Source organism: Leuresthes tenuis, unplaced genomic scaffold (assembly GCF_036924035.1).
Source record: "Leuresthes tenuis unplaced genomic scaffold, fLeuTen1.0.hap1 SCAF_17, whole genome shotgun sequence".
Taxonomy (NCBI): Eukaryota; Metazoa; Chordata; class Actinopteri; order Atheriniformes; family Atherinopsidae; genus Leuresthes; species Leuresthes tenuis.
In genome coordinates this window covers 7,399,490-7,541,896 of record NW_027325371.1, presented here as the reverse complement: position 1 = coordinate 7,541,896, position 142,407 = coordinate 7,399,490, and the positions used below count along the sequence as shown (strand labels likewise).

The window sequence follows — 142,407 nt, the reverse complement described above, 5'->3', positions numbered from 1 at the left end:
CTCAAATATCTTTGTTCACTTCTGAACTGCAGAAATGTTCCTTTGTGTTGTCTGCAGCAGAAGAGAAAAAGAGCTGCATAAATAAGGTGAAAAAATAAATCTGCAATGGATCTACACATCTATAGTGGATTTATGATTATATCAACAGATATTTTCAGCCATTTTCATGTTAATCAGCCCCATTAAGATGCTCTATATATACTGTATATATATATGTATATTTTTTTTTTGTCATGATCAATATCCCATATTTTGACCTTAGGATATTTAATTCTTAAGGAGGACAACCGGTGTAATTGTTATGTCAAAGGCATAAGCTCACTCTTGTTCTGGATCATCAACAGAGTATGTGAAGTATTTACATGTCACTGTGTTGCTTCAACTATAACATTTTATTATCGAAGAATACACAATAGCTAAAATCACAGTGATTTCCATATATTATCTAATCTCTTTGCAGAAAAGCTGTCCTCACAATTAGAATATGTGAACCACTTTCAGGTCCCAAAACGTGTTGTTATGCTTGGAAGGATGTCAAATTCCTGCACTGAATATGAAATAAGGGACGCATCACAGGCTGCTTCCAGTTTTTGGCTCCTATCACATGTGCTTGCACACAATCATCGCTTTATTCACACAGAAACACATACTATCTCCCTCTGTCTCAAAGATTGTTTAAATGGAGGAGAAACTCCTGTAAAATCTGAGCGTCTTTTCTGCTCTTGTAGCTTGGAGTCAAATATTTCAGCAGCTCACACCTTTCCTCGTAGTGTCACATCAATAAACATCACAGCAGTGAAGGTGTTACATTAATTAATGAAGACCTTGGCTCACTTCAGCTGCAGTGTGGGATCATGATTATAGTTTAAGTAATTTTGAATGTTCTCATCGTGCTTTTTTTTGTGAATTTTCTCTTAGACTTAACATGCTCACTGTCTCTGTAATCGCCAAACCATTTGACCTTGATGTTTTTGTGGGTTACTCATGCTACTCATGTCATTAGAACAGATTCGATGACGCAGGTGGAAAAATTAAAATGCATTGACAACACATGCAAAATCTGCTGGAAGCTGGCATGCTTTACACACATCTCCAGGATATCACATTGCAGCTCCTGCTGACATAGTGTACACCCTGCTCCCATCGCTCAAATCAGTATCACAGCCCCTTTATCTGAGGAGAAAGTGAAGTGAGGGTTAATGAGATGTGAAGTGAACTTAAAAGAGTATGTGTTCAAAGAGCTGTTTGATTCTGAGTTAAACTTTGTAGATCTGAAACGGTAGTCACCAGAAATTTTCTGTGTGCTTAAGGTGGATCATTAGGAGCACTTCAGCTTCCACTATGCTAAATGACTGAGAACTCTGTCCTGTGTGAACAGGTGTGCATGATAGATGTATTTCACTTTTTAACTGGTGAGACACATTCGTTCCCATTTAATGCTCATGGTAACTTTTCCTTCCCCTCAACTTTAAATGGATTAAGAGACTTTCAGAAGGTCTGTGGATTTTCTCAGAGCTATCAGGGCTATGCAGGCGTTCATGGACCCCTGAGCATACATCAAATCCTATTGAATCCCTCTAGCAGCTCCATGAAGCTGACGTTTGCGTCTCAACAGCTATTGGATGGGGATTGTTATGAAGATTAGCATTACCTTTCATGTCCCTCTCAGGAGGAATATTAAGCAATATGGTCAAGCTCTAACTTTTTGTCTAGTGCCATCGATGGGTGAAATTGCACTTTGTGTTCGGTGCTCCTCTGTAAATATTAGATGCTTAATGAAGAATGTTAACATCGTATCTGTTGCACCAAAATTGAAATTCAGGAAGGACTTTATATGTACGTGTGAAAAACAAAATTACACACAGGACTGTTTAGTTTTAAGAGCCAGAAAAAGTCTGCACTAGGAGGAAGAAGACATGCAGGAGACCTGCATTTCTGTCCTATCTGGACCAGTATTTTTAAATCTTTATTTTTCCCATTTACACTTCAAATTCATTTCCATTCATTTTTTAATTAGGTATAGTCATTAAATACATTTAGTTAAGGTGAGGGAAAACATCATGACTTGCCATATATTAAACAATGTTATCTAAGGGTAAAACCTGAAATAGGGAAGAAAGAGAAATCTTTGTATTCATGCTGGTGGATACAAATTATACATTTCTTCATAACATCCAGCATGACTGTCAAAGTAATTTATTTCAGTGTAAGGTTTCTTTTGCGCATATCTTTTGCAGATGGGGAAGAACTTGTCTCCTAATAAACCAATAAAAGAGATTTGTAACAGCATAAGAGGGTCTATTTCAGGCCAAGCCATTTTTGGCATTTAAAAACAGTCTTCGAAGAAAATGTGTGATAGGTAAGTTTATCCAAATGTCCAAACATAATCGTGGCTTGTTTACGGTAATGTTTTAAATACCATGTTGTTTAGTGCAGTGCAGCATTCAGTTGATGTGATGCAAACCTGTAGCCATGTATTTATTAGAATCTAAACCTAAACATTTTAATGCCAAACTGTAACTTATTAAAGCTCGCAATGTGCCCGACGGTTTCAAAAAATGAAAACTATAGGCTTGTCGGCATGTTATGGACTTATCTTTATATTCCCATACAATAAAAACCAAACACACAGAATACTTTTTATTTGCCTGGAGACTTTGATTTGAAATTCTACCCTGACATTCACAGTGATGTATCCAATATATCGTGACCAATGTGTCTTTATTGTTGTTATCATTTTAACGATAAGCAGGTTAAGTTATGGATGAACATCACAAGACAACACCAGATCGCTGTGTTTCTGTACTGATCTGTATTTGGAGGGCTTGGTAACACGGTCTGTTCTGGGATAACCGTGTAATCAAAATGCCAAATACAGTAGAAAGACTTTAAACCATCTTATGTGTTTAAAAGTTCAAATGAAACACTAAAGGAGATCGTTTATGCAAAAGCTAGACCTGGTCACGAACTGTATGGCTAAAGAATATATGTCATTTGAATTTGTAGCTGTAACATTGTCATTTTCACAATATAGACAATGTCAGTCATATTTCACTGCTGAGCAAGCTGTGTTCAGTACGAGATGAGAGGAATGAAAGGAGAATCATAAATGGACATATGGATGCATTTTTGTGTTGTAGTTACCCAGTAGGCAAGTTGGCAAACGGGCAAATCAACCAAAAAGAAATGTGTTGATTAGCCTATTTTTAATATCTGAGCTCACAAACCGTAACTGTGCATTTACGTAGGAGATGGAGTGGTTTACTGGTGCATGAAAAGCTCCTACAGCATCAACAGCACTGAGAGATCAAACAGCTCTCAATATAGATTGACACCACTGGCGGCACCGCTCAAGTTTCTGCCAACCTTGACATTACACCACTGTACATTGTTGGGAGCTACAGAGAAAGTCAACACTTCCTCTCCTCTTAATACTCCTCACATCTGATATCCATCTATGTGGAAATCTGCTGCTGGTGGATTTCAAAGAGCAACTTCTTCCTGAGCTTTCACAACCTTTCTTTGCCTGTCTTTCCTATCCAGTTATAAACATGTGAATGCATTTGATTATATTCCTTCAAATTACAGTTTTAGGAATGGTCTCGATAAAATGTTTAAATAGATGAGTGAAGTGATTACATTAATGATTTTTTTGTCTTCTGGGATCACACCAGAGCCAGAGATTAAGCTGAGTATTCTCCAGCAAGATTCCTTAATAGAGTTCATTATGGTTGCAAATTTGAATTGATCTCTTAGTGGCAGTCTGCAACTGAAACCCATTCAAAGGAAGTTCCAGGAGCATGAAGGCTAGAGGTTGATGTCAAATATTTATCAAACACAGCCCTTGAATTCAACCTGGGTAGACTTAATTGATTAAAATGCAGGTGTAAATAACAAGACTGATAAGTTTGTTTTACAAGATGTGATGTGGTTAAGCCAAGGCAAGCCAGTGAATCATGTGAATACCATGATTGTTTGGAAGCAGCTGGTACAGAGTGAGGAGCTAGAGTGGATTACAAGAAATAAGTGGTGATAAAATAGCTTTCAACAATGTCAACTTGACTTCTCACAGAGGACATTGAATATTTAGCTGAAACACAGAGGCACTCGGCCGGTGAAGCATCTGACTGTACTGAGCAGGACTGTCACTTTGCTTCAAACGTGTCAGCATGTGTTTGTGTATGGGTGGCAAGAATAGGCAGGAGGTACAAATATTTCGCTCAAGGAAAATTGTGTGTGGTGGACTAATGAAGCAAGAGTCGCTCTATGAAAAGGAAGACATCAGGAAAACTTTCACAGCTCTTGCTCTTGGAAGCCAGTGCTAGAAATCTTTGTTTATACAGATGAGTCAACAAATCAAATGGAATCAGAAAGACACTTTGTAGGGACTTGAGGCTCAGGGGGACAGATTGTACAGTGAAAAGGATACACTTCTACATATTAGGGTCAAAATACATATATAGGCATCTGTCCTTAAAGCATGTTGCAGTCTAAACTTGTTAGCAGCACAGATGAGAGACAGCAAATTGTGGCTCATCACCAAAAATAAAAAAGCAATCATTTACACACAAAATCATTGGTCATTGCAATACTTCTATTAGTAACTATCAAAACACACTTCATGAATTGTGTGTTTGTGTGCATGACATAGATTTGGTGAGAAAGACGCACCGTTGTGACTGTGTGTGACATCAGACCCTACGTGTGAGGTTACACCTAGTGACGCAGTCATTAGAATACAACTCCATTTGTGAATTACTGTCATCACCGTTACATAAACCAGTGGAAAAATACAAACAACCCAATAAATTAAAGAGGCATCAAACAAATCAAGTAAACTCGCATTCAGTCAGTTTGCCCTCAGCTTGCCTATGACTGTAAAGTTTACTTGTAGATTAATGAGTTTTATTTCAGCTTATTATGCAGCGATCGACATGTGATCTGAATAGCAGGTTCTTTAAGAAGGGGACATTTAGTTTAGTGGAGAAAAGCAAAAACTGTGGGCACTTGCCTTGGATGTCATGGGTTGGATGGGCATGTTGCTCGGGGAGCGCTGGAGCTGCGAGTCGCTTTCCATCTCACAGTTCTCAGTCATCATTGGTACTTTGCTCAAAGAGTCGTCAGCGACGGAAAAAAATACTTTTAACTCATCAAATTGGGTCCAGTCTGCAGAAGCCTACAGGTTTAGATGTGCAAAAAACTGGCGGTTTGACAGGTCCACATCAGAGGAATACGCGCGTGCTGCTGCAAGGTGACGGTTAAATTAGAGATTCAAGCAACTCATAAAATCATCTCCTTGGACTATATCTTATTCACGCCACAATCGTTCAGAACAAGGCTCAACCTCGCTTGTGGACAGTCTGCTGTATCGTCCACTTACGCACACGGGGTAGCTCCACTGTGCCACAATTCTGTTTTCTGCGTCCAAAAATTTTTCAAATCCGCTGCGTGAACATCAACTGAAATGCCTGTGATATGACTGCTCTCGCAAGGTGAAAATTCATAACCAACTGTGCTCTTCACTACTGCACAGACTTACATTTAAACGCAATCTGAGGCACGCCTCTCCACGCGTCTGAGGCGCACGATTGGGTGAATTTTTTTACAACTCATTCAGGATTAATGTGGACTAAATCGGTTTTTACGGTAATGGGCGGAGGGTTATCTTAAACCCAAATATAGAATAGCTGACGATCTACAAACAGAGAGCTGGTTTTCTCCATCAAATCCAGATTGTTTTGTGACAAAGGCAGCAGCAGCAGCTTATACCCACAGCGCCTTTTCTTATTTATGTCAAAGCTGCCCCATTTAATTCTGCTGTGTGTCGCCCTGAGTTGAACTAGAACAGCTACTGTAAATATGGAAGGGTTTGATCATAAGTACCAAAAATAAAAACATGAAAAGTATTAAGACAACGATTTTTTTTTCAGTTTAAACTGAGGCAGAAGAACTGGACTGCTTTTACATAGTCTTTGGGATTTGATGAGAAATTGAGCCGAGCCCCATTTTTACTCTGATAATCATCCAGCTTCATTTTTCTCCTGTTGTCTGAAGTAGTGAGTATAACAACAGTGACAGTGCTGTCCAGTAGCATTAAAGCTTAACTTCAGTTGCAATAAGGTTAGAGTATTAGTATGTCCGATTTCAAACACACTCTCATCTCCTAACTGTTTTAACCAAACTCCCGGAGAAGTCTCCTATTGATTGTCTCCACTTAAAAACTGTGATAAAAGAATGAAGCAACAAGGTTGTGGACACATGGGATTTTATATAAAGCTGATGAATGTAAAAGGCATTGAAAATTGAAGGAACAATTATAATTTTCAAGTGAATTCCATGCTAATTCAGAACAATTCACTCCTAAATTTGATTAATCTTTCTTTTTTTTCATCTGCTCTGCTTTATTTAACCAAAAGCCAGACATCAAAGTTTTCTCTAGGCTGTCAGAAAGCCTCTGAGCGTGGGCATGTTAGAAAAAAGATACAGAGGAAAGAAAAGGAGGGAGCTTCAGTTATCACATTAATTATAACTTCACTCAGAGACAGAGCACAGCACGTAGCAGGGTGACTGCAGAAAAGAACACTCCCAGGAAAGAAAAAAAAAAAAGGTAAGATGAAAAATACAAAAAAAAAGAGGACGTTTTCTGTTGTGTTGTGTTGTCTTTGCTCTTTGGAATGAGCAGGAGCACAATATATTGGAGGTACGCAGTGAGCTATGATCTGATCCATCTTTGTTCAAACTCTATACAGCTAAGAGAGCTAAAGGAGAGAAACATAGATGTCTACTTAAATTTCTCCCTCTGCGCCACCCTCCTTTCATCCTCCATGCGATAACCCAGGTGCCAGAATGCTCCGGCTAAAAATGAACATTAAAACAGGAGCGAACACATGTTGATCTCTCAGTGATTAAAGACTAAGGAGAAAAATGGGAGGATGAGAGGAACAAAATGACTCTCATGCGGCGGAAGACAGATCCCAGCCGTGACAGCGGTCGTCATGGAGCAGCCACAGGTCCAGAGCTGCTGCTCTTTCCACTGGGATAAATTGATACTGATTGTTGATCTGTGCCTCTACCTCAGACATCTGAACGTCAGCACACAAATACAGAGTCTTGACTCTGCATGCAGTTTGAGCACCAAGAGTCCCCAATCTCTGAACCCAGTCTGTGCTCCTCTGATTTTTGCCTTTGCATTATAGATGATGTCAAAGTCATTAGCTGTATTTGTGAGTCATTTTTGTTAATCAAAAGCCAGGTTTAGAGGATCGTTTTTAGCCTATAATTGTGAATATTGAGGACTGACATCATCTTTAGATCAACTTTGGAAGCATTTCTATATTCAAGGAGATGGTTGGACGTTGTTTCTCGTTGCTTTTCATTGGAAGTACATCAGACTGAGTTCCTTTATGCAAGTGTGAACAAGATGATTTATGCAACACTGCAGTGTAAAATGTTAACATTTACAAATTGTTGTAAATTATAATTGGATTCCAATAAATTGGATGACGATTAACTTGGACTAAACTCTTGAAGTGCCTTGAGATGATTTGGTGCTATATAAATAACACTGAACTGAATTTTAATAGTACATTTCTCTTGACTGTATCAAGAATATGGGCTCATATTAATTTGATTCCAATCATGTTTCAGAAAAAGTTGGGGCTGCACTGGGCAACAAGAGACTGGAAAAGTAAGAATGTTCAAAAGAAGAAGAAGAAGAAGAAGAAAAATAAAACTAGTGGAACAACTAACAAATAATTAGGTTACTTGGTAATAGGTCATTAACTCAAGTGGTTCTAAAAAGAGCCAAACTACTTCTGAATTCACATGATCTTCAGGCTCTCAGGCAGCACTGCATTAAAAGCAGACAAAAGCCTGCAAGTGAAAAACACTGCAACGATTCAGGAAATCTCTGAACACCAATGTCAGCTCATCACAGCATCCACTAATGGAAATTTGTGCAAATTTGTTTTAAGTGCACAATTCAAAAGTTAGCATACATTATGTTAAGAGGATGCATCCATTTGTGCACGTGGAAAAAAAAAAAAAGTCAATTTGCATATCTGCAGGGGCACCAGTAATTTAGAATATTTACAGGTTTAGGAGCAACAGATCCTTTTCTCACACAGGAAGGTCTTACATATTTCAATAAGACAATGCTTAACCACAGCCTGCACATGTTTACGACATCACATCTGCCTAATGAGAAAGCCCAGGTGCTAAACTGGTCTGCCTCAGGCCCAGACCTGTTACTCACTGAAAACATCTGGATTATGAAATGAAAAATATGACAAAACAAAACTTGAGCAACTTAAATCCTGCATCAAGCAAGCACAGGAAAATCAGTCCATTTCAAAACCACAACAGCTGACCTCAGTTCACAACAGTGTTGTTTTAAAGAAGAGCCAATGCAAAATGGTGGTAAGTAAACCACTGTCCCAACTTTTCTGAGACATCCCTTAAAAAACGGATGCATGCCATATGTAACATCTACATTTTTGTTGAACATGTGCTGAAAAAAAAAAATTACTGGACATATTTTCATGTGCGAACAAATTCATATTTCTTTTGAAAGCCACATTTTCCTTCCCAGGAAGTGGCAGCTCAGCCTATTTTGCTCTTAATGAAAGCAGATCATTTAGTTTCATTAAATAACAGTCAATCCAAAATCTTTCAATAAGCTGAACAGACAATGGAGGAACAACTCCTTTTGACTCTCTGCTGCCATCTGCTGCACTAATAACCATAAAAAACACATTCCATTTAGCTGCATGTTCAACACCAGTGGAAAAACAAAACAAAACAAACAAAAAAACAGACAAGTCTTAATAATATAGGTATATATTTATTCATACGTACATATTCATTTATATTGGTTAATTGTAAAAAAAAAAAAAAAAAAAAAAAAAAGAAAAAAAAAGGAAAAAGATTTACAGTAATTATATGAACTACAGTCATTGTCAAAACTTTTTGAAATTTCTCAGGAGTTAATCTACCACCAGCACAGACTCACTGTAGATTCACCTCCTGCCCCCTTTCCTAAAATTATACCTTACTCCAGTGTTAGGGACCAAACGTGCCATAAAACAAGATGGTCCAGAGCACAACAGCCCGACTTCCATGTAAACTGCTGGGAGGTCTGACACAAAGATACACGGGTGTTTGATACTGTGAAGAAAAATAAGTCCTGTGTTTTGCTGTGTGGAGCCTGTAGTGCATTTTGTACCGCGACAAGACCGATATCAAGCATATGAAGCCTTCGGGAGCAGATTGAAAGTGCAGCGCTGGCTGCACTGGTTAATCATAACAAGGGCAATCAGGCATTACACCCAGGCTCATGGTCTCAATCCTGTGACTTTTCCTTTTGCCTTGGGTTAACCATCAGCGCACAGTGGCAGAAAACATTACATTTCTGCTCCATGTTGACTCTTGGTTCTCCCCTAATCCCTCAAAAAGCCCCATTCAAACAAAACCGATCAGGGTGGATTACAATGGATTCATCTCAGCTCGTCGTTGCTGTCAAGTTTCACAACGAATAGAATCATCATTCAGTGTTTTGCCCGATACGTGCCCGTTGATGCACATGATGCACCAGAATGACAACATTTGTGGATGATCAATACCCTACTGTAGGTTTTCCTCTTCATGTCTCTTTTGTTGCATTAGGGCAGAGAGCATTAAGAGAGTGTTATTTGGAAATGCAAGGCATATAAATCAAGGAGAGGAAAGCCCGCTTCTGGGAGCAAAATCTTTCAGGTAAAGCAGCATACATTGCCTAAAGAGCCTTCTCCTCGATGGAAACATTCAATAAGTAGACCCTACATCAATACATGTCATGAACCCCCTTAGCTCACATTAAAAATAAAATAAATCCAACTCACATTTAACATTTACTACAATTGCACTGGTGCCATCACTTCCTGTGGATGAAGGCTACACTCTGGACATTTAGTAACAATAAAGTCTTAAACAAACTCCATCAGATCAAAACTAAAGACTGAAAAGAAGGCTCAAAACTCAACTTGGAGACATTGAACTCATGACTTCAAACACAAAACAGGCAGAACCCAAACCACAGCAAAACAGAAAAGCAGAGAAAGTCGGAGATTCAGAATAAATCATGGCAAGAAGAAAGAGGGGAAAAAAGGAGTAAGAGACATTTATAAAATCAAAGAGACAGAACAAAGCAGGTGCAAGTGCAGGACAAGATAAACCGTAAGAAAAGGCTTCAATAATTCAAAGGTATGGGAACCGAAGTCCTTTATAGCCCTCTGTGACAAAAATCATTCCATCGAGTCTGTCAGTAGGCGAGAATTGTGCGCTCAAGATTCATTCAACTTTCTCTTCAAGAGACTCCACAATCTGATCCGGTGTCAGCCTCCAGTAACGTCACTGGTCCCGGACAGAGAGGTGGTCACGGGTGGCAGGGTGTAAGGCGCCGTCACTCCGTCCCCTGCAAGGCCTCATAGGAGTTGAGGAGTCACAGATGCCACTCCTGACGTCAAGCACGTGCTCCCACCAGTGCGCACGGTTCACCAGTTCCTCATGTTCAGAACCGTCAACGACGCAAAAACGAGAGCAACTTAATGGAGATCAAAGTGAAAGTAGACGTCTTCGATTGTTTTCAGTTGGCTTTTTCGTTCCATTGTCCTTGTCTGACAGCATAAATTCATGTAGTGACTTCTTTTTTTTTTTGTTATTTTTCTTTTTAATTCTATCAAAAAAGTGTCCTTTCTGTTGCTGAGCCAGCATGAGTTCACCTGACCGCGAGTCATTTCTGCTCTCACATATTCTCACGCACATCGGCACGGAAACAAGCATGCTCAAGCTTGACCACAGTTCTCTCAGAGGGACCACCGACGGCAGTCTCTGCTCATCTCATATCATCACGTAGTCGTTTCGCTGGTTTGACTCTCCAACTCCCACAGTCTTCACATATTTACAATTAGATTTTAAAAAACTAGAGGAGTTGCATGCAACATTTGGCATCTTCGAGTCCCCACATCTGAGTCTTAATTGGTGTCCATTTTTAGAAAAATATTAAACTTTGTCTTTTTTTCCTCTCTTCATGACTTGAAGCTTCCGATTGTAACAGAGAGACAGAGAGAGGCGAGAGCAGAGCGGCTGCCAATGCCAGAGTGTGGTGTTAGTAAAATACCAGTCTTAAATTCTGAGATGGCCATCTTTGTAAAGTGTCTCATCAATGTTTTACTGTAAGTGCAAATAGCTGCAAGTATTCATAGAATTACAATAAAGAAAAAAAATGAAGAAAAGGCTTTCAGCTGTTATCTGCTCTGTGTGTGTTGGGGGTGTTGGCAGTTAACTGGCTACATTGCTGCCCCTTTTTTTTTAAATTTTCTTCTTTTTTCTTAAATAAAACAGTCTGCGGAATCAAGCAAACACTGGATTTACTTATGTGCAGTTCTGGTCTAGAGGTAGCTGTTAAGTGACCTTCAACATCAAGGGAATCAGGAGGTTAAGTGGGATCTTTAAAAAGTCTTAAATGGTATTTGATGTGAAGAGCTCAGCTCAAACAATTCATTCATACTTCATTTGAAGGAAAGATAAATCCCTTCATAACTGATTTTTACATAACCCTCCTTGTAATACTGATGTGTCCACTGAAGACAGCCAGCCCAGGGACGAGCTGACGTTCTTCTAAGAGTTAGCGGTGTGTCTGCATATCAGCCTGTTGTGTATCTGTGTGGTGGGGAGATTCAGGAATGCTTTCTGGGAAAGTTACCCTGTAGCGTTGTTTGGCTCTCTCCCTCTCTCTGCAGCTCCAAAAAGGGGGTGGGACACACACCAGCATGTAGTCTATAGATTTGGGGAAGGAAACAGCAGTTCAGGGGTGAAGCGAGGGGCCTCAAGGTAAATGGGGAACAGGACAGGGGTCGTTGTCTTTACATCATAGCAGGACACAGCAGCGGCAAAACCTCTGACGGCTGCCCCCGACGGAGGGGGGTGGAGTGACAGGAGCGAAGTATGCATGCACTTTGATGTTAGGCAGATGAGTCTGAGGAGAAAAAGACACAACATGTGGAAATGTGTTAATGGCTCATACAAACATATGGGAAGCTGCTCAAAGTAGCTCAATACCTCTGAAAAACTTCCGAGCATCAAACTCCTGTTTTCCAACCCAGTCATGCTCTGATTGATATTAAAAATGAAAAGACAGACACGAGAACCCATAATGACAAACCCAGCTTGATGTGGACTGAGAGTCCACTCGCTGCTGTTTTAACAGCTTAGTTTTGATTCATCCTTTCAAGTGGGTGGTGCAGTGACTCAGATATCAGAATTCATTTTGGACAAAACGTATGAATCCATGTCACCCGACTACCGCCCATGCATTCCGCTTAGTGCTGTCACTGGTGGAGAGAAGCTGCGGCACACCAGTCAAAGCTCTTCTGAAACATTTTACAAAGACTAAAGGCAGCTCCAAACCGTGCGATTTTCAGTCATCATGCTCAGCATCTGATGAACTATGAGATCATGTTTGATGTGTGCAGACTGTACGATGATGACGATACCTGCTGCATCGTAGCAGACTGCAACGGTGAACCGCAACACGGATTCTAAGCGCCTTGATAATGTAAAGGAAGTTTTATATGCTGTAGAACTGAAAGAAATGCACCGTTTACTGAGATGTGTATCATTATGTTCACTATTGTACAGCCCATAAATCATACTTTTCCCTCCAGGCTGGGTCTTTAACACATGATCTGAGTAGAAGGAAACGTCAAATAGAACAGACTTCTGCAACTCACCAGAGTTGCTTCTTGAATTCATTGACATTGTTTGAATTTGTTTTGGTTTTCAAACATCGGCACCAGGATCGCTTCGGCCACTGAATCATTCCATGCTACGTTGGTTGTTAGGAGACCTAGGTAGTAGTGGCAGTCACTCAAATTTTAGCCATAATTCTTTTCATCTGGGACGATCGAGACCCGTACAGTGTGCACAGAGATGTAGAGTTAGAGAGAACCTGAGTACTACTTTAGGCAAGTCAGTAAATATCACATTTAGGTTAGATTGCTCAGTGGCTTAAGACTTGAAATAGCACTTAAACAACCAAAATGAAAAAGAAAACTACTCACTAAAAGGATATTTAGTTTAGTAGTCAGTTAACATGGTTGCATGCACTGTTGAGTCAAGATACAGTTACAGCTCAACTTGGCCACTTAAAGACTGACTGGAAATGCTTTAAGAGATTGCAAGTCGGCAATACAGTTTCAGGTTACATTCTACATGCATGGGTGGAGTTGTGCAGAATTGTGTAGAATACGAAAGACCAAAGTTCTTTGCAAAAAGAACTCATCTGTCATAAATCTGACGATTGTCAAACCTTCCAGAATGGTGTCACATCTATATTTCATAATTCTTTCTCAACCTTTGAGTGCGCTGCTGCTTTCAAGTGCTAGATCTGTTTACTTTTTTGAAAAGTGAAAAACATGGAAGAACACTTCCTTTGTGCTTGTGTCTGTTGAATCAACAAACGACAGTTTCAAGTTTAGGTTTTGATTAGCAAACTTTTCGAGAAATGGATTTGTCACATGAGCATTGAGGATTGTTTTCATAAAAAAAATTTTTTTAATCCTGGATTAATATGTCGTACCCCCTTTAAACGCCATGAATGCCAAAAACACTTCGGCAAAGGATATAGCGGTTAATCCTTGCTTATAGCTTCTCCGGTAAGCCTCCTCTTTCCTACGGGTGCATTTTAGGAATTGAGATATCCCTCATAATCTCTGCTAAGATTGATTTCCAAGTCACAAGCAGGAGGAAAGAGGAGAGGAGATGAGGAAAGTAGTACAAAGTAGACAAATTAGGTAAGCCTTGAGTGGATTTTATGCATTATACATTAAAAGGACATTACAAACATCTGATATGTGGTTCTCTTACATAGCAACTGAAGTGTTAACTATGTTGGTGCTGGGTTTTAACAAATCTAAAGAGTTTGACTCTACTAAATGGCCGTTTAGAGGAAGACTCTTTCACTGTAAAAGGTCTACTTTAAATAAATGGTACTGTACAAGCCAAAAAAAAAATTTAAAACTGAAACAAACACCAGCTATTTGGCAGTGTTGAGGGTTGTGAGCATCACAGTAAAAAACAAACACGCACATGCAGTTATGATAGTGAAAACATTTCACACCAACAGGCATATGTTGAGTTTACAAAATGAGTGAATCAGCACTTACTCACGACTGTTAGCCAACACAACTCACCCTTAGTCTCTTGATGCCTGCGCGGGTGATCTGCTGGCAGTCGTAGAGCTCAATGCGATCCAGACTATGGCAGTTCTTTAGGTGCTCCAGCGAGGCGTCTGTGATAAGGGGGCAGTTGTCCAGCTCGATCACTTCCAGACAGTCATGAGCGCAAGGGCCACTGCCAAGATGTCTGATGCCATCGTCAGTGATCAGCTCACAGTGAGATAGACTCTTCAGGGAAACAGTGGTACCAGCACAGAAGCTCCATTACACAATTGTTAGTAAAAAAAAAAAAAAAAAAATAGGTTTAAAGGAGGAAACAGCACTCACCAGGACTTGCAAGCGAGGGCAGTGGATAGAAAGCTGAATGAGTGTTCCATCTGTGATCTGAGCAAAATGAAAACGAAACTTACAGTACATAGTATATCACCATTATAACAGCAGATTGCATATACGAGACACTTCTTTACCTGCACACATTCTTCTAAATCCATCTTCTCGAGTTCGTGACAATTCTGCAGAGAAATGACAGAGAGCCACTGTTGGTTTGTTGAGGTTATGCTTTTGGGAACAAATCATTTCAAAAGGGCAAAAAGTGAGTCTTCAACTTTGCTGTGCATAAGTATGCAATCAAGAGGTTTAGAACACATTTACCCTCGCTAATGTAGTGAAGCCCACATCTGTAAGCTGAGAGCAGCGAGCCACTTCCAATATTCTGAAAGCAGAGACAGCAATTACACAAAAGGTGCGACACTGAGTCTCTTTGTTTTAAGAGAGACTAAGACAGCAGACCTCCAGTCAATCAGAAACCAAGCCGCAGTCCATCATTTTCCAACCAAATGGCCTGATCATATTTTGCAGGGTCTAGGAAACTATCCATAACTAAACTGACAATGAGGCTGGTTGTGTGGGTGTGCAAATTCACCTGAGGCGGGGGCAGTTTTGTCCCAAGGCATGCAAGATGGCGTCTGTGATGTTGGCACAACCCGACACACACAGAGACTGCAGGCGGTGACAACCCCGACAAATTGTGATGAGGCCCTCATCTGTGATCTGCTGCTCATAGAAAGAGAAAAGTATGTGTTTGTGTGTGATGATGGGTGGGGTGGGTTGTGGTGGGGTGGTGCACTCGAATCTGCATCCACTGTTAAAAGTGAAAACATGCCATGCGAAACCTTTCCCCAGTGCTGTGCTGTCTGCTAGGTATGTATCAAAGGCAACGCTTACAACTTTATAGAAATTTGTATACTATCTCAGCTTATAAAAGCAGTTTCCTTTCCCCTGCATTTTTCTGTTATAAGTTAAGTTCAAGAAAACACTTAAGCATTTAAAACAGAGGAAAAACAGGTTTCAAAGAACTAACACTGAAAAACTGAGTGTCGCAGTGAGGAGGCAACACTTCCAAAGGAATGAGATAAAGAATAATGAATAATTCTGCTGTTGGCTGTGCTGGTAAATTTAGTCCAGGTACCACAAGAAAAAGAAATATCTAAATAAGGCTAACTGCATTCGGGTATGTTTCCATTTTATCATAAAACTTCAGATTCAGGGTACTTGATTTAAACTCTTAAAGGCAGTTTAATCTGACTCTTTGCATGGATTTCTCAAAGAAATGAGGTCTGATCTTTATCCAAGTCACAAACATAGACAAACACAAGCTCATGGAACTAACAACATGTCAACAATGTGTTTAATAAAGAAATGAAAAGAAAAGGTTGGTCTTCATTCACAATTCAAAAATGACTTCTTCAGACTCTTCTGACTCAGCTGTTCTGATCAGAAAGATGTGTTTGAAAGTGTATGTTGTAAGAACGCTCCAAGTCAGAGTCCTGACCTAAACCCAACTGACATGTTGTAGCATAATCTGAGGAGAAATGTAGAGATATTCGGGAGATATTGATGAATGGAAAGAGTTCTGTTAAATGCTCCAGAATTTCTCAGTCAGTTAGCAAGTTTCCTAAGCAGCTCTGAGCTACTGCTAAGAAAATAGTAAATACAAATTACTAAATACAAGCGTTTGCACACATTTTCCAGCCTGGATTTGATGATTCCTCCGTTTAATCTCTGTTCTTTCTTCAAAGTCCTTTTTTGCAAGTCCCGCCACTCCACAGCAATCAACACACAACTCTGGGAAGTTGTTTCAGGCAGCTAGCATCGGTCTCTAACTAAATGAAAGGGGAGATTAACATAACTGTGATAACAATGTTCTCTGGGACATACAAACCACATTTATGGAATTGCCTGTCAAATCTGATAAAAGCAACTTGAAAATGTTTGGGGTCATTGTTGATATTTCTATCCGTATTGTATTTCACTACATATGTGCCGAGTTCAATGACAGCAGCATTGTTTACAGCCCCATCCACAGAACTGCAGTGTGACCAAAGTGAACACTATACACAAAAGTTATAGGCTTTCTTGGTCATTCTGTGCATATCATCCTTGTCTTCCACATCTTCAAAGTTCATCTGAACTCTGCAAGCACAAATGCAGTTCAGCTGTCAGGAACCTCAACTGCACAGCATCACGATTGACTAGACTGGGCGTCCCGATTCAGCAGAGATCCGACTTCATTTGGGGCGGGAGTGGCAGGGTTTATCTACGTTTCTAATTCAGACGAACGTCACACAAAATTTCAGTGGTCATTCTAAAAAAATGTTTCTATCTTGAAAAGCATACTTACAGAGCATGTTTGCAAGTTAAGTGTAACCAGCTCTGGACAGTGACCCCCAATATGCTTCAGGGCCTCGTCTTCTAGCTGTGGGAAGATAGTTACAGTGGAGATATCAGATTGAAATCAAACTAATTTTGTGTCACAAGACAACATAAACTACTCTGCTTTAAAGAGCTGTTAAACATATCCAAACGAGTCTCGGTATGGCACAATATAGTTTAACAGAATCACAAATTAAAACAAAGTTCAGGCAACACCACTGACATTGGAGTTTGCATGACGTTTCTTTTTCCACATTTAAATGAATGATAACGACGTCACACTTGCTGTAAATAGTGTCTGGCAGGTCTTTCTTTAAAAAAACATCCTGTTTCACATCAGACATTCTGCATTTTGTTTGGAGTTGCTATCACAGCATTCTTTTTTAAACAAATATAAAATAAACTAGTATGATTCAGAGAAAACACTGCCACCTCGACCTCCAGTCTTTTAATGATACATTTACACAGGATTTGTTTTGATATGCAGCGAATTCTGCATAAACAAACAGTACCTGTGTGCAGCCCTTAAGGAAAAGACCTTTGAGTCCAGGGCAGGAGCGCACCAGGGCCTGGATGCCATCCTTTGTGACCTGATCACACCAGGAGATGTTCAGCTGTTCCAGCAAGGGACATCCCTCACTGAAAGAAGGAAGAAAGGTAAGAAGCAGAAACTTGGGAAAGATGGCAGAAATGACAAAGAGAAAAATATAAAATTCACACAACTAAAGTAAGAAACAACAAAGCTTGACACAGTTCTGTCAAATCTATAAATCAAACCCACAAATCAAATGTTATTTGTAGCTGGTGTAGGGACAATGATGAAAAAGAAGGATGGATATTTCAGGTTGGAGAAAAAAAAAGAAAACTATACTCTATGTGTTGTAAGTATCCATCACACTGCTGATGTGACACACCTGAGAGCTTTAAGTGACAAGTTGGTGATGGAAGTACAGGAGGCGAGGTCCAGGTGCTTCAGCTTTGGACAGAACTTACTGAGGCTATTACACGTGCTGCAAAGAGGAAGAGGGAACATTTACAAGGACAAAGTCCACTGCATATATTTGCATCACTGCATTAAGTACACACAAACCTGTCAGTGATCTTGGTGCAGCCGTTCAGACTAAGCAGCTCAATGTTCCTGCAGTTCTGTGAGAAAGTCCTACAGAAAAAAACAAACATCAACTGCCTGCCTGTCTGTCTCATCCAAGTGTCCGAACTAAAGGGAGACTCTCTGTCAGGCGAAGTTGTCACCAAACTCACCTTAAGGCGCTGTCGCCCACACCCAGGCACCCCCTCAAGCTCAGCTTCCGAAGGAACCCCCCACATCGCTTTGAAATGTTCTCAACCACCCGGCCCTGCGACAAAAACAATCAACTTAGTCTGCTGTGTTTGCTTGTTTTAGATAAATTGAGAGTGAAGCAACATAAGAGCAAATGGAAGGCATTTAGGATTTGCTCACTTCAATGTCCCTCTGAAAATCAAAGAGGTCGATTCGCTGCCAGTTGCTGCCATCCAGTGCCAGAACGTTCCAGGACTGAAGACAGAGAGGGAAGGAACAGACATTTAGAGTCAAGTTTATTCTCAAAACATTAAAACACACATGCATAAACACGCACAGACACAGTGAAGACTGACTCACCCGTGAGACCTGGGCACAGCGACAGAGTGTCACCACATCCAGAAAGGAGAAGATTCTGGGAGACAGACAGGGGTGGTTAAGACAATCTGATCACCGCTGCCAGAAGCTTCCTCTTAACACTAAGCTGCCCTCAACTCAACCCTGCATCTGTTTTCACTCACAGTAAATAGGTTTGTGTAAATCAGCTCATATCATCTTTGACTGTCAGCAGGCTAGAGGTTAGCCCCAGTTGCAGGAAAGATGCTTTCTTAATGTAAGAAGAAGACTGAGGAAGCAAAGATGTAAACTGACTATGGGCTCCTACGATGCAGCAAAGAGGATTTGGGTTAAAACAGGATTGCAGCAAGTTGCAGCAGCCTCACAAATCACAGCATTGCACCTGGCCAAGCAGCCGCAGCACAGGCAGCTTGTCTGGCAAGACTGAGGCTTGAGTTATGGCCTCCATTTTCTGTTTGCTGAGCGGTTCTCAAGTTTTGCCCCCCCCCCTCTCTCCTGAAATCAATCTAAATGTTTTATTGCCATGAGCAACTGTTTTTAATTACACTTTTGGTACATTTAGGGTGGGGAATAAAGTGAAATTCTGTCCTGTTGGTTGGGCAAGTGAATATATGGTAAATAATCTTAAGATGCCCAGTGTGTGTGTGTGTGTGTGTGTGTTTAAAGGTTACATGGAGGAGGGTGGTGCAAACCCTGGTGCTGACCAGCAGTGCTGGTCCACAGTGAGACTGGAGTACACAACACACCTTTAATGCGTTCAAAAAAATAAAGAATTAAAAGCCCTCCTGAGAAGCTGAAGAGTGCTGACACGTAACTCACCGTAGCAAAAGCTCTTTGGGCAGCTTCTTATTGATGACAGCCTCATCGCTATTCGTGAACATCTGAAATGAAGCAGAAAAGAACATCAGCCCAAGCCACCCATCTTAATGTGCTCTGGGCCCCTTCCATCCACTCGCCTCACTCAAAGATGGCCACAAAACACATAATTAAGGCTAAATGACTGTAGTCCCATTAGCTGAGATGGATTCAATGTCAATTCTTGGGAAACAGAGGATGACAGAAGATAAAACTGCACAGAGAACCGAATTTTTTGTTTTTTAAGAAAAAAAAAAAAATCAGCATTTGAGGACTTTGTCCTGTCGACCACTGAACTGCAATGACCTTTGCTTTCATGTTATCTTTCATGAATGCATATTCTTAACTTCTTGTGTTGTTTACACTTGTGAGGTTGCAGTGACATCCACATCAGCAAGTATCACAAGTTTGAACTGGAGTCAACTGCAATATAGCTTAAGAAGTGATCCAGCTTCTGCAAACAGCTAATTTTCCCCACATATAATTGGATGCTGTGCCTGCACAAATCAGAGTCCATAATGTACAAAAAAGGGCTTCAGTACACAAAAGGATAATAAATTAGCATTCATTAAAATGCAGACACACACACAAACACTCACTGAAGATGAAGGGTACTCATGATTTGTGGGAACTCATACTTTGCTATATTGTGAAATGCCTGACAATGATGTTTAGGAGCATCCACGGATAAAGTAACATCTGGCTCAATCCATTTCCCCACAGGAGAGGAGTAAAGAAGAATAAAAAAAACTGCACACAGTATCTAAAAAAGGCAAACAGCTGTGACATGATCAACAAGTTATTTGTAAATACAAACATCACCCATCCCCAACACAACAATAAATCATTCAATTATTTATTGCCTGAAACAAAAGAAATCATTTAGCAGAGTGCTATTTTAATTATGGGTGTCCATCCCAAACCACACAATAGCTTAAGATTTTGAGGGACTTACAAAGCCATTCATCAGCACAAAAGACAAACTGACATGTCTGCCATTTGAAATTAATGCTTAGACCTTTGAAAAGGAAGTCAGCTCTGGGTCAAAGCCTTTCCACGTCTCTCTGATTAACACACAAAATCTATAGACGCACACAGCTGTTTACGTAGGGGCTGCTGCCAGCGCAAACGTGCAGGATTTTGCAGGAGAAAAGAGGGTTGGATTTGGGGCAAACCGGCTGTGAGAGCTCGCCTTCCGGACTGCTTCTTTCTGGCCAAATAATCCAGAGGCAGATGTGCATGGTCAACGGGCATATACACCGTCCTCTTCTGTAATCTAACATAAAACAAACCCGATGCTCCATGAGCATCATGTTTTCTCCAGTGGTCAGCTATAACCAGTGATGCAAGGCTGGGAGAAGGTTTTAAAAATAAATGAGTTCCGGCTAAAGACAACAGTAGAGCAAACCAAAATGTGATTACATTTCAGAGGAGGCACCAGACCCAAGAGCAGACCCCATATTTCACAGTTTATCATTTGAAAGGGATAAATTGTCAAAACACTGGAAGCTGACAGAAAACAGAGCTGACCGGATAGATGCTGAGATCGAGTTACGATCTTCATTTCAGTCAAAAGACAGCTCATCTCAGTGAGACTATTTACTCTGGGGGGCGTATGGACAAAAGTTACACAAAACATGTACAGAAATATGATTTACTATGGGGGAGTCTACAGTTGAATCTACTTTAAATACTAATAGCACATGTGTATATTATAGGTTGCCAGTTAGCACAATATGCAATCATAAATCTGTTAATATTTAAATGTTTTTTCATAAATTACAAAATATTTGTATTAATTATTCTCAGTTTACTATTTTCATTGTTGTGATTAGGGGCTTTTGTTGAGGGCTAGTACACAACAAATGAGTAAATATACATTAATTCATTTAACTTAACTTCCTCTGCCGCCTTTCAAAGTAAAACTCCCACTAAACTTCTGATGACCAACCTTAACTGTTGCATTTGTGGTCAGTTTTTTTGTAATTACCTTTGGTGCAAAGAAATTCAAAATTATTTTTCAGCTTTAAATTGAAACTTTGAAAATAATAAAATGGATGTCACAGAATAGTTTACCAGACAGGGTTGATGCAGCACAGAGCCAATCATAGAAAGACATAGGCAAAAATATATCACAACCATGAAGTTGATCATATTTTTCAGTAATGTAAACAAAGAGGTAGCTAACTTGAGTATGTTGAACGTGTCGTGAAGCAATAGGACTTTAAGCCCTCTGGTTTCCATTTGAAGTCAGAGTGGTATTGACCAATCACGTCTAGATGGGCTTTAGATATGTTAGCAGTCTGTGTGGAGAGCAAACAAGGCAGAGAGCATTTACCAAAATACAGTCATCGGACCATAAACTATCTCCTAGCAACGGCCTAGCTTTTTATTAGCATAAAATGTATGCCTGTCTATTAATGACCAGTGCATAGAACAGGAAGTCTCAGCCTGGATAGCAATAAAATGTACATCAACTGCCTACACAACAAACATTGATACATTAGCTTCAGCTCCAACATACCATCTTTAAAAAAAGATTGTACTTATTGACTCTTTTATATGACTAGAGGAATGATTATTGTTCTTATGAGCTGCTGGATATTTTAATTTCCCCTTGGAGAGGAATAAAGGCAACAAAGCAAGCATAAATTAAGGTAATTTTCCCATAAACCTACATACAACCTACTTCTTTCTGAAGCCTGGCTCTCTCTCTTTACACTACATGTACATCAAAAATGATTTTTGACAGTTTCTCTTTTCTTCCTTTTAAAAGGGAGTTTTCCTCTCCACTATTGCCTCGTGAATGCTCAAGATGAGGAAGCTTCAAGATTACAACTGGCTGGCAATTAACTGGATCCTAATGGGCTTGAATTGACTTTATTTTTCAAGTGCCTTGAGATGACATTTGTTGTGATTTGGCACCTTATAAACGAAACTGAAATTAATTCAATCGTTTGTCAAAATGCAGGTGTAAGGACCTTCTTTGGCTTAATCATATGTCTGTCCTTTGTGTTAAGTTGTATTCAAAACCCAAGTATGCTTTCAGATACAGCAGGTTTATTCAGGACTCTTAAACTGTAACACTTGGTGAAAAGGGCAGACTCCCAAAGTATCAGTTCTGTTTATTTTGAGGTGCATCTAGTTCAAAAGAAATTAAGTTAGAAAGAAAACTGTAGTAAATTAATCACACGTCGATCATATACGTTTATTTTGAAGGCCCAGCCACACCATTTCCGCTTTCCTCCTGTCAGAAATCCAGTTAGTTTAGCAGCTCCACCGCAGCTGTCGGGCCAGAAGGTAACGGCCTGAGTCTTCTGAGTCGTCAGCTGTTGCATCGTTAAAAATAAATAAAACCACACACAAATCCCATGCTAGCTGGGGATTAAACAACATCAAGCGCTCAGGCTACGTGGGCCAATGTCACCGGCCGGATACATGACATTTGTACACGAGATTTCACCCGTTTATGAAGCTACGCGTGCGTGGCTACGAGACAAAAGTTTTCGGTTATACTTCCGATCAACAACATCGCAGCTTTTGTCTGTGTTCGGGTGGTTAACCGACTATCAGCACAAGTTATGTTGTGGCTTACGTTGTGGCAGTTTGGGACAATCTGTTGCTATTTGTGTGCTATACCGGGTGCAGGTAGCAGTCACAACCAGAGGCCCCCACCGCCGCAGCGGCCACATATATTCAAATACCAGGTTCAGCATTAAAAAAAAGCCGTACAGAAATTACAGTCTCATTACCGAGGACTAATCAAACAACCAGAGCTCTATAGTGAAGTCGACAGATTCCCTTTTTTCTGACACCAGCTGTGGTAACGTTTGCTTCGGCGTGCTCTGTGTGGCCTCATTGTCTTTGTTTTGACGGAGCAAAAGAAAGAAAGACATCATTTCAGCACCATTAAAACCCCTCAAATTGGCTGAGAACTGAACGTTGAGGTTGACGGAAAACCTCGACCTGTGTCTTCAACGAAATGACACGCCAGGCCTCGGCTGTATGTTGTCTGAACAAAACAACAGTGTTTGACCTAATCCCAAACACTGACTGCGGAAGCTGCATCAACAGCCTCGCCGTGAGCGCAGTTTTACAATAATTACAGAGACATTCATGGTGCAGGACTATATGCTAACGTTATTAACAGCTATGCTGCATGAGTGCCAATGACTGTCAGTTACTATACATGGTTAACTCACCTCAAACCTGCTCCGTGAAACACCATTTACCTCCTTCCCCATGTCGGACGCTGGTTACCGACTCAATGGATTCGGTGTAGGCGCAGTGAAATGCAGATACGGGCCCTCTCTACGATTATCATGTCCTCTCGGTAGCTCTTAGGGTGCGATGTCGTTCTTTTACGGCCTGTAACAAAAACGACAAGACCTCTTGTTTCTGGTGAAATATGGGTTAATAGCAGCAGCCAGCCAATAAGCCACCACCTCTCTTCTTATCTGCTCGGCTCGTCTTCACCTCCTCCTCCCCCTGTAGAGCTCTATACCCATCCACACAATAGCCCGACAGGAATGGGATCTGGAAGCTTAAAACTGAGCCGCTCCAACGCCTACATCACTTAGAAATGATAAATATAATGATGTTGCTCTGAGTCGTGCATTTACCGGACATTAAACGACTGCTTTACTTACTTGCTAGCTGGAGCTGTGGCCAGAGCTCGCAATGTGAGCCAAGTCCAAGCCGAGGAAAAGATATCAGTGTGGGGTGTCAACCTTTTAACACGCACACGTAGCACAAATACCTGGCCTGACACGGTTCAGGGGCACATATAGGCTAATATATATGTCATAAATATAAGAGTTTTTAATTGAGTTTGGTCTTACCCAAAGGAGAGAGCAATCTCAACTGAGAACAGACATAGTTTATACTTTCTCTTAACTTAGCTAAGATAATAAACAGATTAGATGCATGTATTCCATCGTTTTTACAGTTTAATTGGCTGCTAATAAAGTGAAAGAAAAGTTAACAATGACCACAGAAGCTATGTGTTTGGTCTTTGAGATACACAAACAACTTAAATACCTTATTTTACCTAATTTGCATGCATTTAAACTTTGTTATTGCAGGGGATACGCCACTTCCGTATTTTTTCTTGATCACGCCCCCATTAAACATTGGAACCAATCAGCATCCAGAACGGCTGCTCGTCCAAATACGTAATCATACTGAGGAACACATGCTTGACAACAGCTCAATGTCGTCTGGAGGAACACAATAAAATGTAGCTGCTCTCTGATTTCTAAGGCACAGTTAATATTGTCAGATAAAAAGGTATATATGGTAAATATGGTTAATATTACAATGCAGAATTGAACAGGAGAAAAAAAATCACATTTTTATAATGAGAACACAAAAATATACTTTTTAAAATCACAGAATCAATAGTACATGAAAAATAATCATGCTGTGTTTGATGTCAAACACTTATTGCCAAGGATATGTTAAGAAACAAAGTGGCACAGATGACCAAGACACCATGACATGACCGATTTTCCTTCAGGATTAAAAGTTGTTTGTTTTTTTATCTTATCTTATCTTATCTTATGACACAAGAAAAAGGAAAAACAAATCAAACACAAACCATAGAGATACAGTTTGTGGTTGTTTCCTGTCTCTAGCTGTTCAGCATACCTGAAAATGTGTTCATGTTCTCTGATTTATTTGAAAGTTCATGTATTATGATTGATTACTTTTGGTGTCACATTTTGGTCATTTCAGTTGTGTTGTCTTCATTTGGTCACTTTGCATCTCAAAGTGGTAATTATGTCTCCTTTATGGTCATCTTATGTTCCATTTTGATACTCTGTGATCACTTATCTTACTGTGTGTCTTATTTTGGTAATTTCATATTCTTTTGTACCTTTTCTATGTATCCAGTTTTTTGTTTTCACATTTTTTGTCTGTTTGGGGTCATTTTACATCTCTTTATTTTATACATTTCTGTTTATATGTCTTTTTCTGTCACGTCACGGGGGGGGGGTTTGGTTGTCCTCTTTTTCTTTAAGTAATGCTAAGTCTAATCTTTTTAGAGTTGTTACACCAACATTTGTTATAGTAATGCTTAATCTGACTTTCTCGTTTTCTATCTTACAAACCTGTCTTATTTTTGATACCAACAAAATGTATCAGTTTACAATATAACCAAATGTTTGTGCAAAAACAAAAAGCAGGCATGTACATTACTGGAATAACCATACACAACACCATTGACATTCCATGTAAAACAGAAAAATACTTTATCAAACACAACATCACAAAATTCCCATATGTTTATGAGGAAAATAAAACAGCTCAAGTCTGTTCTCACACAAAAAGGAGCAAACAGTTTTCTTTCATAAGAGCTGTTCAGTCTCTTCCAACACAAGGATTATTATTTAACTTAGTTAAGATCATTAAGTTTTAAGTTTCTTTGAGAGAGCTTTGCAGTGGATACAGTATGAGGAATATAAATTAAACAAACAAAATTGGAACGACACAAGAAGGCTTTGGGAATAAATTTTGATATAAGCCAAAAGGCTCAAAGTTGGACTGGACTTTAGTACTTACTTACTTACTTATTAGTGATACATATTTTTAAATTTTCGGACTCTCGGGTCTTTGGTGCATTTTGCTTATTGATTATCAGGCCTTGCATATTAGTTTTATTATGGCTTACTGCGATTTTAAAACAAAAAAAACCCACCATAAGCTGTTAATAAATACATGTGCCTTTTTTTTTTTTTAATTGTCATGGCGAAATCTTACCAAACCTGACAGTTAAAAAACAAAACTTGAGCATTTTGTAACAAATCCTAACATTTCTACGTCGCCTGGCGCCATCGTAGGTACAGTGGGCGGGTTCTTTCTGGCGATAGGAAGTTGCTAGGATACGCAATAGATTGACAGTGCTCCGCCTTCCGGTACATTCGCTGTGCGCAGAAGTTGCTAGTCACAGGAGCCACAATGGCGTTTGTAGTCTCCTTAAGATAGGGCCGTGGATAATATTAAATCCACCAGCATCGCCCTAAATATAGGCCTGGGTGATTTCCAGAGCCATTGATAATAAACTGGAACATCTACTGCACACGAAAATACTATGATTTCTTATCAATATTGAGTTTCTAGTGGATAAAACTTACATTAAAGGGAACATGTAAACAGCACCAACCGGGTCAAGTTTTCATTTTGTTCGAGAAACGAGCGTCTTTTATTGAGGCGTTTGCTTGTTTCTGAAAGCTAAGACCGTAATTCTGTGGAATAAAAACACCTTTACTTAACTTGGCACCGGACAAGGACAGCTTTCACAAAGGGACTTTTTTCTTTTTTACGAGTCTGCTCGCTAGCTGCCGAGCATTAGCTAGCCGAGCTAGCTACGTTGAGACGGAGACGACACCACAATGCTCCAATGTGTGGTTTGGACCCTTTTCCCTCACTGACAGATTCAAAGTACAAACTTTGCAACACTGGAAAACCAACTTGGCTTGTTTCCTGCTTCGACAAACTAAGCTGGCGAGCTAATGGAATGAATTGGCGCTAAGGAGGACTGGACGTGAGCGGCCTTAAGTGTTTATTTTGGGTATTTTCTTATCCTGTTTCTGCTTAGTAACACTTGTTTGACATTGGGAGTTTCTACTGTTTTTCCGTGAATGAATTGCCTTGATCGCCGAGGCCCAGTTGCAGTACAGGCACCGGTGTAAGGTATGCCTGGGTCGGACCGAAACCATGGGACCAAGAGGAAGCTGGATTCTAGCAGCGGTGTTTTACACCAGACCCAAGGCCCGACTCATACCTCTACGGGAGACATGACGAGCAAAGACGGTAAGGTGCAGTTAAAATCTTCAATGTCCTCATCATCAAAACGCAAGCGGCATAAATCAACCAAACAAAATCGGGAATCCTCGGCGGCACCGGGACCCGATGATTATACCCTCGGAGATACGGCGCCTCCTGGTGTCAATACGGTGAAGCCTCTGGTGGAATACGATGATATCAGCTCCGACTCGGACACTTTCTCGGACCCTCCGTCCTCTAGGCCCTCTGAGAGGGGGGGTGGGGAACGATTGGATCCCTCACCACACTACGACAGGGACGATATTGACAGAGAAGTTGACAACAGAGAGAATAGGGGGCACAAACACTCCCGAAAAAAGTCGAAGGACCCTAATAAAGTTAGAGACTCTGGGAATGGCGAGCTTGGGTGCAAGAAAAAGAGCAGCAAAGACCGTGAGAAGGGGAGCTTTGTGAAGAGCAAGGAGAAGACTACTCCATCAGGCTCCACATCCAAACGCCAGCTCCAGCCAGAGGGCGACAACAAACGCGGGGAGCTGATGCTCTCTCCCCAGGTGCATCCTACAGCCAGTGTAGGTAGCACTACTTCGTCCACATCTTCATCTCGCAGCAAGGAGAGCAGTCGCTCAGGGAAGTCTCGCAAAGACAGGCAACAGCGTAGAGAGGGCCGTGGGGAGGGAAGCCGCAGCTCCTCCCAGAGAAGCAGGACTGATAGGACCCACCGTAAATCCTCCAAGAGCCATAAGTCAAGCCCCAAGGGCAAGTCCTCAAACAGGGGAAGCCCTCGCCGAAAGGGCACCAGTTCTGCTTTGTCACCCAGTCCCAGAAGAGGGGCAGGCAGTGAAAGTCCACTGGGCAGTAGCTACGGACAGCAAGGAGATGACAGCTACCCCAGGCGGAGGATGACCCAACAGAGCCCCAGTCCCTACAGGGATACGTCTCGCCGCAGCAGGCAAAGATCAGACAGCCCGTATGGCAGCAGACACAGGTCCTCCAGCTTTGAGAGGGACAGCAGCCCTTATTCCAGGAGGCGCTCCATCAGCCCATATGGGACACGAAGGTCCTCCAGCACCAGCCCCATGTCTCGGTGAGTACATCCTGAAAAACTCGTTGGACTACATGTGCTTAGGATTTGGAAAAGCTTATACCTGCATTAGCCACATGTTGATAAAGGAAGAGACTATTATGGTTGTTCTTTGCAGCAGGTGATCAATTAGTCCATTTTTTTATTTACTGCATTGTAAGTTTTAATTCAGGTGGACCTGTTGAACATCTATACTCTGCACACTGTAAAAAAATAGATATTTTTGATGATTTCTCAGTCAGTTTCATTAATTTGTGATTAAAAGCAGTCAGCATTGTTTTATGGATGCATTTTTTGCATCATTGGTTACAATTTTTGTCTGGGATATAACTTCACATCATTCAGACAATTAACATATGATTTTTGACATCAAGTTTCTGAGCTAATACCTATTCAACAGTTTGATTATCTAAATCTATTGCGTTCCAGATTTAAAGGCTCATCTAGTTTAAGTCCTTCATGATATAATCAAGAACTGTTATATTTTATCATCAGAGAATTACTTTTAAGACTTAACCTTTAAACTTGTGTTGCATTTTTTTGACATGTTCAAAAATGTTTTTGCTTTATTTAGACGATCAGGCCGCTCCAGAAGTCGCACCCCACTGCACTACTCTTCATCTCGCCGATCTTCCTCTCGATCCCGCAGTAAGAGGCATACCTCCTCCAGTGGTGTGGGGGTAAGCTCCCACAGCAGCCGACCAGCTAGCCGCTCCCCTCCCTCCCGTCTGCCTCTCAACTCCAGTTTGGGAGCAGAGCTTAGCCGCAGGAAAAAGGAACGGCAGGCTGCTGAAGCGGCTGCCCGTGCCAATACCACTGGTAATGCATCGCCTCTTCCACCAGCTCGCAAAGTTGCAAGCTCCACATCCTCTCGACCTGCTAAAGCTGAGGCTCCACAGCAAGAAAGAGACTCAACAGCAGCAGTAGAAACTCAGCCTCCAACAACTGCACAGTTACTTCCTGATGCTCCAAATGCTGAAGATCAAGCACCTCTGCCTTCATCCACTTCTCCTGCACCACCCCCTCCTGAGCCCTCCCCTCCTGGAGCACCCTGTCCAACCATGCAAATGCCACCACTGCCACCTCCTCAGGCAGAAACAACCATTCAGCCTCCAGCTCATCCCACTTCCCAGGCCAGATCGCCAGCTTTGGTTCCTACACGCAGCCCCATCCGCCAGACTCCACTCCACAAGACGTCGACTTTACCCCCCCTGCCTTTACCGCCTCTACTGCTGGGAAATGCTCAGGACAGGTCAGGAGTCCCCCAGCTCTCAAACTGACTGTATTTGCACCACACTTCAATACACAATTTTAGATATTAAAACCTGTAACAAGTAAATGCTGTTTTATTTATTAGGTAGTAGTTAATTAGAACTGTCTGCACATTTTTATACAAAAGCAATTCACTTCGTTTTAGTTTGTAGTTAAAAAAAAAAAAAAAACTCATGAAAAAGACTTGAATTACTGGAATACTGCCAATAAAAATAAATTGGTTGTATTTCCATGTTACATACTGAGAAAAATAATCAAATATGATCTTTTTATGTTCTATGAATGTCCTTATGGACTAAAATATTGATCAGGGATTAGAGGACATCTGATACATTTTTACCTGAGAAGCAGCACATCATTTGAAGACACTGACACCGATCGTAGATACTTATGTAAGCTCCTTTTCATTTAAACTTAAGGGATCACATGATACTCTACACTACTGTCAGAGTTATTCATCTTGGCGATACGTGGTTCATCTTTGTATTTACATCCTTTAACACTCTTAAAGCACTTGTCTGAAAGCATTTGTTTTGCTCTGTCAGTCCAAAGAAGTCCACCCCACCTCAGAGGTCATCAAGAAAGGAGAAAGAAGTTCGCAACCGGCCGTCTCTTATTGATCTTCCTCTACCCCCCACCCTGCCTGGAGCTGACTCTTCACCTCCGCAGTCGCCTGTTCGTCAGCCTCCTCCAATGCCCCAAGCAGCCCTTAAGAAGAGACCAAAGTCAGATTACTTTTTTACTCTCCCAGTTAGTGTCCTTTTTTTTTTTTTCAAACCCACATCAAGTCTTAATTTTGTTTTCTCATTTATGCTTTCCAGGATTTGTTGCCCACGATATGGTGAGCGCAAACATAACCTGAGTGACTGGGGAAAACGCTGTGTAGATAAATTTGACATAATTGGCATCATCGGGGAAGGCACCTATGGCCAGGTATACAAGGCAAAGGACAAAGACACTGGTAAGCAGAAATGGTTCTGAGGTCGGTCACTATGCTGTGAAACTCTGTGTCTTATATGAAAAATGTAGAGCTCAGATCATTCTGTGTTCTCCATCCTCGTTAGGTGAACTGGTTGCTTTGAAGAAAGTACGTTTGGACAATGAAAAGGAGGGTTTCCCCATCACGGCCATCAGAGAGATCAAAATCCTACGGCAGTTAAAACACCGCAGTGTTGTCAACATGAAGGAAATAGTCACTGACAAGCAGGATGCACTTGACTTCAAAAAGGATAAAGGTAAGATTGAAGAAATAATTGTAAACCCATGTGACACAAAAAGCTCCGCTGCTGTTGGTCTGAAACAGTCATTCAGTCGGTCTCGTTATCAATAGCACATTGAGAATGATTCCAACAGCTGCCAACATTTAAACAACCAACTTTGACCGCATTGATGGTTGGATTCAGCATGTCTGAGAGCAGGGACAACATGAATGTTCATTTACCGTAATCATTGTTCTTTTGCAGTTGGCTCAGGGCTACCAGCACGTGATAAATTCTAAAATGAAACCAGTTAAAGATGGGTTTCTGCGCACAGTCATGAAAGAGGTGCAACTATGGGGCAGCATTTTTAATTCATTTATTTTTAGGCAGAACTTCTAAAAAGAGATAATTGGTAAACTTTGTCAATTGCCCAAAAATATGGATTGTGGAGGAGCAGAAGGTTTTGGATCGAGGCCAGTAAAAATGCTGACTGAGGTCCTGTGAATACCAAAGGCAGCAAATTCAAAATCACAGAATTACATAGAAAACCTAAATATTGTGTATCTAAGGATTTGCCTGCATGCAGATTTTTCTTTGTAAAAACACCCAATGAAATTCTTTGTGTTATAGCTCAGTCACTTTGAAATGTTTCTGCTAGCTTAGCTTGGGACAGAGGCGGAAACTGATAACATTGTTAGCTTTGACTGTGCCATTTATTTCCATTTACATAAGCAACCTGCTATCGTGGACTGCTTTGAAATTTCCCTTTACTTTGTATCGTTACAATAACATAATCCTAAGTCAAGTATGTGGAGAAAGTGAGATCCTGACAGTTACTGACTGAGCGGTTTGAGGTCATTTCTGCTGAATATGGCAGGTTACAAAGTAAAACTGGTTGTGAACATTGAAACTAACATTACTACTAAGCTGCTGCTGTTGTCAAATAAGAAGAGCAGAAACACAATTAAAGTTGAAAAATAAACTTTAAGAGACATTCTCAGCTAACTTTTCAATCTCGAAGCTCTTATTGAGTCGGCAACAATTTACAAGCAAAGAATGTCCGTTTACTAAAGAAGTTAATCATTCTGATCCTGTGACTGTCGCCTGCTCTGCTGGATGTGCATGTGTCTACTTACGTTTGGGAAATGTCCTGCTTTGGTTTTCTTTAAATAATCACGACTTGTTTCATTGAGGAAAAAAAAATGAAATTATTCTGATGTTTACAACTTCAGTCTGAACTAGAAGAATTTTTAAACATTACAGAATCCTCCAAACAAAAACTTCTTATGGATAATTGGCAAAGAAACAATGAGACCAAGCTTTTGGGTGCTTAACACATCATTTCTTATGCAGGTTACTGCAGCTGTTTTTCAACCTTGGTTTCTTAACTTATATTTACTTGACTGAAACTGACACTGGGTAAACTATATATTTCACCACAGAGCTTTGGCTACCTACCTGCAGTAATGAAGCAATCCCTCCGTATCTTTGCCCCACGATGTTCCTTTTGATTTATGTGTTTAGCCTTCACTTTACAGCTGCTCTGTCTCCTCCCATCGGTGCCTTCTTTCACACAGAAAATGAACTGCTGTACGAGAACATGGACATTTGTGTAGTTATTCATAACCATTGATAGCCATGCATCCTTACCCATTAGTTGCTCTTGTTGCAGGTTTAAATTTGTGAGTGAATTTTATTAATTTATGGAAAATTCTAGTTTTACACACACAGTTCTACAAATATTTCTGTAAACAAATATAAGGCAGTATAAGAAAATATTGATAACATAAAAGTTTAATGAAATTAAATAACCTGTAATAAGAAATCAAGATAAATAAGGTAAGAAGGGAGAAAAAAAAGAAGAAAACCCCCAAATTAGGCCTGATAAATGTGCAACTCTTGGTTTGATTAACTGACAGTGGATGAGGTTGCTGTGGTTACAGTTTAAAAAGTTGTATCATTTAGTAATGATTGTACCATAGCTGGTAGTGCAGTTGTGACACAGTCTTCAGTTTTGAAGATATTTGAATCCAGGTTAAACTTTCCTGCAGAAAAAGAAAAACATCTCATCCAACCTTCTCATCCACACGCAAACCTCCAGACCTGTCACGCATACTTGTTTTTAAGTCTTACTTCTGCTCGCAGGTGCCTTTTACTTGGTGTTTGAATACATGGACCATGACCTGATGGGCCTGCTAGAGTCAGGCCTGGTCCAGTTCTCCCATGAGCACATCCGTAGCTTCATGCGCCAGCTGATGGAAGGTCTGGACTACTGCCATAAGAACAACTTCCTGCACAGGGACATCAAATGCTCCAACATACTGCTCAACAACAGGTAAGAAGCAGAAAACCTCTTGAGTGAGATACACCACCTGGTCCAAAGAAAGGAACACACTTCTGATATTTTGTTGGACCATCTTTAGCTTTGACTGCTGCACACCTTTTCCACGGTATAATTTCAGTAAGCTTATGCAAAGTCGTACCTTTTATTTCCATCCTGAGTTGCTGTCATCATTTTACGAGCGTCTTGTATTGATAATGCGAGAGTTGGAGAGAATTCTCCTCCAGCGCATACCACAGATTCTCATTCGGGTTGAGGTTTGAAAAAAGGAAACACATTTATTGATGGAACAACCTGGTCGTTCACTCTATTTAGATTCAGCTTACCTTTTTTGGGAACATAACATTGCTGAAGCCAACTGAAGCAACACCAAATGACAACACTGCAGTCAGCAGGCATGATTGGTGCAGCACTTCTTCTTCAGCTCTTTCTACTCTGGAACAGATTAAATCTGGACTGATCAAACCTCACAGACCTTTTTCCAGAGGCCAATCTTTATGTCCCCTTGCAAATTGAAGCAAACCTCTCTTTAAAGAGAAAGTGGTTTTCTTCAGGTTACACAGCTGTTTTGACCAAATACCTGGTGTTCTCTTTACATTGTGTTCCCTTACTTTCACTGTTAAACATTGGTGTCAGTTCTGTCGACTTTTCTTCGATTGAGTTAATAATCTCCAAACATGAACATTCAAGATTTTCTTTGGCTACATTTCTTCGTGAACCATGAAGGTTCACTTCTATCCTTCATGGTTTCAGTAATGCGTTGGACAGTTCTTCACCCAATTTTAGTTGTTTGAGCAACCTCTTTAGCATTTATTTTGCTTGATGCAGACCAGTAATTTCATCCATCAGAAACCGACTAACAACTTTTACATGACCACAGGACGTGTCTCTGGAGAAGGTTTTTAAGGAATGAGATGCTAGCATCAGCTAGGATTGAGTAACTCGTAACCGGATGAAATAAGTTAATCACTGCAGCACTTAGAAAATGGGAGGCTCCTGCCTATAAGCGTAGTTAGATCAAAGCTTTCTCTTTGACCAGGCTGTGTGTGTTGACACTTGTGGTTTATTTGCAGTGACAAAGATTGCAGGCGAATTTAGCTGCATCACCTTTGTCTTTGAGGGAGCGCAGCAAGTTTCCCGTACATTTGTGCATTTAGTCTACAATCCATACAGGAGGCATGGAAAAAATGTAGCTAGACTAGCTGCTAAGTGTGGGCATGAATCCCGAAGCACCTTCATGCAGAACTTCTTTTTTTCTCTCGCAGTGTAACTACTTGGTTCCTTTAAAGCAAAGTATTTGTAACAATCTAACAGAATTCGAACAAACATCCTCCTGTTTATGCAATGAGAATTATAATCACATTCACTGCTCGTATTTAGAACACATGAGGAAATATCAGCCAATCATCTGTGACAAAGTGTGCAGTTACAGTGACATATTCTGGCTGATACAGCTATCTTACCTGCTTTCTTAAATTATTCCATGAAAAATATCTCAAAGATCAGACATTGGACCTTGCACAACATATCGCAAAAGCTCTCCTTCTCAGACTGAATACAGACCCAAATCGGTGGCAGTGCAAGTTTCGATGGTTCGTTATTCTCTTCACTCTTTTCGAGTTGGGATGAAGCTTTGACAATACCTATTTGAGGTATAGCCGGGTGTTTTTCCTGTGTCCAAAATGCCTCCACGTGCTCGTTCTTAATACAGAGGGCGCCGGTTGGATTTCTAACTCGGTCATCTGTATAGAAAAGGGACTTTTTTGACATTTGTAATTCGTTTCAGGATGATCCATGTCCGCATTTCAAAGTGTCTTAGATCAAACTATTTTTGCCACCCTTACTGCTAACACTAAGCCTTTAATAAAACATACATATGTTTGATTTGTGAGGCCAATTTAGAGCCTGCAAAAGTTAATGCAAGGTTTATCTGATGGAGCAAATCAATGTTTTACCAGCCCCTGGAGCAGCCTCGCTGGTAATACTGGTGCTGCACATCAAGTCGTTGTCCAGCAGTCGAACCAAATGACTGTATTCTTTACTTTGCTTTTCATGAAAGGGTTTAGGAACGAGAAGGTCATGTCTGAGACATTTTTCGTTAATGTTTGCATACATGGTGTCAGACAACTCTTAAAAGGTGCAAAAAATGCAGAAAATCAAACTTTTCATGACAACAAGAACTTTGGAGTTGGTGTGATAATAACTGACATGGTATTTATTTGTGGACATCCAACAGTAGTGGACAGCAATTTCAGACTTGTTGTCAGCGACCTGTACCATGCATCTGTTTTTAATAGCTATTAGAACTAGAACATTTGCACCAAATAACTGATAAGAATGAGACAAAACGGATATATTTTGAAACGGAGTTTGAAATGGTGCTTGATGGTATCGCTCCTGATTTAGATGTTTGTGTCTGTGATTCTTTGCAGAGGTCAGATCAAGCTGGCCGACTTTGGTTTGGCTCGACTTTATAATTCAGAGGAAAGGTAAGACAAGTGTTTTTGTAACGATATGAAAAATATCCGAGCATTTTCTCTCTTTGAGTCTGTTTTTAGTTATTACAACAGATTTTATCTTATGAGTAAACGCTTCAGTGCTAACTGAATGTTTGTTTAAACATAATAATCCGCCCATTAGTTTTTAAATACAGGGAGTCTCCAGTAGATGGACCTCTGTCTTAGTAGCTGAAATGTTTCCGTTTGGACACATGAGGGCATAGATGGTGTATGAAGGTGTATCACCTCTGTTTTCTTGTTCTTTCCTTGCCACCAGTCGTCCGTACACTAACAAAGTAATCACACTATGGTACCGCCCTCCTGAACTTCTTCTGGGGGAGGAGAGGTATTCTCCAGCCATTGACGTTTGGAGTTGTGGGTGAGTCTAAAACTGCCACCGTGTCACATCTGTCCATTCATTCACACCTCAGTTCTTGTTTCACATAAGTTCTTATCTGCTTTTTTTCCCCTGACCAAAGCAACCTGTCAGTCGGGTTATTATAAGCTGAGGAAAAAGTTGATAAATCATGTGCATGTTTTCCTTTTAAAGAGTTTACTTTTCACCTATCATGATAAACTATACCAAAATATATACCGTAGTTCATATGTTTAGTGATGGTTGTTTATTTATTTTATGAAACCGTCACTAGAAAAGTAACAGGCGTTTTGAAAGTCTTTTCTGCTTTTTCTGAAGTTTTTAAAGTCAAATCCGGGTGTTCTTTGGTGACCAAATTCAGCGAAGTCAGACATGAGAGTTTTTCTGCTTTACTTTTATTTAATAAGCGGTGTTAACAAATGTAGCTTTTTCCATCGTGTCACATAGATCTTTTTCTTAACAGTGTGTACGAAAAGATTAATTCTGAACCTGTGCACATAGCTGTGCAACTTCATGAAACGTGCAGATCATCATCTGCTTTATCTGCCTTTAAAATCTTGTGCCAAACATGTTGGAAGTTTACACCTTTTTTAGAAAGTGTAGAATTTATTAAATACATTTAAGATGTTCTTTAAAATAGTCTTTGTTTTTTAAACATTGTTGCATTTATCCATTGGTTTTCATGGTTCAGGTGTATTCTTGGAGAGCTCTTCACCAAGAAGCCCATCTTCCAGGCTAACCAGGAACTGTTACAACTGGAGCTCATCAGGTAGGCTGCCCTTTCCACACAAACCAATCATTTACTGGCATGCACAGATCATAAAGAGCTAAACGTTAATGCACAGAGATTTTCTTATGCAAAGAAAATCCGATTGCACTTTGTAGATGGTCCCTGTATTCTTCTGTATTAGGATATAGAGACCACTGTTCTTTGCTCAGCCAGCTGGATGGCTTATCTTGAGTTTAGTGTTATAGTTCACTACAGTTATAGGGAGGTGTTGTGTTGTGTTTTGTTATTTTGCATAGGTTTTTGAATCTGTAAGGCAGTTCCAGGGGTTTATCTTTTACATTGAATAACCAAAACATCAGAACAGAGTCCAAACTTTCTGTCTCCTTAATTCAAAGCCCACAACACATTAGCTTGTTTATCGCTGGAATTACAGCTGTGTTTATGTGATGGGGGTGATTAAATGTGTTAGTCTGACCGAAACCAGACTTTTAGAATGTTTGTGAACATGTTCGTCCAACCAAAATCAAGCTATGCCATTTGGGTTTGAATCACTCCTGTATACACACACTCAACAGAACTCAAATGGGTCTAGGTGTTCTGTTCATATGCTTTATAGTTCCCTCTGTGTGCATCTTTTTGTAAAACCTCTGATGTCTAAGTGTATATTAATGCAGGTGAATTCCCAATAAAGCTGCTCTCGTTCACATATTTTTATGTTTCTGTTGTCCGATGACTTAAATGTATCAGAAACTATGACTGAAAATCAGTCCATCGCTCGTGTTTGTAGAGCATTTCCAGACAGCCACTCTCCTCAAATCCTTCATTTCCCTGATGATCCTAGGTGCTTAACCCTGTTCTTTCTTTCAGCCGTCTGTGTGGGAGTCCCTGTCCTGCAGCCTGGCCGGATGTCATAAAACTTCCCCTCTTCAACACCATGAAACCCAAGAAACAGTACAGGCGGCGACTAAGAGAGGAGTTTGCCTTGTATGTAGTCCTACAGCCCTTTACCGAAGTCGCTGTGATCCAACGTTTATCTGGTCCTGCAGGTACAATATCTGTCCCTTTCTGCACAGTTTGCCTACTCCTGCCTTGGACCTGCTGGATCGGATGCTGACCCTGGACCCTGCCCGCCGCTGCACATCGGAGCAGGCTCTCTTCAGTGACTTCCTATGTGACATAGAGCCCAGCAAGATGCCACCACCAGAGTCAGTGGCTAAAAGGCCTCATAATTTATATCATATTTTAGTATTGAATACAAGAAGAAAAGTGTTCTCATATTAATTGAAATGTGTTATCAGAAGGACAGCTGTGTTACAAGTAGATCAGATCTCAGTCTTCTGAATGTTGCTGTTCTGTTTAATCGAATAAGGATCATTTCTTCATTTATTTTTACCTGCCTGCCCATTCTGTTTCCAGTCTTCCTCACCATCAGGACTGCCACGAGCTGTGGAGTAAAAAGAGAAGGCGCGCACGTCAGAGTGGGCTGCCTGAGGATGTGCCTGTGTCCAAAGTGCCCCGTAAAGATGCGACTGGGACATCTACCGGAGAGAATAGTCGACCTCAAAATAGCCCAGCCGGAGCCCCACCTCCCCCCCCTGGAAAACCGCCCTCCACAGCCAACTTGGAGAGTGAGTTGCCAGGTAATGGATACCTCTCACAAGTATTCAGGAGTAAACTTATTGTTAGATCCAAAGCAAGGAACATGTTACACTGTGTAACAGTGATAAACCACATAAATTGTGTTCATTCCATTTTTGTTTCAGTATTTTCCTATTTTTTAGTGTTAATTGAGACATTTAGAAAGTATTAATATCTCTTTTCATCGTTTCACTGTCGGTTGCATGAATTGTGTGTGTTTAGGTCTGGGAACAGCTGCAGAGCAACTGAATCAAAACGAGTTGGCTGTGCTGCTGAACCTCCTCCAGGGACAGACTGACCTCAGCCTCCCGCAGGTGGCCCAGGTCCTCAATCTCTCCAATCCAGAGACTCTCAGTCAGTTGTTGTCTGCCCTTAATGAGGCGTCTGACCACCAGGGGGCTCCAGAGGACCATGCTCAGCCTGCTGCCGTGTCCCAGCCTCCAGAGCCGCCTCCTGAACCTCAGGAGCCCTCACCCACATCTGGAGACCCACCGCTCAGCCAAGAAGACCAGGCCAATCTGCTGGCTCTCATTTTGGGGCAAATCATTAAACCGCAAACCGGGGAGCAAGGCGATGAAAGCAATGGCGTTCAGTCAGAGGATGCGCTTACGCGCAGTTCATCCGCTTCTGCTACTGATTGCAAGGGCAAGTCTGGGTTTAGTATTTAGAGGGTGAAGGACAAGGATGCCAGGGTCAGCTGGAAATCATAAGAGTGTGGAGAGCAGAGCAAAGCTGACTGAGTTTTAGTTCCTAAGATTCTTATAAACTTTATCAAATTAATTAGATTTTAGACTACCTGATGAAATTTACAATAAAAATAACTAATAATCCAAATGAATGAGGCTATAAGATCTGTCATACCCGACACATATTCACCATCTGCCCCTCTCGGTACCTGTTGTATTAAAAAATGTAAAACAAAAAGCATTGGCTGTCATGTGACCCTGGTAGACAGGTAAACGTTTGGCGCACGTGGACGTCACTGGTGAATCACTGGTGTACTTAATAAACCAGATGACAGTACAGTGTTCTTCATTGGAGGGAAAAGAGGTTCACACTGTCCCCCTCACGTTTCCCCGCACTGGTTTCTTTCTCAGTCTTTGTTTCCGACCCATTTCCACATGTTCTTCTTCCCCTTTTCATTTTCATTATAAAGGAGGTGTCATGGATTTTTCAGCGAAAGAGATGTTGCTTTAAACGGTCTGTAATGTCAGCCTTTTTATGAAGAAAGTCTAATAAATTATCAAGTGAAAATAAATGTTTTGAATCTGTAGATGTCACCATGCATGTGTTTCCTTTAACTTTGGTTTCTCACATTTTTTTTTTTCATTTCACTCTGAGGCAGGTATTGGTATCAATGTTAATTAGCTGAACAACTCTTCTGCTGACGCTGTCGCCGTTACAGTCCTGGTTTATTCACCTTTCAGCACTGAAAGTCACAGCCTCAGACCACCTGGCAAGGCACCGTTATGGGGGAGCACAAAAAGCCACTGGGTGAAGTCTTGCCCTGCCCTTTATCAGTTTTTAATATGAAGAATCCCTCTACTACCTTCCTCTCCATCCACATTTACACGCTCTGATATCTCTCACTTCCTTTATTTCTCCCTTAAGTTGGTTGTTTGGGGGGGGGCGTGTACTACATGTGTTGTACATGCATTAATACCTTTTTTTGGCAGCAAATGTAGTGTTTCATTATGTTTAATAAACATAAATGAATGGCTAGTTGCTTGGTGAAAAAACATGGTTTTATTATTCAACCCTCCAATAGATTTTTCTTGAATAGTTGAAGGTTTTTTGTGAGGACAGAAATAAAACTGTTACAGGGTTTTTGATGATATTTTGATGCTTTAAAGCGGGGTTCCTGCAGTGAGTCACTAACAAATGTTTGCAAAGATTCGAACGTGAGAGATCTTGATGTGACCGTGCACTTAGAGTGCTGTGCTCTCCCTCTTGTGGTGAAGGCAGGAAGTCAACATTGTGTAACTCCGTGTCAGGCTCGTTTGCTTTCTGTGAATGCAGGTTAGCTGTAAGTTAAAGACGTTTTGAAGTTCATTTTTCTTTTATGCCTAATTCTCTGCTCTTCTCTCTGGCACCTTTAGATGGTTTAGTGTCAAAACGGAAACAACCTGTGGCCAACCAGGTACCTCCACCTGGTGAACAGCGTCCACCCTCTCCACCTGGGCCGCCTCCGTCTGCTGCTCCTCTGGAGAACTCCCAGCAGGCTGGGTCAGAAGCCCAGCCCAGCCAGGACATCAGCCCTGCTGTTGCGGCCGCCTTGCTGCAGCTCATCTCTCAGCAGGACCCTGAAGCTGGGTCCTCGAAGCAAAGCAAAGACTCTTCCCCAGCGGTGGATGCTCCAGTGCAAGCACAGCCTCCTCCACCCTGGGTTGCAGACTCTCCACCTAAACCTTCAGCTGCAGCTGAAGCTCCAGCAGGACTGGTGACTGCTGCACCAACCACTGCAGCACAGTTCCCGAAGGACCAGGACCTCCGGTTTTCCCACGGAGCTGCCCGCTGACCCCCAGTCCACTGATGAGGTAAACTTCGGCATCGTGGAACAGCTCCAGTAATCCTGGCCTGAAGGAAAGGCAGCTGGAGAATGCAGAGAGACACACAGAAAGTGACTTACTGGACCAGCAGCAGGTAGATGAAACACAGATTTTGAAAATGAATGTCTAAATGGAGGAGATATAGTTTTTGTTCTTGAGGTAATGTCATGAACATTTGAGCCATCTGAACAAGGTGTCGTGTTGTTTTGACCCGGAGGTCGGTCTGTCTGTCCTAAGCAGTGAAATAAGGGACACTTGCCACCTGTAAATCTTTCCTCGACGCTGAAGAGTCTGGAATTGAATGAAATGTAGCTTTTGAATCGAGTGCTATGCAGTCGACACTCGATTTTGAAAGCAGCTGTGATCTCTCCTTTTCCCCCAGATGAATGAATGATCATGTCCACTGCAGTGCCCACTTCTAACAACATTATCAGTGTTTTGGAAAATGAAGTTTCATGTTAAACCTTTCTTGCTAGCTCCACTGTTTTCAGCCTTATGTGATCATTGTGAAGCCAGTGACCCCTGAGTGATCGCGGCATTGTGGGGAAGTGTGGGTCAAGTTTCTGCTTTGGATGGCGCTTGTACACGTTTAGACCCTCTTTTTTATTTTATTTTTTTTATTTAACGCAAAGGCTATTCAAGCTTTTGCTACTCTGATACTGTAACTCTGCCTCCATGCAACATACCTTTGTGTTGTAACAACCCTGTAGTTCTCGTGTTCCAGTCTCAAAAATGGACGAAACCACCCACATTACGACGGACTGCTCCATAACACACATGCTGTTCTGCTGGTAGAAGATTAAAGCTATAAACGTACACGCACAGAATTGTCTGGCTTTCCCCGGTGGGCCCTCAAAGCTTCATCTAATTTCTCTGGCCCTCACCTCCCTGACAACTTTTGCAACAAAAGTTCTTTTTTTTTTTTTTTTTGGCGCAGTTATTTTCTACATAAATAAAGTTATAACACACTTTAAAAAAAAGAAAAAAGTAATGGTCAGTCATTCTGTTTTCTTTGGGGTTTTTTTTGCTTTGGAGAAAGAAAAAAAAAAGGGAGGAAAATAGTTTCATGTGTCTGTTAAAAAAAACAAAACAAAACATTTTGTAATGTGTTTTCTTGGTTGAGTTTATTAAAGGAAGTTATGCGACCAGCCGAATTGTTTCTCCTGCCGTTTCTGGATGTTTCTATGCAAAGCAGCCACTAGATGGTAGGCATTGATTCAAGCTGCAGCAGCGCCGTCGACAGTAAGTCCATCCGGTCAGGTCTTCACAAAGAAGCTGACAACTGCAGCGTGGCCTGGGTCCTGCTTTGGACCACCAGGGTCTTTATTTTATTCTTTATTGCTCGTATGATCTGTTGGTTAACTGTTATTTAACAAGCTGATTATTAAGCTAATCACACTCTAAGAAAAGAGGGTCATTGATCATACAAAGACTCAAGTTAAAAGAACTGGAAAATGCACAAAAAAAGATGAAAATAAATGAAACAGGAGCTGCGTAGTTACATCTGAAAAAATGGAAATATTTCAGGGAGTGATTTGCTGTCTATTTATTGAATCTTTTTTGGCATCCAGAGTTCTTAATTATTCATCAAGGCGATTTATGTTTTATGAATTTGGCCAACAATTGTAGTAATCTGTAATAGTAACAGATGCAGTCATGTTCCCACTATCAAGGCTGACGCCAGTCTGCATCCATGCACAAACGGCCCAAACAGAACCTAAAGGTTTCAGGATTTAAATGATTAGACATGATTTGCAAGCAACTGCAGACCTAATTCATATTTTCCTATTAATTACCAAAAATGTGGTGTAGTTTTATCCCAGTCGGAGTAACATCTGCATCGATTGATGCTATCTGTGCATAAATCCTGTTTTTATGATGATTCTTTCACTACTTGGGTTGATCTCTTTATGAAGAACCTGACAGGCAGACAAGGATCATAAACTAGATTGGCAAAAACAGAAGCCTGCTAGGTTCTGGCTTTGTGTGTGTGCACAGCCTCGCACGTGTGTGTGCTGGATGGGCTTCACGCATACCCTGACCACTTCCTCGCTTGGCAGGCTTACAGAGCCGCTTACCCCTCTGGCCCAGCGAGCAGCTGAGCCCTCTGGGTGTGGGATCCTTTCAGAGTGGAGGCAATGGGAGGCTCACCTGCCCTCTAGCACAAGCCCAGTGTAAATGAGATGAGACGGTGCTGCGTGCGTGCGTTCTGTCTGATGCCTCTGCCCATCGGGACTTCAAATAATAGTGAATGTGCCCGCAGGGAGTTTCCACTGGAGAAGTTGTGGGCATTGCCAGTGCCAAGTCACAGAGACCAGATGAATAAATCAGGACTGAGGAGTGATGAGAGGGAGGCGCATGAGGCTGCGCCATCAATCAGAACAGCACCTTATGGGGGATGCCCATAAAAGTGCCATGCTGCCAGTCTGAAGCGCATACTCGCCACGGCAGAGACGGCATTCAAAATGGAGCCTCCATTTTGGATGCCGCCACTCCACTGTCAGCTGCAGTGATTTTGGTGGATTTCCAGACAAATAGTGAATTGACTGACAGTCAGTTTCAGCCACTTCAAGCCAAACTGTTTTAATGATTCATTTCTTTTTCTTCTATCACTGCTTGGTTGAGTTTTCTCTGTCCCTGTGCAAACTGATTTTCAGGGAATAAATTCTGAATCTATTCTCAGTCTTTGGTCCTCTGTCAGATCAGGTGACCTTGAAAGTCACGTCTTGTTGGGCCCCACATGACACTTCAGGATTTGTATCCTTCTTATTTGCACAGCAGTGAGACAAAATGCCATTTTGCCACTTTTTCCAGCAGTTCTTTTGTTTATAATCTCTCTTGAGTCTTCAGAATTGTTCTCGCCACAGAGAGCAATGTTGTCTTTAAAAAGCCTGACTCATCAGTTAGTCTTAACCTGTGCTACACTTTAATTTGTCAGCAAAATCAGGATGAAGAGTGAAAGGAGGAGACGAGAATGATGGACGAGCAAAGGCAGCAACCACTGCACCACTTTTGAGGTACGGCGCAAGAAATTTGATTATTTCATTTTTAGGATTTAAAAAACCTTTAAATCAATCCAACACAGAAGGATGCTTCGCACCTTTGCTTGGATGAGCCCTTTGGTTGCCATGTTGGGGAGCTTTTGGAGTGGAGAAGCTACTGAACCGAACTGTTTATTCTGAACACTTCATAAATTCAGACACTTACTTGTTTTATTAACTCTTACTTGCTAACGTGATACTTGTTCAAACTTGTTCTTAAATAGGATCAGTGAAGGCGTCTTAACTAACTCCGTAGAACGAGTGATAAATCCTTGCACTAAATATTGTGTGCAGTGATGAGAACAACTATGAAGTGTAGCATCTGTGTGTGTGTGATTATTTGGTTGTGCGATGTAAATTCGAGCTGTTGTTGCCTCCCTGAGCAATTCGCTGGTTTGATGACTGAGGCTGTTTGATCAGTGTGGAAACTCAATGAGGGGAAGCAGAGGCTCCCACAGTTAACAAAAAGAGCTTTTCTTGCTTGATATTGACACTTTTTCCACCCTTTCAATTGAACCACTTGCAAAGACAAATAATTTAATGGAACTTGGGCAAAAAGTGCTGTCTTCATCAGTTTTTTTTTTGTCTTCTTCCAAACAAAATTTATTGTCAGCAATTTCGTTTATGACTACATCTTTATTTATGCGATTTTTCAAAAATTGATTGACTTTCCCAGCAGTGATCTATGCTTTACTGCTGCAACAGCATGCTTTATAGATGCCATAACACCATCCCCATTTCGTCTCAGTTTATAGTTTTCTGGGAAACTGCTGTCACACACTCTAGTTATTTCTCCACTGCTCAACAGCAGTGAAACCCACTGAAGAGATCTGGAGGATTTGGGTTGGACAGAGTAAAGTCACTGCTGCCAGGTCATGAAAATGTAATCACCTTCTCCTCTTTGGTGTTGAGTCCACATCAGCTTAAGTATTTGCTTTTATCTGCACCATTAGTATTCAGTAATATGAAAAAGAAACTGACATGAGGATGATGCTGACTTTTTAAAAAATCTTTCTCTGACCTCTTTTCAGTTATCTCCACCTTAGCCAAAGACACGTCATCCTCTCTGCATGATGCTGCACTTCTGCAAACCAAAGTATTTTCTCAAGGTCTCTCCATCTCATTAACAATTCATTTCAAGTAGCTCGATCAGCACGGCAACATCATTGTCTCCCTCTGTTTGTATGCGTCGATGCTGCCGCTTTAAGGGCAGGGGGGCTGCTGGGAAAGCAGTAAGAGAGGGTGAAAAAGAAGGAAGAGGAGGGGGGTAGGGGGTGTGTGTCGGGGGGTGGTGGTGGTTGTGAAGCGTGGGGACGGGCCCTGCAGGACCATTTGTGCTGAAGCTCATTTGCGCAGCGACACTTAATTGGCTACAACAATTAATTAATGTGTTGGAAAGTTGGCACAAAAAGTTCATTTAAGAGGGTTTTAATAAGCAATTAGAGGAAAGCAGCAAAGAGGGGGAATTACTGGAGAGGAAAGAGAAAAGCAGAGATGGAGTGAACGCCCGGCTGTAGTGGGCTGCAGCACTCTTTTAACTGACCCTTCGTCTCAAACGCAGAGCAACGATAAGCCTGAACCGAAGGCCAGCTTATCTCTTTCTGATGCTCTTACTACCGTTCTGAAGTGGACTTGAACCCCATGATGCCCTTATATTGTATACGTATCAACCTGGTGGCCCCTGCAGCCCCTCCCTTTCCTGCCTCTTGTCCCAGCGCCCAGTGTAAAATATCGCATGACTAATGAGTGGAGCAGGTTGGAATCCTGGGGAAGATGTCCTTGGAAGACGAATGCATTTTCAGCAGAATAATTAACTTAATTAACAAATTCACATGCATATTCATCAGCCTATTAATGTCTGCTCCTCGCTGCTTGACGAGCAATGCAATAATAACCGTTTCATTTGCATATTTGCGTTCACACTCGCCCTTCTCAAATAATTAAGAGAAGACACAGTGTTGAAAACTCAAAAGAGAAGCAAGTCACTCAGCCTCGTGCTATGTCTTGCAGGTCCTTTCTACCTGCCGCACTCTTGGCTCATGGATCCATTTTTGCTGCTTCCAGCTGAATGCCAGTACAGCTCAAGTCAGACTGGAAATGTGTGTGACACACACTCTGTCTCGCTACCTGCACCTCCAGCCTCTTTTCAAAAATCCCTGCATCTCCCTGTCTGCTTCCTCTCTTTACTGCTGCAAACTCCATCGCTCCTTCCTGTTCGGTGTCTCCCTCTCTGCTCCTGTTATTAATTAATCCCTATTAGACTTGTCTTTAATTTATTTATTTTTTGCTTTTGAAGTTTGCCTTGTCTTGTCTGTCTGTGTGTGTACATTTTGCTGGAGAAACTGAAAGCGTGCGGAAGGCTGTGTGAGGATTGAGAGGTGGTTTGAAACTAAAGGAGCAGCTAGAAGGGATTGAAATAAACAAATAACTGTGTAGCGTTCATGTACTTTTACTTCCTCGATATCTGTGTATGTTTTAGGGGCTCGTCATCTGTGTGTGTTTTCGTCCCACCTGGATTTGTGTTCTGAGTAGCAGGGAGGCTGCCTCTGTGTCTCTCAGCGACTGTCACTGATAATGTGTGTGTATGTTTTTCAGGGAGTGAGTGTGTATGTCCTTGGAGGCTGTAAGCATCTCAGTCTTTCATCACAGTGTGTGTATTTGTGTTAATCTCTTTGGATTTGGCTTGTACTGTGTCATCTCTGCAGCTTGTCTCTGTTTTGGAGCCCTTCCGTAATATTTGAGATGACACTGATGTGAAAAAAGTGTTTTGTGGGGTGACTAGTGAGTGTGTGTCATTGCCATTTCTTTTTTTTTTCTAGATATAGTGCGAGGGTCGGGGTATATATCGGTGGATTTGTGAAACTAAGAAAGTGTGTGTGCATGGCCAGCTTGTGCTCAGACAGCAGCAGTTTGTGGACCAAGAATAAAAAGTCGGGAGAGATGCCAAGTGAGTCCCTGGAGACAGATATAGGAGACAGAGAGAGAAGAAAGAGGAAATAAAAAGGATTTCACACACACACACACAAGGGTTCACATACACAAAGAAAACTATCCCAGTTGTAGCCTGTTACAAAGCAGAACACACACTTTGAAGAAAAAACAGGGTTTATGGTGTGGCTTGATGTTCTTTTTTTGTTAAAAGATGCCTTACCTCTTACATCATCTGTTTTCTCAGTTTCATCTTCATCACAATAAGGACATGTATGCTATAAACCTAATCTCAAACTAAATCCAATTTTGCCCTTTTGTTTTTGACAAGGTCTGAAATCTGGAGCAGTGTGATGAGGTGGGACAGGTCCAAATGTCCTCACTCTTGGCTCTACAACTGAAGTCTTCTTAGAGATAGATATATGCACAAAAACAGGCACAGCTTGAGATAGATCTCTCACCTTTTTGTCTCCCTGTCCACTGTCCCTCGCTCCCTCTCTCTCTCTCTCTTCTTCTCTCCCAGCCTGGTGAGGTGACACCCCGTGTGCAGTGTGACACTGAGCTGTCACCTCCTACTCCCTGCATCACACCTCTGCCCCCTGCTGGGCCAAAGCCGTCACGGCACCCAGACGCCCAGCCGGGCCGTCCACCTCCGCTGGCAGCACGAAACATCACTTCACATTCTGTCACGCACTCAGTCAAAGTCCTCTCTGTGTTGTGAGGTTATTGTGTCTTTCTCACTTTCTTTCTTTCAATTGCTATATCTTGAACTACCTCCTACAGAAGGAACTGGATGACCCCCACTGGCCAAACTTCCACACCATTTCACACTTTATCTAAATATGTCAAGAAAAAATGATAAGCTACTTCGGGGGGGACACAATGCTTGTAACATATGTAATTTGTCAATAATGACATCTGCTATAGTAATCTAAATGGTTAAAACTGTCTATATATATATATATATATATATATATATATATATATATATAAAATATATAATATATCATGAACAAAAAACTCAAGACCTCAAATTAACATTTTCTTTTATCTGAAAGATTTCTTATTTGACTTTTTACATATTTTGTTGCATCTCATTTATATTTTTTGTCTTCTGAGCCCATGGTTGAGCCTAAACTTTAGGTGGAAAGAATTTTTTTGGCTGCATAGTAAAAAAGATCATCCCCAAAAGTACCATCATCCCAAATTTCTGACCTGCTGTGGTGCTGTTAGGATTTTTAAAAAATTTACATATATTCCCTAATTCACAACTTAACAAACTGGAGACTAGCCACGCATTTTGACTCGCACAGATGCGCCGACATAAATTTGATAACCTTTACGCACTCCTTTTTGGCTTCTGCTGTGCAGGTTTGATGAATATTTAAACAGTTGTTGTAATTAAAAACAAGAAGTCAAGCTAAGTTGCCAGGAAACAAAACCAAGAATAATTTGTCATCCTCAAGCTTTTAAATATTGACTATAAAAGTATCGGAGTAAGGTGAAAAAAACAGTCCATGTCATGTCAGACCTTTGAACATGTGCTCAAGAGTTTTACCTTAAGGGGAAACTCGCTCAGTTGTTCTTCACATCGGATTTTTCATCAAAATCAAGGGGCTGAATAAGTCATTTTTGCACCTGGTTTTTGCTGCTTTACAGTCAGGAATTTGGCAGCATGTCATGAAACAACACACTTGACTCCTCAGACCCGTTAGGTGTCGTGGTGATTGAAGAGAAGAACCATCCAGTCTCACATCTGAACTGCAGCCTCAGACGTTCAGGTAGCACCACATGAGGACTCCATTGTTTGTTTTGTGTACCTGTGTGTGCCTCTGAAGCTGCTCATCTCTTAACCTTCTGAGTTGCAAGGTGTGTGTGTGTCCACTCATGCAGGCCAGCGGCGACCGGGGATGGAGCGATTGAGATATAGAGCATTAGTTGGTGTCAGGAGTAAATTAGAGGCCAGATCTGTTTTCTAATCAGAGCACAAGCACCGTGTTAGAGGAATTAGGGCGACAGCTGCTGGGAGCTTTTTATTCCTCTCTCTCTCAGCCAGAGACAGGCAGACCCCAGCTCAGGGACCACCTCTTTACCGCAGCCACCTGTCAACACCGGTGTGTATGTGCATGTGCACATCCGTGTTTCCAGCCCACATCTGACATGCACGCTCGCATACATGTGAGCACACATCTACTACCACGCAAGCCTGCACACATGCTTGCACACAAACGCACCGTCTGGTACACTGACCTCCCTCCATCTCTGAAATTAATGACAGTGCAGGTTCCGTGCACACACAGCCGCTCGTGGTGTGTTTATGTTTTCCGACAAGTGTGAAAGGCCCTTATGAGATATCAAATTTAGATAAGGTGGAGCGGTGGGCGGCCTTGCATATGTCTGTTTACTATGAATCCCAGCAAAGGCCTTAATGCAACAACATTCATTCACATCAACTTTGCACACAAAGAGTTGTAAGAATCTGACAGTGACACTGCTGGCAAACAAAGGTAATATTGTTGATTACACTTGTGAGAAAAGAACAGAAGTTAAACGCGTGAAGGTATGAATTAATGTGAGCAGGGATGTGGGGGAGCAGAGAACAACTCTCATTGTTTCAAAAAGTCAGGGGCAAATACCCCTCCAAGTGTTTTTCATTACAGCACATGATAAGCAATGTTTGTATGACAGCTGATTCTAAGGATGATTGATGATACCAGGGATGACTAAATGAATGTCGTGAGCTGCTTGCACGGATTCTACCCAGCAGAGATCTCTTGTGGGCAGGATTGTAGGAGGGTGAGAGGTGTAGGAGGTGGCATTGAGATTCACACCATGTCACACACTAGCTTCGGAAATGTCACCTTTTTTTTCCCAGATCAGCTGAATTTGTAGAGTGTTTTCAGGTGATGGGAACAGATCTGAGAAAATCTGCAAGAACTGGTTGAATTAACCAACAAACTGTCGTTAAAATGGACTCTGATTATTATTTCTGAGCAGGAAAGTTTTCAAGCCAATGTGGAGATTTTATTCCTGACAATCACATTTGTCTTTGGTAGTCAGCAAACATCTTCTTTGTCTGCGTTTTCTTAATTCAGGGGATTCCGCCCGCCCCCCCCAGGAGGCATGATGAAAACCTTTCGTCACCCTTTATTGCCTTGACATGTCTCTCGAGTGTGGATTTTTGGATCTTTGGGATCCTGGAGCTAAAAATTGCACCATGAGACCATTTGCATGCTTCTCTACTCCAACTAATGTCAACTGATTTCACTTTTGGGGAGTCAGGAAAAATAACGGCAAAATGTCCCTTTTTCATTTTTTTGAGTCAATCCTAGCTTTGTGCTTTGGCTGTATTTTCTTTTCAACGAATTTACAAAAAATTACCCATTTTATTCAAATGACTTATACATTTAATTTTGTTGGACAGAAGGAGTGGATTGCAGTTGAGAAAATAGCTGAAACCGTAAATATAAAAGAAACATTTAGATTGTATAAATATCGCAATTATGTCAACCTTATTTTCAACCGACAAATCATTTACAGCATGATTACTGGAGTGTCTGTTACCATAAATAACAGTACACCCACCACTGTTATGTCACACTGAACAGAACCTTTCCAGTGGACACTCAGTTATGATAACATTCAATCTAACTGGCCTTCAGCTCACCACGCTAATACAAAACGTCTTGTGTGAATAGAAAGTTAAATAATCCAGTCTTCCAGTCAGAAATCAGGAGGAAGATTTGGATTTTTAGTGACACTCGTATCACTCTTATCTCCAGTTAAGGTGACAGTCTTGTGGCTTTGGAGGCTAATTTGCTATTGGCTCAAGACAAATGGGAAAACACAAGCATCTCTCCACCCGTACGCACACTTACCCTCACAGTCCTCCTCTCACTCTTGCACATCCCACACATGTGCGCCGCCACACAGTGTCATAAATAGACAGACAGTGCCAATCGGAGGCCTGGACCGGAGCCAGCTCTGCAGCAGCTCAGTAGTTAAATTATTAACACCAACTGGGAGAGAGACAAAGAGAGGAGCGGATCAGGCTGCTCAGTAGAGAGGAGAACAGAGGAGGTGAATCGAGACGTGCTAAACATCAGAGGTGCTGAGAAGGGAGAAGAGGAACGTTAAACTGCCACCCAAAGTACAGAAAGACCCTCTTATCTCTCCTTCTTGTTTTCTTTTTGGTAAAGTGAGAGATTTTGGAGCAAATGCAGAAAACAACAGAATCTTGGGGACAAAAAGGCAGAGGTGGATGTTGAGGTTTTTCAAAGATGGCAGTAGAATACTAATTCTCTACATCAGTTTGTGTATTTATCAGAGTAAAGGGAGGGGAGATGGAGAGAGATCTGGGGATGTTGGTTCTGATCCAGAGAGTTAATGTTGCGCTCATTGATGGATAGAGTGCCAGGAATGAGGCTCCATCCTCACACAAGATGGATGGAGCACTGCTCCTTTTCTCTCCCTCCTATAGTTTGATGTCTCTCATCTTATTTAGCTTGCTTTTCCAAAGCTAAAGAGTGATCAGAGAGCTTTTCCACAAAGACGGTGTCAGATCCCAGCCTCCACAGAGAGGTTTTACTAATCTCGCTCATGTCAACTGCCCCTTCTTCAAGCTGACATATATCCTATTCTGTAAAAATATGTGTGTGTGTGTCTGTAACAAAGAGAAAATGTGGGGGGTTTAGCTCACCTGTTAAAGGCACAGCCATTGATCTTAAAGATTTAAAGACTTAAAAACACAGCATTACCAAAATTCAGGGGAGATGGCAGGAACCTGCTGTCATTTTCAGATCTGATGAAACATCAATTGATAAAATTATTGTTTGTTTTTTTTACTTTCTGATGCTGACGAATATTTGCTAATGATGAATTATTTTTGTGAGATCATCTGTAATTGATCTAATTAAATAAAAAAGTGACACAGTAGGAGGCCTTGTACTGTTACCTGATGTGATACCTGTGTGTGAGCTTGTAGCAAACCCTACACACCAAAAGAACAAACTTCTAAAAGGTAATATGTGTTTGAGTGTCAGCACTTGCATTTTGAGCAAATGACCAAATCTGAGGGAACGTGTGTTTCTATAGTGAGTATGTGCAAAATCTATGTTGTTTCTGTTCACACGCACCACCAAAAGCTTGTGTACTTTGTCTGCGTGGCCCCCACCAACATCTCCTTCACACACACACAAGAACACACTTTCCCCAGCTTCCTTCTTTATGGCGGGGGCATCGGGGGGTGAAGTGATCTGTGCGAAAGCCTCCTGTTCTATGTGCCGCGCGGCTGAGGCAGAGGGGGATTGTGGGTAGCTGCTGTCTGCAGGGGTGGGTGGGTGGAGTTAGTGAGGAGAGGAGGGGTGGATGGGTTGCCGGGGCGGGCGGCAGCAGATGGCGTGCCACACTGTGAGGGCCGTCGGCTGGCATCCAGAGGAAGAGGGAGGGAGGGGAGGATGGAGGGGGTACAGTTGGAGTGAGGGGGGTGCAGGGATTGGAGGGGCACCGCTCCCAAAGTGCCAGCAGGCATCAGGAGAGAGAGAGAGAGACAGAGGTGAGGGGCTTTGGTGGGAGACAGGCTGGTAGACGGGCAGACTGGAGGGAACCCACAGACTCTGAGATTAGAGCTTAAGCAGGGCTTGGGAGCAGGATTTCATTGCTAATTGCATCCACTGAAGAAGAACCAGGTCGACAGATTTGTCTTTGAAACCTAATTTACCAACGACTTTTGACCTTTCCCATTTTCATACACTCATTGCCCGCCACTGAGGGATTTGCACTTTGGGCCAAACAGAGTTCCTCCATTGGCATATTGTTGTCTGAGGATTGCCACCATTGTAGCATGAGGTTGGCATGTGGAGGGCATTGGGTTGGCATATGTACTGTGAAGAGTTGACACAGGGTCTTTTCTGATGTGACATAAGTTTGGCAGGCTTGGCATCAAGGTGGCATAAGACTGGCAGCGGGTTAGTGAGGGGTGCCGAATGGATAGTGTCTGTCAAAAAGGTTACGGATGAGTGTGTACAATTTGCTTCATGTAGCTGCCTCTGACAGAGGCGGGCATTGGTGAAAGAAATCTGCACTCTGTGTTTTAATGAACTTGCCTTGCCTCAAGTAAAAATGTAAAATTGAAAAAGTATGAGAAAATATCGTTAACAAACAAAATTCATTGCCATAGCTGGTTTAAACTGTCTGATTTTCTTTATGTAGAATGTGATTATTCATGTACAGCAGGGCATCGCATTCTTAAAATAATTTTACCTTTTATACGAAAAATCCTAATCTGTGAGGCAATTAATCATAGCTGCAGTGTCAAATATAGTTAAGTTTAACTTACCATTTTCTCTCTCAAATCATTCCAATAGAAAGGAATCATAAAATCATAAAATATTCATCCTAAAGGACAAAAATGCTCACAGCCTCAAAAAAAACCACACTTTCTACCACTGCCTGCTGGCCTTAGAGCTTTTTTATGTTGACGCTTTGAAATTCTTGCTCAGGAGATGGCACACAGGATTTAAATATTTCATTCCAAAAATCTTCTGTCATTTCGCATTCATATGTGCACATGGCATGCTAACGCTAACCCACATCTCTCACAGACTTTTCAAATCTGTGCTAGAAAACTGTGCTAAATCTCAGGCTTGCGCTTACCATCCAGGACACACTCGGGCCTCTCAGGTTGACCTACTTGGTTTGTATGTTTTCCTGCTGCTGTGGCAGCCCTCATTCTTTATCCTGTGTTTCATGAGGGAGACTCTTTATTGTTGTTTCAACAGGGTGTCGTGCATTATGTTTTATTTTTTTTAATCAAAGGCATTGAACTTGAGTTGTAATTTAGGTCACAATCCTGGGAGTTAAGGCGGCGTCGCAGCTTTTAGAGGTGAATGGCTCTGTTTCTGTATTCATTGTGAATGCTTCACATTACCTGCAAGTATTGTTGAAAACGAGTCTCTGTCTCCTTCTAATTAAGGTGCGGGTAACAACCAGCACCTTCAGCAGAGCATGCACATATGCAGACACGCACAGACACAACAACAACAACAACAAGAAGCTCGCACATGCATCTGCACGCACACACACACACACACACACACATGAAATGCATGAACACGTACACACAGAAATCACAAACCCGCTGCTGCTACAACAGAGAAGGGTTGAACAGATGTTGAGGAATTTAAGATGCAAAAGGGAACTGGGACCCCCACCCCCCCTCCTACCCTGTGCCCCACCTTACTGTGCCCCCCTTCACATGTGCACATGCGTTCACACAACTCGTTTTACACTCTAACACACACAATTCCACATATATCACCTAAACCTTGATGATAGATCTCCCTTGTCTCTTTTGATACAGTATGTATGGATGGGTGGTCACACATACACATTTACATGCAAGTGCTTGCACAAAAGCAGACACAAACACATGTGTTTGTGTCTGCCCCCCCCCCAGGCTGGTCTTGCTCAAAAGGGGCACCATGTGGCACTCTATTCCCTCTGGCACGAGACACTGACTCTGCCAGCTCTGCATTGTCCTCTGCCCGCTGGAGAGCACGTGCCCAAACCATGGACCCTCTCACTGCCTTTCCTCTTGTTTACCGTACATGAACTAAGATGGATATCGTTTGCTTGCTTTAGGTCTCCACAGTCTACCGAAACTTAAGATGAATGAGTGTGTGTTTGTGATGAAACACTGTTGGGAAATCTTGCTCCCGTGCCTCATTGTCTGCTTTTGTGTTTCGCCAACTTTCCAACCTTCATCCAGCTGGAGTTGTAAATATTGTTGTAAGGTGTAGTGTAAGAGTTTGGATCTCACTTAAGTGAAAGACAACATTTACACCCAAACTCAACTAGCAGCCAGTAACCTCTCTAAACGGTGTGCCTTGACAGTTGATATATTGGCCCTTCATTTTCAGTTACCTTCAAGTCAGTTTATTCATTTTGGGATGGTCCAATGGCTCTCGCAGCAGTAAGGATCTTGGACAACCAACGAATGAAAGATTTTCAGGATAATGTATGAATGAATTTGTTTAGACATTAATTACCCAAAAAATGGAATCATTCTAGATTTGATTAGAAGAAGAAGACAGGGGAGTTCACGCTCAACATTTCAGCTTCATATTCAACATTCTGATTTAAAGCTAATGTGAAGTTGATGTCCCGCCCTCAGTCCTTTTCTACTAGGCATCACTAAATGGAGTAAAATCCACATTTTTAATTTTATTTTACAAGCACTAAGATTCTTTGTTTGTTTGTTTTTTTTAATTAATGATGTGGCGATGATACAAATGCCTTTTTGAACATCTTGAAATATGGAACTTTTAAACCCACACATAAACTAACCACTCTATATAAAAATGTCCAATGTGCTGGAAGTTATTAGTCAAGGTCATTCAACTGCTCCAGTGTATATGATTTCATTTGTTTAGTTTGTTCAATTTCAGTTCAGTGGCATCAAGATCAGAGTTGTCATGGTGAGGCCCCCTATTCTCTGTCTTTTATCTCTTAAACATTTATGTCAGTATTTACATATACTGCTGCAGGGATATCATCATGTGAAACTAATGTGAGATTATGATGTGCAGAGTAGTACACAAATATACTTGATAACTTTATGAGATTAACAGTGATGATCCAGGAGTGATACATTTATATTTGACAGTTTGTAGTTTTCAGAGCGTTTAGAAGTCAGTGGTCTGCGCTAACTGACAAAAAGTCACCAGTGCCTGAGTGATAAAACCGAACGAGTGATGCTGTGATTTTCTTTCACTTTTCCTCAGCTCCTCAGAGGGAAGCAGCTCTGTCCCTCCCACCACTGCACAGCTGCTCTGAGCAGAGAGTGGCTCCACAGGGCTCTGGGTAGCCTTAGCTCTCTGTGCTTGGGTGAGAATTAGCCAGCTTTAGTGCTCGCCTTGCCTGCTAATCCCTTAATCTGGCGATGCTGAGGAGGAAGGCTTTAGAGGAGAGATGGTGTGTCAATCCATGTCTTCACTTCTCTCTTGGCACATGCTGGCAGACAAACAGGAAAAGTTTGCAGTTGAGAGTTATGAAGCGCCCTAATTAATTAGAGCCGATCATTCTATTTGCTGACGTCAGTTCTAAGTTTATTGTTGAATATCAGTATGATTATATGGAGGGGGCCTATATTACATTTTCAATAATTGTTGTTGCTTCCCACTATAGTTATGGTGTCAGCCCTTAATCATGAAGCAATTATCATTTGAATGGCTTTTCAGGAAGAAGTTTTACCTGTGGTGCGGTAGTGAAAACATGTACAGGAGCTCTGAAATTGTATGCATTCCAGAGGGGATTCATGCAAGAACATGAATATCTGCAATATCTTCCAGATTTTTTAAAGAAAGTAGCCAGTCAGCTACCAAATAAGAATTTAGAAAATCAGTGCGACCATGTGTGAATATAACAGGTTGTCACCCTGAGCGTTTTCAGTGAGCGAACTCCACACTCTTTTCTGATGTCCTGTAGTTTGCTTTCCACTTGCTCATCCGTATTGTAGATATGTCCCCATACATGTGCATGATATCAACACTATAGCAGCTGTTGTTGCAGATTGAGAGCTCCCACTGGAGTATCCACAGCTGACTCTTTGCTTTATGTCCTGCTTTCTGTAAACTTAACCGAGGTACCACTCCAGCTTTTCCCTGCTGTGAAATACATGTCTGAAAAGCAACTACATAGAAATTCCAGACCTAACTGTCTGCCCACCTCTCTAGAAATTCTCTGGTGTTAGTATATAAAAACAACTTATATTTAGTAATCACTTTTTTATCTCTTCAGAGAAGTAATAGTCTCTTTTGCTGCCTGATACCATACTATCTTCACCAGGTATTTTTTAAGTGTCATCTATAGTTTGGATGAAGGCAAGTCAGAATGTTTTCACTGACAGCAGCTGTGGCTGAAAGTCATGAAAATGAGCAGACACTGACTTTAGAGTCCTGCAAAGACGAGGAAAGCTTACTGAAGTTTAGAATTACAGTATTTTAGTAGAAATAGTTAATTTCTGTATTTTTGTAAATTTACAGAACGGTATTGGTAACAGCTTTATGATTATTCACTGTATATCTGTAATATGCAAACACTATCAGAATTTAGAATACTGTATTAAATAATTGATAGAGAATATTATTATTACTGCTATCACAGCTGACCTTAAAGATGACGTTCACCCTGGGCAGGTCCCCCGTCCACCACAGGCCTAACACACACAGACAAAAGCCAACCAAGCTGCTCACAGTCACATCTGTGGTGAATTTCAATGAACACCCAACTTAGAATATGTGTCTTCAGACTGTGAGAGGAAGCCAGAGCATGGAAATAAATGGCCAGATGTAAAAACAAAAGTTTCACCAGAAGCTGAAAATCCTCTCTTGGCATTACAAAAGAATAGTATAAATCTACATCAAAGTTTTATAGTGTTTGAGCAGCCTCTCACTTAATTCAGTGTAAGTATTCTTGTTTGCTTTTTAGTTTCCTCTTAAAACATCTGTCATGCAGAAACGTCGACAACGATCAGAAAGGGGATGAAATGCTCAGCTAAATAAGACCTCCTCAGTAGATGGTATTGTAAACCGAATGCTGGTAAACATACACATTGACATGTCCAGAATCTCTCAGGCCCACTCGGTCTTCCACTCTGGTTCATGTATTACTTTTCGATACATTTTCTCCCTCAAGATGTCCCAACTCTGGATGATCTCTAACCTCCAGACCTAAGCAGACCCTGACTCACTTGCTTTTGGACACACGGACATGGACAAGCTTAATGTCATAGAGCAGTCCTGCATTTATTACATGTTGGCACTTGAACTTCACTGCATTATGTAGGTCAGCTGGTGTTCATAAGCTTTTTCATTTGATTTCAGTCATTGAAAACACTTGGAAACTGACTTGACACAAAAAAAATGTAGTGTGTTGCATGTAGCAGAACCATTATCATAGTATAAGGAGGAATAAATCAATATATTCAAAATAGAGACACAGCTTTTGCATTTATTTGAGGTTTTGATTAGTGATAATTAGATTATACATCTGATAATGGCCTATTATTAACAAAGCATCCCAACATGTTAACATTGTCATGAATGCGATAACACAGAGGGAGATGATGAGGGGCAGCCTGGTACTGATTGTGCAACCACATGTTAATGAATGGCTAATGTGCACTAATGCCATCCTAATTCCCTTTTGCAGAGCAAGGCACTCTGTCCTGAGCCTGTGAATCTGAGCCCTTTGGGCCTTTAATCTGGGAATATTTTACATGTGAACAAACGCAGGAGCATGGACACAGACAACCTGTCAGTGCCTTGTAAAAGAGCAGCGTACCTGTCACACCTCTGTCTGCCTCTCTGTCTCTCTCTCAGAGACACATGTGACATATTGAGTGCCTGCAGCAAGATTCTTCCCCATGAGCGGCATTCCAGAGCAGGTCGTCCCAGGGGAGTGTGAGAGTGGGGCCGGGCAGAAGTGGGTATGGGGGTGGTTAGGGAGAGGGGGTGCAGTGCACAGGGCTTGTTGGTGCTAAAGTCTGCATGGATGATTGGATGCACGTTAGTCTGCTGCTCTTCAGGCTCTTGGTCAAGTGTTGTGGCTGCATGTAAAGCAGGACAGAGAGACATTAGATGTGCGGTGAGTACATCTGCAAGACCTCCAGTCATTTCCTGATACTCTGAATACAGATAATCCCCACAGATGAAAATATAGACAACAATACACATATGAATATATATTCCAATGGTGCTGTGCTCAACAGTAAGTTAAAAGACAATTCAGTGTGGGCCCAATAGCATCACTTTGCCCTAGAAGTAGGGCAGTCGCCTCTTTTCTAAAGGGGATCATATTGTAGTTGTCATCTAGTCATCCCAACTGTCCCAACACTCCTAATGAAGGGCTAGATGAGGGGATTGTGATTGGGTGTTTGTTTGCTAGTTAGATCAAATATAAAACATTGCAGTGGGCACATTACACTGTATTATACATTTACACAAGACTGTTCTTGCATCTTCACATTATTGCTCCTTTGAACCATTTTCGTGTTCTTTTTCTCTGCTGCAGCACATACGAGTGCAGTTTTCTCAGCTTCCATTCTAAGAGATGTTCGTTGTGTGTCTCACTTTAATTAGATCAGAATGGGAACTTTGAGTGGTGACACTGTGTTTGTGTGAGAGCATTTTTGTCACATTTTATCTGATCATTTCCCTGTTTTTCCTCTTTTGTCCCCTCTCCTGTCCTCATCTTTTCTGTCTGTCGGTTAATATTTCATTTGCTTTGCCGTCTTAGCAGGCTGGTACATTAACCAGCGGTGCCAGTCGAGCTCTCTGCTTGTGGCTGGCTGTATAAAAATAAACACACTCTAGTTGTAATGAACAGATGTCACTGAATTTAAGCGTGCACCCCTCCTCCTTCTCTTCCTCCTCCTCATTCTCCTCACACACAAACACACTTCACCCTCCTCTCCCACTTCTCCTCCTGCTTCCCACTCTTGCTCACGCATAAAGATGCACGTGCATGCATTACACTCCTGCATCCACATGTATTAAGAGATAGCAAAGGAGCTGATAAAACTTGTCCAAATGAATGCGAAGTACAGCACCCTTTAAACGTATATTCCCATGTGAGCTCTTCCTTGCAGAAGCACAGCAGACGTTGTTGCTCTGCCTGTCTCTATTTTCCTCTCTCTTCTCCCTCCCGCCCTCTCTGTCTGTCTGTCTGTCTGTCTGTTTGTTAGTCTGACAGCAGGCTGACACTGTGGTCATTTTACAGACTATTTCCACGAGGTCCTCCCATCCACTTCACAGAACCAGCCTGTCATCCTACAATCCCCGACGGGATCATCAGAACCCATTTTGTGAGGAAGACACAATACAAGTGTGTCTCTGTGTGTGTCTGTGTGTGTGTGTGTCCATCTCCCTCGTCACTCCCGCTCTTTTTCCCACTGAGCGTGTGCCAGCTCTCTGTGTTTTCTGGCTGACAGGAGCGGAGGAGAGACGATTGTTCTCTACCTACCCAGAGACCCTCCCCTGCCAAGCCTGGGATGAAATCCTTTCTATAGCGCTAACTCCTCACAGTCGGGCATCTCACAACAAAACACACACCATCACTGCTCCGGGTGGGAAGGTGGTGGCACGCTAAAAGTCAGCCAGACACCCAGAGGTCTTTTCTCATACAGCTGCAAAAAAAAAAAAAAAAAATCTTTCGTCCTTGTTTAAACTTGTTTCCCTTCTTTTATAGAGGCCTAACAGCACAACAGCTGGGTAATACATTAGAGCAAATGCTTTCCTTTAGATTTTCCTGAAATTAAATTACATTTTGCCGGTGCTCCCTCCAATTTGAGGGAGCTGTAATTATTTCAAGATGGCCAGCATGGATTAAAATTATTTAATTATATCGAATGTTCTTAATTTTCTTCGTCAGAATTAAGTTTTACAGATTTAAACTGGTTCTGCCAGTTTTATCTACCACGTTTCGGCATACTATTTTTATTCCAACAGTTTTCCTAGCCAGATCTGTCAGAGCTTTTTTTTATATTTATTTTTCAAATTTTAGCACCAAGAAGAGAAAAGAATAAAACAAGACAACGTTTTAATGTGAGCTGCTTAGTATCAGAACATTCTGTACAACAAGTTTTAGCCGAAAGAGAGAAAATCGATATCAGATTACTGTCAACGCGAAGTCAAGGTTAAGGGTCATCTGATTATCAACTAAAAAGTGAAAATTACGGCGATCCCTTTCAGTCAAATAGCGCAGATCGTCATGGAAACAACTGCTTCAGGTGATGTTTTTTTTTCTTTGGGGGGGTGGGGGGTGACTCTATAAAAGTTATTTTTCAAAGTTTGGAGGAGCTGAGGAAATTCTGACTGTGATAGACAGCGGGTCATCCCTGCCCTGGCACTGAAGGCGGGCAACGCAGGATTAAAGGTGACGGAGAGAGGCGGAGATGAAGGGATGAAGGAGAAGAGAGAGAGATGAAAGGAAAAGGGGAGAGGTGCGGAGGTCGTCCGGGGGGTGATCAGTGAGGTGGATGCGATGCCATCTGACAGGTCCAGCTGGGAGACTGCCCGCCCCCCAGCGCTGCAAACTGGTCAATATGGAGGCCAATTACTGCTGCCCATGTGACCAGGGCATCATCCAACCCTATCATAACACACGTGCGCGCCCACACTTGCGGACACATGCCATCTGTGCAGACCAGCAACGACCCCCAACTCCCTCTGATCCAGTTGCGTACCGTGCACGCTCCTACTTAACCTCCTAAAGCGGGGCCAGCCACGCCCCGTCCCCGGACCCTTCGCTGCATACCGCAACTGGGCCTCAAGTGCGGATGACAGAGAACTGTCGGACAGAGTTCCTCTTCACAAATAAGTTTCTTTCTGTTGCTAAACAGTATGGCACCACTCAAACCCCGGAAAACACAATCTGGCCACCCGCCAAAAGCCTGAAACCTACCTGGCGCTCACCCGGATCTCCACCTCTGTCTTTTCACCCCCCAGCAGTTTTCCCCTGTCCCCTTTACACCCAACCTCCTGCTCCCCTTTCTCCTCACTTCCTCCTCCTCCCCAGAAGCCCTCATTTTTCCCTTTGGCAGAAACTCCAGCAGTATAGTGCACTCTCAGTTTAGCTTCTGCCTCCTCTCTTGCCCCACTGCTCACATTCCACGGAGCCCCATTGTGCGATGACAAACAGATGTTGTGGAATTTCCTGTGAATGGACTGTCAGTGACAGGCCCGCTCCCTTGTCTGGCAGTGTGGGGGGCACTGGCAGAGAGTCTGGCAAAAAAACTGAGCGGAGTTTTTTTTTCTCTGCTGTGCAGATGTGTGGCGTGCAGATGCAGATAAGTTATTAATGCTCTCAAGGCTGGGTGTTTACATGGATTTAAAAAAAAATAGATAAATAATTCAAATGCGTGTGTGGTCAGTATGTGTCGCATTTCTAAGCTCTGTCAATTTCGACTGCCTCGTGTTTTGTTTTTAATCACTGACAGATTAGAAATGCTCACAACCTCCTGACCAGATGATCATCCGCTCTCTGCACCACATTTGCTTTGATTCCCCTCATATTTTGTATACATATCTTCCTCTGATATCTGCATTTTGCAGAAACATTCGGTTATTTTACCTCGACGTTAATTAGAATTCGCACCAGAGTACTTGTGACATTTTGATAATCGCACTATTGACTGTTATGTCGGACAAACACTCCTGATTTTCTTCCCCCTACCAAGTTGAGTGAGAAAATGAGTGGGCATGAACATGATAATTTAAACAGCGAGATTCATTCACTCACTTTTCATCCGGAGTGTAGCACAGAGTGTCTTGAAGTTTTTTCTTTCTCTTTTTTTTTCTAAACTCAGACTTAAATTACAATTTACAGAGATTTATCTTACTCACAAAAAAATAAAACAATTAGATCAAATAACTGTTGTGGAAATGTGTGAAGTCAGAGATCAACTTAAATCTTTCAGCTGTTGGTTGAATTTATAAAACTCCCGTGAATCCCTCCGCAAATGGCATAACCTCCCATTTAAGTCATTATCTAATTTTCTCTACTTAAGAGCTCCACGACGTGTATTTAGAATATATTCTTTTCTTATTTGACAGTTTTGCACCTTTTCTACGAGGTGATATGAAAGTCTCTCACTCTTGCAGCTTTGAGATTTTTTTTATTCGACGTTACAAACATGCTGCCAACTGATTTTAAATTTCAATCTAAATTCTGAAATTTGTTTACTTTACAATTTGGCTCCTGTGTGTGTTTGCCATCAGGCTAATTTGTTTCAAGGTTACCACATGCAAGGACTGTTACTAACCACAGTTAAATTCCAAGGATGCAGCACAGCCTTCTTGCAGTTCATGAGCTCATGTGCAACATAACGTTAGAGAGAAATATGCATATTCATGCGCTAAATCTTCACCAAAATGTCTTATTTCTGTGTCTGTGTGTGCAGGGCTACTCAGGATGAGCTCTCTCGTTTTTTAAACGTTCTGGATAATGAACAGATGCTGCAAAAATTAGGAAAGAAACATCTACTCCTCCCAGCAGTGCCACTTTGGCCCGGTGAACTGCAGCGCACTGGCGCACTCACTCGGATTGTCCTCCCTGGAGCTCCCGGTGCTGCTGCTGGGGAACATTAAGAGACTTGGCACGGCTCTCCTCCGCCAGCCTGCCAACCTCTCAATGCCTCACTCTCACCGGACTGTGGAGGAAGAGGAGGTGGTGGTGTTGGTGGTGCAGGGGAGTATTTTGATAGATGCCCTCTCCCATTGCTGGCTGGTTTCACTTTTGGATCAACTCCTCCAGAAAATTCATGTATTTCTCTTTTTTTTTTGCATTTTGCTGATGAGGCCAAACTAATATAAGGGCCTAAAACTAACATAAAAGTTCAGCAGAAAACGCAGAGCACACCTCGGGGCTGAAACTCATAACCTGAACCATCACTGGAGGATTGGATACTGGTTTGATTCCCAGCAGGGAGTCTCACGGGTGTAAATGTCCGCCAAATGGAACACGTGTAATATAAGACAGTGTTTAACCTACAGGTCTGAGACTTGTTAAGATATTTAAAAAGAACATTTCACACACCGCACAGTCAGCCCCCTTAATACAAAATATTGTTCACAGTTTTTTTTCCCCTGCACAATATTGTAGCCTACATAAGAAACATTTGCTGCACATTGCTTTTAAAAATAATTTCATAGCATTATGATTTTTATTTATTTATTAATGACGATGTGCCTCTTTTTTTAACGAACCCGCTATTAGGTTGTATTTCCGTTGCAAAAAAACGCAAAATGTGGTCATTTTTATGCAATTCACTGTTTTAAAAAACCCGGATAGTTCACCTCCTGGTTAAACAATCGTCTGTTACTTAATTTGACCTTCATTCTTTATATGTGAAGATCCTAACTGACTTAATTAGAAAATGAATGATTTTGTCTTGGGATAAGCAGCGGCCTGTGTTCTGTCCTCTAAAAACACACTCCGTCCTCTCCAACTTTCACATTCTGCACGTATTAAGAAACGATGTGGACACGCTGCTGGAAGTACAGGTAACAGACTGCAGCCAGAAAAATAATAGTAAATAACCCCTTTAAGGTGTAGATATATTTAAAGTATATATCTACACCTTAACCTCACACGCCTGTTTTCTTATAAAGAAAGATCAAGATTATATTATAGATTCTGAGTTCAGCCTCCGCGGATACTGATATTAGTGCTGATATTGTCAACTACCACCACCCACAACCAAAAGTCTGTGTGTGTCCTTGCAGAAAGCACCCAGGACATTTTGGGGACCATATGGGTCCTGGGGCAGCACTCCAAACCTAGCCGACAACGGCTGCCCCTTGCACTGTATATGCGCGCGTGTGTGGACACCGGCAACATAAAAAAATCTAGATTTATATATTCAGAAACGCTGCAGATAACCCCCTTTCTTCGCGTTATAGTTTGCTATGTGAATGGGATTTATATAATCTTTTTTTTTTCATCATTTACCTGTAAACACGACAGATGAGCATACGTGCTACCTTATCCTTGTGAAAATGCAATATAGTAAATCTGTTATTTGTGTTTAAAGTAGCAAGTGAAGTGGCTTCATAACTGAAGTTAAGCTGTAAATGCTGAAGGTCACAGCTTATTGAATGTGTGGAGTATCTGCATTTTTTGTGCTGCTCTCAAAGCTTTGTTCCCTCTCTGATGAGTCATATACTGCAAAATCCATCATTTCGACTAGAGAATTAAAAACAGAATTAGGAGTTGGCGTTGAAGAACTATCTAAATTAAACACGGTATATTAGATTTGGTGAACAGACTCCTCGGTGCATCACACCTAGGAGATATGACATGAAGCTAATAGACCTGCTGAATGTGTTCTTCTTTCATGCATTAACCATCTAAAAATTGGTTGAAAAGCCCATTAGCACACCTCCTCGATCACTCGGCAGGTAAACGAGCTCTCCATGGTTCTGAAACAGATTTCTTTCCTCTGTCCTAACTTGATGCTAAATTTTCCAGTTGAATATACGGAAGACCTTAAATCTATGCTTACCGCAAATTAATCTGCATTATTTTTATATATGTTCATCATAACGCTCAAGCTTGGTGATTTTTGTTTTTTACTAAAGCCAAATGTCCACATCACATCTGTTGAAGTCCTACACTCAGATCAATTTTGAAGACAGATTTGAAATTTTGAGCCGCCAATCCAAAATTGACGCATTGGCACCATTTAATCTCATCGGGAATAACTGCAACACTGTTTTGTCCCCAACACCCCCCACTCTTGTCCTATTTTTATAAGATAAAGGCCCCGAGGCTCCGAGGAGCTCCTGCAGGTTGTGGCACCAGGCCTGGTCGACTCACAGTCCAGTGCTGCGGGCTGTGCTGCTCTGAGGGGACTAAACTACACTTCTAAGAAAGCAAAGCCGTTTCATTTCGATAGAAAAGCAATGTTGCGTGTGCAGCAAGCGTTCAAAAAACCCAGTAAGACAGTCTCATTTGTTGTTGTTTTATTTTACCACACAGTTGGTTGAATACAAAGGTTAAAGACTTGAATTTCATTTTTTAGAAAAAGAAAAAACAATGCTCAGCAACAAATGGTTCCCTTCATTTCCAAAGACTATGAACATTAATTACAAAAAACAACACAATAAATACGTGCAATAATAATAATAATAATAATAATAATAATAATAATAACAATAACAATAATAATAAAAATAATGATGATGATTAACTGATTCAGAATGGCAGATTACAAGTAAAAATGGTTCAATCAAAATGTAACCTGAAATCAAAATACAGTCAATGTCTCAGTTTGAACAACAGAAGAATATAGATAAATAAAAATGAAAATTTTAATAAGATCGTGTCTGATTCTGGTGTATCTTTCTTTTAACAAACTGAAGATCTTGGCCAGAACATTTTTGTCAGATTTGTTGGATGTTAAGTTCAGTGTGTGTGTGTGTTTGTGTGTGTGCGTGTGCGTGTGTGTGCGCGCGCGCGCAGCAACAGTGCTGATGAAGCATACAGTGTCACTCTGGGCCTTGCTCCCTCGTTCTGTGGTCTCATTGGGTTTTGCATAGATGCGAAACGACTGATTTCACTGTCAAATAAATGATTCGAAAACAGCCCAACAAGCACATTTTCTAAGTTCAGCATTTCCCTCTTAATTCCTTTAGGTTCTTTTTCAAGCAAGTATATACGATTTGCCTTTTTTTCTTTTGTTGTATTTCCAATTTCACCGGAAAATCCCCATCAATGTCAGGATGTAGCGGTAGCCAGTGATGTAGTGGGATATGAGGAAGTGGTTAAACTTCCGAATGCAAACAACCACCGATACAAACACAAGTCACACATGAAAAATATTAACAATTTCAGATCCCATAGTCGCCTGATCCCCTAGAGACTTATATCACCCTCGAAAGATGATTAGCTTTTATTGCGCAAAACAAGATTGTGGGTAAGTTGGTTTACCCTCCACTACATCCCTGACAAACAGTTTTAGACTGAACAAATTAAAAGGAAAGACACTAATGATAACGAGTGAAAAAAAAGCCTAAATCCTGGCGGGTAAGCTTGTCCAAAAGTGTGACGTAGATAGATTGTTGATAGCAAGGGGACGCACGATGGGCTTCTCTTTTAATTGTGAAAAAACGCGTTGAGTTCATCATACACGGGGGCCCGGTCGTGGTGTAAGTGCATGTCGTGGTAAGGCAGGACGTTTTCAGAGTGAATGCCGCTCCGAGCCCCTGAAGAGCCAAACACCAGGTTGGGGGCGCCGCTGGGTCTAGAGCCAGGCAGGCCGGAGTAATGCATAGAGTAGTGGTACCCTTTCTCGTTGTCGGGGGAAGCGGAGCCTTGGTGCTTCAGGGAAAAGTTGCCATTGATGCACAGGGGTGGACTGAGTGGCGCTTCATACTCAGGGCTGTTATACTCCGGGGATCCGCTCCCACCATACAGTGAGTCGTAAGTCGAGCAATAACCGTGCGTCCTCAGCGGATGCGAGTTTGAGCCCGGTTGGCAGTGGGGGCTTGACAGACGCGCGCACTGGTATGGGTAAGAATGCATGGAGAATGAGCCAGACCCATACCTGCCCCCCTCCTGACACTGCTGCTCAGTGAGGAAGTTGCGGGAGTTCAGCTGTAGACATCCCGCCACCAGGTTGGTCGTGGGCTGGGATAGTCCCTTACAGAGCGTCTGGACATAGGCCACAAGGTCAGGCCTTTTTCCCGAGCGCAGTATCTCCGACAGGGCCCAGATATAGTTTTTGGCCAGCCGCAGCGTCTCGATTTTAGACAGTTTTTGCGTTTTAGAGTAACAGGGCACCACTTTACGCAGATTGTCCAGCGCAGAGTTCAGGTCGTGCATGCGGGTCCGCTCTCTAGCGTTAGCCTTTACCCGCCTCAGCTTGGAGCGCTCGATCCGGGCCTGGGTCATTTTACGTTTCTTGGGGCCCCTTTTCTTGGGCCTGTCACCCTCTGTATCCTCCCCGTCGTCCTCTTCCTCCAACTCTTCGTCATCATCGTCTTCCCCCGCATGCTCGGACTGCGTCCGACTGTCTCCCCTCATGTCGGAGGCCTCCGTGTCGTCCTGGGTGTCCTGATCTTCATCTTTCATCTTGTCATCCTCGTCGTCGCTGTCTTCCGCCCAGGCAGCGTATTTTTGTACTTCGGGAAGTAGCGATGGGTCACTGAAAAGCCTCGTCAACATTTTGGATCTACAAGGAGATGAGAAACAAATAAAAAATCAGAGCTCTCAAGGACATGACAGACACAGTATGGTTATGGCTGCGTAACAGTGGTAAAATTTCCAGCTCCATCACAAATTACACAGCCGCAAAAGCTTGAGCTATTACGCACTTCACCGAGTAAAATCTTGGGCTCACAGGAATGTTCCAATTAAGATGTTAACATTTTCATCAACAGGACAAAAATTTGAAATGTGGATAAAAAAAGTATACAGAAAGAAATCAGTTCCTACAACTTTCCAGGATTGTAGCCACACGGATACTCATTTAATTCCCTGCTGTCATCTGTGTGCCCTGTCGCGTCCTCTCGCAGCGGGTCCCAACGGCAGGGGCCACATTACAGGTCCCACGGGGGTCCCCACTTTCACTCCTCCTGACGCCCACTTCTGGCTGCATTCCAGCACTATCCATCCTCACAACGCACCTCTCCTCAGAGCAGGCAGACGGGATTTTATTGAAATGATTGACCGATAGGAGCTCCGTTTCTCGTTACTATTAAACCAACTCAAGTTGAAAATGGGTTTTGAGTTTTATACCTTTAAGAAATATTTATGAGAATAATTCAGGTCTAAAAAAACAAGCAAAACAAACAAACAAAAAAAACCAAATTAAATAGAAATTGTATAATTTGTTGGTTAATTGGTGAAGAATTCATAAGTAACTGCAAAGACACAAAAATGCTAATTACACTGAACCACCACTGCATTTTAACAATGAACCATTAAGTAAACATGCACGATCACAAAAGCTGAAAATCTAAGATAAATTGATCATCCTACCACTTGATTAGCAGATACGGTCCCATCACAGAATAAGGAATGCGAAGAGTCGAAGGGACAGGTTCAATAAGCGTCCATTGGCTTTCTTCCTAACGTGTTCCACTTCCCAGCTATTATTATTGTGCAGCAGCAGCAAGACTGGCAGCTCGTGGTAAGGTAGGCTGTGATGGTTGGTTAATTATCTCTGGGGGTGTGCCAGGGGCAAAATCTATTTTTTAAATCTCAGGCTCAGGAGGTTTGCGCAATTAGACCAAAAAAACACAACAACGTTTAATTAACAGAGCGTGCAGCTTACACGAAATAGATTTCACACATAATTCAGAATGCACGAGTGCATGATTTCAAAGCACTTTTTTTAGTCGGCGGGTAACCCTTTAACAAATGGAAATCGCTTGTATCCCTTTAGCTCTCGTTAAAAATAAAAACTCGTGAGACGCATCTTGCAAAACCCTCAATTCACTCCTGCGTGTTTTGAATAATGTTATGGCGACTGAGACTGCTGAAGATAAAACTAGACAAACAGAGATAAATCACACTGCAGACTGCCTGTCACAGTCAATGGCGTTGTCCCACCCTTTCATTTGCTCCGAGACTGAACGTGCAAATCATCGACAAAATCATCAATAAATCTCCCATTAAGCACCAGGACGTCCTTGGTTGAGATAGAGGAGCTGATCTAAAAAAAAATCCAGGGAAATTCATATTTGTCACACGCGTTGTCTTTTGTTTCTCATATTTAATGTCCAAACGCAGGAATCTCTGAATCAAGTCAGTGTCCGATAAGATCTATTTACAGCGCGCTGATATCAGAGGCTATTCCATTCCTCAGGACTGCTTACTCTGTATATGATCCAGGAAGAAGGAAATTGGGACGGGGACACGCTTGCCTCTCGATTCGAGTTTTTTTTTTTAAATCTTATCTTTTATAATCCAGTTAGATTTGGATGTCAGAAGTTGAAGGGCAAGCGGGGCGAGAGAGGGTAAGGAGCTGCTTGTGCATCCTAATGAAACCCATTAAGGTGGCAAACATTGAAATGCCACATTAATATGGAGCTACATGACAGATTTGTGAAAACGGGGTTCAGAGTGTACCACAGCCATGCTTTAAGCCTACAATTTTAAAGACTCTGTATGTCATGGATATATATGAGACTATGTAGACCAAAGTCAAACACTGACATGTCCATATGGATTCATGCCACTAAATTCACCTTCTACAATACAAATTGTAAGCGATCTGTGTGTTTTAAATCACTACAACAATCCATTAAAGCTATATCGGGACAACAGGGATCACTGATTGTAAAAAAAGCATACTTTGATCTGTTAATTAGATGAATTTTTCTCCTCCATTTTGAACGGCCACCTTTCGCATCCTTTATATATTTTTTGTTTTTTAATTTTTTTTTTACTCTAAGGTGTTCCAACTTACCTCGGCTCGCGCTCGTCACAGTGGTAAGGAGGCGAAAAAAACGCGATTTACTTTCAGACCATCTTCAGGGACACAAGAGCGAGCGAACCACCGCTCTCTGTCAGCGTACAGGTGCAGGAAGCGCGCGGCAGTCTTTCACTGATACCGGTGGTTCGTTCAGTGGTCCTTCTCTCCCGGCGCGCGCACTCGAATAACCGGAGCTCGGGCGTCTTGGTCTGTCTGTGTGTATATGTGTGAGGGAGTAAGTGAGCATGTATGCACGTGTGTATATGTATGTATGTGTGAATGTGTGTGTGTGAGTGCGCGTATGGCAATCGTGAGCTACCGGGGACGGGGTTACATACCAGCTAAGGCTGTGATGCCAGCGCCCATATGGCTGGCACGTCACCGGCAAGAGCCATCACATGAGAGCCCGGTGATTGACATGCGCCCGCATTCGGAGAGATTTGCCCTCCCGGGGGAAGAGAGACACACAGAGAGAAAGAGGGAAAGAGAGAGAGAGGAGGAGGAGGTGGAGGTGGCGGTGGGGGAGAAGGAGGAGGAGGGCTCCGCCATCTGTCACCGCGGTAGCGCTCACACAGCCAGAAAAAAGGAGGAAAACAGAAGAGAAAGGAAGAAATGAAATGGAGGAACAACAAAAGTCATCATTGTTGACCTGGGATGCTGCTTCAAGACATGAAGGGCACTTTTTAAAATCACAATTTCTTATTCACCTGCCAAACTCAGGAGTTAATGGCCGACAAATGAGAGGGAAGCTGCACAAACGAAGAAGATGCAATTAAAAGACATAAATGCAGGCAAGTATGGTAAGGTCAATGTATATTATCAGCCACACTGACTCACGGCAGAGGTAGTGATCAACCTCAGAGTCTCCCATGAGGTATCGAAATATGCTTAAGTGATATTACTGTAAATAAGCTATGACCTCAAGCCAACAGAGTGCTGCTATAAAATCATCCAAACAAGCAATTATTCATCCTCATGCACAAGTTTTCAGTGTGGAAAGATAATCCAACGATACTGTGTTAAACCTCTTATAAAATTACACCAATCAACTCTTCACCAAATGAACAGGGGGTGAACTGGGTTTAGTTGTGGTTTATCCTCCATCATATCTCTGGTTCATGCCTGAGTGGGAGTAGGGGGATGGGGATGCATTATAAGTGCATTAAGGCCGCAGAACAGAAGGCATATTGTTTATTTATTTACTTAATTGGATCAAATTATGCTTCCATGTATTCAGAGGAACGAAAACCAAAACCAATTGTGATTTGTTCTGACTCTTGTGGGCCCAACACTGGGTGCAGATGACCCACTTGCCAAATCCTTAAATGAATCTGATTAAAACCTATAATATTACATAGGCGAACGCTGCACACATGGTGTGTGTGTGTGTGTGTGTCTTTGTGTGTGAAGATCAAATGTTTACCAGTAGATGGATCCGAGAGATGCTGCTTGTATTTTCTGCATGCGATGCTGAGTGAGGGGCGCCTGCAGGGGAGAGCATCAGAGAGGCATACACAGGGAGAGTGTGAGACCCAGGTGTGTGTGCCCACTAGGGATGTATGAAAAATGAGGAGGAAGAGGGGGTGTAGCATTGATGACAGGGAATTGATGCTGGTTGGAGTTGGCAGAGGTGCCCAGGATTTAGGAGGAGGCATGTTGGCACACAAGAGATGGAGATGCAAGAATTACTCGTCACTAGCATCCAGGTCCTTCCAGTATGTCTGATTTACCACATTGTGTCCACCCCAGCTCAGAGATCTCTATTTAGAAAGCATTAGTGAAGTTAATGTGGGAGAAATGAGCTTGATGACCACCAAGTCCAAGTTGGCACAAAGAGACCCACAAGGCTGAGGGAACGGGGACGTGGAGAATGAAAAATAGCTGATAGAGTCTCATCATGTCCTTGGGCCTGGATCACCCCTACATCTCCTCCACAGATGCAACTTAGGGACTGTTTGGGAGTTTGCAGGGTCATCCCTGGGCTCACCAGTAGTGTGGCAGCTGTGACAAGGGAACCGTTGTGCTGCACATTCACTAATGTGTCTCATCCCTTATGAGATTAGGGGATGATAACCTGGCACTACCCCAAACCACAGTGGCATGATCATGTCAGCATGTCTGTGTGTGCAGAGAGGAATCCAGCTTCACCAGCAGCCAAATTGCTGCCCTATTCTACCTCAGCTGCACTGTGGAGGGAAAGTGGCTGTAAGAGCTGTGTTCAAGGGGGGGTGAGTGTTTGTCTCTCAACAAGTCACAAACAACCTTCAGCTCACCTTGCCAAAATAAATGGTAAATGTCAACAGCACGGCTTTAGCCACCGCTGGGAACAAGGCGACTCCAATCAGGGAGACTTTGATCTGATAATAAAACACACCGGTTTAGAATTATGGCATTTTAGAACGACTTTGCATCCAGTTTGTGTTCGGATTAGTCTAAGCGAAGACCACCTGCTGTGCTTTTTCGCTTACAGCGCATTTAATCAAAATGCAAAACTGAAGCTGTTTCCCTTTAAGATTTCAAAATTTCCATCACTCCTCATCCTCAGTGGTCAAATGACACCCAGTATCCTTTCAAAGTCATCAAGCCACACCCCCCATCTTTGTCATCTCCCGCCTCCCTTCCTCCTTTTCTCTCTGTCAGAGTCCGAGGTGATGACCTGCACTTCACTTGTCTTTCTGGAAGAAGTGCAAACTTCTGCTGGCTCAAATAAGAGATATGGCACACAGAAATACACACTTACGCACGCACACACACACACACACACACACACACACACACAGGACCCCTTCCACCCCCCACCAGACTCCCGGACCCCATCTGCACACTCCTCTCTCCAGCCCCCTAATTGCATATGCACAAATGCAAATGCCTATTAATTAATTACTTGACTAATTAGTGCAGTGGTATTTTAGGGCGATAAATCAAGTGGAGATGGGGCTGAGGACGGCGGGGCAGGAGGAGGGCTGTGCGGAGCATCCGCAATGAACCCACACCAGAGGGAGTGCTCCTACTGTACAAGATCTGCAATGTGTGCTGTGAGGAGGACCTGCACAGCAGAGCTTCTGGAGTGAGACGCTGCTTAAAATTGCTGAAGAGGTGACTGAGCGAGGTGAGTGCTTCATGTTGTGGAAGAGGAGGCAGGCGGGGTAAAGACACAGGAGAAGAAATTAAGGCTGAGAGGTGACCTCTGCTCCCCCAACTGTGCTGCTTTCTGGCATGTGGCCAAGCTTAGATGCTCATTGGACCTATTTTCACAAAGAAGAAAGCATCAGCTACACACTAACATTACCTCTACTGATGCATATTCATACTCATATTGTAAACCTTGTACAATAGTTCAACTAGCATAACAGTTGGCATCGTTTACGCAATGATACCGATGTGATAATTGTGGCATCTGCGATTGGGAGGTGAATAATTCTGGCAGCTTCTGTAAACTGTCTATCTGTCTATGTGCGTGTGGATGTCTGTATGTGTGCCTGTAGGTGTGCCAGGCCCCCACCATAGGTACCCATGGAGATCTCCGGACTGAAATATTCATTCTTGTTTGCTCGCCCAGACAGTGTGGTCCTAATTGCAGCATCAGAAAGCTCCACCTCTCCCTCTCGTCTGGCTTGGCTGCAACAGAGACAAACCTCATCTGGGAGCAGGATGCCTCTGTAAGTATGTGTGTGCATATTGCTTGTACATCCATCCTCTGTTCTTGGGCTGGTAGAAGTGTACTTGCCTGGCTCTTCCCTCACTTTCTACCTCATCCACAGCATTTCAAGGAGCAATTCAGTCTCTTACATTAATTTACCTTGTGTTTCAGCTTGCTTTCATGCCTCATTCGCCACGTCTGTGATAGAGTTTGGTCGGCTCTTGATCTCTCTGTCTTCACGTCTATATGTCGATCTGTCCGTCTACAGGGTGAGTGTGATGCTCTAGAGTTTTTCATCAGTTCCCGTGCCAACCCTACCCCTTGCCTGGCCAAGCTGAACCGTCTTGTGGGATTTTTGGCTTTTAATTATAGTAAGAGAGGATTAATTATGGCAGTGGAAACAAGGGGCCATGCATTATTGATGCTATGAGTGAAGGGCTGGAGGGGGTAGAGGGTGCTAATTAAATCACTGCCCTACTGCCATGTCCTCCTCTGTCTCTGCCTTCACCATGTCTTCCACCTGCTACATCTCCAGCACCCCATTCTACACTTAGCTCCTCAATTAGTCACACACACACACAAACATAGCATACTATCATTCATGGATACTTGTCTTTTTCTGAGATATACCTCTCTGAAATCGCCATATAAAAGTTTAGAAACAATCCAACTGTGCTTACCTTTTCAGAAATATCCTGTCATTTTTTCTTTCATCCTCTCAGTCATCTTTAAACACGTTTTCTTTCTGTTATCTTGCAGGCTTCTTGATCCTTTTGAAAGTGACTTATCCAACTAGTCGATGTCTTTTCGTGTTAAATTTGCCTTCATCATTTATGACCACCTTAGTCTCATTTTCAGCCCCCAATAGGGAAGCTTTTATCTTCATCCAACATGGGATGAGCCTCTCTCACAGGTCCAAATGTAACAAAAGGCTGCCATCTACTGGAATGAATCGATGAATGTCACCTTTATCATAATTTCCGTTGCTCTGCTGTCAGTATAGTAGTCTCCATTTATTTATATATACTTGGCCTATGTGAGAAATAGAGCATATGCAGCAAATTAAATTTCACTTATTCACTCCCCAAGAAAGACAAACTGTTATACTATGGGAGCAAATGCAGTATTTATTTTATTTTTTTTATTTTTATCTAACATGCCCCCGTCATTGTGCCTGTGGTTACTTAATGTACAAGGATGAATTGGAGGTTTATGGACTCACATAACATTCTTCCTTTTTTCTTGTTAAAAATGTCACTAAATACGCCACAGACCTCTATTTTATATCCTGGATTTGATCAATATCTGTGATATGTATTTTTCTTCTTTTATTAATTTTTTCCTGACAGCACACATACAACTCTGGAGGAGATACAATTGAGTTATATTCCCCACTAAACATCTATTTTTTTGTAAGCTGATAACTTATCAGTAAAGATTAATTATATTTGACTGAAAGGATTCTTCTGAGCTTAGATGTTGTGAGAGGGTGATTCTCAGAGACACAACATATCCATCAGTATCATGAAATGAGTAATTAAATGACAATTAAATGACAAAAATCCACAAAACAATACAACAGCATTTTTTTGAGCTGAGACATTTTTGAAAATGAATCAAGGCTCAAACATATCAAAGAACTTTATTTAGTTTAAAACATTTGTGTGCAATAAGGACATTACCATATTTAAAGAGCAAAATCTTTGAATTTATATTCTAAAGACTCTTGTTAATATGACTAATACTTTTTTTATGATTACTATACTATATTACTATATGAAAGTTTTATTTCCATCAGAGTCCATCAGAAAACCTTGCTTAAAATAAAATTTATATCCGGCTCAAAGAGTGAATAGATTTGTAGAATTAATTTGTGTCTATCCACATCAAAGGCAGTAAAATAAAGTAAACAAACAAATAGCAACAACAAGAAAAAAAAAGAACAGTTTTAAAATCAAAAGGTCCTCAAGACAAATAAGAGCTTCTAAAGTTGTAATTACAGCAGCAGACCATTAGATGGTGCACACGCGTCTTTAATCAGCCACGCAGTTTGTGCTGAGACTGCTGCGAGGTGCAGCTTTCCCAGGTGAACCTGACTCTGGCGGTTCATGCAAACACAACCTGTTCATTGTGTGATGGTATGTTATATAATTGGATGAAGGGGGATGAGAGAGGAGTCGAGTCAGGCGTTGACTGAGAGGCTGTGTCTCTCTGTTCCCCTCTGCAGAATTACCACCTGCTACGCTGGCATAAAGCCTCCCTGTGATCCCGATTAATGGAATAATTCACCTTTTGCAGAGATGTTTGTCCATAGATTCCTCTGTTAGTCTATCGGCTTATTACTGCAAGTGGACCCAGCAGGTAAACAGAATTAGGTTGCGGAAGACTGGACACTGATAACAATTGTATATTAATTGTTATGGTGTAAAACTAAAACCTTTTTTTTTTCAAATAATAAAGTTGCTTTTATTCAGAATACATACCCAGAATGCATCTGGGCTTTACAGTAGCTCAGGTATCATCTGGGTCTGTGAATTACTTTCATAACAGGGAGGGTTTTTGTCAGCTCTCGATCCACTGACTGTCACATGGTACAAGACGCCCTGTTTAGGACGAGATAGAATTACACACTTTTTTCCAATCTGTGTTTGGAGCTGGCTTGGAGTGTCTCCAGTGTGGGTGTGTGTGTTTGTGACGATACAGTACACATGTCACAAATTTTGTACATCTTGTTCCTCCTTGCTGCAGGAGTGATTATCAAGCTTGCTGTTCTAAGGCTGCAAGTGTGATATGTCTTCAGCAGGTTTTCCCTTTGCTTCTGCCAAAACAGTGATTTAATGACGTGCCTGAAAGAAAATGTATAAACACAGTAAGGCACAGTAAAAATAGAGGTAAACACATGTGGGTCTGCATATAGATGGGTTTAGCCTCTGTCTGTGAATAGCAAACGTCACAAGAGCAACTGACATATCCCACTTAATTAGAGGCAGAAACAAACAAACTCATCCCCAGGGGTATTCAGAACAACAAACATATTGCAGGTAGACTTTAAGTTTTTATAGTACAGCATAGCCTAAAAATAGCAAGTTAAGCATGCGCAAATCAACCAAAATGGCCCCAAACACGGCATTTCAAGTATCAGGATAAGGTATTGTCTGTGAAATCTTTTATGCACACACAAAGCATTCATGTACAGAGGATTATCCATTTGATTTCTAATTAGAGCAATTTGTACTTGTCAGTGTGTCAGCAGCGTGGAGTAATTTTGTTAATATGACAGACGGCCCTGGGATTGTACTATGCCTGGCTGCTCTGACATGTTCGTGTAATAGATTTGAAAGCTTACCTGACAATTTGTCTCTCTTGTAATCCAAGCAGCCAAAGGGGGTGGATGATTTTGTTTGCAACATTTGATACATTTTCACTGCTTGTTGCTTTGACATAGTGTTGCTTGTCAGAATTTCAGAGCAGATGATGGTGAGCTGACAGGGCAGAGCTGCTCAGAGGAGTATTGTTAGATTTGTCTGAAAGCAGAATGTGTTGTCTAAAATCTTTAAAATCTGATTTACTGATGGCTTAAATCTGATTTTCTGTTGCTTTAATCCAGCTGGTATGTATTATGCAGCATGATGTCTCTGTTCTCAGGCAACCTTTAGTAAAAAGGAGATTTTTCTACTGCCAACTGCTGTAAAGATAGCCCACTTTTAACTGACCTTATCCACAAAATATTGGAACGTTTCTTCCCTTAAAACATTGTTATTGATATTCCAAATTTGCATGATTGGTGAGATTGATAAGCATCGTGAACATTTCCTCACCAAATGCCCCTTTTTGTGATTATTTCAAAGACAAAATGCTTTGCCTTATTTTGCAGCTTCAGCTGATCATCCTGTTTATGTTTGCTGTGCCAGCTCTGCACTGTTTTTCAGTCTGTGATTGTTCACTGATCCTTTTCTTTTATCTTGGCTGGTCACAGCGATATAATTTGCTCACAGCGGTTGCACAGCTAACTCTACAGCACTAATTCAGTGATACCAACTTACCTGAAGAGGCTTTATTCACTGTTCATAACTGATAATAAGCAATAGATGCAAATTACCAGATCAAAGAAGAACAGGAAAAACACCATGAAGACACCAGTCATTTTTCTACCAAAAGGAACAAACCTATGAAGATATTCAACATTGAGATATTCGAAAAGCTGTTACATTCAGGGTCAGCTGGGACTTTGAACTTTTACACATGAGCATAAAACAGATTCCACACTTGTGAGAGGGTGAGTTTACAGACTTCCAGCAAAATAAGATCAAGCGTCTTGCTCACAGGTTTCTAATGCCACAAAATAACTATTTAAAATGTTTAACAATGTTCAGACCAAAAGAAACTCAGAGGAAGACTAGATCAGAATACGCCAATGTGGTCACTCACAGATTTCCACCATATCTGTAGACAGAACACCTTGGTCATTGTTTCCCCACACAACCCTAACTTCATGTTTGACTATGATTGTGAAGATATTTTGTGGTTGAAAGTGAACAAGAGGATGCAATAGGAGAATGAGCTGGGGCATCAAGAGATATAGATATAGACAATTTCCATGTCAAGTCTGGTGCTGGATTGATCATCAGAGCAATGTTGAAACAGGAACTGTAGAATTTTGATGTTGGCTGCCCAAATGAAAAACCTGAACTTAAGCAGGGACCTACTCATAAAACTTTTAGGTATTGGAAGAATATGTTTGAGTGGTGGGATTATATATCTATTAAAATAAAACCAGTCAAGTTTTGGGAAAAAGAAAATATTCCAGTAAAACAGGTTTCCGAATAGTGATGCCAAAAAGAATGAATGGCTTTCCTGTTTTTTAGTTCAGTTTCAGTCTTATTTAATTACTTGGAAATGGGTGTCAATGCTTCTTTGATCTTAGTATAAAATGTGCCTTAGTAAAAAAGCAAGACTTGAGCATAATTGTAAACCTCATTTTCTCCCTGATCAATAAAAATAGCTTCTCCTTACTTGCCGATTGGCCAGCCTCTTACATCATTGCCTCATCGTTTGACAAATATTACTCAGTCTCTGGTTTCATTAAATGCTGGAATGCTGCGGCTTGTAGTGAGCTGGACTCTTACGCAGAGCCTATTACACATTCCTCATGAAAAATTGCACAATTCTTGCTGATCACACTACAAGTTATGCAACCTCTGTGAAACTAAATCGAATAGCAGCAATAGACTGAAAAAGGTTTAATTGAGTTAAACATTCAGCAACTGCCTATTCTGTGCTTTGTCTGAAATATGTCAAGCTATACATAAACCAAGGCAAAAAAGAGCTGCCATCTGCAAACATATTGAAGTGCTCTGGACAGGAAGAGCTTTGTTTAGTCAACCCCCTCATCTCCTCCTGCATACAAACAGAGAATAAATAATGCTATGGTATGTTCAGTTTCCTCTAACCGGCGGGATAAACATTCATATGACTCTTTATTCTCGACTCTGTAGATGGCGGATGCAATCCCAGAGCACCATACCCACCTTGACCTTCCATATTCTGCCCACAAAGCCCCTCTAGCCTCCTATACTGTTCTTCCTCCTCCTCCTCCTCCTCCTCTTCTGTTGGCACTACCTCCGTCATTCCAGCCCATGTCAAAGCTCAATTCTGCCCCCAGGCCAAATCCACTGCTTTCCACTGTCCAAATCCCTCTGCCATGTGAGTGAGAAAACAGCCCGCTTTCTATGTCGGTATGTCACCAGCAGCAATCTGCTTTAAAAAAAATCCCTTTTTATCCAAAGGTCCAGAATGCTCCACTTTTTCAGAATTTTAGTTAAAAAAATGAATAAATAAAAAAATTCTGACATTTTCTTATCATTTTGTTTTGCATATTTTCCACAGACATAGCTTTGTCAAGCTTTTTATAGTCTGAGCATTTCTTTGAGACAGTCATTGTGCTTTAGTTGAGTCCATCATGAGCAACACCAACTATAGATCAAGTGATATCAGTGGGATCAGCTGCTGTATTCCCATGTACTTTTCCTCTGCATCCGCTACACATCATTCTGCTCTTGTTTATTTCTCTTTGCACTCCCTGCTTCCTCCCCCTCTCCTCACAAATCTCTCATTCACAAATAGAGGCCAAAAGAGGCTCAACCGATGTGATGAGATTATAATTTTTTTCTGATTACAAATCAGCCTCAGCTTAGATGGCTAAAAAAATAAAAACACAGAAGGTCCTTCTCCACCCCCACTTTTCTCTCCTCCCCTATTTGCTCTGACACCTCCCCATCGCTTGTTGTTTCCACCCCCTTTTGACCACTGGCCCCTCCCCCCCAACCCACACACCTCTCTTCCTGAAAGCCAGATCTGAGGACATGCCTCAGTCACTCCTGCTGCAGAGGTTTTAAAGGAGTGCACAAAGAGGCAGACAGAGAAAATCAAAGAGGTAGTGGCAAATATTAGCAGTTACTGGAGAGGAAAAGTGGAAAGGAGGTGAAAAAAGTCGTTTTGGTTTTCTTAGGGAGGCAGAAGAAGTCTGTGAGGGAAGAGGTGAGGCAGGATACATAAGTCTTCAGGAGTGGGACTACCCAGCAGTGGGAGGTTCCTCCAGGGAGGGTATAGAGATTTTCGGAAGCGTCCTCTCCTCTCCGCTGGGAGTCAGACCTCCAGGATCCAGAGCCATGGAACCCTCCATGTCAACCGAGGTTGATGATGAGCCTAAGGAGAGGAAGAAGATCCAATTTGCTGTACCGGCCTCTGCACCCACCAACCTGGACCCCCGGCAAGTGGAGATGGTGAGCAGGCGGTGCAGATTACTGTTTGATCCATAAGCTTTTAACTCTTACTTGTATGTTTTAAAACTGAATTGCGTCCCCCCTGACTACTATTCATTCAAGGAAAGGGACTGCATTGTTTTTAAAGTGCTGTGCCATTACTTCTCCACTTAAGAAACAACTGCTCTCTGCATCACCCGTTTTAGACTCTTAAACAGGTTTTTCATGCAGAGCTGAATTCAACTGCTGAGTCTGCCACAGTGTTGAGAAATTATGATGACATTTCCCTCTCTCTGTTTCCTCATAAGTTGACTGTCCTGCTGTTTCATCTCATCTTGACCCCTTTGGCAATGTGACATGGATGTGACAGTCATTATCTTGTTCCTTTCTCACTGCAGTAGCAACAATCCCTTGACATTTTGTTTGTCACTAAACAGTTACCTTGTTTATTTTAGTCTTTGGTTGTTTGTCCCTCTTTCTGCCCTGAGCTTTTATTGGTGAAATCCTCCAGTCCTACTTTGTCACATAAGTGTCTTATGACTAACTCAGCATAGCCTGTATCTTTCTGTGAGAGGTTTATGCTCAATTTTGATGGGACAACTCTGATCTCTCATTTTGGCTGTAAAGCTGGTGGCTCTTATTTTAGATCAGGGATAAGTGGGCCAAAGTAGTTTGGTATCAAGGAAGATCGAGGCCAATGGCTCGTTCCTCCTGAGAGCTCGATGAGAGATGGGGTTGGGCAGCAAGAATGAGTTTCATTATATGTGTATGTACACATGAGGGATGGCAGAGAGGAAAAGATACCTGACTTGCGGGTTTACCTGTCGGGGGTCAGCTCCCTCATCGACCGTCCTTGTTCCACAGCTTGCATAGAAAGAAGCTTTTAATAAGTAAGAGTACACTGTCATCATGCCCTGACCTTTCCCCCGTGATCATCATAATCTGATTTTTTCAGATGATCCTTTTACTTTTCTGTTTTTCGTTTCTACAGTTACTAGTTTTAAAGACTATAGTTTATCGGCTTGTTTCGTGCTTCGTGTGTAGACTGAATGACTTGCTAAAATAAAACCTTCCGCAATGCTTCACAACACTTCCACTCACATTTACACAGTCATTGCGCTCTGATCCCTATCATCTCCCCCAAGAAACCACATGAGATCAATCTACCATATGCGCTCCATTTAAAAAAAAAAAGATTCTCACTTCCGTCTCTGCTGGGACTGCATGGACCTTATTGCTGAATCACCATCTGATCAAACAGTGATTACCCATTTTTAAGCATGTTGACTGGCTTACCTCCAGGAGCCTGGCTTGGGGCTTTACCTTTTGATGCATATACCATATGCTGAAGCTTCTGGATCACTTTTGGAGCTGCATTCACAACTCACAAATGCTTCAAGAGCAGAGAATTAAACAGCCTGATTGATTGTTGTTGTTAGCGAGCCTGCAGGTGGATGAATGCTGATTGTTGCTGCAAAGCAACATATGTGCTGAAGGGGGAGTATGGAAAACAGAAGCAGCATTCAGTGAGGATGTGTTTATGTGTGTTTAAAAGCAGATAGCATCTACTTGAGGCGGATGGGACTCTCTGGGGACGAGTGGGTGGGCAGGGGTAACGGTTAAAAACACTAATTTCATTCCGTTCCCCTCCCATAGCAATTACCGCTGTCCGCAAGTCCGCCTTTGTTCATGAGTTGTAATGACTATACCAGTCTTTGGAACTAGTTTCATAACCAGTAACTCCTTATTGTTCTTTCCAATGGCATTTAAATCCCGAAACAACTATCAGCTGAACTGCAGAGTCCTTGTTACTATGGAGACAGGCAGCATAACCACGCCACCAAATGCTCCCCCACAGCTGGCATCTAAAAGGTCAACTTTAATGGACAGTTCTGTCTGTTTGAAAGGTTGTTTACAACAACGTTATGTTTGGGGGATATAGATGCGTGAATGCTTTTTGGCAGTGTGTTGAGACACTTTCATACCTCCCACTCAGGGAAATGTTGCACACAACAGCAGCTATTGGTACATACCACAGAGGTGTATGATAGCCTTACCACCTGTTTGTGAATGTTTACTCTGAGAGAAAAGACATTGCTTAAATTTGTGTGAGAAATGCCATATATAGAGGTTAAATTATAACAAAACTGTCTCTTGTCATGGTTTTATTAACCAAACTTTAGAGACTTATAGCTTATAGTACACTTTGTACATTGAAGGTAAAATATTTTTTTTTACCATTGTGCACATTTAAAGAGCACTGAGTACAATCAGCAATATCAATGTTTTATAATTTAGTCTACCGATGTCACTCAGTTTCCTACCAACCACTGAAAACTCAGCTTGGTTCAGTGAATAATTCAAGCTATCACTTGAAGCATATTTTGAATAAGAAGAGATAATTTCTCACCAAGCAGCCTCTTTCTGACTCATTAGCAGCTTGCATCATTGTATCAACCTACTTTCTCCTGATTAAAAGTTGATTCTCATGCCTCAACAGGTATTTTTCAGCCTACAGTAGTTCTTGTTCTCAGCCAGCCTGCTTTTAAAACAAGAAACAGTCATGATGCAGATTTCTTTCTGTAACACCCAGCATGACTTTTAGAGTAATTCAGTTGATGTTCTCTTTCATGCCGTCACCATATTTGTGTCCTTGTGGACGGGGTAGGACTCTTCACCTCATAGTCCAAAGAAAGGAGATCTCTAACATGTGATAGGAATTGTGGGAGGGTGTAATTAAAAGCAAGCTTTGTTTATCTAACTGCAGACACATAGATTTTATGCCCAGGTGGTTAACACGTCTAAAAGTAACCAGTGAGTGAAAACAGAATTTGAATTTAAAATAACATAAGGTGTAAAAGGTAACACTGAGTTGTGTCCCCAACCCAGTCCCACAGAGAAACATAGACCCAAAAACTGAATCTATTGATTAATGTCCACTCCACAGGTGTTTTTTGCTGTTTTTGTATTGAAAATAACTCCTCAGAGAAACACTGTGGAACCACATTTCATGAAGTAGTAACAAAATGACTGTTGAGTCAGATTAAAGAGATAAAAACTTTGCATTTAGAGGCTTTAGGTCGGTGGACTGTGGAAGTTATTGTTGTAGTCATGTCCTAACCACAGATATTTTCATCCTTTAATATACTACGCTACTGTTTGCTACAGCACATTGTTAAGCTTCTAAACTGTATATTATCAAAACATTGTTGAAGTGAACCTGCCTGTGACATCTCAGTAGCTATATAATTGTCAAAGTGGGTATTTGTTATGCCATCCTATGAAATACATTACTTTGAAAAGTCATGCAGGGTGATTAATGATACCAGCACAGTGATACCAAGGTTCCTGTTTTGTGTATTTGCCACCCACCAGCCTCCAAATATGAGTATGAGAATATTTTTGGCTTTTAAGACTGACACAATACATGCTATTACATGCAGTTTGTATCCTTGAACACAAATAAATAGTTTACATTTTGAACACTGCTATGAGGCTCCCAGCATTCTTTTTCTCTCGTGTCATTACTGGTTTCCTTGATATCGAACAATCCAAATTTCTTCTTGAAATGTTTCTTCCAAGCTTTATTAAGATAAATGGTCATCGCATTTAGAGGTCAGCAACCAAGAATGTTATTGTGTGCCACATGGAGGAAGCACATGGCTGGGTTTATAATCACTAACTCTACTCAACACACACCAATCCTGCGTGCTTATCAAGTGATGTGGAGTAATGTACATTATGGACAGATTAGGGTCATGGCATAGACATGCTTCCCTGTTTCTCTTCGAGTTGACCTTCATGTGGACATCCCTTTGTGGTTTTTCCTCTTTCGACTGAACCTGGTCTTGTCAGCTCATGCTGATCCTTCGAAATTGACAGGTAACTCAGAATATGAACTAAGTGTCAAAGGAGAGGGAAGGGCACACTTCCAAAGGCTTCCAACGCAAAACCAGCACAAGTTAATCTATATTAAACCTAAAGGTTTTACAGAGTATGTGATTTAGGTTTCTCTTTCCCTAACTCCTCCCACTATATCCCTCATCCTCTACGGTAAACCCACCACTCCAACTCTTACATCACTCTCCCCTGTCAAACCTCTGGGTTAAACATCAAACATCGACCTTTGATGCAGCATGTGCTTGTGGGTAAACATTTGCAGTCTGGGGGACTGTCAACATGCACTCTGTCGTCAGATGGCACAAAGCATGCTGCCACTGGACGAGAGGTTGCAATGATCTTTCCCTGCATGTGGACTGTTTGGAATGTCACTGTAGTGGTCTGATTCAGCTTTCCCAATGACGGGATCTTTTAAATTTATGAAAATGATTTTCTAATGTTCCTTCCAAAGTTTCCTTTACCCACAGCAGTTTGCAGATGTTTGTAGTGGCATAAAGTAATTGGGGGGTGGAAATTATTAAATCCCACTTTGTTATTGCAGTTTGGACACAATCAATGGCTCTCTGTCTTCTGTGGGTTACATGTTTGTTTGTTCCTTCTTGTTTTTGACAGTCTAGGCATTTTGATTTGTTAATGACTGGCAGAAAATGCTCATGGCTCATGAAAGTTTCCTTTCATGTTCTTTTTCCACTTTGACTGGGCAATGGAGCTTCTGTGCAAAGCAGCTTTTATCCCACTGAATCATTTCTATTTCATTGTCAACATCCCGTTCTCTTGATGATATTAATTACCAAGTAATTTATCATCTCCTGCTTGGCTGCTGAGTGCATATACGTGTGATGTATAAACAGTTAAAAAACATAAATATTGAGCATGGATAGAGTAACTAGTCATCTGATTACACTATACACAAAAAGTCTGCAGTTCTTCTGCACAACCTCCCAGACTTTTTGAACATTGTGGTTGTTTCATTGTCATTTGGTGTCGTTTTCACAATTATTCTTGTCACTGTAAGGTCATCTTTAATCAGACCAAGTCAAGCTTTATTCAGAGTAAGAAATAGATAAAGTACTTTGGACACTGCACACTTTTTAATCTGTGGTGTTGCAGAGAAATCACAGCGTGTCTGAGACACAGTAGAAATATCTGGGGTGAAAGAAGAGAAAGACTATTATATTGGTATAACAGGGACGGAAATGGGGTGGGGGATAAGACTTTTAAGTGATCAGGAGTGTCAGCATATTTTCTGCACCTGTGTCAGGATCTGCACTCTGAACTATACCTTTCAGCCTGCAGCCTCCCTCGTGATTTTACTTCCAGAATCAGCTGAAGTTGCTGGAGTCACTGAGAAGACATAGCATTACATTATTGCCGTTGTGTGAGTTGTAATCTCTGATTCTCAGTGCAGTAGTTCAGGCTTTTTTCACTGTTTGTCTGCCTGAAAGTTAATGATCTTGCATCAGGTCAGTGTCAATATTAGTCAAATAGTTAATTCATGCTAACAGATGATAAAATGGAAATCATTTTTAATGATCAAGCTCAAATTACTGCAAATAAGGCTTGGTTATGAACTCAAATTATATTTAAACCTCAAGCTTTTTGCTTCCAAATTGTTAGTAAGGTGCATAGCAACTATCAACAGAAACCTTTTTGGTCATTTGTCACCTGTGGGTACATATGACGTTGCAGATGAGTAACTATAGCTACTATGTCCTTTGTTTGAGCCTGGATTTTGACCTCTGGAACTACTCTGTGTGAGCAACGCACAGTATTACAGCTGAATCTAAATGTATGAACAAGAAGGGCATAATTATCTCAGTAACTGCAGGTTGTTAGCCATGCCATCATCTCTAAGAAAGCTTTGATTGGCACCTCCCATGCTGTGCACTGTGGCCTTGCAGGTGGCTTCCTGTCACTCATCAGCCAGTGGCACATTATCTGCACAGTTCTGTGATAGCAAATTATTCTTCCAACAGTCTCTGGAACAACAGGCCAAACAGCTATCACCAGCTAATTACATAAATGCTGTGGGGTGCTGTGTGACAGAGGAGAAAGAGCATTATGGGGTGGGAGGGGGTTGTCTGGGTATGATATCATTCTGCCAGTGGGTGCGGCGTAATTACATTTTCTATTTGGGGGTCATTGGAGAGCCCCTCCAGATGCTATCTGCCGCCCATCTGTTTATTTAGTTAGCCGTTGGTGGGGCCAAAGGTCTCTGCAAAAGTGTTATGTGGATGCTGAGAAGCAACATGCATTAGCTTCTCTGGCTTGTGGCTTGCCATGTCTTTGAATAGGAATGAGCCTACTGTGCATGTGTCCTCTATTGTGGTTGAAAGTTGCTTAGAAATGTCCATGACTCTCTTTGAAAAAACCAACTGGAAACTCAATAAACAGTAATGCAGTGCAACCCTACTGAAGCTGCCCAGTGGCAGCACTGTTTGGAAGTCATGAATGGATATAGCCTGAACAGAGCTGGTTGTCACATGCATATCTAATCATTGCCCTTTGATTGGTACTTTATTTTATCTGCCAGCTTTATCTGGAGGACAGCAGACGGGTGTCAGTTTAGTACAGACAGAAACCAATAATGTGTCCAATCCAAACAAAACTAACAAGAACAATGTGAATATGCTCAGACACAAACTAGACACAAATAACAGTTTCTCAGTCCCTGCAATTGTGTCCTTTGAATGAAAAAAGAGGAAAGGGTAAAAAATTGATTGCCTGTTAACTAGTTCAATACAAGAGAAGTTTGTCATTTATATGCATTAAAAATCCACCTTACTGTTTTATTGAACCCATTGTGAGACTGCATTTAGAGCACCACATGAAGCCCCGCTACTTCAGTTCAAAAGGCTCTCTTGGGGAGCTTGGCTCAGAGAAAAGGGTTGACATCATGACTTTGTTTAATTGAGTTGCTCTTTAGAGTTCAATCTAGCTAAAGATCACAGCAGCACAGACGGAATAAAACTGCAGCCGGGCTCCCCCAACTCAGAAATGGGCACAGCTGAGATGGATCAGGGACTTGATGTTCAGCGTACCTGAGGTCAGAGAGAGAAGCCTTGCAAATAATAGTGACATAGTGAATTGAAAAAAAAATTAGATAGCAGAAAAGTGGATTTAAATTAAGTCTGTTTTAATGAATTTAGGGATTACAAAGCAACCAATAATGAAGTTATCTGGATTTGCTGAGGTGAATGCAGCACCAAGAGTCCTCACCCTGATCAAATAACACAATGAGCAACACTGAGAGAGTGAAGTATGAGGTCAAAACCAAACCAAAAGGTTATTCTGCATTTATTGACATTTGGTGGTCAAACTAACTCCATAAAGTTTCAACTTAAAAAAGTCATCCGGGTGGTCTATGTGTCATGCATATACACAAGTTCTTATATCAGGGCCTGTGTGTAGACAGTTGCCATATCTATCCATCAGGAAAGAAAGTGTGGATAGAAAATATATAAAATATGGATTTTTACTACCTGAGAGTTAGAGCCTTATACAGTATGGACCTGAATGATGTTCCCACCATATCACAGAAAGCTGACACACAAGGTGCTTGATAAGATGACCTGATGTAATTGAGTGTTATATTGTACACAAGGGATGTAAGCAACCCAAAAAAAAAGAGATGTGAGGTGTGTTTCGTTCTGTGCTAACATCGTGTCGAGGTCAACTCTGCACAGCACACTTCCCTGGCTGTCAAGCTCCGGCACAGAAATTTACAGCCTTTTTGTCTCATCCCGCAGAGGCCCCAGAGACCCCTCCGATCTAGTTTATGCCGTCCTACTGCAGCTGCTTTTTATAGGCCTGGCATGAGAGCATCAGATTAAAGAACAGCCTCTGGGGAGCAGACCCATATCAGCTAATCTACACCCAGGCTGCTAACCTAGACAGTCCTGAGCCAACACACACACAGAATATTTGTGCAAACTCAGAAAAATTCAAAGTCATCAGTTACTAATGACCACTTACCATTCCCCACCAATAAACCCTTTTGAAATGTAAGCAACTTAATCATAAAATATAAAAGTACGTCTGTTAAAGGTGTAATAAAAATGCTTGGCCAAATAGTTTTCCTTGCCATATTTCAATTAATCTGGACCTTTCTCTGTCTCCTGGTCTCCTCTTGCAATGCAAGCACATCAGCACATTACTCAAATTCCCTCATCAACTTTACAAACCTCATGAAAAAACTCATGTACCCCTTTGTGATCAATGAGCCAATGTTTTAATCTTGGCCAAAGCTCTTTGTGGAACCAGGTAAAGTGCCGCTGCCTTCTGGGAAGTCTGCACCTGTGGAACCATTGAAAGGCTTTGGCAGCTCAGTGCAAACCCACTGCAACTGGTCCTGGCACAAAAACAATTGCTACCAGTGATGCAGAAGGGTCGAGAGATTGGGAGCAAGAGGGTTTAGGGATGTGGAGGAGGGAGGGGATGGAGGGATAAAGCATAGCTTGAGTAATCTCACATGCTGTGCTCCAGTGTTGCCATAACTGAGGAAGTCACATACGATATTATGTAACTTGGGCAGAGTGGGGTGGTTTTAAGGCTGGAAAATTACTAGAGTCATAGTGTGTTTTTGTCATCTGGCACTGGCAATATCACCAGCAACACTGCCACCATAAGTGTGGATGTACGTAAATAGAGAAACCCTTTGTTTGACACATACATTTATCAACTTTGTGATGTTATGTAGCTGTGAATCACATACTGTAGGATGGAGTGCTGCCATATTCCTGTTTTGCCATTTTACAGGATGAATAAACTAAATTAGGATGACTATCACTCATACACACACACACACACAGTTACGGTACATGTGAGGACTCATTTGGTTAAATGGATCATCAGATTACGCACCGCGGTGACCTCAGTTATCCCACACAATCATTTTAACTTTGCCATCATTATTCAACAATTGTACTCAGTGACACTTTAAGAGAGAATTAGCTTTGGGTCATGAAGTAGATTTAAGACAAAATGGTAATTTTTGACTAATAACAAATCATAACAGATAACTCATTATCTGAGTCATTATCTCACTGTTAACATTGTGAAAATGCACCATACAAGCAGAGGAATGCATCTGTATTTTTCTCTTTTTAAAGGCTTTAATTCCTCAGGACACAGGTGTCACTTTTGTCATGGCAACATCTGGTGTCTCCTCTCACTTGTGGGTTGTATGTGATCACCTCAAGCTCAGGTAGCAGGTGTCACACAGGCAGTCAGCAGGTTTCTTAGCAGTACGCTGCCCCAGGCCTCAACACCTTCCAGGAGAGGAAAAGGGTGATGAAGGGGTTTCAGAGGTAGCCTTGTATAGATGCACCCTGCCACTCAAAAGTGAAAATGAGGGAAAGAAAGAACAATTGAGAAAAAAAAAACTAAAGGGAAATTACATGATTGCAAACAAGATGCACACCTGTGATTAAAATGACAAAGGAACATGAGGGTAATATCACTGTCAAGGAATGAGGAATGAAGATATGGACATAAACAGGATAGAGGAAGCAGAAGATCAAGTGAGATGGAAATGTGAGGCGAATGAGAGAAAGACAGATAGTGTGCAACATCCAGGAGGGACAGGAAAGCTGGAAGTTGCACGATGAGATTAAAGTGTATATCTGGTGTCATAAATGGGGGTGAAATCTATGGTTGATTACTCTGTGTTGTCAAATTGGACAGGGACAGGTTTCCAGCTTGACGTTCAACAAGCCTCTGCTTTGGCAACACCCGCCTCGCTGTGATGACGCACAGCTCACCGAACAGGACAGAAGGACAACAAACACAGATATAACTCTCTGTATGGAGCCGTTCTACGCTAAAAAAAAGGCCAGGATGCTTAGCTCTATTCCTACAATATTGTGTGGTGCCGTAAACAGCGGTGCACGGGTTCATGTAATGTCCAAGGTTGAATTGCTCTACAGAGGACACTCTTCAATGCCTTGTTTGTTTGAACTGCCAAGTCGACTTAACACCACTTTTGTGATTTTTCTGAAGTTTGCAACTATTCAGTCAGAATTTTGCTGACGTGAGCCAAGACGCAGAGCTCTGTTCCATTTTCTTTATGAACAAGGCTTAACACATTCTGCATAGAGCATTAAATAAAGTGATACTCCACCCAGAACTTAGCTTTTGAGTATCAAACAGCTTCTTCTTGTTTGCTTGAGAGGTGCCTTGTTAAAAGTTGGCTCATTTATGGAGATCAGAGACCAAGTTGAATAACTTGATTGTTGTTTTTTCTCACTGTATAAAAGAGTTCAAGAAAGGCCACACAAACTTTAAACCACTGCACATAAGTAGGACGTTGCAGACCTGGACAAACTAATAATCATTGATTACAAATTAAGTTCTAGACTTTCTAAATAAAAGCCTAAATATGTTTGCTCTGTATGACTTATAATTGTGTAACACTGTAAAACAACAGAGTGATTACAGGAATAAATGAGGAATGACTGAGGCACTAACTGCCAGTCACACACTCTTTTGTAATGAAGAAAGTTAATAATGACTGTTTCTGTTTATAATGACTTGTGAAGTATGAAATAAATATGACTTGGTGTCACAATCGTGAGATGCAACTCCTAATTGTCTTTGATCTTATGACATGACTATTACTTTGATCAATGAGATCCAATCTCATGAAAGTAACTTACCATAAGTTGGAATGACAACATATTTATTCTATATAACGTCACACTTATGAAATGATATGTAATAACTATATGAAAACTCTTTACTATGAGATCCTTTGTATTTTTTATTTTCAAATGATGGAAACAGCCTTTCATGGTTAGCTAACAGATACACTTTATGATTAATACTGTCTGTGGAATAAGACTGATAAGAAACTACTCAGTAACAACTTAAAGTTTTGTATCACCACTTGGAATGCATAAAAATGGCAACTTACATTTGATTAAGCAGCACTAAAAGTGTCCTTTTCAGATGTGCTATATTCATCAGCTGGTTCCAAGTAAAAAAGGAACAAGTTATTAGAATAGTGGTGACCACGATTGATTCATAGGTATTCGTGAATGAATCATTACTTGATTTTTCAAGTTTGCAGTTTGCAGCAGATTTAATCTTAGAATGTGTCATAGCTATGTTCACAACTATCTTACACTCCGCAAAGGCTTTAAAATGATGCTACAGCAGTGCTTTTGTTTGCCTGTTGCTTTGTATATTTGCATTTCATGCATTATTTCATGTGACATGATAGTGAACCCCAAACATACAATTATTTAATTTCTATCTGTAACCCTTTTATTTTTTCTCTCAACCCAAATGCCAGGAAAACATGCTGCCACTTGAGTTTCTGGAAAATGAATGATGTATCATAAGTTCATTCCTCAGCTCAAAGAGTTTGGTGGGTCTGGCACAGTGTGATATAGTGGTAGTTTGTGAGGAACGTGCAGGTTACATGAACTGCACAATCCCACAGGAAGGCCTCAATTTCTTAGACCTATTGGGGTGCACAGCTGGACATTTCTTTCCAGGGACAGAAAGTCCACTGTGTATAGAAGCTTATGCTAGAGATGTGAGTGAGACCACCAGTTCACATGGCTGTGGTTGTGCTCCTCAAACTGCCAGCTACCTGACTTATGCCTCAAATGAAGAATGTGGAGAGACATTGGAATGTAGCTGGAGCTCATTTAGTCCATTTCCCATGGATCATGTTTTGTGAGGGTGACTAATAGTGGATATGGCACACAGAGATCATAAAACATTTTTATATACATGTGAGGACATTGTTGATTTAAAAGAAATCCTGTGTGAAACTTTTTGACACTGATATCTCACTTTAACTTTCTTTATAAGAAAGCTTTGAATTAGTCTTCATCTGCTCTACTGACCACTGCATGTGCTTTGACCTGACCAATGTTGTGTCGAAACTTGCTGTTGGCTATTTACGCTTTGGCCAACTCGACAACAACACTAATGAAGTCAGCAAGGGTTCCCTGTGCTATTAAACAGCATGATCTGTCAATGAATTTTAAATTAGATTGATATGGCGGTGTGCTGAGCATTATTAATAATACCCTTTGACTATTCATTTATTCATGGCTGCCCTTTATGTTTGTGTGTTTGTTTATAGATTCGACGCAGGAGGCCCACACCTGCCACGCTCTTCAGAGTAGCTGAACAATCATCTCCTGATGATGATCAGTCCACTCATCAGGTAAAGGTGAAGTCACAACACTTTTTCTTTCTAAGTGTCAGTGGATTCTCATCTCTCTTCCATTACTTTTCCGCCCTATCAACTAGGTAAATAAATCACTCCTAACTATGTAGACTGAGATTGAACCCTGCTTGACCCTGTAATGTGTCCATCATCACAAACCTGTGTTGTGTGATCAGTTGTTGTTCAAGCCCCCATGCACGTTGTGTCCAAACTTTGAGCTTCGAGGGTCAATTTTGACTTGAGATTTGGAAACAGTTTTTCAGAGAAAAATTAAAGAAAAAAAGAAGAACTGTCCTCCTGGTCATGAGTTTAATTTAAGTTTTAGAGAAAACACTTGTTCCAATCTAATCCAAACAGTTTTGTCACATTGCAATGAAGATGAAGAACTAGCAGCTGGACTCTGAGGAAACGTTCAGCCCTGCAGACTGTGTGCTCTCGCTAACATGTGGTATCAGTCAAATACTGATATCTATGAAAAGCTAAATCAGTCTTGCAAAATTTGATTTGCATGCATGGCCAATGGAGAAGATAAGAAACCCAGAAAGACAGAAAATGACAGCCACTTAGAGCAAACAGTGCATTTTGGGGTCGAATATGTCTATAATGTTGGCATCATAAACTGCATCATCGTCAGTTTATGACGCATTTTGAATTAAATGCTTTGAATTAATTGCTTGGAATCAAAATGTCATGACTTGTAATTTTGATGTTTTGGAATGTACTTCTCAGTTTTACTTTTTTTTTTTATCTGAACATGTTTAAACAATACAACATTAATATAAAAATAATCAAGACATATAACATGCTCAAAAGAAGTGGGAAGAAGCTCAAGCTTATTTAGTCCCCACTTTTCTCTACAATCAGTCAGTAATGAATCATTAACCATTCATAACTACAGACAACACAAAATGCTACACCAAAGATAACAATAATGATTTAGTGTGAACATCTGGTCAAAGCCCTTCTTCTTTTCTGTATTTTGCAATAGTTGTTTCTTTTGTATTGTCCTTTGAACTATGGCATGCTTGGACATTGCTCTAGTTCTTAACCTAATCCATTCCACAACTTCATCCGATTCAGATGAAATGGATCTCTTCAAAAGATTGTTAAGTTCTGCACAAGCCTGCTAATGATGCATTGATCTGAATCAGGTGTGTTGAAGCAGTGAAGCATCTAAAACCTGCAGGACAGCAGCCCTCGAGGAGCGGATGTGGACATCCCTGTTTTAGATTAAACATTTCAGAAAACAACATTTCACACAATACTGTTAAAAAATAAAAGTGAAAAGGAAAAAAACACACAGTACAGATTGGACAGCAACAAAACAAAAAGCAAAAGAGGACAGAAAAGAACATTCCAGAAACAAGACAAGGAAACACTATCAGTATGATTACGTGAATAAATCCAAAAATCCTGTTTGTCCAACTAAAATCAGACTTTTAAGGTAATGTTAACACGTCTCTCTGACTGAAATTGCATTCGATCAAATTTCTCAAATCAGACAAACATAACCATATAATGTGGTTAAAAATTGAAATACTCTGTATTTGTGTAATGAATACATTTATACATCAAATTCAACCTGGCCTCTGTACATGTCTTTCTTTGACCAAGAATAACAGAATAAGCCAGTAACTGCAGAGAATAACCACAGGGGATACAGAGCATCTTATCTGTGAGTAAAACAAACCAAACTGTAAATCTGTCCAATTTACTTCTCAACGAAATACCAATTTGCCATCAACTAAGCTGTTTGTCAAATGACATAATCGATCAATCAGAAAAAGCCCAATACTAATTAACTAAAAGGGAGCATCAGGCCACCTACTGAAGTGTTGAGCAAATGATAAAATTGATTCCCCTCCGGTGCTTGTATACTGGGACAAGGACAGTCAATTTACAACTGTAGCTGACTTAACTGTGCATGCACAGACTGACTGCATTAAATCATAAAACAACATAAAAAGGAATTCCAAAAGACACAACAACATGCAGTTTGGCTGCGTTTTGTGAAATGTGTTTTTCTTTTTTCTCCTCAGTCGAAATCTTGTTTTTTGCTTTGGTTGTTGCCATCTTTAAACGGTGGAATTGTGCTTTGCACCTCACAACCACCGTGCCATACAGTTTGTTTGGAGTGGAGGTTTACCAGGAAACTGAAGGACAACATCAGGATTAATGGTATTATCCCCTTTCTGCACAGTGGGTTGTTGGAGAGAATGGAGTCCTCAAACCAAAACGTGTGAATCCAAATGTGTATCAGCCTCCATCACTCAAAGGTGGGTACGAGCAGCTTTCATTCTGCAGGTGGCGGATGTGTGTGTTGTGATTCATCCTTGTGTTTAAGCCCTCTTTTGTTTTACCTTGCTTCGCTGCCGTCTCTGTGCTCCTTGCTCTCTTATGCCTTATGATCCCAGAAAAAGAGTAAAAAAATGCTTGTGACAGATGGGTAGAAGGTAAAAGGCCTTGTGTTTCTTCTTTGCATGCGCATTTGTGATATGCATCTCCGTGCTTCTATATGTTTCTACTTTTAAGATACAATGAAAACAGGTTCAGTGTATTTGTCTTTGACAGAAAGAGAAAGGGAGAAACAGAGATTAGTGCGACAGCTGTGAGATACTGAGTGTGAGTCGAGGAAAGTCTGGATCATCCAGGATTACAGTCAGTTGTGTATACAGCTGTGGCGCAAACACACGCTGGCGTGAACATGCGTGCTTGATTGAAATACATACATGATTTTCTTTTGTATCTTTGCTGTGTGTCATGAATAAAGGTTCTGGGTGTGCGTTGTGTCATGTGATGAGATATGATATAATGAGCCAGGAAGACTCGTTCCTGCATCAGAAATCTGCCCTTCATCAGCTCAGGCGCAGAGAGGGATGGAGAGAGCAAACTCATGATTTCTAGTTGCATAACCTACCTTAAAGCTTAAAAAAAAGTAGAGACCTGCCTCAGTACTGCACTGGTGTGAAAAAATGATAGAGGTAGAAGCCAAGGTGACCTAGAGGAAGTGAGAGGGGGAGGTGAGATAGCATCACAGGAGAGATGAGAATGCAGAGAGATAGAGAGCCAGAGTCAGTGCTGCCAGAAAGTGCTGAGAAGGACAGGTAGCTGAGGAAAAACAAGGGTACAAACAGATGGGAAAACAGGGTGAGAAGTATGGACTGAAAACAGAACGGAAGCTCTACTATAAAAAATCTGTCTAGTACCATTTTGTTGCTGTTCGTCTGTCTTTCAGCGCATGTGCTTAACTGGCTTCCTGCCTGCCTGGCATGTATCCAAAATCCGCCGTGAGGTCTGATTAAAAACTGACAGTGTTGAAGCGTGGTAAAACCAAAACAACATATCCCTCTATCCCTGTGTCTGTGTCCATGTGTCTGTGTCTGTGTGTCCGTCTTCCTGTTTGTGTGTCCGTCCGTGTGTGTGTGTGTAGCTGTGCAGAAGATGGCTGAAGCACATATGCAGAACCTAGGTGTCTATCCTTTGGAAGACCCTTGTGAGGGGGAGGAGGATGAGGAAGAGGATACATCTCCCGCCAAAACTGCTGGTGAGAGGGAGGCTCTTTGTCGACCACCTGGGAACAACAACACTGTGACAACGATTTCCTCTTGAAGGAAAAATAAGGCATTGAGGCACATTAAAGCCTCTGCTTTTGGGACATGAGTTTTCTTGACATACAAACTGTCAAGTTCATTAAAAAAAAAATACTAAAAAAGACTAATTTTAAACTGTCAGGCAAAGTTTGTGTTCTGAAAAAGAAAATAGAAAAAACACGAAAGGTAACTGCTGACAAGCTTACCATCTGTGTCTCTGTGTGGCACTGACGCCTGCAGTCCAGTCAAAAGTAGAAACCATCCTGAATATTTGGAGTCCTGATAAGCACAACCTACATGATGCAGTGTAATGCTAGCTCTTATATTGTTGTGTAGTCACTCCTGTCCTCTAGGAGGTAGAGGTACACTGAAGCAGAGAGTTTTAGCCCACAGAGCACTGATGATAAACTGGCTACTTTAATGGGTAAGGCTTTAATGGGCCCGTTTAAGCAGGTGTAACTGCATTTAAAAAACTCCTTTACACGCGCTACTTTTGGTGCAAACATGATATAAAGTAAAGCAGCAGAGGACATTTTTAGATGAAATAAAATATGTTTTTTTAGATTGGAGCAAACATCCTTATGAAGTGTTTACTTCAACAAGCCACAAAGTCCATGTAAGGAGGGGTCCAACAGTGGAAATATTAGCAGCCTTTTCAACAAACAAACTCGTGTTTTGTAACGAGATAAAACACCAATTATTTCATTTCTGTGTTATCATTCATTCACTTACTCCCAGTTTAACTTGTTTTTTACTGATCACAAGTCCTACGTAAAGGTTAGGCAACACAGTTTCCTAGTTTGGCCAATGTCACGCTCAATCCAACCTGATCTTATGACAGAATATAAAATACATCACTTTCATAGCAAAAAGTTGCACATTACTATGTTTTCCTTCCTCTGTTTCATACACAAATCTGACATAAGTTTGATTTGTCATAACAGGTCTTTGTCAGCATGTTAACCTTTTGCGTCTCCACACATGTTCCTACATGATGACATCCTATTTTCCAGTCTTGCCTGTGTTCATTTAGCCACAAAGGAGAGGAGGGTAGAGGGTGCAAATCCATTCATTTGAAACCTTTATTCGAAGTTTGACAATTGTTTTCTTTCTTTAGTCTTTTCAGTCACATTTACGGGTCACTTTTTTGCTGCATCATTGCCAGAAGATGAATCTTTCTTAAATGCATTTAAAGGTTGTTTTTCGGGCATCAACAAACATATTGTGGGGTTGTTTTTTGTCAATTTTTTTCTGGTTTTGTACCCAAAAGACATTGGGAAAAACAAAAAAGAATCATATCAAGACGTTTTTGTTTCATGACAGTATCATGGAATGCTTGTGATGGAGTATGATATCACATAGTATAAAGTTTGAATATCAAATGGGACTTGACTTTGTTTTATGCTCTCAATCTCTCCTTCCCATACAGAATTTAAACTTTAAGATTTAAACTATTTATTCTGTTTGTGACTTTTAAATATGAAAGGACAGGAGCTAATAGGAATTGGGAAGATGTCGGGAAAGCAAAAATGTTTCTTTTTAAAAAATATTTTTCTTTTCGGCAAACACTACACCCTGATTGATGGTTATCACTCAAGTTTTTCAAAACGTGGGATTTCTCCACTGGATTGCATCATACACAGAAGTGTTAAAGACAGTGTAAGTAATAGGGCTATAAATTGTCATCACTCTTGGTGAAGATGTCAAAAGGACAAAGATGGTTTTGTTCATTCATATTTTTAAAGCTTTTCTGAAATGATTTGCACCCATAACCATTAAAAAATAACAAACTATTTTCTACCTAGCTGAATAGGGCTGTTGTTCTCAAAGGATTCAGTGTGCTGACCAGCTGCACAAGTGAAGCAATGTATCAAGTGACAGCCTCGGTGTCATATATGCCCTCTGTCTGTCACCCCAAATCTGTTAAAGCGTACACTACAGCTGAGTACAGCCCCAACAAAAAACACCTGCACCAGTCAGCAGTCAGACTGGATTAACGACCAGAAGTCACGATCCAGCTCTGTACTCGACTCCATTTAAATATTTGTTCCTGAGCTTAAGCTATAAATTACAAATGACATATCTGTGCACTAAAAAAAAACGTCTTTTCATGTGTACTTGCCAATTGAGACTTTTTCTTGTTTGTTTTATAATCTCTATTATGTCACAGGAGAACAGTAGCATTTCATTCTGACTCATTGCTTTATCAGGCCAGATGACAGACTTTCTCAGTTAATCCCTTTGTGGAAGCCTGCTGAAGTACTCAAATAGGACCTTAAAATATACTGATTGGGCTCTTTTACTACATTGCATTTATTTTCTCAGTCAAGCGCCACAGCTCTGCCCTGTCTGGTGATGTCACAGACAGAAGACAAGTTATTATATCAGGTAGTTGTTCATCATATGATGGAATATGAAAAGTTTTTTTTTTGTTTTTTTTGCCACATTGATCTGACTGTTGTAACTCAGTGGTTACAGTGGGTCGTCCAGTAACCGGAAGGTTGGAGGTTCAATTCCCTCTCCCCCCATTTGACCCAATAGAAAATTCAAATCATTCTGTAATACACTGTGCAACTCTCTAACCAGTGATCTCTTGCATGACGGTCTGTGGATTAATGCCTTCCTCCATAGCAGCAAGATGAGGAAAGAGGATGTGACGACATATGTAGTGGCACATCGAGAGCAGACACCATGGCGAAGGCTGTCGTATGATGACGTTAAATGTCAAAACCTTGACGTATTAAATCTTATGTTACACTTGTGTTAGGAGCCGAGTAAAGAAACCATAGTCACTGTATAAGTTTTGAGCCCATATTGTGAAACTTCAGCGTTTTGTGCTGTGTACCAACGTGGTTATTTCAAGGTGCGTCATGAAATCGGATTCAAAATTCCCACAGTATGATGATCAGTTTGTTTTACCGTTTTACTGACAATAATTTGATGGTTGGTGCCTAGTTTCTTTCACATAAGGTCAAATTTTTGTTCGGATTGTAGAATTTCATCTGTCATGATCTGAAAGTGATTCGACATGTTTCGGTTAATTCCCAGCGAGGCATTACGTGCGCCTGGAGTGTGTCGGAGTTCAGCGTTTCAGCATCACACGTTTAGCATAAGCCACACTGAAATGTAGTGACACATGACGATTGGTCTTCTCTCTGACTCAGCACTTTCTTTACTTCAGATTGGAATTTCACTTTTGATTTCAGGCTTTCTTCCACTTTAAGGTACTGTATGGTTGGATTTTCAGCATTAAACTACTTGATTAGGGTTAGGGATTCACGACTTGCCTTAAAACCAAACCTATTATAACTCGTTCATCTGGTTCACAAGTCTGACCCTTTAAACAAAAGACACAAAACAGACACAAACACAAAAGCAAACTTTAAAAGTTGTGCTGGATGTTGCAAAAAATATTAAAGCTTCGTGTCCATCAGCGCGACTTTCCTGTGAGACCAGGTTGAGCAGCAGTCACACTGCAAGTTGATCATTGTGAGGTTCGTTCGAGGCTATCTTTGGTCACAAAACAGTCTTTTATTTTATCTTCACATTTCTTAATTGTTGGTCAACTTTCATTTGGGACAACTAAAAAAGCTTTCTCAGTACCATTTATATACATCTGAGTAAAACTAAATGAGAAACTCTGATAAGAAGCAAACACACTCACAAAAACATTGTTTCTTGGCAGCATTAACCTGTGCTGCACTGGCATCTGTAGGTACAGTCACATAAAAGCAAAAGTTAGATGAGAAGATTTCAATGCTGCTTTTGACATCAATCTTTGTCTCCTCAGGTCATCAAGAGACAGTGACCCCTGGACAGTTTTCCAACATGAGAGACACGGCCAAGCAGATTGAAGCAGCGAACGAGGAAGACGAGGAGGGGGAAGGCGACAAGGAGGTGGACAAAATTGAGGAGAACAGCCGGGGGTGTAACTGAAAGCGAGCGAGAGGAACATTTGGAGGGAAGATATGGGGGAGAAAGATGGTGTCATGTGAAATGGTTAAAATCTGAAGCACTCAGAGAAATTAAGAAATGGTTGGAGTCACACTCACTGTCAAGATGAGAGCTGTGAGTGGACTGTATCATAGATAATTTCATGAGCGTACGAGTGAGCAAGGTTTTCTGTACTACTTCACCTCTAAAAGGTCTTGTTTTAAAAAGGAGAACAAAGAGGGAGTTTGTGAACTAGTGAGATCTTATGAGCAGATGAGGAATGATCTACTGACAAAGCAGACACCCAGACGCCTCTTTGGCTGTTGTATCCTTTTGTTTATATTAAGAGTGGATGGGCCAAGGACAGTGTGACCAAAATCTCTGCAAGGACCGTCCTCCCTCCATCAAATGCTTCAGCTCAGAGCTAAAAGTTCCTTTAAAGAGGCCAAAAGGTTAAACATATAAACATTATTAGGTATATTTTCAGACTTATCTCTTGTACGAACCTTTTGTGAAAGCACTTAAAGGTCTTAAAATATGTGTGGCGTGTCCTGATCAGCTCCTTGTGTACACTGCCACCTTGTGGTAGAAAGTAGGGTCTGCCGGGTTAAAGTGCTACTTCAACCATTTCCTTGTAACTATTTCAGTTATAGTCCATGACACCGTCATGACATTAAATCCTGCTTTAATTTATGTTCCTTTAATGAGTACATTTCTTCTGCCAAAGCCTTTAAATGCATTTATGTTCTGTAATTACTTCACATTAAAGTAGTTGTTAGTTTTAATGACGAACCGCCCTTTGGTAAAATTTACTCTTTGTAATTAGGTTGATGTTACTGTGGCCAAACCTGAAATCTAATGGTTTGTAAATAATCCTTTAAAGCCCACATATGTATCACTAAAGCTGTACAATTTCTCAATTTTTTTTCCGACAGTGACTTACACTAAAATGATGAACTATGTGGCTTGGGGTATCACTTTAAAATCCATGTATGACAAGTAACATCAAAATGTTTGTCTTTTAATCAATTTCAGCAAATGTATGTATTTTTAAATTTCCTTTCAGACTTTTAACAATTTGGTATATGAGCTAGTACTAGCTAATACTCAAAGCTAGATCTAACTTATCCAGAACCCATCCATTGCCTCCTTGTTTAACACATTTGGGCTGGGTTAATCAAAAACTGACAAAACCGAAATGAAAAGTTACATTTCTAATCTTTCCCGCCACTCATTTAAGGTTTCGCGCAGATTTCTCACGTAACCCCTTTTGTATAACAACTCTTTTATAACGTCATCTTTTTGATCGTTCCCTCATGATTTGTATGTCATGGATCTGCATTGAGAGCTATTTTTCTAAAGTACAGTGTATGAGGAGCTCAGCTGCTTCTGCTGCTTATCTCCAAATGCATAAATGACCCACAAGCTCGCATGAAATATGCAACTCGAAGAGGTTAAAACCAGCTGCTGTATAACACACATTTGAATAAAAGGAGCTCTGCACAAACTTCCTGTGCTGTTTTTACCATTTATAACACATTTTGTTCTTGAAGTCAGCTGAATTTGAAACATCTTATGTCATCACCTGTGTAATTTAACTCGCAGTTTAACAGATTAAATCAGAAACTGACGTGTGCAGAGGTTTCCAGTTGTGTGAATACAATGTGCTCTTTATATCATCTGGGCTGCTGTTTGTACATATAACTCGGTGAAACTGGTCTTTAACCTCTGACCCGATGACTGGATGAGGCTCTGCAGCCAACGCTGTCCTCCCGGCTTCCTCATTCTCCGTCCACCATCTCCCCTCTGCTCCAAGGTCAGAAGAAAAACAACCATGGAGAGACTTGTATGAACTAATATACTTATTCTGTCTTTATTTCTCTTTTATTTTCCATTCTCTTGTTTCTGATTGTGATGTTGTTGTTTTACAGTGAGCAACTTTATGATATCAAATAAACATTTTTTCTTTTTCTCCTATACTCTCTGAATGCTTTATGTCTGTGTGTCTGTGTTCTTGTAACCTATTACACAGGCTAAGTGGACACATATTTGTTAAAGCAAAGACATTCAAATGCCCCATTTTTGTGCACATAAATCATTCATTTTTAGTCGGAATGTGTTGTTAGTTTTAGATAAGATCCCTGTAACCCAGAATAAGATTAAGGATGTATGGAAAATGGAGGGATGGATGGACTTAGTTTAGGATTGGGTTGGTGGTAACTATGGTTGTAGCTTTGAGGTGAGTCCCTGAAATAATAGGAAACTGTGTGTGAGTATGAATAAAATCAGATTTCCTTAGAATCTGTATGATTTTCTCATTTAGGATAATCTTTTGTTGAATACAACAGTTAAGTTTGTACATTGAAAACTTTACTGTTTGTAATATACCAAAATGAACAAAACAAGAGACAGATCGATGTTCAGGTTGGTGAAATAATTAATACATCAGTTTTATATCAAATCAAATTTTGATTCATCAATAAGATCATTTTCTTTTATTGTTACCATTTTCAGTGTGCGGCCTAATTCCGTTGCTTTCTACCAAATTATTTTTAATCTCTATAAAGTTGATCCTACTTCAGAGTGGTAATATCTACATGAAATGTATTAATAATAATGAAATATGCAACTGTTTGTCTTTCTAATGAGGGACAGAGTCATTTCTGAAGGATCATACAGTGAAGTCTAATTTTTTTTCATTACCTTAGTTACCATTTTTCCCCTTTTTGCCTCCAGTACTGAAACAACACTAAAAACTAACTAGGGTTAAACCTTTCTTAAACATTTTTTTCTTATACTGCCTTCAAACTACTTTCAGATTATTTGCAAGTAACATAGCGAGAAAAAAAACAGATCTGAGCAAAGTAACTCTTCTCCTTTATTGATTAAATCTTTCATACTGCATCCCTTTTAACGGCAGTTTAACATATTTTGTATTTATTCAGCAACAGCACCACTGATGTTGTCTAAATCGAAAAAACATTGATCGAAATGTACATATTGCACGTCTTGGGGAACGATACCGGAAGTAGGCTACAGATTTTTCTCTTGCATCACTTGACAGAGATGGCGGGGGTCACTTTTTCTTTATCGGTGGGGGGGGGGGGGGGGGGGTGTTGGTTGGGGGGGTGGTGGTAGCTAATATTTTATTTCTGTCATAACGATTCACAGCAACTTTGCCTTAAGTAAAAGCTGTATTTTGAAAGTTATTATTGGATATGAAAAACAACCAACTATAATCAGCGGTTGTATCTGCTTTCTTTGATTTTGGTTTGGTTAGCATGTTTTTTTTTTCTTTATAGGAGTTATTGATTTTTTTTTCCCTTGTCCTGTCCGGCATAATGGCAGCAGAATTGTAATCCGAATACCGTTTATGCCAAATAAATGTTCTTTGCCAAGGGAAGCTTTATGAATGTAAAGCTCCCCGATATACATGGCACAAGTCCCTCATAATAACCGTGCTTAGTTATCAGTGTATCAATGTTTACCCGAAGCCCTAAAACAATGGTTGCGTCCACTAGATGGCAGTGAATATCGATGAATACACAATGAGGATCAGTTAATACATATGTATGTATATATATATAGCATATAGCATAGCTTTATATATGTTTATAATGCTGAGGATAATAAGAAACATGCTATTTAGTATATTCTTTCAAAATGAAAGCCACGCAGCTAAGAAATAAAAAAAATAAAAAGAAAGACGGCGCAGATTTATGTCACGTGACTCGCTGCCTGTCAAAGAAGTTGTGTAGTGATACATCTCGCTGTAATACGTCTTCTTTGTATTGTCACCCCGGAATGCTTGCTAGGCGATAATGTTGCGGTAACTCAAGTAAGTTTAAAGCTTTCGTTTTGTTCTGTGAACCCATTTGAATGGGACTTAAGTCTAAATTGTCTCTCGTGTTTGATAACATTAGCTCCTGTAGCTGTCCACTTCAAGTATGAGGAATGTATTTCGCATTTGATCATGCTGTAGCAGTTAGCAAGTGAGACCAACTTGTTTGGAAAGGAAGGTAAGTTAGCCGATGTGAGCTAACATCGATAGCTAACAACAGGGGTTACCAAATAGTTAATCATTTAATCTGTGCTTGTTTAAAACAGTCATATGAGTCTAACTTGTGATCTCGCTGTTTATTATCTGTCTTGTGTGTTTTGCAGTGGGTGACAGCGTTAGGCAGAGGTAGCCTGCTAAAAGACACAGTTCTCTTGTTGTTGTTGAGTTGTCTCCCAGCAGAAGCGACGAGTCGTGAGTCATGGGATCTCAATTCAAGTGTGGTCGGAATTATTTAGAATGTAAACAGTACAGTTTTCCTAGTTAGTAAATAAGACGTCAGACTGTTTATCCGACTCAACATAGGGTCGACGAGAAGTTGCAGAGATAATTGAATAACGGCCTAACAATGGGACAGTGGTCTAATGTAACTGATGGAAATGCAGGCTGTTTTCTTTCTGTTATTCTGTCAAAATCTGATACTATTGTGCAACCATCCTTCGATAGATGAGTCCGGACAACAACATTCTCCCAGCATCTCGCATCTTTAAGATATTCAGCACTGTGCAAAAGTCCTGAGTCACCTATTTTGTTTCCAAGGGGCCAAACTTTCGTTTTCTTTGAAAGTGAGCAAAAGTTATTCAGTCTCTCAAAGTTTTCCTTTAAACACTGGCTGCTGGTTCACCAGTTATTAAACCAGTCCTCATACCTGAATATTTTCAGAAGAATGTCAATAGCAGCCTGTCACAAAGTCAAAGACTTACAAAAAATGCCAAATATAACACAGTTCGAGAGACATAAAATAGAAATAACCTTTGCATCAACAAGGTGATTCCCAAAGAGCTATAAAGCTGAAAACTTGTCACTGGACATATGGAAGACAGAAGAAGAAGTGACAGGGCTATCTACAACAGATAAATAAAATCTGACAGTGATGTTGTTAAGTAAAACGAGGGGAAACATCCAGGAAAGACCTGAGCGATGCACCTGGCCTTTTAGTTGATTCATCTATTGGAAGGGAAACAGGAAGGAAAGGCTGAGCTATGCCAAATGACACAAGAACTGGACTGAAAATCAGTGGCAACAGGTCTTATGAAGGGATGAATCCTCCCCAGAGGTTTGCAATATTATTGATGCAGTGTGGGATCATCTGACAGAGAACTGGACAAAACATCCAAAGAGCAGCTTTGGAAAGTCCTTCAAGAAGCCTGGACACCAGATGGTGGTGGGCACCACCGTTTGACTGTTCATATTTTGAGTGAGGCTCCTCAGGATAACCTTTCCACTTCAGGGGGTATAGAAATAGTGTTCTCAATCATTTCTGTTGGTTTAATTCAGCTATTACATGTAGAAGAATGGAACATACTGTGATGATTAGCCAAAATGATTGTGGTCAACTGAATTAATATTTGTTATTCTACCTTGGTTTTACAATGATGTTGCACTGAGGCTGGCAGGATGGACATAAAGTTATATCACGGTGCCATTTGTGACAGTGACTGATTATCCCAATAATACGATGAAACTGTCTCAAGTTTTCTTGAGTTGGCTGTAAAATGTTACATGTTTGCTGATTCTCAGCTCAAAAATCTGAAGAGTTAAATCCCATATATGAGTAGTCTGTAATAAAAGTGTTTAATCTCTACGGTGGCACCACTGACTTAAGATTTTATGAAGGGTGTAATGCGTGGGGATGACTTGTGTGTTTTCAGGGGGAGTCTCCTGTCTCACAGCAGGAATGCCGGGGGGAGAGTATGGGGAGCTCGGGGCCAGCCTCCCTGCCATCGCCTCCCTGAACGCCTCTTACTCCACATCACTGTCGCTCCCTTCTCCATACCTGCTGCTGCCACCTGCACAGCGCAAGGCCATCTCCGACGTCCGCCGCACCTTCTGCCTCTTTGTTACCTTCGACCTCCTCTTCATTTCGCTTCTCTGGATTATAGAGCTGAATGTGAGTGAAGCTGTTTGGAACCTGTTGCCTGTTTGTTTTGAGACCTCAGAAATCATTTTGACTCTGCTCTGTTCTTCAGATCTCCAGCACAATCTGGGACAGTTTAGAAAAAGAGGTCGTCCAGTATAACTTCAGGTCTTCCTTCTTTGACATAGTTGTAAGTGGGGTAATCCTGCTTGTTTCTCTTCTATCTCATCATTTTCTTTCAAAATTGTGGTTGCGTGTGATCCTGACCAAGTTCGGAGAGCTTAGATCATGATCAGCAGACAGATAAATGTTCATGTAGCGTCTTTGAATAGTTTGAATAATGAGCAGACAGATGGAGCTCTGTATATTTAACCAAGAGGGGACAGTGTTTGCCTTTCATGACGTGTAATCCCTGATGTCACGTTCCCTGTCACTTCCTCCTCATCTCAGCTCCTCGCTGTGTTTCGTTTCCTGTGTCTTCAAGTGGGCTATGCAGCTTTTCGCTTGAGACATTGGTGGGTTATAGCGGTGAGTCAGCTCAGTCCCATTAAAACACGTCATGTAAAATCTCATTTTCATTGTTGGACATGAGTCAGAGCTAAAATCTTCTCTGCAGACTACCACTCTAGTGACCAGCGTCTTCCTCGTTGTGAAGGTCATCGTATCTAATGTAAGTATCGCTCTTTTTCCATCTGACACGGTCACACGTGAGTGTATTTTGAGTGGTGCAAGTAAATCAGCCAAAACCACTTCCACTTTTCACTTCTGCTTTCTGCCTCTGCCGGGAACTGTTTTTATGATAGTACTGTTTTATCCAGCGTAACTCAAACAAAGCTTTCTATTTGCATTACCTCTGTTTCGCATCAAGTCCATTTGTCAACTATGTTTATATGCTCTAGCTCAATAAATCTTTTTATATCCAGCATTAGGGAAACAAACCTAAAATGCGGCTGTTTTGGGAGCTGTAAATGTAACCCTCTCTCATTGTTTCTGTCTGCACAGCTGTTGTCCCAGAATGCCTTTGGCTATGTTTTACCCATCACCTCCTTTGTGGTGGCTTGGCTGGAGACCTGGTTTCTTGACTTCAAGGTTCTCACTCAGGAAGCTGATGATGAAAGAGGTGAGATAGAAGTGTGAAGTTCAAGCAGCACTTGATAAACTTGTGACTCTTTCTTAACTCTTCTCCTTCTCTGACCTCAGCTTACTTGGCAGCCGTTAACACAGCCTGCGAACGAGCCCCCATGATCTACCCCCGCGCCGTTTCAGACGGACAGTTTTACTCTCCTCCTGAATCTGTTGCAGGTGATTATCTGTGCTGATGTGTTCTGGTCAGTGTGTCTCTCTTTGGAGCTTCAAACTGAGCTTGGGGCCTGATTTGTGTCTGCAGGCTCGGAGGAAGATCTGGATGAGGAGGGTCTTGGGCGCAGAGCTGTCACCGCTCAGGTACCTGCGTCAGTCTTTATAATCAACCCTCGATGATTTCCTGCTCTTCTTTGCTGAATTTTCACCTCCTCTCACTTGCTGCAGGAGAAGGAGTATGTCAGACAGGGTCGGGAGGCCATGTTGGTGGTAGAGCAGATCCTCACCCAGGAGGAAAACTGGAAGTTTGAGAAAAACAATGTACGTATAAGACTTCAGTACATCTGTGTGTATTAACCCTCTCTCACTCTGTCTAAAACGTTATGCATGTCAACAGCCACTTGAAATCAAATAGCCAGAGACTTATGTCAAAGACTTGTGTTGCATGCTTCTTGTTTTTAGACGTGATTCTGCATGAGCGTTGCTCTGTGTTTGATCAAAATGAGTGAATATACGGGCAGAGGCTATAAAACCTCAGAAGTTAGGCTTTAAAAAAAAGAGGAGAAAAATAGAGGTTTTAGTTTCAGGAGGATAAATAACACTTAGAATTGTTTAAAAGGGCTCCTTGTTTATTAATGAGTAACTCAACCCTGACCGTAACATGTGACCACATATTTTACGTTACTCTTGTCTGAGTTTTATATTTTATCGTCACTAAGTTGTTCATTAAACCAAAATTCCTCCGACGTTGGGTGTTTGCTATCAACACAACAAAATTCAAATCAGTGTTGGTTCTGGCCAGTCTGGTACTGATACCTGTAAAATACAGGCAGTTTATCCACTGAAAAATTCCCATATTAGGATTTGTCAGTGGTGAAAAAATCTTTTTCTCAATGGATCAGTCATGACTCTTATCGGTAAAGTTTAGTTGCTTTTTAAACTGGAAGTGAAACTCTGCTGCGGTCGTGCAGCATTTTTCTCTGCTTGGATGACTTCACTTTATATGAAGCTCGTTAACATTTTCCAGACAGAAACACAGATATATATTTCAGTGTATGACACGTGAATTTTTCTACATTAAATCGAATTAAAAGCTAAAGCTTCCTGTGTTTCATGCCGTCACAGGACATGGGAGACTCTGTCTACACTCTGGAGATTCCATACCATGGAAAGACTTTCATTCTCAAGGTACAGTAAATGTGAAACCACATTTCTTGAAAGAATCATGCCGCAGTGACTCAAGGAAATGGTGTTTGAACTCATGAGCCTGCAGTTTCTTTTACTGTGGAAATTTTCCATTTTCACCATTGATGTTTTCATGCTCTTTACCCACATGTTTAGTCTTTCTGGAATTTATGGTTGAGACTGAATTAACACTGAAACTCGGCAGTTGGGTCTTATTTTTAACCTTCTGCTGACACTGCATTACTTGTGTTGGCAGCTGATCGGCCTCTATGCATTTCAACAACCTTTAGAGGGTTTAGTGAAGTAATCGGCGCAAATAAGCAGTGAAATTAGATCAGATATGACCCAGTGTTTCTGGATCGTTTCAGAGAACCTTGAAAAATGTCATAAAGGATTTTTTCAGTGGCTCTAAATTCCTGCATAGACATTCAGAGAAAGTATCTACAAGAACCAGCATGACTGACATTGCTTGGAGGTGCTCTGTTCTTCAGGGGCGTGTGACTGTATCTTGTAGATTTATTGCTTTAACTGATAAACACAGCCAACACGTAAGACGTATAGCTTCAGATCTTTTTCGCCCAGACAAGCCTCTGCTCTGTTTAGATGGCTGGTGTGTAGATAATTCCTAAATTAGCACCCAGATGCGCTCATTTCCATTGAACTAACATCAAATGAACCTTTTGGCTTAAAGTCCTAATAAAGACCAACGTGCCTTTCCACAGTAAGCTGTGAAAGCAATCTTATCAGAGCCCTTTTTTACATGGTGCACATGCTCATTTGCTCTAAGAGGCTGCAAGAGTGGGCACAACCACCTTTTCATTACAGAGATATGTTTGCGGACCGTAGGATTTATCTGTTCAACCCGTCTGCATGTCAGCTGGCATTTCTTACAATGATCATAAACAACCGTGTGAGAATATCTGTTTAAAGAAGCCTTTGTAAATTTAGAACGGAGCTTTTGAATTTCACAGTCCTGAATGAATGGCATGGGGGTAATCCTATGAAGCATGGGGAAAATGAATCCATGCACATATTATGAAATGTTATTTCTGGTCTTTTTTTGATTGGTTCAGGCTTTAATGCAGTGCACTGCTGAGCTTGTGTATCAGGAAGTGATTCTGCAACCAGAGAAGATGGTTCAGTGGAACAAAACAGTTTCTGCCTGCCAGGTGAAGGATCTCTTTGTCTTCCTGAACATTTTTCACTGTGAAAATGTGCGCAGTAAAGCCTAACACTGTTCCCTGCCTTCTCCTCAGATCCTTCAGAGGGTTGATGACAACACTCTGGTGTCATATGATGTCTCCTGTGGGGCAGCTGGGGGAGTTGTGTCTGCGAGGTACACCAGCACAGCAAGCATCTTGTCTCAAAATATGACTTTTTCTCGCTGTTATCTTTTCTATCAATCTTGTCTTTATCGGGACTTCAAGTAAGACCAAGTGAATTGATTTTCTGATGGATTTTTCTCCCCTCAGGGACTTTGTTAATGTTCGGAGAGTGGAGCGCAAACGAGACTGCTACCTGTCTGCTGGCATGGCAACCAGCCACGAGTCCAAGCCCCCGAGTGGCCGCTATGTCAGGTCAGACCATGCCTTTAGCCATGCTGTCACCAGCCCAGTTAAATACAACTTCTTTAACTTCCTGTCTTTTTTTTGTTGTTGTTGTTGTTGTTGGTATCAGGGGAGAAAATGGCCCAGGAGGATTTGTGGTTCTCAAATCCAGCAGTAACCCATCTGTCTGCACCTTCATCTGGGTGCTCAACACAGACTTAAAGGTAAGAATCAGTCACTTAAATTTGGGAAGAAGGGATGCAGAAAACCTGAGTAAGCAGTCTGCAGCTATTGAATGTACAACAAATACAAGCTCATTAGTCACAAATAGTTGAGTGGAAAATAATTAACACTCAGGTTTTATGCCTTTTTAGGGTCGTCTGCCCCGCTACCTCATCCACCAGAGCCTGGCCGCCACCATGTTTGAATTCATGTCCCATTTACGACAACGTATCGCTGACCTGCGGCCTTCCCATCACTCCCACCATCACCACCACATTTAAAGTGGCTCCGATGTCCTGGGAGGTGGCACCACTGTTTTTTGAACCCCCTGAAACGGGTGCAGCAGCTCCCCTGTAACCCTTCTGAGCTGAAGTGCTGCTGTAGACTGAAGAGACTGCACTTCCAAACATAGATAATGTGAGACGTTTATCCTATTTTGGCCTGATGAGGTGAGGAGTAATTTGATTAGCAAAGACTGAAAGACTATCTTCCATCTCATCCTTTATCATTTTTTTAAGCATGATCACATGCAGATTTTTGTGTGGACCTGTAACTGTCTTGCTCATTCTCGCCATGCAACAAGCGTCGAGGTACACTTTACTGAAACAAGAAGGCTTGGATCAGGACGGAAGTGAGAAAGTGTCAGACTCGTCGCAGAAGAACTGTTGCATTGGCACGACTGAAATGGCTGAGCCTAATCTATCATCATTGATTTGCTGCTTTCTCTCTTTTAATATTTTTGTCTGCACCCTCCTAAATTTGTTGCTCGGTTTCAACTTCCAGCACTTTGCATCTGTATTTTCAGCCAAACGTTCAGTCAAAAACGCTGTCTTCACACAGCTTATTCCATTTAAATATACTGTGATAAACAAGCGGGGTGCTGTGTTGTCTACTCACCACTAGAGGGAGACACCACTGATCGACGCATTGAAAGCCTCCTTAAGATGCCTCTCCTTTTTTTAAAGTGCAAAAATCTGCCAGCTCTCATTTAACTATCACCAAGGGAAATTAATACAGATTTTTTTTTTTTTTTTATTGTTTTGCACTTTGGGATCAGCCAGGAGTTTAATTGATAAATTAGAGTGCGGTAGATGTACTAAAACTATTTTTGTGCCAATAACCTCATATGGCCTCATAATAAAATAATTTAAATCATTGTCATTATTGAAAAAAAAAAGGGGGGAAAGAATTGATCGACTCTGCTACTGACCGGCCTTCAGGCCCTGAGGATTAAAATAAAATTTGTGGCCATGTAGAAACATCCCCTGCAGCCTAAGTGTCATATCAGTCTGCACATCAGTGTTATGATGTGCCTCAGAATATCATGGTTCATGGTTACATCAGTTATAAAATGTGGCTGAAAGCTGAGGTTTGGCCTTTGGTTCAAGTTACCGAGTTGAACCAAAGACAAAGAGTTTGTTGTGCTTTTCTATAGTGGGGCCCAAAACGACTTCACTTATTCTTACTATAGGACCATTTTGTGGATTTTACTGTGATTTTCCACATGGTCCTGAGAAGTTTTACTTTACTGTCTTTATGGACTCTGAAAGCGTAGCTGGAAATGATTTATGCTCATGTCGTCTAAAACATATGGTTAGAGTTATTAAATAGATAATTTTTCTGGATTGATTTTAGCTACAAACAACAAAGAATGTAAAATGAAACTGGGGGGGAAACTGTGCCTTTATCACAGCAATGTTACTTCTCAGCCTTTTCTTTTGCCATGCATTTATTTCATGCAGTTTAATCTATTTTCAGCGTCTTTAACAAAGCTGAACTTGGTGCTTAAGGAGCCTGCTTTGAGTGTTTAGATTACTGTTATCTTCAAACTGGATTGTCTGTCGGTCTTTTATTCATCAGACATGCTCATTTAAAGCCATCACAGCTGACCAAGAGTTTTTACTGAGTCTTAACCATTGTCTTATGTCTAATAAACTAATGGAACAAATGATATTGTTTCAGCTTCTTCTTAACTCACAGATAGTGCAGAAGTTTGGACAAAACTGATAGCTTAGAGTAAAAAAAAAGCTTTATTTCTTAAAGTTATGAAGTTAATGGTGACACGTTTCGTCTGTTTGAAGCAAGATTTTTTCTATTTCCTTCTTTTGCACTGTGAGGACAACCAAAATGGTCAGTACTCTCTCGCTCCCTTTGGCAAGTATTGCTTTTCCTAGCAGCTGTGAGTCTTTAAGTTCTCCTTTGTGGGATTTTCACCTTTTGTTGCTGTTGTTGTTAGTTCTTTAAGATTCTTGACCTATCTTGCATGAACTGATCTTTTTATGGTCTGGCCTTAGATTTCTGATGATGTTTTTGTCAGATAACATTCAGAATGTGTCCATTGGGGTTATGTCGACTGGATGGATGAGTAGCCATCGACACGTGCCATGTCTTTCGGTGCTCATACTTTTGCAAGCTGCTCTTCTGTATTTTTGTACTTTTTAATTGTATAAAACTGAAACGATACACTAATCTTAATTAAAATGTAAAAAAATGAATAAATGGAAGACGTGTGATCTTCATTCTTTAGTAAATCTTATTCATCTATTCTGACAGATTCCCAACTATAAAGTGTCAGTAGTTTGTACACGTGTACTTTCCTGCACTGCCTCATGAGGGTGTTTGTGTCATGAACATTAAGATCCTGTGACTGGGACCTCATGCATTACAACACTAACTGTTGCATAAAGGCCACAACTTAACTTTGCAGGAGCAGGATGGAAGCTGGAGGCCTTCATCCTGCATGCCAGGCTGTCCTGTAACAAGGCAACGCTAAGAGAGCTCAAATGCGCTCTGTCAACAATGGACACAAAGCTTCTTTAAACGTTTCAAGCAGTCCGTAGATTCTCATTTAAGCACTTGGTTGTGGTTGAGTAATATCTGGAACTGCTCACAATAGAATTAATCCCTGAATCGATACAGCCATGGTAGATTGGATACAGTATGTGTAATTAGGCCTACTGCTGCAGAGGAGATGTGTTGTCCTCAGGGCAAGACACAATGCTTCGGACAGAGGACGGAACAGCTCACATGATTGTGCTGTGACTGTCTTCTGAGACTAAGGGTGTGCTGTGAAAATCTATTTTTTTCTTTCTACATTTTTTTAATTTTTTTTTTTATCAATGAGAACTCAAACGTCTGAGTGCTCTCTTTGTCCTCCATGTAAGGCTGAGGAGAAGCACCAGTCCTTGGGCTGCCATCTGCCCGAGCGCCTCTGTTCAGACCGGCTCTATCTGGTCAAAAATCTACAGGAAAAGCCTCGACTGGACGAGGAGCTGTGGCAAGATCTTGGAAAATGGGAAGCTGAAAATTAGGCGGAGTTTGAGGATTGGACATCTTTATTTTGTAACTTCATTTCACTTTCTGACATCTCTGAAAGTGAAGGCAGATTCATAAGATTCTCTCAACTGGACCACATAGATGTTGTGACTTCTATCTTTTCTTACTAGAAATAGGTCCACTTTGTAACAAATCCCTTCAGAGTATCCACAAAGAGGGACGCTGAGCGGCAGAGTCAACACCGGAAGCAAAGGAGGTGCTCCACCTTTCAAAGAAGTCAAAGACACCTTCCATCTGGATTATTTGACATTGTAAACACCTGACTCTGTTCCTGATAGATGGGTGCAGCCTTTAATAGGTTTTGCATGCAGTTTTGCTGCTGCTGCTGCTGCGCTGATGACGACGACGAAGATGAGAAGCAGCCTTTAGTGACGTAAGTTCAAGTCCAGAACTCATATACGTGTAGGTAATTAAATACCAGTTAACTAATTGCATTTATTTAAGACACATGTCGTGTGTTGCTTTGTTTATAAAAAAAAACCTGTATGAAAGTGTAATAACTGTCGTATCTATTGTCTGACCACAAAGTCCAGATCCGTTGGACTATTTTACGCGTGAAGTCCAGAAGCGACGAGACGAGGAGACTAATCTGTGGAATGAGCCCGGGGACCCCAGCCACTCGGAGAGAGATGACGACCGTACACTTTACTCCCTGATTCAGGCCAGGAGCAAGACCCGTATGGGGTCCACGGTATGTGATATAGATCAACAGGGCAAAGGATCTGATTACCCAAGCAAGACAAAGAAGACTGGAACAACTGTGTGTATGAAGAAAAAGAAAAACTTCTAATATTTTGTCATTTTCTTGTTTAGGGCTATCGACGTCTGAGTGTTGACATCGAGGCCATGAGAGATGTACGCCGAGAAGTCCGAGACAAATGGAAGACAGTCCTGGAAAACCTAGGTAAAGGTGGAGAGATGATGTGTGAGACAAATTATCAAGAGTACTCAGCTGCTCATGCTCTTTTTTGTTGTTGTTTTAAGGTTTCATGGCTGAGGCAGACTCTCTGCTGACAGTGTCAGCCAGCGCCTCACATGATCGCATGCGTAACGCCCCAGCAGCACGTGCCATGCTTCAGACTCTCCACTCCGAGACCTCCATCTTTTGTAGTAGAGAGCCACCGCCAGAGAGATATCTTTTCATCCTGGTGAGAGGAAGGAGCTTGTGACCTTGAGATTTAAACTCAGACTAGTCTCTCAAGTGAGACTGGCCTTGCTGTGAATTTAGTAGGGTATGTTTTAAAATAGGTTAAGGCTGGAATCAAACTTCTCTGCATTCAAACCATGCAGGTAGAGGACAAAATATTATTACTGCTATCCTGTCTAAAGAGCTCTTCAAAATAAGCTTTTATTTACTTTAATTTTGCTGCAAAAATGAGAAGAACCAATCCCAATTCCATCCCTTGGCCTTACTCCTTTGTTTTATTGGAGTACGAGCCATTTTCTTTCAGGGATCAAAGAGAAGTGATCATCTAGCCATTCAAATAGACCCCAAAGCTCAAATCTAAGGGCAAGATTAACACTACTCCCTGATCCCTAACAAAAGGGGCACATTACCTTAGCAAAGCGGAGTGGTAGCGACCAATTGGAGGAACTGAGATTAAGCTGTCGATTGTGTGAGATGAAGTACCTTTTTTATACAGGCAAGTAGTTCCGCCCAGAGGTTACAAGCCAAAGGGACCATCTTATTGAAATGATTTTCAATATGATGGTCAAATTCCCTGTCTCAACCAATTCCTTCTCTTTACTTCCACACAGGATCGTCTCCTGTACCTCGATATTGCTGAAGATTTTTTGGCAAAGGCAAGGCGCTTCTTCCCTCCAACGGAAGACTCTGACGAGGAGACACCAGGCCTTGCCATTAACCTGCCACTGCTGCTGGCCAGGGTAGAGGGCTTGAATAGAGATGCAGATGAAGAAGAGAGTGAGAGAGATGATGGAAACTTGAGTGAATGACAAGATCTGTTAGCTGCAGTAATTCCAGACAGATGGCAGGGGGCAGTAGTCATCAACCCTGAATGCCTTCAGGTGTTCGTTGCCTCATGTACTGCGTTGTTGCCGCAGTTTAGGCTGACCATTTCTCCCCCCCAAATGCACAGCTTGAATGTTTTCTGTTTCTGGTCTGAATTTACATTGTTTGTTTTTTTCAAATTTTCAGTGGAAAGTGAGAAGATGCATTCACTGTGTGTGTTGCCTTTTCATTATTCATCCATTGTGAACCTTGAGGGTAAGGATGTTCTTTTCAGCAGAGCCCCTTAACATTTTGTCCTATGATTATCAGCACTCTATTCACTCTATCACATGATTTGTGCCAACACTGAATAAATAGCTACTAATCTGATGCCATGAGGATTTTTTTTACAAGAAAGTGTGTTAAGATGCTGAATACTTTTAACTTCTCAAGGTCTGCATTTGGCTGAACATTTGGTTGAAGAATAACAAATGGAAAAGATATGTAAACAGTACGGTGTGCTGAACCTTTACAGTGGTTCTTTGTGTGATTGAGATAACTTTCATGTTATGCATGTGAGGGTGGTTACCCCTTCCAGCAGGTTATGGAAAATGTGAAAAACTTCTAAATGAATGTGGCAGTATGTGTTCATGATGAAATAAAGCCTCTTAAGTGTATAATGTCACATGGTGATAAGAAGTGGAGTAGTGTTTAGTCATTCTAAATTTACACAGATTCTAAAGAATAAAGGATGTGCATGACTTTGGAGTCTGAAACAATTCAAGTTTAGTACTTCACAGCATGAGAGTAACATTCCTTTGATGTGCAATATGAGGGTCTTCTTCAGCCTGCTCATATGCCTCACGTGGCTCATTGCTGTGTTTTCATTGCTGGCTCTGCTCTGCCCTGCAAACTGATCTGGTGATATCTGTCCGGCGTCTGACCATCCCACTGGGACCAGACTGGGTTGCAAGATGCATGGTGACAGCGGTGTTTTGGTGATCAGCTGCTTGTTGTTGTTATGCAAGAGAGGCACTCCAGTGAGGGCGCGTGTTTGAACACAGTTTAATCTAGATAGACATGGATAAGGAGAGCTGCAGGAGAGTTAGAGGTTGTGTGCAGGAATCAGTAGGAAGTTAACTTTCCTCAGCCTTCTTTCTTAACTTTGTCTCTGTCTAACATGTAGGAGACTACTTGCCGCCCTCTTAAACTCATTCCTCTGCCACAACAAAATCAAACACACAATATTTTGCCTGGCCTGAGCTTATTATTGCAGTGCCCTTCTCCTCCCACCCACTACCTGCCTCCTTCTTGGTGACAGCTCATTTAAATGTCACTTTGCAGCAGCTGTGGCTGTGTTGTTATGCAACACAAAGTTCTTCCTGGCTGTGCCCGATGAGGTGCGGGTGGAGGGACGAGAACAAGAGGGGGTGATATCTGTGACAGGCTTCAGCTCGTCTCTGCTCACCTTTACAGATGCTCCACACCCCTGGCTTTGTTAGTATGCCATGACGCACACAAAAACAACTGAGAGGAACACCATCTAATGTCCTACATATAACAAACACTAGAAATTAGAAGCATCACTTGAGAGTGTTCCCTTTTTTACATTAATTTGACCTTAAGTAGATAGAAAACTCACTTTACTAAACATATGAATATGCTGTAATTGCTCATTTATCTATTGGGGAATATTATCCAATAATACATACTGTATTAGTGAGTGTCAAAAGTAAGTAAAACCTAATAATAGGAGTTAATTGGAAAGTGAAATTCAGGTGTGAGTTAGAGCTCTGGTATATGTAAAATACAGCAATCTAGCTGATCTTAATAACATGTTTGTGGAAGTGTATCATAAGATGAACAAAGAATATATTCAAAGACCTCTGGTAAAAGGTTGTTAGTGCTGATTCGGCTGAAATTACTTACAAAACTGTCTCCAATTTGTTTAGACTCCAACATCCCGCAATTAAATTGTGTGCAAAAGGAAGAAGGTCTAAACTGCTGTTCCTTTCCTCTGGAGTGATCATGAGAGAGATCATGAGCAAGAAAACCATGTGCAATAGTAGTAGCAGGTAAAGGCTTCTCTCACATTGCTTAATGTCACTGTCTGCGGGGACTTATCGGGAGAACAGTGAACAACAATGAGGTGCACAACAGGTGCTGCAAAAAATAGCTTTGCAGCTTGTCTGCGGTTTGCATAGAATCATAGGTACAAGCCAGTGAACTGCTGGGGAAAAAAGTCTTGTTGCATCAAAAGGATATGTTTGGTTCATATTAGAAGTTTTACATTTGGAGAAAGGAAAACACTGCATTCCACAACAGGAACATAATCTCATCTGTGAAACATGGAGTTGGTAATATTATTGTTTGGGCCTGATTTTCTAGGCCAGGATGGATTACTGTCATTGATGGAACAATAAATTTTTTATTTTTGTGGTAAAATAACTCAAGAGAAAGAGAATCTCAAAGAGAAAGTTTGTCATTCCAGTATTCTTTCATGCACAATACAGTTTCAGGTTACATTTCTGGGTGCAGTGGTAGACTGTGTTGAGTGACAATAGTTTTCCATGGTACTTCTAAGCCTGCATGGCTATACTGATCATGGTGTTATGAAGATTTTTCCTGCAGTGCCACCTTGGGGCTCCAAGGTCATGGGCATCCAACAGTTGTTCTACCCTCGGCTTTTACACACTAAGATTTCCACTGACTTCCTGAATCATTTCACAATATTATGCACCAGAGAGGTTGGAAATGCCAACGTTCTTTGCATGTTAATGATGATTCTCTTACAGAGTTTGGCACAAAGTGGTGAGCCATGACCCATCCTTCTTTGGAAAGACAAAGCATTTGTTAGATGCCCCTTTTATACTCAAACCTGAAACCCTCATCTATCTCCAATCAGTCTACTCACTGTAGAATCTTACAGAGCTGGCTTTATTGTATATTCTGTAAAGTCTTTCTTTGCTTGTCTCCCACCAATCTTTAGCATGTTGCTGGTATCAGATTCAGATTTAACATGTTTGTGGCCAGGTCACTCAAAACCATTTAATTGAACTTTTGTCTGTTAAGTGAAATCAATAAATTAAAGATTTAAGTTTTTGATTTATGTTATTTTCAGTGCAAAAGTATGTGAAATGTGTGTACTTGTGATTTCCATTCAGATCTTATGCCACTTACATATATTTCTACCTTTTCAGAACTGGAGCTATGTTTGAATGCTTTTGTCTTTCAGGTGCAATGCGATCAGGCTTTAGGGGTCTCTTTTCAATAATGCTCAGATTTTAGATGGCTTTTTTACAAGAAGCCTTTGGCCTGAATTGGCTCAAACATTGCTTGATAATCTGCTGTGTGTACAGGATATTTTTAAAGGGTGATGTCAAAGGGTCAGCAGGGATCAGAGGATCAGGGGAAGCTAGAGGCTATGGAGAGGTCTGGGTTAAAGGGGCAAAAGTATCAGAGGTCAGGGATGGCTCTGAAACAGTTGCTACACTGAAAGGGCACTTTGTTCTCATGTTTTAAAAATGGCCATAAAGGTCCTAACCTTAATCCATTAGCGATATTTTGGAATGACCTGAAGTGAGCAGAGGCAGGAACTAAAGTTAATTCAGTTTGATGTTCAAGACTCATCAGCGGTTGCTGGAAATATTCAGTTGCTGTTACTGCCGCACAAGCGGATCATACCAGATTGTGAAAGCAAGGGTTCACATGCCGTTTACCTCTCAGGGATTTTCAAAGATGAATGAAAGAATGAATAACAAAATGCTTTTCCTTTTCTAGGTTTAGGACTTGTGTGAAAATATGATGAAGTTTGTTGTCACATTTTGGGAGAAATACAAAAAATGCTAAAAGCTTCTAAAACTTCACCCCTATGAAACATGACCTTGACATGGCAGGACCTTGCACAGTAGCTTACTAGGTTTCTGAAATGGCATTCATGGTTGCTATGGTATCATAACATGACTCAATAGATGACCCAAGAGATGCCTTTGACTGTCTTACTCTGTGTGACAGTTAGCAATATTTAACATGTGAAGTGTCAGCCTGCTGATAAGTTGCTAAGAGAAAAGTGAAACATTGCTACACTTGACAAGCGTATAAAAATAACATTGAGAAGATGCTCTAAATGCTCATGGGAAAGGAATAGCAGAAATGTATGTAAAGTGAAGATAGTGAGATAGTCAAATAACTTTAGATTGAATGTAATTTGGTAAAATCCAGGATGTGTGCATTGCTTAATTGACTGATCGGACATCTTGTCATTCGGATGACGATGATGTTGCTTTATGCTGTGCATGTGATAAGTGATATCTGCTGGGTGATGATATCAGTGCCCCATGTGGATGAATGAGTCAGAGACAGGGACCGGTAGTAACATCACACCAGCAGATAACTGTCAAAGGTGAGTGTGAGCATGTCTGTGTGTTTCACAGTCTGTAACCTGAGTTGATTACAGCTTACATGGCGCTCTGTCACTGAAGTAATGAATCACTGGGGATGGATTTCTCACTGGCCGGCAATGATAGGGTATGATGTTGTTGTGAGGTCCAGCTGTTGCATAAACTCTTGATGAACTATATTATGAATACAAAGCAGCAGACTATAATTAAGTCTCTCAATGAAATTCTCTGGTTTCTCACATGGAAGCTCCATCGCTCCTGCTTGATAACTTTCTTTTTTAACCCCAGTTCCTGGAAAACTACACCATCATTACAATCTTCCCATATTATCAAGGTGTTATCTGCTGATTTGTGTCCATCAAGACCAAACCCTCGTTAAGATCCCTTTAAGACTGAACCTTTTTGTGTTTTTGTTGTGTGTGCCTACATAATCTCCATCCTAATCTCTATAATACTTTCACCTCTGCGATCACAGCTGAAGTGGAAAGCGTTGGGCGAGTGATTACGAAGGTAACTGGGTAAACAATCTGAAAATCAGGGGATTTTTTAGCCCAATTACCCCTAACTCTCCCCCTGAGTTTGGTCTTCCAGCTGTCCGGGAATGATACACGGAGGACTCGGTGTCAGATGCCAGTGCAGACAGATTGTAGAATGACAACATGAATCAGAAATAGTAACGGGGCGTCTATAAAAGTCAGGGAGAGACCCCAGCCAGGACACAGACATCACAAAGAGAGACAGAGACTGTGGAAGCGTGGGATACAGCCAGTGGAAACATCCTTGTTTTTTGGACAAACATCTGATAAATAAAAATAAAAAGAGTACCTCTCGGGATTGATCAACAACACCCAGTGAAGGCAATAAAGATAAACCTGAGGTAGATCTCACACAGCAGTGAAGATGCCTGTCTGTAACGTATTGGAGAAGAGTAACGGTGTGGTGGTGGGTGCTGAGCTGACCTGCAGTGTGCGGGAGGAGAACAAGGCTCAGAGGGAGAGCTACAGTGCTGATTGGCTCAGTGTTCGTCTCAAGACCCAGCCTCAGGACAGGTGAGACCAACCATCATCTATTTTACAGTTCTTGACTTAATTTCCTAATATTATAAGTAGATAGAAGTATCTAATCTAAAGTGAATGCTCCATAAGTTTCTAACTTCTGTTTTCCTCTGATGTTCACAGACAGACCATGAACATGAATGACAGCTCCCGTAGGGAGACTCTGTCACGGCAGTGGCAGGCCCGCTCTCTCATGCAGTCCTGCCCCTCTGGGGTCTTCAGAGTTGGCACGGTAGAAAGAGGGGTGAAAGAGCACCAACTTCTACCAAAGAGAAACACCCTCCCATTGCCCATCTTCACACCTGCAGAGCTGGGCATCAGACTTGGACGTGGAGCCCCACACACAGAGCAGGACCTGCAGCCCTTCCCAACACCAGATGGAGTCTGCCCCAGCAAGAGAACCGTGGATGAGATCACCAGGGATCTTCCACCCGTCAAGCCGACTCTCATGGAGTTTGCCAAAGAACCCAAAGTCCTTGGTCGCTCTATGTCCCAGGAGGTGCAGAGAGGCTGAAACCTAAGAGCAAAAGAAGAAGAGGGCATGTTAGGGAGAGGCAAGAGGGATAACAGATGGGAAAGAACATGTCAGGAAAGATGTACATATGTAGATCTATTTCCAGTTAAATTCATCATCCTAGAACTTTAGCACCCTTAAAGTCCCATTTTGTTGATGTTGGAATTTGATGGTCAGTAGTATTAGATGTAGTTTATTGAGGGTATTACAGCTCTGCCATGGGCTAATCTCTGCCTGTGCAGGCTGGATGTCCTTACCAAATCTTTTGATGTCTCAGTGTGATGCAGCATTTGATTGTGCTCGTGCACTTTTATATTGAAAAGTGCCGACTTAATGAAAGATTTGTGTATGTCTGTGACATGTGGTGACGGATGGAAAATGATGCGCAAAATAAAAAAGCATGTAGGACAGTGTGATGCAGCATGAAAAGAGGTGGGGTGAGTCAGGGGGGACGTGGAGGGATGAGGAGTGAGGAAACATGCCTTGGAGCTGGTTGCCCTCCAGGACTCCAGAAGCATCTGCCAGCCTCTGATCTGTGTGAAGAGAACAGAATGCACTGGCATGATGGCACAATGCAGCCGTACTTATGAGTGTGTTCCTCTGTGTGTGTGCCAAACTGACACTTCTTGTTAAAAGGACATAAGAAAACCAACAGCCTGTCCTATACGACGTACTAACTGATCTGCCTTGTTAGTTGAGCGGCAGCACCAGTGTAAATGTGACAGAACAACAAATAGTATAACAGCCGACAATAAATACGCTTGTAAAGGAATTTGAAATGTGTGCAATAATGTTAAAGTTTTTCCTAGAAATGTAATATTTTTACAAATAAAAGTTGAAGCAGTGATTTCTCTGTCATTAAGTTGTTCATCACAAATGCAACATAAACATACTTATATAACATATAGATTTCTTACAAAGGCTTGGAAGAGATGGTAGATTACCAGCTGATTTAAACTGTCAGGTAAGTATCATTGTTCTACTGAGACTAACTTAAATAATGCTTCGTAATGAGATTAGATTTTATTGATACCTGACGTTGTTCGGGTTTAGGAAGAAAAAAAAGGATATCACACGGTGAAAGATTAATGCAGCTGCTAAATTATGATCTGATAACTGAAAATGAACAAACTAAGAAAACAGCACATAATGAACATTTATAGAAAGCAAAATAATATTTAAAAAAAGTTACAGAGATAAGTAGCAGCTGCTATAAAAAGCTGTTTATTTGTGATGCAGAATGAGATGTACAGTGTAACAAAAAGTTTGCAACCCAATCAAAAATCTGTTGTAGTGACAGTGGAAGTAAGTACGATGGCTTGATCTATAAAGGCATAAAGGAAATTTGAAAGTGAAGAGAAATGAGAATAAAAAGAGGAACACAATGTAAGTTATTTGCTCTCTCTCTTAACTTTCATCAAAGTTTCACAGTTTAATTAGCTTGTTAGGACCATGATCTATTTATAATTAGGAAAGGCTAAGTGGTGGAAATTGCAAAGCTTTAAGTCTGACTCATCATTACTTTTACCCATGATTGCCAGCCATAAGACCTCTAAGCAGCTGCATGTCAGTCAGAAGGTAAATTATTTCATGCCCACAACGCAGGAAAAGCCTTTAACAAGACACGTTTTCTGAGGAAGTTAATATAATTAAATGGTGCAGAGAAAGTTCAGGTCTGGAGAACCAAGAAAACTGCATGAATGTGACCTCCATAAAGGAGTCAAAAGACAAGCCGACATGTGGCTTTGACAAACAGTTGCCAACAGTTTTCAAATTAATATTGAATCAATCCTGGTGTGTTTTTCCAAATAAGTTCTGATTACATTAAATTTGGACTTTTTAGTGACGATGAAGAAAGATGTGTTATGAATAAAAAAGGTGTTCAAGTCCATGAGTAGAAAACCTCTCCAACTGTTCAGCATGGGGTGGATTGATCATGTTCTGAGCATATTTCACAGCCCATGATGCCAGGAACATTTCATTGTATTCTGTCATAGTATTATCATCCTAAAAAACACCTCAAAATGATGCATCTCAAGAGGGGCGACCTGGAGGTTAGGCCATGCCCTCTGAAGGTTTGGGGTTTAAACCTCACATCAGATATCAGAAGAGCAGTGCAGATTGCTCAAGGATTCTATTGACATTTTGCAGGAAAACTACAAACCTAAGTCCAGAAAGGTTGAATTTGATGGTAGCAGCACATTCCAAAACAGCTGGAGTGGGGCAACAAGAAACTGTAAAAGTAAGTCTTATTGTAAAGAAACAACTTGAGGAATATCTTGCAATTAATTAAGTTAATTTGAAAAAGGTAAGTAACATGACTGGGTATAGAAAGAGCACCTTAGAGAGGCAGAGTCTCTCAGAAGTAAAGATGATCAGAGGTTCAGCAATCTGCAAAAACTGCATCTACAAATTGTTTAGCAATATCAGGATAATGTTCCTCAACATAAAGTTGCAAAATCTTTGAATAACGCATTTTCTACAGTAAATGGTATGATTTAAAAACAAATTCAGAGAATCTGGAGACATCTCTGTGTGCAAGGGGAAATGGATGAAAATCCATATTGGATGCCTGTGATATGCAGAAAAGCTGCTAGTTTATCTGGGACAGAGCTTATCTAAAGTGGACATTAAAATGGAAAACTGTTGTGTGGTCAGAAAAATCCAAATTTAAAACCCTTTTATACCATTTTACACAATGTCAAAACTATTTTTTGAATTGTGATTTTATGGCAAAATCTGCAAAATAAATGTTTGAAGACTTTAAGCTGTTTAAAAGAGTAATCTTTCTTAAACTATTACAGAAACTTCTTGTCTTGTAGTTGATACTGTTTTCTTTTAACTGCTTAGCTCCTAAATCTTTGCACATTATGTATTTTAGTGGGGTTTGTTGGTGGTGAAGGAAACCACCAACACATTTTACATCATCTAACTTTCATATTATCCATTTATTTTAATGATACAAACAAAAAGATAAACTTTACTGATGTAGCACTTTTCTAAACTTCTAAACTTGTCGATACATAAAGGCTCAAATGGTACAAAAAGTTCAGATAAAAACAAAGGTGAGAGACAAGAAAGAAGTATAAAAGTCAATAATAAGATCATGAAATTAATTCTAAAATTCTAAAGACTGTCCTAGCCACCAAAACATGCCCATGTGGTGTTTGTTCGCACAGATGAAAAATTAACTCTAAACCTGACCTAGTAATGTCATTGCCTAAACCCAACCAGGAAGTGACAGATTGTGTATCAGTAAAGATGCGTTGTTGCGTTATTGATGAGATGTATGTTGGTCTCCGTAATGGTTGAAAGGTTTAAAGCTATGCACTGCCCCCTTTCACCTTCTTTTAAGGACTATGAGTGACATGAACACATTATTTCTATGACCTTTTCAGTTGGAGGACTTGTTGTCTTTAACATACTGGGAGTTAACGGAAGGACAGTTAAACAGGAGTGATGCACTCTCTTCTAAACACAGCTTGCTATTTTAATGAGAAAAGCTGAACTGGATGTGCTTCATCACCTCATCTTCATTCTTAATCTAATCTATTACTCAGTTGTTAATGCTATTAGCTGCCCTTCTCTACTGAAGTTTAATCCGTTTTCTTGGTATATTTGTTTCTTTAACCCTTTCCAACGTGATGTTCTTTCCGCTCCCTTGTCTCCCTGCTGGTAGGCAATGTGCGGTGGTTTGATTTGATATTAATAGCTGGGTAAACACAGGCATCACCCTGGAGACAGCTGTATTGGCACGTTCCTCACATTTGAGCTCTTAATCCTAGTGTTTTATCTAAGATTTAGGTGTGCTGCCTTGAATCCCTATCTTTAAAATTACCCTCCCACTCTGCCATTGAAATACTGTGCTCCCCACATTGTGCTGTCACAGTACAATCCACGCTTCAAACTGCAAATGAACCACCAAACCCTCAAACTATTTTCAGTGGATGCCAAGGAATGTTGGAACTGAGACGGCCTGTTTTGTCAAAGACAAATTGACACTGAAACTCTTTCCTTTGCCACAGCTATGTCAGCAGCACGGTACTCTCATATCTGCTGCTGAAAGTTGGTAAATGGACACCTTTAGAATGTATTTTCCCTCTACCTGAGCAGGAACTAGAAAAACATCATCATTTCTTCTTTTAAATCAATTCCAAACAAAACATACACTTTTATCCAGAGTATTTTCATACTCTTTTCACTGTTTTTGATGTTCAACTTGTCATCACTTGTAAGGATACTCATCAGTGTATTTCAAGGAAATTATGGTCTTACACAATGGTACAACGGTGGATCTCTTGTGATTTCATCCTCTTGTCAAGTTGCACACAGTGTTTACAGAATTGTGGCAAAGTCACTGATACTTGATAAATATATATTTCATGTGGTGTCTCTGCCATCCCACTTATAACATCTGCTGCTGCTCCCTCCTGGATGATTTGGGTACTGTACGTTGAAGTATAAAACTGCCACTGACACAGGAAAATGTACTTATTTACCTGTATCTTCCATTCAAAAAGGTGATGATTGGAAACACATTTGGTGAGTAATAATCATCATTTTGTCTTCCCTGCCTTGGCCACAGCATCACTATATTTTTTTTATGAAAAACATCTAAAGCATCTGATAAAACTCATCTCGGCAGTCATTCACAATCAACAGCACCACAATAACGGAGTCCCCATAAAGTGCCCTTCTCATCAAAATATTAAGATGCTCACTATTATAACTATTTGTCATGCTTTTGCAAGGGATCTTATGACATCACAAGTAGAGAGTGTTAATTGGCTTTTGGCTGGGGGTCGCTATGTGGTTGGTTTCACTTACTGTAGGTGTGCCATTGGCCTCTGCTGCGCCAATAATGTTCATCAGGCAAAGAAGAGGAAGAGCAGTCCTGATCCAGCATGATATACATCCACAAGCAGTAACTCCATGATGATGTTATCCAGCTGGAATGTGTAAGCAAAGACAAATGACATAAAGAACAATTGAGTACAAGACACAGAGGTTAGAGTCTCATTTGGTAGGAGAATATGAATGGATGGTATCTGCATAGTTGCTATTCCTGTGCCCCCTGAAGTCATAGTATTTCTTTTTCTATCCCAGAGAGAGACTTCCCAGAGGGAGACAGCTGGAATAGCTGATTGGTTTAAGCTTTGCTAGTTTCTAGTTTTCTGGTTTGCCAAATCTCAAGAAAAGGGAGATCATTTGTTCAAGCAAAGACTTAAAGCATCCTTCACTTTCCCAAACATCTACGCATCAATGGGTCATAAAAAGTAAGTTTTGCAAAGTAATGACAAAGGGTGGAGTTTTATAAAAGCATTATAAACCCCTCATGTGAAAGGGAAAGTACACCTTTTTAAATTAAAATGGTTTTACATGTAATAACATAATAAAAATGATTTGTTCAGTAACAGTTTATAAAATGAACTAACACACCATCAGATAAACACCACCACATGATATATTCCTTCTGATTCAGTTATTTCACAATAACTAAGCCAAAACGCAAAAGCAGCATGTGAAAAGCTCAGTAGCCATTAGAAGCAGCGTTAGCAGCAATACTTGAAGTAATTGTTTTCTGAATGACATTTTTGTCTGTCCCGTCATTGTGGAGGAAAATTGATCTTCTCTTCTTAACAGTGTTGCTTTGGTTTATTGCATTTTGCAGCATTTGTTTTTGCACACAGTTTCGCCACAGAATTTCAATTGAGTTGAGGTCTGGACTTTGTTGTCATTGCTAAACCTTATTTTTTTTTCCTTTTTCAGACATTCTATTGTAGATTTGCTGCTGTGTTTGAGATCACTGTCCTGCTACATGAGCCAAGCTTCAGCTGTCGGACAGATGGCCTCAAGGTTGAATCAAGAATACTTTGGTATACAGAGTTCATGGTTGACTTAATGATTGCAAGATGCCCAGGTCTTGTGGCTGCAGATCAAGACCACAAGTAAATCTTCCTTCATGAATATGCCTAAAAGTTGGTATGAGGTGTTTGTGCTGATATGCTGTGTTTGGTTTTCTCCAAACTTGCTGCTGTGTATTATGACCAAACATCTCCACTGTGATTGTATCTCAAAGACATTGTTCCTGAAGTCTTGTCGTTTACTCAGATGAAACTGTCATGCTTTCTCAGTCTTTTTCTGACTGTACTGTCATAGACTTTAACATTTAACATTATAACTGAGGTCTCTAGAGTCTGAGATGTCGTTATTTTTTGCAATTTCTCTGAGCATTGTACATGCTTGGGGTGAACTTGCTGGGACGTCCACTCTTGGTAAGCTTGATAACTGTCTTGAATGTTTTCCACTTATAATAATCTTTCCCATTGTAGAATGATGGACTCCAACTGGTTTGAAATTGCATTATTACCCTTCCCAGATTGATGGGCAGCAACAATTGCTTCTCTAACATCATCGCTGATGCCTTTCCTCCTTGCCATTGTGCTAACATACACAGGAATGCCCCAGACCAGCAAACTGCCAGAACATCTGCTTTTATAAAGGTGCTCACACTTGCTGATGATCAATTAACTGGTCGAGTGCATTTGATTAGCAGCATGCAAGTGCTTCTTACCCTTAGAATTCCTATAGAAGGAATTTTGATATCCTTAGTTTTTTAAATACCGTTTCTGCATTTTTGATGATCTTTTGTTGAATAAATAATATCACAGTGTAATATAACATATATCATTCATCTGAGGTCAGACCAGATAAGTAATTAATTATTTCCTGTGACATAAAACCTTGGAATTTGAATATCATTATTCACCTTTTTGAAACTCAACTGGTAAGGAAAAGATGACGTTTCTCTCTTGACAAATGTTCCAAACATTCAACTATAAAAACAGGTTTGCTTTTCTGTTACTGAGACAAATCTCAACACAACTAACACATAGTCACTTAAATATGACCCAATCAAAACTGAAGGAATCAACAACTACCATCTTGTAGAAGAAATACTGAGCTCACATGCTTAGCTGAAATGTAATATTTAATCAATTTAACATGACAGAAACTTCTCAGTCTACCTGCTGCTTTGTTCTAAAAAACAAAATCTCAGCATTTAGCCTTTCTGATTCAGAATAAAGAACTTTTATTACTTCTTGAAACTATCTCACAGTTATTTCTCTTCACCGGCAGTAATGAGTCACATAAAATGTTATAGCAGCTCTGGAGCTCCGATCGCCTGTCTCTTTTTTGCAGAGGAGAGGTGGATTTGTGGAGGTGTCCTTGATAATTGATGTTGCCTGCAGCAGAGGCCCTGCAGAGCAGGACAGGTACGGTGCAGGCTAGTAATAGTGATTGTGTAGCTGTGGGTCACTTTATTGTCTCTAATAATAAGCAGATCTCTGGGATGCTGACAGAGTTAAGCTTCATGTCTCAGCTTATTGCAAAGCTGTAGTTTTATTGTGTTATATTAAAGTGATCGTTTCCCACCTTTTCTAGTTTCTTGACTTTTTTTTCACTAAGTTTAATGTTTATTGGTGATGTCTTAATATTGAATAGGTGGATGTCTCCAGCTCCCCAATCAAATGCTTTAGCAGGACCACACCATTGCAATACCAAATCACTCACATTTGTACCATCTCATGAACTCCATTATTCTAAAGGTATCAAGTTAGTATTTCCTTCTATTAGCGTTTAAAATACATTTGAAAAATAAATTAGCCAAAGTAAAACTGTAATCCTCTGAAAGCCCATACCTATTATGAAATATTAAACATTTAGACATCTGAATATGTTTATAAAAATGGCTTATGTCCTCCAACCACATATGTCCCTGTGGGAAGTTAAAATGGCCACTACTTAAGTTAACGCTTTATTGAATATGTGTCCTCTAGTGGTCATGAGAGTGACTGCATGTGAATTGTACCAATGGCATCCATGAAAGTGCAGTTGAATTGCAAAAAGATTGTTTTGAGCCCCAGACACGATAGTTTTCTAACCCTTGCAAAGTAGCTTTGATTTCTGACCCATAGCAAGGGATCATAATGCAACTAAATGTGAAAACATGACAGTTGTCATATGCCTGCCTTGAAATGTCATCATGAACCAATAAATGACTGAAAGTGCTATGTTACTGCCTCATTCAATCCTCCTTCCTACCTCCTCTTGAGGATTTTTTATGGCTTTTAAAGGGAAGCACTTGAGAATGACGCCTGCTTGGCTGCTCCGATGTGGAAATGCTCATATGACTCGTTGTTCCCTCCCGCTGCTTGTTGGGGAGACAGCTTACAGGCCATAGCTATTGGCTGGATTCGAAGGTGTGAACAAATTACCTCCGTGATCATTTAATTTGAAGTACTTTCCCAGTTTGGAAAAGGGTTGTGTTCATATGTGCAGGTAGACAGAATTGAAGAGTTACCTGAGGAGCTGAAAATGTGATTGTTATAATGGTCTGTGGTTCTGGTTTTGTTCTTTGTATCTTTCTTCTGGTGTTTCAGATTTGGTTGTTTTCGTTGTCTTTTAATTATTTTTTTCCTCTTAACTGAATTCATTCTCGATTAGCTCACCTGCTTCTACTTTCTTTACCTTGCCAGTATTTGTCAGGGTGTCAGTTGTCTTGAAAAGAAAATGAAATAAGATTGGTGATCAACTAAAAGCTTAAACTGATGTTTAATCAGAATCGCAGCAGCTGCCCATCTGACATGAGGCCATGAACATAGAGTGTGCTTCTTGCTTGCCCTTTGGCACAAAACTTTAACTTTAAACTATGTAAAAGAACATGAATGTAATACTCACAAATATTTGGAAGTAATTAATTGGTCACTTGAGTCAAAGAATGTTTTAAGTTTAGATAAGGGCCGCCATATTTAACACACACCTGAACAGGACAGACGGATTTCTTGCATTGTCTCACTAATATGACACTCCATTACTGCGTAAGATGACATTTAAAAAAATATCACCTTGAATTGATAAACAAAAATACTGACTGACAAGATGGCATCCAGTTTCCTGAAGTTTGTCATATCAGGAATATTCCAGCATGACAACAATAAAAGGTGACCAGTCTTGGAATAAAAACTGAACCGAATCTAATGGTCTTAAAAAAAAAGAGAGAGAATCTATCAAGAAATCTATTTCAAGTATTAGGAATATGTGAATTCTGCCTCACTGCACAAAGTCAACACCTCCTGCTGATGATGACCTTCAGATGGTGAAATAAAACAATCTTAGCCGCCGAGGCAAACGACCGCACTTACTTGGATTCCAGCAATATTCCGAACAAGGTGAGCGAGAACAGATGAATAGTTGTCAAGAAAAGCGAACAGGACACACTCCTTTTCCTCTGAGAGTTGTTTGATTGTCTTATCTGTGTCATCAGCTTGCCATTCTGTTCTCTTCCCTCTGGGCTACTGGGTGATTAACCCACATTGTGTCAAACTGAGGTGGACATTGTGAGGTGCCAAGATCAATTTTCTCCCCTCCCTGTCACTCAATGTTTGTTCGGTAGTGACTCACCTCCCTAAATTATTTATCTCCCTCCTAGAAATATAAATAGGCTTTTGGACCACGATATAGGCCAGCATAATTCCCTTCTAATGTCATTTAAAAACTCATTTTATATATGTTGCTGAGCACAGTTTTTAAGCAATGTTTGCCATAGATTATTTAATGCATGTGGTATCGGTGATCATTGAAAATGACCCAAAGTAGCACGTTCTATGTTTTCTCTTTGCGGCCTTCGCAAAAGAGAAATAATTCTGCTGTAGATACTCAGGTCATGTCCAGAATCACAGATCCAAATCAATGCGACAAACGTTTTACTTAACAAATAAATAATTAAATGAAACAAATTCTCACACCTGTCACCCTGGCAGTTAATGTGCTGGTGCCAATAATGTTAGAGCTAGAACAGACACAATTATAGCCAGTAAATCTGTAATAACTCGGGGTGTCCAATCCCAAATAATTGGGACTCAAATGAGCCTTATGCCTCGGAGAATTTGGTGCTTGGCAAGGCCACTTTTCAGTGCTCACAATTTAAAACCAAAAAGTTACCGATAAGCAGTCTCCTGCAGCAGCCAGAGATCCATTTGAAAGACACGGATGAAACACGAACATCCACTCTTTAATGTCAGTGTGTGGATAAGCTGGAAAGATGTTCTCCAAAAATGTTAAGACTTTTTCAGAGATTTTGTTAACATATTACTTAAGTTACTTGTCTCAATGATACCTTTGAAAGTTGAAAGCAGGTCTGGCAGAAGTCTATTGCATCTTATGCAATATAATTCACAGTGTGTCCAAGCTCAAGAGTTAACCATAAATAATATATCTGAATCTCTGCTGACATGCTGGCAGTGTGACAGGCAGAAACAGCTGCGAATGTGAAATCCTGAGATTTAGTTTGTGTGTGGTGACAGTTTGCTATACCTTCCATGACATGACCACAGGGGCTAATGGCAGGAATGGAGCTGGGAGCTGTTGCAGGATGCTGATGGGTGATCAGGTGAGGGGAGATCGGATGGTAATGAAACTCCAGCAGCAAAAGAATAGAAGTAATAGAAGCATACACTTACATGGGAGGCAAAGCATCACTGAAAAAGAGTGATGCTTTTTATCTTCCCAGATCTAAACATTATTTATAATATAAAAAAAACTCTGTCTAATCAAATTATTGTATAAAGTAAGACAAGAAATCAGTGATATGTTTGTTAGAGCCTCACAAAGAGCAGCAGTTTAGTTGTTGCAAGAACAAAGAGTTAAGTCACAGGTAAGTCTGTAATTAAATAATGCAAATTAGTAAATCTCTGAAAAGCTTGTGGATAAATATCCTCTGTGCAGGTTATACGTGTGAGCTTCAGCTCGTTATTCACAAGATACTAAGTATATCATTTTCAACTGTTTGCTTAATGTGGAGACATAAGGCAGCCGATTGCCAAGGTGCCAAAACACACACACACACACACACACAGGAAAAAAACCAAACAAAACAGTCTGCACACACATATGCACACACATTCACCCACACAACACGTACACTCACCAAGCACACAGACTCCCTCAGTCTGTGATCACTACATTGACCTACAGTTTGCAGTACAAGTTGTTTTTGTAATTAAGCTCATTTTCGAAGCCAAAAGCGGAGCAGTTGATGATTAAAGGAAATAAGGCTCTGCATTGCCTATAAAAAGCAACCACCCTCTAGAAGCTTTTTTTTAAACACAGCGTATCACAGTAGGTACAATAATTTTTTACGATACTGATCATTGGGGGGGGGGATAAAACTCCTTTAAGTCAAATTGAAAAACATGTACAACTTTATTTTTTGTTTATAAGTAAGCATCAGTGTGCTTGATTTTATTGATGTTCAGTTTATTTGAATCCATAAGTCAGCAGCTAATTTGGAGGATCAATGTGCCAATGAGATGTGAGAACACGCACATGATCAATTAAATCCCTTTAAAGTCATTTACAAAGTTGTACAAAAGCATCCAAGAATCTAAAGAGTTACTGTGTTCATGTTCATGTTTGTGCGAACACACGAGTTTCAAGCAGATTACAGGCAGTTGTTAAGCCACTGTTGGATAATGCAACAGCTATTTTGGGAGCAAAAACCTCAACCTCTCCAATACATTATCATTATCTCCTTTGTTTATTTACTGGAACATGTTTCAGAAATATATGTAAAAATCAGCTTATCATAAACCCTTTTGTAACAGGTTGCAAAGGTGTTGATTAAACCACTAAGTGTTTATTTGATTATCGGGTTTTTATAACTTATCACACATTGAAACAGTATTGAAGTCAAATCCTTCAGGAAGTATTTAGGTGACTGTTACAAATAATAATATTTTAGGTTTAAAAAAAAATGCTTTCTTTATTTGTAGAGCACTTTTGTGAAACTCTCAAAATAACCTGGATTTCTGCCTTTATTATAGATAAAATATTGTTTTTCACCTAATTCGCAAGTTGTGGGCAAACATGTCTGGCTGAACTCATAACTCACACACAAACAGTACACTGAGCAGTCAGTCTGAATGTAGTTTCTTGAACGTAATTTGAATTAGACGGTAACTCAGTGCCTGGTCCTGGACTCTCAGGTAGCGACTCTAAACCATGATGTTCCCTCTGCCGTGCTTCCTAGTTTTAATTAAGTGTTGTTGTCTGTACATAGTAACTTTGTATATTATAATAACACAATGTTGAGCAAATCTGAATCATGTGCCCATTGAATGTTGCGCCAGACATTAAGAGGAACATCTTTTTATTTCAATTTGAGGCTTGATTGTTTATTCGTGTTGTGCCTCCTTTAACACCTCTGGGGACATATGAACAAGTAGTAGAGATTTCTGCCGGTATTTACCTTTAACCCTTTGCATTCTTTTCAGCTCTTTCAAGACCGTATGTTGTGGTCTTGATGTGATTGTGTGAATTGAAGAGAAGTTTTAATGTAATCTATCACTTTCCTTTGCCACAAACTGGCGTTTTATGAATTGGACTCATTTGTAATTTCACTCATTTGATTTAAATGGATTATGATTACGTTGCAAAGAACTGGTTTATAAATGGCTGGAATTTAACTGTATCTGTGATTTGGCCCTATATAGATAAAAGTTCATTGAATTTAAGTGATTTGGATTGCTCTCTGCAGGGTGCCAACTCTAGCAGCAGTCCTGAATATCCTGTTTGTGGACAGTGAGTATTATTGTGGTCTTTTGGTCTTTAGAAATGGCTCTACTAATGGTTTGTGAGATTAGCTGCGATCCGTCTTTCTCAGTCTTTCTTAAGAACAGCAGACTCCGTTGGGAATAAAACTTTGTTCGCTTTTACAGGAAGGAGTGTGTCTTAACCCCACATATCTAATCACATTCCCTTTAATTCATACACCAAGTAGTTTTGTTACACAGATTCACAAGCTTTGTTTGAACAGTGAACATGTACAAAAAGACAGGAGTAACGCAGCTGTATTTAGTCAGATTGTGTGTTTCTAATTATAATAGAGATTAAAATCAGAACTCATTTAGCAAGTGATCAGCCCAGAAATCATGATGATTCCAAAGAAAAACTATATTTAAGATAAACCATCCATCCATTTTATATACAATCCGTCGGTCGGGTAGCGGGTGGGCTGGAGCCTATCCCAGCAGTCATCGGGCGAAAAGATAAACCATTTGTTTGAAATTTTTAAGACTACAGGACAACTTTGACCACACACTACAAAAGTTTCAACCTTTAGTTTTTTTCTGATTGTTGAAAGCGAGCGTAAGGCTATTACCTTGTTTTCCCACAGGTGCTTTCTATGTACTGATTTTAAAAATAACCAATGTGATCATGGCTGTGCCCTCATGATGTGCACAGAATGCAAACACAGCCAGCCATGCATGTCTAATAAACGGTTACGGTGCAAGAACTATGTGAGACAACACTAATTAGCACACAGTTTACATTCACTATACCTCTCTGCCTTCCAGCTCTCCTCTCCCCCCTCCACTCTCCCCACTCCCTGTCAGTGGAAGAGGGCTCGACACCCCCACTGCATCTCCAGCTCTGTAATTAAAACGCTGTAATCTAGGTGGATCGCCTCTATTCTTAAAAGCCCCCTGTCATCGTGTGGGCAAAGTGACACAAAGCTAAGCATCAAGCGGTGAGAAGGAGGAGGAGAGGGAGAACGATTGGAGCAGCCACAGCAGCAGGTGATGACCAACTTAGGAGAAAACTATAAAACTATATTAATTGGCAAAGAAGACCAGAAAAATAATTTTCTTCCTACTCACCAGTACAGCCCACACACCTCACATTAGATTCTTCAGAAGATTGTTTTTTAAAAAACAAAAGAAACAAGAAAAGAAGGTAATCTGGGGTCAATATAAACATTTTATAGGCTACCTTTTAATGATCAATAATCTTTGCATTTCACTAAATCCTTATATTCAGATTAACCCTGACACCTAAGAGTCCACATAAAGATGAAGTTACTTGCACTTCTTAGTAGCAAGTAATGATGCACACACACCCACACACACTCTGATAGAGTTGGTTATGGGGTTAGCTCATTGCATTAGGGGTCATTTGTGCACAGGCCAGGCATGGTGGGAGAATGCCATACATGGAGACGCCCTGCAGTTCTCTCTGCATCAAAGCTAACAGCATTAACTACATTTGTCAGATGTTCTACTTAACACATTACAAACAAATTGCACTGCAGCTTAGACGTTATTGAACTTATTTCTTCTTTGTTTACTTTACTTATGATCCTGTCACTGGTGTTTACAGGAGCTGTCTGCACTGTGATGGCAGAAAGAAAGCAGTGACAGAACGATGGCAAATTTTTCAGTTAAAGCGCTTATCATTAGTCCATAATTCTGACTCACTCTCACCCCTCCTCACACACCGTGCTTTTGCCCCTCACCCCCTGCGGCACCAGCTCAAGAACATGGCCATTACCTCTCCCCGTTCCTATGGCAACACCACCCTGCAGCCCATATATGGGGTAGCAGTGTGTGCGTTTACAGTCACTTGTGTGCATGTGCATGGAACGCTGTGGTTTGTTTCGATAATGTCACCAAGGAGTTAGATAAAAGTTTTATAAGGTTTGATATCATCCACATCCCTACCTGTCACTGATAAATGTGCACAGCCTCAAGAGAAACACAATTCAACAGAAGACGTTTGTGGTTTTTGGAAAAGAGCTCAAACACATTAGAGTCTAGTCTCTGGCTCTGCTGTTTCTGATTGATCCCAACAGCAGGTCATTGGAAAATCCCAGATAAGGACAACTGGACAATTTGAAAGTATGTGCTATCTCACCTCGACTGCTACGGGAGGCAGAAGTTTGAAGCCTGCTCACAAGTAGTGTTCTGCAATGCTGTGGAACACAAGAGTGACACTACAGGGCTGAGATGGTAAATGTTAAACTCTCTCTTTTGTGATCCACTGTCTGGCATGTGGAGATGAGGTAGAAAGAGAGCCAGCGAGGTGATGTACGATAAGGCTTTGAATATATCTTCTCTTCTTTATCCTCGTCTCCATAAGGAGCAAAGCTGACTGACAGACACCCACCACCACCTCCTCCCTTGGCTGTAGGCAGGCTTTGTGTATTGCCTACCACTTACTTGAACCAATTAACACATCTCTTCTATGCACACTGTGAGTTTATTAATATGTAATAAACCAACCAGCCACATACACCAATTATCTTGCACTTTCCCATTTAAACGTAAGTGGTAGAGGGAGGTGTATTTCGGGTGATTGGAAGGGTTTGTAATGATGCTGTAAAACGGCACACAATCTGATTTTCTGTGGAAATCAATGGAATGAGACACGTTCTGTCCTCATGAGAGGACACAGCCATTAGAGAGAAGCATTTTAATGCCATTCGCTTTCCACAGAATGAGCTCCCATTCTGTTGGATGTTTACTTTTTGTTTACTGTGGGCTTCATTAGTCCCAAGATGATCTTCTCCATCTAAGGCAGCCAAGCTGGTGTCTTTCTTATCCATCTCCTCGGCACTCCTCTCTAAATGCAAACTTAATCAGACCCAACCTATGCCAAGCCCTCTTCCTCTGGTTTGATTTGATCTCCTCTGTTCAGATCTGTCTGCTCGCTCTGACTGGATCTGTATTTGTAAACAGATGCAGGACTGATCCTAGCGGGATCATCTTTGTTTAGTGCAATGTATGACTCATCATTCCTCATGAGAATTAGATTTAACCTTACTGCTGAAGGTCTGCACAGACAGAGAGACATAACTGTATTATACTCCATTTAAAAGTTTCCTCCAGGTTGGAGGCTCATTAAATGATTTAATTCTGTATAGTTTATGATCTCCTCAGCAAGGGATTGAGCACAGAGAAAAGAGCATGTCGTTCTCTGTAATGAACAGACTGATGTACCTGTTCTACTTCTTTTTCTCTCAAGCATTAAACCTGCAGAATCAGATTGTGTGGCCACCTGTCCTGCTAAATATCACACAACCACTTATTTTCTTGCTTTTGTTTCATTGCAGACATCTGTTTCTTGAGAATATGATTAAGGTCCTTAGACAAAACGGCACAATTGAGAACCAAACCTGTGAATACCAAGTATTCATTTGCATATTGTTTTTCATGACTCATACAAAATGGACCAAGGCTTGAATTTAATAGTCTCACCTTTTAAAAATGTAAAAACACAACCTCCTTCAAATTATAGTTGCTATTAATATGGTGCTTTTGAAGGCACATGAATAACTGTCAAAGAAGAAGGAGGATAATTAATTTAGTTTAACTACAAAGCATTTGTTGTTCCCTATTTTCACTTGGTAAATTTGCTTTCCTTTTATACCCCAGCACCATACTTGATGTATTCTTCAAACATTGTCACCTTCTTGCTGTTCTTTACTATCGCCTAATTTCATCTATTATTACTCAACAGCATGTGTTAGCGTGGATTTAATGGGATTTCTGGTTCGTATTGTGTGTGAATGAGAAATCTCATGAAAGCACTGACAGGAAAAAACTATAGAGAGAGGAAGGGACAGAACTGTGAGAGTGAGACCACACTGACAGGTGAACTTAAGGACTGGTAAGAAAAATAGCAGCGACGCATCACCCAAAAAAACTGAGATATGCCTCAGGGGCTATTGCTGACAGCACAGTGCTCTAATGAAATCAACGACAGTCTCACTGTGCAACATAGAAACACATTTGCAAGTGTGAAATGATGTAGGTGTAGCATTTTATGGATGAAAATCATTAATTGGGCTAAGTGTTTGAATACGAATAAGTGCCAACTTTTCAACGTCATGGTGTTGTGGAAAAGAATGAGAAAATTTTGTCATTTGTTGTTCATCTGCCAGCACATAATAGATCTATTTAAAATTTCATGAATGCAAAGACTGCCTGCCGCTGTTGAATTGGACGTGGCACAATTTGCAGAGGTGATTTGGGAAAAAAGTTTGTGTATGCTTTCAAATATATGTGCATGGAAGAGCTCAGAGTTATTTTTATTTTTTCAGACATTCCTAGATTCAAATCGAGAGATTTAAAGACTCAAGAGGTGAGATGTTATCACATGACATCTCCTGAAATGGCCGCTATGTCAGATTGCTTTCTATTGTGTGTTTGTGTGTGTACTACAAGGACAAAAGAGAGTGTTTACATCTATCCCTGTGAGATATGAGATACCGTTTTCATTCCTCAACTTCATTGCATGTATTGTTATTGATTCCTCCTTTGAATACAGCACATCCCATTAGAATCAGATTGAATGGAGCTGAGAAAGGCCACTTCATCCTTTTGGGACCTGCCGCGGCATGGAAAACAGATCTTTGTGCATCTTGTGCCCTAATCAAAAATACTGAGGGAATTAGAAATATTTTCCCTCACAGTAGCTCTTGCCACGCTAACAAATCTGTATCAGGCAAAAGACAACATGAGACACTCACAGTGATTTTTTGGTTTGCAACTCAAAGCTATGCTTTATGACAGATCTGTTTTTGTTGGGGTTTTGACTGCCACTGCTGGCTTTATTGCCCTTATTTTGATCGTGATTCCATGACCAGCACACTGCTCATTATATTCTATGAGGTCTGTTTTGTAAAAAGGTCAGCAGTAACGCTTCTTGATGAGCAAATGCACAGTTATTATGAAACATGGCAAACCTGCACAGGTGCAAACATATTGACCTGGGTGAAGCATCAACATGTTAATGTGTTGTTCCTGCAGTGCTGCTGCAAAATTAGCCTATGAACATCCTCTTTATGCATTCAATATCATCTACTTGATCTCAACCTTTTCACTGCAGTCTTACTCCTCATAATCATTGTTCCCTGTCATGTAGCCAAACATGTAGGCCTATAACAATAAAAGTCCTCCCACAACAAATCACATCTGTTTTATGTTGATGATGATTAGATGATTTAAAAAAGCAAAGTAAAGCTGCATATTAGTAACAGATTGTGGACATGGATTGTGCTCCATGCTAACTCTTCAGCATATGCCGCAGTAGTAGTGGGTGTTTAGCTGTGCTGATAGTGTGGTGTGTTGGGCAAGAGGGTGAGTACTTTAACTGTCATGTAGCCAAGTCTTTAAAAAAAAGAACTGAGACGATTTACATGAATAATGTATTTTGAGCTTTATCAAGCATTTATTCGCTTGCATCAGCTAATAAAGAAAGAGGAACTTTAATGGAAACATTGTCAAATCCTGCAAATCAAGCACCCGCATGGATGAATTAACATGCAGCAGCTCTGCATTAGCAGAATGCAAATGTTGTTCATAACTGTGTGTGAAGTTCAGATAGAGCAATGATGAAGGTCTTGCCTCAGATGACTGAATTTCTATCTAAAATGTAGTTTGTTTTTTCACGCGCAGAACATGTGATGCAAATGGCTTATTAGTAGCACAAGAGATATGTAATTAATTAAGCATACTGTGTGTCAGCATTATGCTCATTAAAACCAGCACATATTCAAAGTTATTTGGGTTTAGATTAAGATTTTTAATGTGAATTGAGGAAATGTGCCGTTTTAGGGGTTGCTTTTACTCTGAGTCAACTTTAAAAACTCTTCCTGGTCTGTGCTGATCCCCTCCCTTCGTATTACCATTTCATACATATTTTCATCACATCTTCTCTCGTTCTGGTTGAAGAGAATGACATTCCTTTTCTTCCAGTCTGATATCACTGCGTACAAAGCTCTGGTTGGGAAAATGATGATCTGATAAAATCTGAGACGTGTGCACCAGTTTAAAGGTCTGAGTTATCTGGCAACAACCAAGACTTTTGCAAAAAGCCCCTTTGGAAGGAAGTGTGATATCACTGTTGCTATAGGTGCCAGCTCCAAACTGTCTCAGGCTACAAAAGACTGCCATAAAAGTGTCAACTTCACAATGAAATACAGAACAATGGTTTTATTCCTCAAGGCATATGATGTCATTATATAAATTCACTATACCCAATCAGTGAGCTGGGCATCAAATTCTAAACGGTTCCAATATTGTTTAGATATAAGGCCTCCAAGAGAGGTACAGAGCTGAAGCCTCAGCATAGGACATACTGTCTGAATTGCCTTACTATTTCTAAATGTATATGTGCATGTAATCTTTTATAATTTAGCTTCCTCTTCTTGAGAATTCCTCTCTGAATTAAACATTTATAGCTGAATTACCTCACTATTAAAAGTGCTAAATAGAGCGTATCATAAAACGAGTCAGAATAAACACTGACGGCTGGCGACTGGTGGAGATGTGGGCAGAGTCGTTAAGCGTAAGATCCCCATTCACTTAATGAAGAATAAGGTGATGAGTCAGTGCTAAGCCATCTTGAGATCATGAAAGAGAATTTGTTGTGGAAAAAACAAATTTACAATTCTACCAAATGTACAATTCTGAGGAACTCTGATGAGTTTTTAAATAGATTTTAACTGCAGGAGTGGGACTTTAAATGTTCTCCACTTTCTAAATTATTTTCTGGACAGTTTATGATTTCTTTAATCTTTTGAGATCTTCAGATACATCCACAATCTTCTTCCAGAATGCCTCAGAGAGCTCTTTGGATCTCAATATGCTGCTAGAATAAAGAGCAAACCACATTAAATGTCTGAGGCTTAAATTAGACAAGCTCCCTCAACATTCTCTGTTACAATGTTTTTGTCATATGTACCTGATCTAATTCTAGGCTCAAAGTGCTGTGGTATGTGGGTTGACCCAACTATTTCTTCACTAAAAATTGTTTTTGTATTAATCATATCTTGAAAATGATTTTAGAACAATATTTCTTCAGTTTAATTTGTTTAGGTATATTATCTAAACATCTGAAAAATGTTAAAAGGAAGATCAAATGTTTTTCTATGTTAAAAGAGAATTAGGTTTTCATGGGGTGTTCTAATTTTTTCTTGACTGTATTGTGTAAACTCTGGTTCACCTCAGGCAGCGATGGAGACGTTGGATCCACGGACAACAAACTTCGACTGAACCTTGCAATTTTCCAGAGTCTCTAACAGTTGGTCTTCCAAAACTCTTCCTCCCTTGCTGCATGCCTGTCTTCACTGTTTCAATGACTGACTTGTTGTTAAGATCTAAAGGATAAGCTCTTTCTTCCTAAAAAAAAAAGCATCAATGCTTCCATCATGCACTTTACAACAATAAGTTATTTCTTGTTTTCATAAGGGATTTCATGAGTACATGGGAACAATACCAGAACAACTTTGTTTAATCTCCTCCTGAGGATTACATTTCAGGCTTTGGAAGAAAAGAGGCAGCTTACAAAAACCTGTTGTGAATTGTTTCAACAGAAATTCTCTCCACTGAAATGACTGTTGTTACTGCAGTGAGGTCAGATTGTTTGATATCATTCTATAGATAAAGTACAGCTCAGTTTGCAGTGAAGACAAAGCTGCTGCCAAATAGTGTCAGGAAAACTTTACATAGCTTTTGATGAATGTTAGGATTAATACCTGCATTTTGAAAACTGATACACCTACACATGTGTTACCCCATTTGAATATAATACAAGGTGTTTTTCATGTGCATGCATGGGTGAATGCATGGGTGTGTTTGTAAGGATTAATCTACCCCAGCTCTCCTAACATGTACTGAAATAATAATGAGAACATTGGTTGCGTCTGAGTGGTGTGTATGAGAGAGAAGGAGGAGGAAGACAGCGAGGAAAGACAGGAGAGAAATATAACCAAAAATTGAGAAATGAATAAAGTTGTCATTAAATATTTGATGCATCAAAACATTCAGTGAGTATCAGTAATTGGGAAAGCTTTTCTTTTTTCTTGAAAAATTCGAGTTGTGTGCAATCTAAAGAGGGAAACAGTAATTATATCTTAAAGCAATCCTTACCATGTGAAATCCTTTTACAGCAGCACTGGAGTCCGTTGCGGTCACTTCTTGCTTTTTCACATTTGTACTCATAATAAACGCCTGGTGATCCAACAGGGGAAACAGAAACCTCACAGTTTCATACTTGCACTTTTCGATTAGTTTAAGTGGAAGGGAAGGATATGAGCCTATACGTGTTGTTGTTTGCTGCAGGTCATCCTTCCAACAGATCAGATTAAATACTTTGAAACCATTAATGAGCTCAAATGTCCTCAAGAAAAGTAAGCTCATCTTAAGAATGAATAATTTTACTAGTTGTTTTATTTGGACTGATTCACTTTTTTAGATATTTTCATCTTCATTTTAAGCAATGCAAAGTAACA

General features: G+C 40.8%; 8 protein-coding genes and 1 long non-coding RNA gene across 15 annotated transcripts in view; 5 read left to right on the top strand and 4 right to left on the bottom strand.

Moving 5' to 3' along the window:
• Positions 1-5,496, bottom strand: part of LOC140272903 (SH3 and cysteine-rich domain-containing protein 2-like) — a 24,994-nt gene extending 19,498 nt beyond the window's left edge. Inside the window, exon 1 of the mRNA XM_072368411.1 lies at positions 5,012-5,496. Within this exon, the coding sequence (XP_072224512.1) occupies positions 5,012-5,098 (87 nt within the window). The 5' untranslated portion in view covers positions 5,099-5,496. The remainder of the gene's footprint in view (positions 1-5,011) is intronic.
• A 3,352-nt stretch (positions 5,497-8,848) lies between these two features.
• Positions 8,849-24,186, bottom strand: fbxl20 (F-box and leucine-rich repeat protein 20). The gene is made up of 16 exons (XM_072368122.1): positions 24,066-24,186; positions 23,619-23,784; positions 19,381-19,442; positions 18,565-18,619; positions 18,385-18,459; positions 18,186-18,280; positions 18,016-18,084; positions 17,840-17,935; positions 17,438-17,564; positions 16,894-16,968; positions 15,136-15,266; positions 14,865-14,925; positions 14,681-14,725; positions 14,541-14,597; positions 14,229-14,441; positions 8,849-12,013 (listed from the first exon to the last, which is right to left on the bottom strand). The coding sequence occupies exons 2-16, from the start codon at positions 23,658-23,660 to the stop codon at positions 11,906-11,908; spliced, it is 1,311 nt and encodes a 436-aa protein (XP_072224223.1). The 5' UTR covers positions 23,661-23,784; positions 24,066-24,186; the 3' UTR covers positions 8,849-11,905.
• Positions 24,187-26,352: 2,166 nt separating this feature from the next.
• cdk12 (cyclin dependent kinase 12) lies at positions 26,353-43,920 on the top strand. Of its 3 annotated transcripts, XR_011908055.1 has the most exons (15): positions 26,353-28,288; positions 28,860-29,537; positions 30,103-30,282; positions 30,379-30,518; positions 30,622-30,792; positions 32,902-33,091; positions 35,530-35,586; positions 35,873-35,974; positions 36,663-36,740; positions 37,569-37,685; positions 37,775-37,906; positions 38,118-38,341; positions 38,562-38,984; positions 40,439-40,982; positions 43,827-43,920. XR_011908055.1 is itself a non-coding variant. In XM_072369424.1 (14 exons), exons 1-14 carry the CDS (start codon positions 27,114-27,116, stop codon positions 40,855-40,857), a joined length of 4,074 nt encoding a protein of 1,357 aa, XP_072225525.1. In that variant the 5' UTR covers positions 26,353-27,113; the 3' UTR covers positions 40,858-42,038. The 3 variants fall into 3 exon arrangements, 2 of the variants coding, with proteins under 2 accessions (XP_072225525.1, XP_072225524.1); XM_072369424.1 differs by lacking the exon at positions 43,827-43,920 and having other exon boundaries at positions 38,118-38,329; positions 40,439-42,038; XM_072369423.1 differs by lacking the exon at positions 43,827-43,920 and having other exon boundaries at positions 40,439-42,038.
• A 21,446-nt stretch (positions 43,921-65,366) lies between these two features.
• Positions 65,367-69,999, bottom strand: LOC140273806 (neurogenic differentiation factor 2-like). 2 transcript variants are annotated; one of them, XM_072369471.1, is made up of 2 exons: positions 69,833-69,999; positions 65,367-67,591 (listed from the first exon to the last, which is right to left on the bottom strand). In XM_072369471.1, exon 2 carries the CDS (start codon positions 67,582-67,584, stop codon positions 66,514-66,516), a length of 1,071 nt encoding a protein of 356 aa, XP_072225572.1. In that variant the 5' UTR covers positions 67,585-67,591; positions 69,833-69,999; the 3' UTR covers positions 65,367-66,513. The 2 variants fall into 2 exon arrangements, with proteins under 2 accessions (XP_072225572.1, XP_072225573.1); XM_072369472.1 differs by lacking the exon at positions 69,833-69,999 and adding an exon at positions 68,401-69,826.
• Positions 70,000-70,106: 107 nt separating this feature from the next.
• LOC140273807 (uncharacterized) lies at positions 70,107-74,244 on the bottom strand. Of its 2 annotated transcripts, XR_011908063.1 has the most exons (4): positions 74,159-74,244; positions 71,262-71,323; positions 70,546-70,587; positions 70,107-70,387 (listed from the first exon to the last, which is right to left on the bottom strand). It is a non-coding gene; the product is annotated as an uncharacterized lncRNA (long non-coding RNA). The 2 variants fall into 2 exon arrangements; XR_011908062.1 differs by having other exon boundaries at positions 70,107-70,587.
• Positions 74,245-79,822: 5,578 nt separating this feature from the next.
• Positions 79,823-101,826, top strand: ppp1r1b (protein phosphatase 1, regulatory (inhibitor) subunit 1B). 2 transcript variants are annotated; one of them, XM_072369626.1, is made up of 5 exons: positions 79,823-80,260; positions 92,238-92,327; positions 94,525-94,600; positions 95,755-95,868; positions 99,705-101,826. In XM_072369626.1, exons 1-5 carry the CDS (start codon positions 80,147-80,149, stop codon positions 99,848-99,850), a joined length of 540 nt encoding a protein of 179 aa, XP_072225727.1. In that variant the 5' UTR covers positions 79,823-80,146; the 3' UTR covers positions 99,851-101,826. The 2 variants fall into 2 exon arrangements, with proteins under 2 accessions (XP_072225727.1, XP_072225728.1); XM_072369627.1 differs by having other exon boundaries at positions 79,824-80,260; positions 92,238-92,321.
• A 1,800-nt stretch (positions 101,827-103,626) lies between these two features.
• On the top strand, positions 103,627-111,963 carry stard3 (StAR related lipid transfer domain containing 3). Of its 2 annotated transcripts, none has more exons than XM_072368409.1 (15): positions 103,627-103,685; positions 105,557-105,795; positions 105,875-105,952; positions 106,213-106,290; positions 106,379-106,432; positions 106,765-106,882; positions 106,963-107,064; positions 107,150-107,205; positions 107,290-107,382; positions 108,187-108,249; positions 109,320-109,415; positions 109,503-109,582; positions 109,719-109,823; positions 109,924-110,017; positions 110,168-111,963. In XM_072368409.1, exons 2-15 carry the CDS (start codon positions 105,583-105,585, stop codon positions 110,294-110,296), a joined length of 1,359 nt encoding a protein of 452 aa, XP_072224510.1. In that variant the 5' UTR covers positions 103,627-103,685; positions 105,557-105,582; the 3' UTR covers positions 110,297-111,963. The 2 variants fall into 2 exon arrangements, with proteins under 2 accessions (XP_072224510.1, XP_072224511.1); XM_072368410.1 differs by lacking the exon at positions 103,627-103,685 and adding an exon at positions 103,692-103,866.
• Positions 111,964-113,629: 1,666 nt separating this feature from the next.
• On the top strand, positions 113,630-115,382 carry mreg (melanoregulin). Its single transcript, XM_072368782.1, has 5 exons — positions 113,630-113,724; positions 113,880-114,042; positions 114,165-114,255; positions 114,336-114,499; positions 115,110-115,382. Exons 1-5 carry the CDS (start codon positions 113,630-113,632, stop codon positions 115,305-115,307), a joined length of 711 nt encoding a protein of 236 aa, XP_072224883.1. The 3' UTR covers positions 115,308-115,382.
• A 5,090-nt stretch (positions 115,383-120,472) lies between these two features.
• Positions 120,473-121,558, top strand: tcap (titin-cap (telethonin)). Its single transcript, XM_072369427.1, has 2 exons — positions 120,473-120,751; positions 120,881-121,558. The coding sequence occupies exons 1-2, from the start codon at positions 120,603-120,605 to the stop codon at positions 121,269-121,271; spliced, it is 540 nt and encodes a 179-aa protein (XP_072225528.1). The 5' UTR covers positions 120,473-120,602; the 3' UTR covers positions 121,272-121,558.
• Positions 121,559-142,407: the final 20,849 nt, after the last annotated feature.

What these genes read in the sequence shown, in the direction of transcription:
- fbxl20 (XM_072368122.1), bottom strand. Translation starts at nt 23,660, where the DNA reads ATGGGGAAGGAGGTAAATGGTGTTTCACGGAGCAGGTTTGAG. An exon ending in TCCTTAAGGGCTGCACACAG is followed by an intron (nt 16,969 to 17,437) that starts GTACTGTTTGTT and finishes ATCTTCCCACAG; the next exon opens with CTAGAAGACGAGGCCCTGAA. An exon ending in TTAACTTGCAAACATGCTCT is followed by an intron (nt 15,267 to 16,893) that starts GTAAGTATGCTT and finishes TTCTATGAGCAG; the next exon opens with CAGATCACAGATGAGGGCCT.
- cdk12 (XM_072369423.1), top strand. Translation starts at nt 27,114, where the DNA reads ATGCCTGGGTCGGACCGAAACCATGGGACCAAGAGGAAGCTGGATTCT. An exon ending in TGACTTCAAAAAGGATAAAG is followed by an intron (nt 30,793 to 32,901) that starts GTAAGATTGAAG and finishes TTCTGCTCGCAG; the next exon opens with GTGCCTTTTACTTGGTGTTT. An exon ending in AACATACTGCTCAACAACAG is followed by an intron (nt 33,092 to 35,529) that starts GTAAGAAGCAGA and finishes GATTCTTTGCAG; the next exon opens with AGGTCAGATCAAGCTGGCCG.
- LOC140273806 (XM_072369471.1), bottom strand. Translation starts at nt 67,584, where the DNA reads ATGTTGACGAGGCTTTTCAGTGACCCATCGCTACTTCCCGAAGTACAA.
- ppp1r1b (XM_072369626.1), top strand. Translation starts at nt 80,147, where the DNA reads ATGGAACCCTCCATGTCAACCGAGGTTGATGATGAGCCTAAGGAGAGG. An exon ending in AGTCCACTCATCAGGTAAAG is followed by an intron (nt 92,328 to 94,524) that starts GTGAAGTCACAA and finishes CTTTCTGCACAG; the next exon opens with TGGGTTGTTGGAGAGAATGG. An exon ending in TCAGCCTCCATCACTCAAAG is followed by an intron (nt 94,601 to 95,754) that starts GTGGGTACGAGC and finishes GTGTGTGTGTAG; the next exon opens with CTGTGCAGAAGATGGCTGAA.
- stard3 (XM_072368409.1), top strand. Translation starts at nt 105,583, where the DNA reads ATGCCGGGGGGAGAGTATGGGGAGCTCGGGGCCAGCCTCCCTGCCATC. An exon ending in CCGAGTGGCCGCTATGTCAG is followed by an intron (nt 109,824 to 109,923) that starts GTCAGACCATGC and finishes TGTTGGTATCAG; the next exon opens with GGGAGAAAATGGCCCAGGAG. An exon ending in TGCTCAACACAGACTTAAAG is followed by an intron (nt 110,018 to 110,167) that starts GTAAGAATCAGT and finishes ATGCCTTTTTAG; the next exon opens with GGTCGTCTGCCCCGCTACCT.
- mreg (XM_072368782.1), top strand. Translation starts at nt 113,630, where the DNA reads ATGGGTGCAGCCTTTAATAGGTTTTGCATGCAGTTTTGCTGCTGCTGC. An exon ending in GACAGTCCTGGAAAACCTAG is followed by an intron (nt 114,256 to 114,335) that starts GTAAAGGTGGAG and finishes TGTTGTTTTAAG; the next exon opens with GTTTCATGGCTGAGGCAGAC. An exon ending in AGAGATATCTTTTCATCCTG is followed by an intron (nt 114,500 to 115,109) that starts GTGAGAGGAAGG and finishes ACTTCCACACAG; the next exon opens with GATCGTCTCCTGTACCTCGA.
- tcap (XM_072369427.1), top strand. Translation starts at nt 120,603, where the DNA reads ATGCCTGTCTGTAACGTATTGGAGAAGAGTAACGGTGTGGTGGTGGGT. An exon ending in AAGACCCAGCCTCAGGACAG is followed by an intron (nt 120,752 to 120,880) that starts GTGAGACCAACC and finishes TGATGTTCACAG; the next exon opens with ACAGACCATGAACATGAATG.